General features: G+C 42.4%; 5 protein-coding genes and 2 long non-coding RNA genes across 10 annotated transcripts; 5 read left to right on the top strand and 2 right to left on the bottom strand.

Annotated features, from left to right (window-relative positions):
* Window positions 1–455: 455 nt before the first annotated feature.
* ddb1 (damage-specific DNA binding protein 1) lies at window positions 456–12,022 on the top strand. The gene is made up of 27 exons (XM_076992390.1): window positions 456–616; window positions 1,613–1,761; window positions 1,884–2,000; window positions 2,098–2,319; window positions 2,764–2,878; window positions 3,037–3,134; window positions 3,241–3,399; window positions 3,530–3,613; window positions 3,718–3,834; window positions 4,007–4,109; window positions 4,497–4,572; window positions 4,678–4,786; window positions 4,976–5,154; window positions 5,246–5,409; window positions 5,628–5,735; window positions 7,302–7,509; window positions 7,740–7,835; window positions 8,255–8,366; window positions 8,457–8,580; window positions 8,710–8,874; window positions 8,988–9,082; window positions 9,202–9,372; window positions 9,529–9,638; window positions 10,388–10,557; window positions 10,755–10,854; window positions 10,971–11,097; window positions 11,270–12,022. The coding sequence occupies exons 1-27, from the start codon at window positions 556–558 to the stop codon at window positions 11,351–11,353; spliced, it is 3,423 nt and encodes a 1,140-aa protein (XP_076848505.1). The 5' UTR covers window positions 456–555; the 3' UTR covers window positions 11,354–12,022.
* Window positions 12,023–13,785: 1,763 nt separating this feature from the next.
* Window positions 13,786–77,438, bottom strand: tspan4a (tetraspanin 4a). 3 transcript variants are annotated; one of them, XM_076992386.1, is made up of 8 exons: window positions 77,242–77,438; window positions 48,499–48,578; window positions 34,749–34,940; window positions 24,349–24,423; window positions 19,046–19,147; window positions 17,279–17,410; window positions 15,803–15,886; window positions 13,786–15,621 (listed from the first exon to the last, which is right to left on the bottom strand). In XM_076992386.1, exons 2-8 carry the CDS (start codon window positions 48,559–48,561, stop codon window positions 15,553–15,555), a joined length of 717 nt encoding a protein of 238 aa, XP_076848501.1. In that variant the 5' UTR covers window positions 48,562–48,578; window positions 77,242–77,438; the 3' UTR covers window positions 13,786–15,552. The 3 variants fall into 3 exon arrangements, with proteins under 3 accessions (XP_076848501.1, XP_076848502.1, XP_076848500.1); XM_076992387.1 differs by lacking the exon at window positions 77,242–77,438 and adding an exon at window positions 49,365–50,335; XM_076992385.1 differs by lacking the exon at window positions 77,242–77,438 and having other exon boundaries at window positions 48,499–50,338.
* LOC143495043 (uncharacterized) lies at window positions 26,768–27,576 on the top strand. Its single transcript, XR_013125580.1, has 3 exons — window positions 26,768–26,885; window positions 27,043–27,121; window positions 27,277–27,576. It is a non-coding gene; the product is annotated as an uncharacterized LOC143495043 (long non-coding RNA).
* Window positions 77,439–77,774: 336 nt separating the features above from the next.
* Window positions 77,775–82,117, top strand: taldo1 (transaldolase 1). The gene is made up of 8 exons (XM_076992389.1): window positions 77,775–77,970; window positions 79,423–79,546; window positions 79,636–79,743; window positions 79,854–79,985; window positions 80,111–80,286; window positions 80,389–80,586; window positions 80,692–80,837; window positions 81,181–82,117. The coding sequence occupies exons 1-8, from the start codon at window positions 77,874–77,876 to the stop codon at window positions 81,211–81,213; spliced, it is 1,014 nt and encodes a 337-aa protein (XP_076848504.1). The 5' UTR covers window positions 77,775–77,873; the 3' UTR covers window positions 81,214–82,117.
* A 1,137-nt stretch (window positions 82,118–83,254) lies between these two features.
* On the top strand, window positions 83,255–92,598 carry LOC143494975 (CD151 antigen-like). The gene is made up of 8 exons (XM_076992384.1): window positions 83,255–83,596; window positions 85,884–85,968; window positions 87,816–88,007; window positions 90,043–90,117; window positions 90,907–91,011; window positions 91,157–91,315; window positions 91,595–91,681; window positions 91,856–92,598. The coding sequence occupies exons 2-8, from the start codon at window positions 85,885–85,887 to the stop codon at window positions 91,913–91,915; spliced, it is 762 nt and encodes a 253-aa protein (XP_076848499.1). The 5' UTR covers window positions 83,255–83,596; window position 85,884; the 3' UTR covers window positions 91,916–92,598.
* A 4,080-nt stretch (window positions 92,599–96,678) lies between these two features.
* Window positions 96,679–96,984, top strand: LOC143508659 (E-selectin-like). Its single transcript, XM_076997321.1, has one exon. It carries the CDS (start codon window positions 96,679–96,681, stop codon window positions 96,982–96,984), a length of 306 nt encoding a protein of 101 aa, XP_076853436.1.
* Window positions 96,985–119,443: 22,459 nt separating this feature from the next.
* LOC143508817 (uncharacterized) lies at window positions 119,444–121,410 on the bottom strand. 2 transcript variants are annotated; one of them, XR_013129494.1, is made up of 3 exons: window positions 120,866–121,410; window positions 120,403–120,551; window positions 119,444–120,263 (listed from the first exon to the last, which is right to left on the bottom strand). It is a non-coding gene; the product is annotated as an uncharacterized LOC143508817 (long non-coding RNA). The 2 variants fall into 2 exon arrangements; XR_013129493.1 differs by having other exon boundaries at window positions 121,042–121,410.
* Between the last annotated feature and the right edge of the window lie 13,964 nt (window positions 121,411–135,374).

Genomic DNA, 135,374 nt, shown 5'->3' with positions numbered 1-135,374 from the left:
TTTGTCCTCCGCATTTACCCATCTGTGCAATTAGAACACACACACACACACACACACACACACACACACACACACACACACACACACACACACACACACACTAGTGATTACTAGGGGGCTGTGGTGCACACGTGCCCAGAGCGGAGGGCAGCCCTAGCCTGGCACCCAGGGAGCAGTTGGGGTTAGGTGCCTTGCTCAAGGGCACCTCAGTCATCAGTCATGGCCTCAGGCCTGGGAATCCCTACCACAGGACCATGACTGCCCCAGTCATGAAAGGTATACAAATAAAGATTATTATTATTATTATTATTATTATTATTATTATTATTATTATTATTATTATTATTATTATACAATTTTACAACAGCAACAAAATCTTACTCAGATCATCAGTCGCAGTCGTATATGCTCCAAAACTGCAGGTGGCGCTGTAACGCTGATGGGCTGATTTGTCGCCTTTGGGTTCTTCTGTGTGTTCCCGATCGTACATAGAAGCTGAAGATAAGTAGTAAATAAGGTTTTTTTTAAGGTGTTCGTATTTTGAACTTGAACGCCATGTCATACAACTACGTTGTAACAGCGCAGAAACCCACGGCAGTCAACGCCTGCATAACTGGTGGGTTAACAACACACGGCGTGTTTTTTAGTCGATGTCCGTCCCGCAAGTGCCGTTACCTCACGGCTCCCGCGCTGGGCCTGTTGTGCTAGCATGTAGCTAGGTAGCTAGCTTTAGCTAAGCTAACAAGCTAACTAGAATCATGTAACTATATTTGGACTCCTGCATGCTCAGCTTTTTTTTTTGCGTGGTTGGGGATTTTTATGCTCCTTTTGAAATCTGCGGGCACCGTAAACAATTTAAAATTGGATTAGCTTAAATTCCAGCTAGCTAGCCAGCGTTAGCTAATATGGTGGTCGAGTTTCCCCACTGCAGCTGGGTTTTCTGATGCAGTCTCGGCTGTTAATAATAATAATAATAATTAATATCGAATTTAACGGTAGCTAGGTAGCTAAAATTAATGTTACGTTCATAACTATGTTGTCTGGTATTTTGGTATCTGGGGGGTTTGTGGCAGAAAGCTGCTGTGTAGTAATGTGATAACACCAACGTTTCGTGATTGTGGAAGATCACCAACGCAGCTCGGTGTTGATGTAGCTGCCTGGCTCGCCTTCTGCCAAGTCACCATTTTTGAGAGCGTCTCACCCATATTATTTATTTTCTAGCCGGTTCCGTAGCTGGCTAGGTTAGATGCTCATGAACAGCTGCCCAGTTCACCAGTGACCTTAGTCACATGTGGCTTCCTCTGCCCCTACACAACCACTCCAAATCCAAACGTCTGATATTTAAAGTATGCAAGCTGCACACATTTATGTTCTAGAAACTTACAATTAGACATTTTTGCAGAATTGAACAAGTAAGCTTTATTATGCATGTGTATTGTGATAATGTAAATCGTAGTCCATGCATCTTTTTGGGCAGCTTACTGGAACTGTTGGTAGTCATGATATAAATGCTTGTTGTGTGGGTCTGAGTAGTAGATGCCATTTTTGATGTAACTGTTCAATAATGTGCACAAATACAATTATCTTTGATCTTCTACTTCTGTGTGTACAGGGCATTTCACGTCTGCGGAGGACCTGAACCTGCTTATAGCAAAGAACACACGACTCGAGATCTATGTGGTCACTGCCGAGGGACTGCGACCTGTCAAAGAGGTCGGCATGTATGGCAAGATTGCCGTTATGGAGTTATTCAGGCCTAAGGTGGGTTACGAAACCATATGTCTTTTTTTTTTTCTGCTAGCGTGAGTCGCGACATGGATGACAGTGACTTTAGTTTGATTTTTATTGTTTAATTTATTGTTTTGTTGATCGTGTTTTTTAAGGGAGAGAGTAAGGACCTGCTGTTCATTTTAACTGCTAAGTATAACGCCTGCATCCTTGAGTACAAACAGAATGGAGACAGCATTGACATCATCACTCGTGCACATGGCAATGTCCAGGTATTACTGCAAACCACACCTGAACGTTTAAATGGAGCTTTCACTGCAAATGGCAGGCATTACTTTTCTGCAACGGTTTTTTTCCCCATTCGTCCAGGATCGAATTGGGCGTCCATCAGAGACCGGCATTATCGGCATTGTGGATCCCGAGTGCCGCATGATTGGCTTGCGGCTTTATGACGGTCTCTTTAAAGTCATCCCATTGGATCGAGACAACCGTGAACTTAAGGCCTTTAACATTCGATTGGAGGAGCTGCAGGTTATAGATGTGCACTTCCTTTATGGCTGCCAGGCCCCCACTGTCTGTTTTATATACCAGGTACACTGAATGTCACATTGAATCATTGTATTGCCTTAGTCTGTTTGTGTTGACTGATTTACCCCTTCTGTAAGAGAAGAATAACTGTGCTTTCACTTCTATTTAGAGTTATAGTTTAATTTGTTCGCTTCTATTAAATAAATAACTTTTTTAATATTGTAGATTTGGTTAATAATTCAAAAGCGTTAAAAACAAAAAAACATTTGTTTTATTTGTTTAATGTTTGGACCTGAATCTATTTCCGCTCAAGGTTAAATCTTAAGTTTCCATGACTGGGTGACTACCTTTTTATATTTTATTTTATTTATTAATTTTTTGATATTGTTTTTATTGTTAGTTTTGTTCTTGCAGTCCTGTCTAATCCAAACAAACATGACAGGCAGACAGCACAGACGTGGCTGTAGGTGAAATGTTCATGTTGGCATGTTCTTCTCTTTCGGTTAGGATCCTCAGGGCAGGCATGTGAAGACATATGAGGTCTCTCTGAAGGAGAAGGAGTTCAACAAGGGCCCTTGGAAGCAGGAGAATGTGGAAGCAGAGGCCTCTATGGTCATTCCAGGTGAGCTGAACTGGTATAGGAACCAGGCATGGGCACGACCTACATGATGTGTGGTTGAACATCATTCACAGACAAATGATATATATTACCCGCATGTGTGTCACTGCATACATGTGCGTCACTACATGTGCGTCACTGCATGTGTGTGTTCCTTGCAGTTCCTGAGCCATTTGGTGGTGCCATTATTATTGGCCAAGAGTCCATTACGTATCACAATGGAGACAAATACCTGGCAATTGCCCCTCCAACAATCAAGGTAATTTGTTAGAACTCTTAAACAATTTCTGGTGAAATTGCTATGAAATTGCTGTTTTTGGCTTGAGTAACTGTGGCCTGTTTCTTTTTTCATTATAAATTTGTAGCAAAGCACAATTGTGTGTCATAACCGTGTGGACCCAAATGGTTCTCGGTATCTGCTGGGTGACATGGATGGAAGGCTCTTCATGTTGCTGTTGGAAAAAGAGGAACTGATGGATGGATCCATGGTACTTAAAGACCTGCGAGTGGAACTGCTGGGAGAGGTGCGTGTGCATGTGTGTGTGTGTGTGTGAGAGAGAGGGAGGGGAGAGATGTTTGTAACGGGGAGGGAGAAACATAGATTGAAATGCTAAACTACTTGCTGATCATTGTGTTTGTTCCTGACTCCTTCAGACCTCCATCGCTGAATGTCTCACGTACCTGGATAACGGAGTGGTGTTTGTAGGCTCTAGGCTTGGGGATTCTCAACTGGTGAAGGTCAGTCACTTTTAATAGCTCCGCTAACCTTGTTCTACCACTTTGAGCCAAACTCTAAATTGTCTCTAATATCTCTCTCGCTCTCTCTTTCTCTCTCTCTGTAGCTCAACGTGGACAGTAACGAGCAGGGCTCCTATGTAGCAGTCATGGAGACGTTTACTAACCTCGGCCCCATAGTGGACATGTGTGTAGTGGATTTAGAGAGACAAGGTCAAGGCCAGGTGAGCTGGTCCAGCAGTATACTTGCTCTCTCCACTTTACTCTGCATGTTGATATTGACTAGAAACATACATAAGCTCACTTCTATTTATTGCATGTCCTTTTGTGCCAAAGATCGTTCATGCTTTTTTGATGATGATTTTTCTGGTGTTGACTGTGTGCTTGCAACTGCAGCTGGTCACTTGCTCCGGGGCGTTTAAAGAGGGTTCTCTAAGAATCATCCGTAATGGCATCGGAATTCATGAACACGCCAGTATCGACTTGCCCGGCATCAAAGGTCCGTTTCACTTGAGGGTTCTTTGCCTTAATCGCTGACTTGTCAAAGGTAGCTACTTTGGGAGCTGTGCGTATGAACTTTTCCATTTTTATATAAATAACTACACCTCAGGTTTTATGAACATTTGAAATGAGCCATGCAGCAGATGGTGTGCTGAATTCTTGCTCCATATCTCCATCAGAATCGACAATTCTTTGATATTTCACAGCTACTTTTTGAAAGGTGACAGTGGTCCCAGTTGTCATAAAATTGATCAAACTGCCATATCTGAAAGCTTCCTTCAGGGCTTATAGGCTTTAAACACTGGGGACTGACGGTTCGAATGTGCAGTCTTGAATTATTAAACCGGCGTTCCTACTCTCTCGCTCCCTCACGCTGTGCGTATAGGGCTGTGGCCTCTTCGCTCAGAGGCGGGCAGAGAGACCGACGACATGCTGGTGCTTTCCTTCGTTGGCCAGACCAGGTTAGGCTTATACCGAGACCGCAATGCCGGTCTCATGCGTTGGGTGTGTCAGGGCTTTGCGGGCTGCTGCAGCATGTTAACGGTCTGGGTGTATGTACCACTCAGGGTTCTGATGCTGAGTGGAGAGGAGGTGGAGGAGACAGAACTTCCGGGCTTCGTGGATAACCAGCAGACGTTCTTCTGTGGAAACGTGGCTCACCAACAACTAATTCAGGTCTTCCGCTCTCCACCTCTCCTTTTATGCAGGATTACGCCAATGCAGGATTACGAGCACATTTACATGTAACCCGAGCCTGTTTATTCCTAATGGTCTGGCGTTTTATTTTAATCTCAACAATCTTTCTAAGGCTTTGAATTAATCAAGTAATTAAGTAATTAAATGGGTTGTGTCTTGGGTGTTCAGATAACTTCAGGTTCAGTGCGGCTGGTTACTCAGGACAGCAAGGCTCTGGTGAGTGAGTGGAAAGAGCCTCAGGGTAGGAACATCAGCGTGGCCGCTTGCAACTCCACCCAAGTGGTGTTGGCCGTGGGCCGAGTGCTCTACTACCTGCAGATCCTCGCCGGAGAGCTCAAACAGATCAGGTACGCGGAGTGGCGTGGGGTCGGGGAGGGGTCGGCACCGGGAGGAGCTAATGCCAGTGGAGTCCCCCTGTCTGACCCTGTTTGTGCACAGCTCCACGGAGATGGAGCACGAGGTGGCCTGCCTGGACATCACCCCACTGGGGGAGAGTGGGGGAGAGTCCGGCCTGTGCGCCGTGGGCCTGTGGACAGACATCTCGGCCCGGGTGCTACGTTTGCCCTGCTTTAGCCCCCTGCATAAGGAGATGCTGGGAGGAGGTGAGAGTAACACCAAGCTCCAGGGGAAGGAGGAGCCGTTCTGTTCTGTACAGCAAAGTCGCTATTGGCTGAGCGGGATAACGGGGGCGGGGTTGGGGAATATTACATAACTGCTGGCAGGTTTACATTCTCATGGGCTTGTTCAGAAGCACCAGGATGTCGTGCTGGGTTTAATGGCTGAGTAACTGGCTGTGTCCCTCTTCGCCTCTGCCTCTCAGAGATCATTCCACGTTCCATCCTGATGACCACGTTCGAGGGCAGCCACTACCTGCTGTGTGCTCTGGGAGACGGAGCACTCTTCTACTTTGGCCTGGATCTCCAGACAGGTTGGAGAAACATCACGCTGTTCACACTTCACTGACCTGGTTAACGAGCTAGAGCTGGAACCTGGCTGGAACGGATAGCTTGGCTTTGTAGTTAGGCTGCAAACTATTACACTGGTTATAGAAAGTGTAACACTTTTTTTGGGGGAGTTGTGCAAGCTAAAATAAGTGAACGCAATAGTACTTTTTTTATTGCTGTTTTTTAATCCGTTTTGGAAATTTTCAATCAGGCATGGTTTTAAATTTTCCTATATACACAGGGCTGTGACAATATATACAGACCTAATTCTGAGCTCAACCATGATCTTCACCTGTATGTAACTGGCAGAAATATTTCTGTTCAGCAGTAGTCCGCAAACATAGAGGGGATTCACTGTTCTTGAAATAACCCATTTCCATTCTACATAATGGCATACATGTATGAGTTATAGAGAATATATTTGTATTCAGTCTGCATAAATACTATTTTTTAAAACTAGGTCTCTTATTACTGCGTGCAGCCTAAGCTGTGGAGAGCCTGTAAAAACTAATTCTGTCTTGAACACTCATGTGTGAAGACATCGTTGTTGACGTGAGGACGTTGCCAGGAGCCGGGGCATGGTGCACCCCGACACACCAGAGCAGGGCATGGTGTAGCTCGACCGCTGTAACACATTTTGTAATACACTGAAGACCAAAGAAACACTGCAGGCAGTCTTATCTCAGATGTTGATTTGGAAATGAATGCCAATTTTCAGTTTCTTGTGGCACTGTGCCAAACCTCTCCTCAAGAAACACGCTGTGCAGTCAGGTAAAGTTTGGAATACTGGAATACATATTATCTGTGATATTTTTACATTTTGAAACTGTGCTGTGTTTGGTTCCTGCAGTATCCCATTGCATAGTGTTTTACAGCTTGAGCATATTTTGATTATCAGTAGCAAAAGGTCTTTTTTTGTAATTGGGGTTAAATAGAATGGAAAAATAGACATAAGAAACTAGATTTAAATAGGCTTTTGAGTTATGTATTACAGAAATAGGAACATTTTAAATTCATATGTATTGTGTAAAGGCAGTCTGGCTAATTTGATCATGTGCTGCTGTTTCCATGGAGGACCATGTCCTGCATATTAGCTTCAAATGAAAGAGCTGACAGCAGACTGGGAAATAGCCTGTAAGGACCCGTCTCAAAGCCTGTCTTTTAATTTAGCCATATATGAATATGTAATACCGTGGCATTCTCCATCTGATTGAGGCTCAAATCAGGATGGGGTTGTATGAGGAGTGCCAGCACCATCCCTGTACCGTCCAGCTGTTAAGAGAAAAATAACAAACACACACACAAAAAAAGATGACACCCAGCAGGCGGAAGTCTGGAGACTTTTAATTATAAGCATGACAACATTTGCATGTTGTCTGCATTTGAACAGATGGTTTACATGGTGCAAACAAATGTGATATTTACTAAGCTGCCAGATGTTTGGGGTTTTTTTTTTTCTTGTTTTTTTGTTTTTTTTTTCCTTCCTTGTGCGAGCCACATGTGAGTGAACTAGTGCTGTTCCCTGACGGCGTGCGTGGTTTGGCCCGTAGGCGTGCTGAGTGAGCGTAAGAAGGTGACCCTGGGCACCCAGCCCACCGTGCTGCGCACCTTCCGCTCCCTCTCCACCTCCAACGTCTTCGCCTGCTCCGACAGACCCACTGTCATCTACTCCAGCAACCACAAGCTCGTCTTCTCCAACGTCAACCTCAAGGAGGTCAACTACATGTGCCCGCTCAACTCGGAGGGCTACCCCGACAGGTGTGTGCGCACCTGTGTGCCGCTGAAACGCTGAAGTGCAGACAATTCTGTGTATTGCTGAAGGAGACCTTTGACCCAGCGGCTGTCTGTGTTTGAACAGATAGCAGGCCCGCTGAAACGAGTCACAGTGGGGTGGCCTGGAGGTGTTCCTCAGAAAATAAAACTGAGTTTGTTTGTTTTATGAAATGTTTGTCCAAGAATGTCTTCACATGGTCTGTTTTATCTGGCAGCTTGGCACTGGCCAATAACAGTACTTTGACCATCGGCACCATCGATGAAATACAAAAACTCCACATTCGCACTGTGCCTCTCTATGAATCACCCAAGTAAGTCTCACAACACTAATGGAGCTGCTGTTATTTCTCAGTATCTGTTTTTATTTACTTTGTTTTTCCTTCGGTGGCATAGCTTCAAACGCCACAGAATTGGCTGTGAATCTATTAATGGAGAACACAGCAAATGACTGTTTAGTAGGTGCACTCTAATTTCAAAGTCTTGATAGTGGTACTAAAGACCAGCCTGCAAGATGCACTAATTTCTAATTGGTGCTTTAAGCATAAATTAGTCAAGGGATAAATAAGAGGAGAAATTAAACAGCTTCTGCAAATGGGCTTTGAATGTAAATGTTGCCCATCGGTTCTCGTTCTGAGAGCTCCTCTATCGGTTCTCCGCTCCGGCAGACGTGCCCTCATTCTCTCGCTCTCTCTCTCTCTCTCTCTCTCTCTCTCTCCTCCTCTTTCTCCAGGAGGATCTGCTACCAGGAGGTGTCCGAGTGCTTCGGCGTCCTGTCCAGCCGGGTCGAGATGCAGGACTCCAGTGGCACCACCGCCCCCGTACGCCCCAGCGCCAGCACCCAGGTACGCCCCGCTCCGCCCCTCCCCACCTCCACCCAGGCGTCCCCAACCACCGTCTCCCTCTCAGGACCTCCATTTTGTCCCCCTCCCCAGGCCCTGTCCAGCAGCGTGAGCTCCAGCAAGCTGTTTCCCAGCAGCACCTCCCCCCATGAGACCTCCTTCGGAGAGGAGGTGGAGGTTCACAGCCTGCTCGTGGTCGACCAGAACACTTTCGAAGGTGTGGGTCTTTTCTCACTCCACCCTCGCGCCCTCACGCCTCGTGTAAAGCGTGGGGCACTCGGTATGTGCCGCGCTGGCTGAGCAGAAAAACGACCTTTCCATTCTGCCTGCTGCCTCCCCCACACAGTTCTCCACGCCCACCAGTTCCTGCCCAGTGAATATGCACTGAGCCTCGTGTCCTGCAGGCTGGGCAAGGACCCCACGGTCTACTTCATCGTGGGCACCGCCATGGTCTACCCCGAGGAGGCGGAGCCTAAACAGGGACGCATCATTGTCTTCCACTACACGGACAGTAAGGACAGATGGTCTCACGTCATGCATCCATGCAGTCTGTTCTTTTGATTTCGAGCGTCTGTTCTTGAGAGGCTGATGATCTGATGGTGAGACACATCCCCCTGTCTCTAGGTAAACTCCAGACAGTGGCTGAAAAGGAGGTCAAGGGAGCTGTGTACTCCATGGTGGAGTTCAATGGCAAATTATTGGCGAGCATTAATAGCACCGTGAGTGTCCTGTGTTGTTTTTTTTTTATGTGCATTTCTTTGGTTTTCACACAGACTGCTTGAATGAATACATTTCATGTTCGTGACAGGGCCATATTTTTTGCCGTGTGTGTGTGTAGGTGCGCCTGTACGAGTGGACCGCGGAGAAAGAACTGAGGACAGAGTGCAACCATTATAACAACATAATGGCTCTGTATCTCAAGACCAAAGGGGACTTCATCCTGGTGGGGGACCTAATGAGATCTGTCCTGCTGCTGATGTACAAACCCATGGAGGGCAACTTTGAAGAGGTGAGGGCTTCCCAGCTGTGCTTTTGTTCAGCGCTCCTGAATGTGGAGCGTGTTAAAGAGAAGAGCGACACCATGGGTGTTGACCTCCATTTGTCCAGGCTTTCATTCCTTCGTGTCCTTGACTCCGAAATGGCCTTTCTCATTTCTTTTGTCCAGATTGCTCGGGACTTCAATCCTAACTGGATGAGTGCCGTGGAGATTTTGGATGATGATAACTTCCTTGGAGCAGAGAACGCTTTTAACCTTTTTGTCTGTCAGAAAGACAGGTAAGAGTAGAAGGTCCTGACAGCGCCTTAAAGGTCTTGAATATGGCGGCAAGAGGTTTTTGCCCTGCTCTGTCACACCTGGGGGCAACTTGTGTACAGATTGCAGATGAGCTTGAATTCAGTATGCCAAGGGCACAGGGTACCTTGAAACTGCCCTCCAAGATGCCTTGAAACTGCCCTCTTTGACTCTGAGTCACAGTTCCAGTTATCTAGATCATAGATTTGAACTCATAACCTCTACTACATCAGTGGATTCACACAAACTACAAACGCAAAAATATTCTCATCTACTAAAGGTGGGCACAGCAGAAAAAGTTTGGTAACCACTGCATTAAGGGAAGAGTTATTGAAGTATAAGTATGAAGAGTTATTTTGAGTTATTTTCTGCTAGTTAGACATTGTAAACAGTGTTGGGACCTGTACAGCACTGTGGCCAGGACACTCCTTTACAGCGCAGGCACTCCTTTACAGCACAGTAGTGGTGTGTTCTACACAGGCTGCCACTCAGGTTGTGTAATGTATAGCAGCCTATAGTTGGAGAGGAGCCCCGTGGTTTGTGGCTAATCTGCACACTTTGGGTAGATCGATCCCTGCCGCCTTTTGACTGACTGCAATGGAAGCTGCAGAAATTACAATCTAATTAGCCGCTTTCGTTGAAGTGTGAAAAGTACTAAAAAGTAACTTCAGGTTTAATACACTTAAAGCTGATAATCCTAACCTTATTGCGTCTCTCTCTCTCTCTCTCTCAGTGCTGCCACCACTGATGAGGAAAGACAGCATTTGCAGGAGGTGGGTGTGTTCCACTTAGGCGAGTTCGTAAATGTGTTCTGTCACGGTTCCCTGGTGCTCCAGAACCTGGGAGAGAGTTCCACACCCACCCAGGGCTCTGTGCTCTTTGGCACAGTCAACGGGATGATTGGTAAGAAAACTCCCACCCCTTTCTCTGGAACTTACTCTTGCTCTGTATAAGTAGGCGAAAAAGATTTTTTTTTTTACAGTTTTAAAAATGTCCAAAATTCTGGATTCAGGTTATGAATAAGGTTCTAAATCGGAAATGTTTCTCTGAGCCTTTGACAAATTCTGTGACGAAGGTCTGCGTGCGCTCGTTCGTTTCAGGACTGGTGACGTCTCTGTCGGAGGGCTGGTACAGCTTGCTCATGGACTTGCAGAATAGGCTGAACAAGGTCATCAAGAGCGTGGGCAAGATCGAACACAGCTTATATCCTTCTGCACAAACGTGCGCCGGCACCTGTTTGAGGTTTGAGTGCGCTAGGTTTGTTTTTCTGTGGCGTAGTTGGGTTTGGTCTGGAGTTAAACGCCCTTAACTGAGACCACCTGGAGGTCCTTCAACACGGAGCGTAAGACCGAGCAGGCTACGGGCTTCATCGATGGAGACCTCATCGAGAGCTTCTTGGATCTGGGCCGCGCTAAAATGCAGGAGGTGGTGAGCACACTACAGGTATCCCCAACGCCTTGTGATGTTTCACTCTTGTTTTTGCTCCAGTCGCATCATGCCTTCTGGAAATTCAGCGGCCGACGGACGCATGCATTCTGCTGCAAGCTGTGTTGACGCTGCCTTCCTCCGTGTGTGTGTGTGTGTGTGTGTGTGTGCGCGCGCGCACGCTCTGCAGATCGACGACGGCAGCGGCATGAAGCGTGAGGCCACGGTGGACGAAGTGATTAAGATAGTAGAGGAGCTCACCAGGATCCACTAACCCTTCTGCCCCAAGCGCGTTGTACATAGATTTAAATACCCTGACGGGTGTGTGAGAGCGTGAGTATGAGCGTGAGTGTGTGTCTGTGTCTCTGTGGTTTTTCTTTTCCATGTGTTTCACTCCTTAAGGCAGAGCTGCAGTTTCCTTCCCTCTACAGAGACTCCTGCTCCAAAATAAGCCCATGCACACGCACACGCACGCACATCCCTGCAGTGGTGAGCACTTTGGAGTCTGGGAGTGCGATTGTATGTGTGTAATTTAAATTCTGACATTTTTTTCTTCTTTGTGAAGATGTGCGCGCGCGTCCGTGTGTGTGTGTGTGTGTGTGTGTGTGAGAGAGAGAGAGACGGAGAGGGAGAAGGGAGGGCTGTGAGTTGTTCTGATGCACTTGCTGCATTGCTAGGAACATGTGGCTAGGTGTTCTCACGAGCACTGATCTGGGGACAGAAGGAGCCTGATCACAAGATGTGGGGGGAGGGGGAAGATCAGTAGACATGTACTAGTGACACATTTTGTCTGTGTGTTTTCCCACTTTTTTCTTTAAATAAAGCTTGCTTCCGTAGCCTGTTCTGGTTTCAGATTGTTTTTAGGTGCATGTGTTATAAAGATGAATGTTTGTCTTCATGACTTACTATAAACAGAACTTAAATAAAAAATTGCTGTTCCCAGTATGTGAATTAATAGCAATTACTCTCCACAGTAGTTATTAACTTGATTTTTAGGGAATTCATTCTATCCATGTATTTTGTGGCCAGGCCACCTAGAGGGTTGTTTTCAAAATGCTGTTGAGAGTGCCTGGTGTGTGAAGTGAGTGTGCGTGTAGTAGAGGGGGGTGCACACAGCATTTGGTGCTAAACAACACGAGTGACGGTGGTAAGAGCCACACGTCTTGCTGCTTATAAAGAGCAATTGTTTAGGTAATTGATTGATTGATCAATTATACAGCTGGACAAGAATGGATTGCTCTGATCTAGGCTGGATTATAATTACATTATTGATCTAGCTAATGATGCTCTCCATTATAAGCAAGGTTGGCTATGAAGGTTTAGTCACATTTTATCATGTTAGCTCCATCTGTGTTAGCATGAACATTTTATGCTGTGAATGGTGGGCCAGCAAAGCTAAGATGACACACGTCTTGTAAGTGAAGGCTGGGGATGGGGTTACAAAATGCAAACATGGGTAATGTGCAAATGCAGAGGTGCGCTATGCTTCACCTCAAAGTGCTTCTCGTACTGCCAGCAGAGGGCAGCAGTATTTCTAGACAAATATTGTATTGTATTTGTTTAGATGCTCTTAATTGCTTTGTCTGAGCCCACTAAAGATTTATTTAGGTTCAGAGTATGCAGAGTATGCCAGTAAAAAGGATGCAATACATACATAAAAAGAAACAAGTTGCATTATTGAGGGTTTGGGCAGCATATTCACAACCAGTCTGTAATAACTTTGTTTCAGTATTTTGAAAAAAATAAGTATTGTGTATTTGGAAATAATATTTTAGCTGAGAAAATGAACTCTGGACATAGATGGAAAATGACCAGAAATCTGATTGGTCTGCGTGTGAGTGAGTGAATGGGTGGTTTCTGTTACTCTGTCTGAAAATGGCAGATAAAATGTTCTATCCCCATAGAGTAGCAGATCTATCTTCTCTACAGAGAAATCAAGTGGATGATACTGTCACACACGCACCACCCAGTGCAGGCCCTCTATCTGTGAGCTATGTATATGAAACATGTTCTCTGCTCTCTGTGGTGGTTGGGTTGATGTCGATTTTTTTTTATTCCAATTTATTCTTAATGACATTATCCCAGTAGCAGGGCTTACCTGCAGAGCTAGAAAAAAAAGCACTATACTCCCTCAATAGCAAAACACCAATAATATTTAACCCTGTAGTTTCACATCATAAAGATCCATAGTGCTGGGGTGATGTACACACGTACCATTGTGACTTCATTGTTCCTTTGCATGAGGAACATGAGTTGGATCGGAACCAGCCTCATAGACTGTCCATTGATCCTCGCATGGACCAGTGCCGTATAAAACACAAGCAGTTACTGCGGAATTATGGACCAGTTCACAGTGGAAGGAGAGGCTAATAATAAATACCCCAATCAGTGTCTCAAACACCATGCCTGAATGTGCTGGTTATTACAGAAAAAGCATTTCTAGCCTTTCTCTGCATCTTAAACGCGATAAACGCTGACACTGCGTACAGTACGAAATGCACATCTGTTCTGAAACAATTGACTAGTCAGACACACAGTGATCCGGTTGACTCTACACCGTGGCTCTGTAATCATGTCCAGACCTGGTTTTGTTCCCACACTGCATTCTCTCATCCAGACCCATTTCCATCCAGGTTTCATTTGCTCCGCATTAAGCAAAGAGGGCCGTACGTGACCCGCCACTACCTCAAACATACACACGAGAGGCACAGGTAGTCTATGGTTTATTGATTAAGTGTGTGAAAGAGAACAAGGGAGCAATACGGAAAGATGCATTATTGATCGAAAGACTGGAGGAAGAGAGCAAGGGCGGGGATGGCTAGAGGCTGGGGGGAATAACAAGAAACAAAGAGGTGGAAGAAGAGATGGAGAAGAAGACGGAGGCACTGCGAGAGGACTCCATCCATCCTTCCCATCAGATCAGTATTCAGCCGGTACGTCCCGGCTGAGCAGGTCGCCGCCGCTGTCGTGTGTTTTTCAAATTGAAATGTCACTCTTGCCTTTGATAGGGACAACCTGGGTATTTCCGCACAGAGCCGTGAGATCGCTCGGTCAGGTTAATTTTGTCTTTATGCAAATTTGTTTTGTCTTTATGCAAAGGAGTTTGTTTAGCCACACACTGCCGATAATTGCACAGTCCCCAAACATGCAGTCCACGTTGAAGCGGCCACGGCGGCTGGAAGCCAAGGGTTGAAGCTCAGAACAATTACAAAACACCATGTTACTCGCATTAAACCCTAGTGCGCACGATATATCCATTTAAGGGCTTTAGGAGTTTAGAATGGTACCAACCACATAACTGTAAAAGCTTTATTTATGACGCATGTTTCATAGGTCTGGTGTGTGGAAGATGTAAATACATGTACACGTTTGTTAATAAAGGAGTCAAAAGCAGAGAGACGCTGTGTCCTCTGTCTTGCTGCCACTTTGCATCAGTTCGTTCTGCTGCCAAGTTCCAGTCCCTCTGTCTCACCTCAGCGTTTAACCTCATGTGATCAGTCCACATGTCCTCTGCTGTCCAGGCATTAGACCAGCCACTGAAGCAATCGTCACACCCGAGTTTCAGTCTCTCACTTCTTACATGCAGCACTTTTGTTAAAATATTCCTGCAGTTCTAGATTGTGCTCAGCACTGGTATATAAATATATATATTGTGCTTTTTACAACTGAATTCATTAAGTCCCTTTCTCTCTCCAGACTGTGCTTGTTTGTATTTAAGACACTGATTTATTTTATTTTTATTTTTAATGCACTCAGTAATGTTGTTTGTGCTGAGCTATATTGAAATGTGTGTGCTTTTCTTCAGACAGCAGGTGGCACCATAGAGCACTTTGATTGAACTCTTTTTCTGTATGGTAGAAGAGAGAAACCCATTAAAGTCAGCCTAAGTGAAGGTAATAAATATTTTAGTTTTAAACCCAATAGCGTGTATTGTTTTATCAAACAACAGAGCTGATTACTGGTATTCCTCTGTCATGCTTGTCAGGCCAACAGAGTGGACACTCCTGTGTCTGAGATCTTCAGCGTTCTGGCTCTTTCATTGACTCAGGAACTCCAGGAACTAAGAAAGCCTTGCACAGCACTCCTAAAATCACAAATGATGCTGTTTTCTCAGATGAATAAGAATGTTTCGTTTTACCAGAAGTTAGAAAAACTTGATTGGTTCCTTTGTTAAACTACCGCTTCATACTTAAAAGACCATCGGACTAACAAGTTTGCTAAAGGCGTCACAGAGAAATGAGGAAAAACAAACAAAAAAAACAAACAAACAAACAAAAAAAACACTGTGAAAAGCACCATGTTGGTGTGAGTCTAGAGGGGTGATCGCCATGGCGACTGACAGATAAAAGGAGTGAGAGCGGAAGAGAGCACGGGCGGTGAGGAGAGAATCACTCCAGCGCTTCACTGGCTGTGGCGCGGAGGCGCTTCACAACTCCGCTTCACATCTCCGCTTCTGGGGAAGAGGGTGAAGCTCTAGGCGTAGAACGTTTCCACTTTCACTGCCTGACAGAAGAGAGTCATGGAGAACACTAACCCTAAAATCTGTTACGCATACAGAGAGAGGGAGAGAGAGGGGAGGGGGGAGAGAGAGGGGGGGGAGAGAGAGGGAAATGGTTACTAAGTGGCATGTTACCATTTTAGTATTGATCAAAGATATTGATGCGGCATCGTTAGATAATAAGTGTGGGAGCTTCTCAACTCCTGCTGATTAGGCGCTAAGCACCTGCGTCAGAGCTGTACACAGAGCAAATATCCACAGAGCCACCAGATTCTCCTGGAGCCATCCTTTCACCCGCTCGTAGCAAGGCTGTGAACACACACACACACACACACACACACACACACACACACACACACACACACACACACACACACACACGTATTGCTGATCAAGAATTAAATGTGATGGAATAAACACTTTTATTGCCAACTTGGAAAGTCCACTGATGTGCCACTCAGTGGAAGTGATTTGTGGGTGCTTTCTGAAAACCTCTTCACACAATTACAGGACAGCGCACACATTGCCCACATGGTGAACAGTGCTGCGATCAGACGTGCACCAAGCGCTCAGACACCGAGAGCTCAACCAGTCTGAATTATTCAAATGGTATGCAACGCTCCACAACAGCCGGAAGCATGTGGATGACCCCTCATGGGGACTCATCGTGCCGAGCGGCTTGAAGAGACTTTGCTCCACAGCGCTGGAAACCCCTGATGGGGCATCGCTTCCAGATGGCGAGGGTGTGATGCATTTTCCCGCCAGCTTCAGTCCCGCCTCCCTCAGGGCGTGCCAGGCCTTGTGCGGCAGTTCGCAGACCGCCTCGTGGAACCGTGGTACACGCCCCGGGGCAGGAAAGGTGTGGCCGCATGCCGAAGCTCGGCTCCACTGTCAAATCGCAAAAGTCCAAATGAGGTTTTTAAAATGTGTTTCACGCCGATTCGTTGTGACGCTTAAAATTGTTATAGTGCTTTTCCAAAATGTACAGAAATGGTTTTGACAAGTGCGAGCTTTAATGTTCCTTTACTCTGAAGATCATTTAGTCTGGTACGTGGCCAAGCGCAGCACACAAAAGCATCCCACTCTCTTCATGCTACGCTTGCGCTATTAGCAAACCGTATTTCACCATTAAAAAAGTGGGAAAAGTGCTCCATTGTCATTTCAGTGCCCCAAGGTCCCTCACTGAACTATAACATTTGTATTCCAGCTGTATCCTCTCAGCAGTCCTCTGAAAAACTGACAATCAGTTCTGCCCTGTTTCCAGAATTTTCTGTGAGGAGAATGTGGGCACCATCAGAATCACTTCAGGCACTACAGCGCACCAGTATAATAGCTGCCTTTGTCCCTGTAATCAAGCTGTTGCTTTAGTCACCCCCACAGTCCATGGTTTTCTGACCAACTGCCCCGTTAGTAACCGTGACTGGCAATAAAAACAGCGTGCTTCATTTTCAAACTCCAGAAACTGTGTGTATGATGTTTCAGAGAGTAGAACACAGAAACACTGGACATATGAGGAGTGAGCAAAGCCAACAGGTGGAGTGACTAGCCTAGGGGTCCTGATACAGCTGCAAATATGAAGTCAGTACGAATAGGTGTGATATTCCCAGTAGGATGTTTCAGCAGCTCTGCATGCAGGTCTGTGTGGTGTGTGTTTGTGTGTGTGTGTGTGTGTGTGTGTGTCCTTGTGCACACTGTACTCACCGCAGTCCACCATGTCCCAGGATTCTCCAGGCCACAGTTCTCACTGTATTCCAAACAGCAGGAGTCAGGCACACGTGTGGCATTGTACACCTCAAACCAATCTGTGTGATTAGTCACCCCACAACAGCGGAACTGAGGGGGAGAGAGAGAGAGACAGAGAGAGACAGAGAGAGACTGGGTACAGAATGATGATAGGTCTTATTCTGATTTAATGCAGTTTCAATCAAGTTCATTCTCAGTGGATGTGCACAGGAAATAAGTACTTTGAGGTCAAAAGATCACATCTGAGGTTGGGAGGCAGTTCTTTTCCACTGGTGGAAATTAGGTAATTTCCAAACAACTTATCACTGTAGGAAACAGTTCACCTATGTACAATGGAACTGCAACAAAACTACATTACCACAGCTGCTAAAAACCGGCCTAAAAGCCACATTCATACATGTCAGTCGGTCACTTTTGCACAGGCACACTCATCTTAATTTCATCTTTCATTCACCCTCAAGATCCTCCTCATCTCTTGTCTCTCAACCCTGGTGGCCAATCCATACACTTTAACAGCCTTTAGATGTGGGGTACCAAGCAAAAAGCCCGATTAAAGAGCTATTCTGAACCCCAGGAGAGAGAAACCACCAACCTAAGCCTTTAACCACTCTTTTCTTTCTCCTTATTTTTTTCACTGCATCTCCACTCTGCTGGCAAAAGATTTACAAGTTGTGAGCCAAGGCATTTATACAACAGACCAAAGATACAGGCTTACCCATCCATTAACACAGCGGCTCCACACATCTCCAGAAGCCCATTACCCACTTTCCCTCCGTGACATACAAAGCAGACACATTCATACATGTGCACTAATGCATGCATGTGCAAGTGTGTGCATGCATTAGAGCACATGCATGAATTTGTCTGGCTATTATTTGCTGATTCCATATTTTCCTCTCACCTCCATTATTTGGGAAGGCAGTGGATTTAACATGAATAATACAAAGGATGCCACATCAAAGGCAGTAGAACAAACAGCAGGTCTATAAGGGATAAGGGAACTCTATAACTCTCCCTCTTCCTGTGAGCATGCATCAGCATCATGCCCTGTTTTCTCTTTCCTTTTCTTTTTTTTTACCAGTTTATTGAAGTTTTAAAACCCATTTTCTAATAAACACTTCCGAAATGCGCGGAAAGTACAGTGACAGACCACTGAATGCAGCAGACATCGTGCACAATGGTATCGGTACACTAAAAGCATCGTTGCCACTGCCACGACCTTAAACAACATTAAGAATGATCAAAGTTCACCTTGTGCTGCCTGACATCATCCGGCATGCGGAGGGAGAACGCTGGGCTTATTTTTCACCACTAAGAGAGAGCCAGTGCCATTTGTTCCTCCACAGGTAATGAACAGCGACTCATTTAACCAACAGTCACGTTAGAACACTCCATTAGCTAGGCACAATAAAATACTATCGTGCCACACACATCGACTCCGAATCCAACCGAGAGTCTCCTTACACTCGCGTCCACGCCTGCGGTACTCTAACACATGAGCGCACACAAACATCATTCTGCCCTTGTTCATCCGGTTCTGTTCCTCTTCGAGATCAATCGAATCTCTGACCCAGCTCTTTTGGACAAACCTCCGCTAATATTTGTTGACAGTGTTATCCGCTGTGCGTTAGCATCACCCTAAGCCACACCGCACGGCCTCCACGACACCTGATCTGCGCGACGAATCTCTTGCTCTTGCAGCTGCGTGAGAGTTAGCACTCTTACATCAGTCTGAACAATGCTCCAGGCGTTGGTGAGGCCAATGTTTCCCTCTGATCCAAAGAGCTGCAGGCCTTTTTTCAAGTCACTTTGAGCATACTGGTCAATCTGAGAAACACAGAAAAAGACAAGGGAATGATGTAGAACAGTGTTAGTAGATGAGACAGGCTTTGGTGGCCAGTCTATATAGGTAAGTCTGGATGGGTCAGAACGCATGGTGTAGGTCTATGGAAACTGAATTTACCATTCAAACATTTTAAATCAGGCTTTTCTCGTGTTTTTAACCTTACCTGCTGACTTGTGAGATCATTCTTGTATTGACAGTTCCGAAAGGTGTTATTTGGCATCTCCGTGAACTGGAGGCAGTTCATTAATACAGCTACTAAGATTCATCAACCTAGTAATGACCTTTTCATAACTGATTGGACCGGAATTTTAGTTTCAACATCATAGTTATTGATCAATTTGACATTTACACCGATACTACAGCCTAATAATCCCTTAACTCTTTCTCTTTTCAGTATCTCTTTAATTCACCCTGTTCATCTGAGTCTTGCAGTAACTTCCAAAGCCATCAGTGTGCACTAATGTGGTTTGTATTGCTCAGTGGACTCAACATGAATGTCAAATGGGAAGCGTACGTGTGGGAGTGCATTATAAAGAGGGGGGGGGGATGCATAACTTATTAATCAGAGGGATTGGAAGAGACTGCAGACTTCCAGAGGTAAAGGCAGTGTAGTAACTGATGATCGATGGGGAATATGATGGTGACAGTATGACACCCGGGTGACACGTCCGCCACATGCCAGGAGTGATCACTGTACTGGCTGAGTGACTCTCTCTCTCATGTATGCACACACACCTAACACTTGACTGTAACTTAATTTATGTAACGGTGTGAAGCGACACGTGTGTGTGTGCTGATTCAAACGACTAGTAGAGCACAGACTGGACATGTTGTGCAAAAAAGAGAAAAATGCTTCAAATGTAACTTAAAATGAAAGCAAACAATATTGTACCTTAACAAAATTGTACCTTAATGTGACAAATATGAGTAATGTTATCTGTGATGTATTTGTGTAAAATTTAATTACTGATACTGTTCTGGTCAGAATGGTTTATTTTAAAGCCATGAAGTCTGCTGTTGTGGCAGATTGTATCAAAAATTGAAAATCTCTTTTCCTGGGAGCTTTACAAAAAGAATTAGTTTATCTATGTTTTCCATGGTGTACTCCTGTCTACTTATGAACAGATGATAAAGCACAAACACTTTCTGCGTATTATTTTTTTGCAGTCATTCCCTTGCATAACAGTTGAATTTTATCTAATGGCCTTTTAAGGTGTGTAATACCACTTTTACAATATCAGACCAAAAAAATCATCTCAAAGGAAGAAGTGTAAATTGCACATTCAATAGCTTCAATGCCACTGAGACCTGAGTTAAAAGCCGTAAATATTCAGCCTTTGAACATAGTGCTGCATGAGCTGTCTGGACCACAGGGACCAGGTTTCCTGCAACAGAAAACAGCTTGTGGAGGCCGCAGCCCTTTCCTGGAGTAATGCGAGGTAAATAATGTGTGGGGTGCGAGCCGGCTGTGCTGTCTTCTCTCAGTGTCTGCTGCCAAGGAGCTGCAGGAGCTACAACCACACACTACCAGTCCTCTGTCATTAATTATTCAAAGCCATGGAGGGAAGGGGAGCACGTGTGCACACGCGTGTGCATGCAGGAAAGAGAGAGAGAGAGAGGAGGGGGCAAAAGAGAGAACGAGCAATCCGTATCTTTTACCTGCAAATAAAAGCTTTTCCTCAAACAATCTGGTATCCTACCAAGGACATAAGAAATGCACATCACAGAGAGCCAGTCAGTTTTTAAGGATCTCTGGTGTGCAGTGGGATTTGCAAAGTAAAACTGCATTAGATAAGTATACAGACGGGACTTCTAAAGCTTGGTATCAGCCCCGATTATGCATACGGAGCTGCATATGGAGCATAACTGACTGTCACTGCCATTCACTGGTATGCCATCCAAGTCTTCTGTTGTCCCAGTGGTGCCCCTGCAATCTCCTGAACACACAAGTCCAAATGCACATGCAAACACCATGGAACCCCCAAAGTGACCAACACCACGTTCAACCCCCAAAATGAAGTGAGATGATTTTTAATGAATTTATACTAAACGTAAGTGATTAAAGGGGGATTTTCGAAGGAGACATGTGAACCTAATCTGCTAGTGGAAAAGGAAAAAAATATATTTCCTCACCTGACAGGGCAAACAGAGAAAGAAAGGGGCAGTATTTAAAAGATTTGCCTAAGCCACCCTCACCTTACGGATTAGCTCCCTGTGGGAGTGACCTTGAGCATGAACACATTGACATGAGGTTATGTTTCAAGTCAACAGAGAGAGGGAGATAGAGATGACAAGAGAGCTGTTCCAGTTTTCCTACATTTAGCTTTAGCTGTGGTTCAATAAATATGCATTTCATATCTCAAAAGAACATTTGACCCCAAGAGCAGCATACATATGGAAGACTTCTGAAAGAGTAGTGACAATTTATATTCTTAACTTCAGTTTTAGGACTGTTTTTGGTTTTGGGAGGTTTTTTTCTCTTTTTTGTGGGGAAGGGGGTTGCTAAAAACATAAATAATATGCTCAGAATCTGATAATTAGCACTTTTCTTTTGCTTTAGGGTTTACAGTATAAAGACTGGCTCACTGCGAACGTTCAAATCAATTATTCAATATTTTAGCATTGCTTCAAAATGTAACATATTTGTAAAGCTTTTGCTGAATAACAAAGGCCTACGATGTGTTTATCTGAACACTGAATCTGCTGGATTGTCTTGCTTGTGCAAGGCTGACTTTTCTTTCTTTTCTTTTAACTAAAATGACAAATAATTACAAATAACATAATTACAGCATTAGAATGGAATTGTCCTGAATGTTCATATCTAGACAACTGCACTCATCCAGTTTTCCATAATTATAATAACTAAATAAAATGTGGAAATCTAGTTCAGTTTGGCTGTTGGAGTCTTTTGTCTGTGCAAGAATACACCATCACTTCGAGTAATCATCCCGGAGTTGTTGTTTTTGCACATACATTTTAAAAGAAATCGCATTACTACAGTAGGCTTGGTCAAAATAATTATGACCAGAAGATTCTTATGGTCTGGGGTTGTAAGGTGTGTGGCCCCATGATACACCGGGCAGGGCCTTGGAGGCCCTACGTCTTTCAGCTCTTGGAATTAGATGGCAACTGTCCTCTGGTCCCACAGCTGTTTCTCCCGTTCAGACTGGCTGTGTTAGAACGGATGGGGAACGTCTCTCTGTGTTTACCGAATAGAGGACATGCCCCTGGGGTATTCCCTCGCAATATTCACCGCTGCCAGGCGGCGCTAATTAGCATCTGATTTTAGCTCGCAGCTCCGGCAGCTGGCGCGACAGCGAGGCAGGGTGAGACGGACGTAAGGAAGTTGCTGGAAAACGGTCCAACGGTGGCGCTACGAAGGAGTCAAGCGGCGGCCGTGACGCATTAAGTGTCCTGCCCATCGGCAGTGCTGGCAACAGCAACTTCGCCAGTTTGGTGTAGAACTCCGGTGACATTTCCAGGTTCATTGTGTTTCCTAAGTGAGGGCTGACAGTTGGACTCCAAGCTCTGCACTCCGCGGTTCACTAGAGAAGCCATTACCCTTCTTTTTATCACACAGTAATTATACTGTACCGGGGGGCGGAGGAGAAGTCACGCGGTACTTTATACCTTCAGACTTGGTAAGACTATCACTCAGTCAGTAATTCAATTAAAGCTTTTATGCAGTTATATTTCACTTTACTGTTTACACCCATCATCATGATCATCATAAAAGTGAAATTAAATGTCTGCAGAAAGCATGCATATGCAGTATGTATTAAAGCCTACTGTACTGTCTGGGTACATTAGGTCTATAAGAGAATAAAGAGCCATCTTTTCTCAAAATCACTTTTGATGGTACAAAAATAGTAACTGTCAACTTCACCAGCCATCTTCACAGATCTGCTCTTAGCTTAGTTTCTTTTTTTCTGCAGGCCTGAAGGTTTGAAAAACAAAAGGAACATCTGGTTTCCTGAGCTTTAAAATGATATTAAGGGTTGACTCCCCCCAGCCTCCAACAAAAACGTTACCCAATAATCTTTACTGCCACAGACATCAAAACAAAGTGAGATGCCACAAAGCACCGAGATAAATAAGATAAATAAAAATGGCTTCCTAAGCATTACACATAAAGATGATAAGAGAGCTCAGTTGCCTTCTGACCTTGGGTTTGTTAACAGTGGTTATGGGGGAACTCATGTATTAAACATCGCACCAGTGCATCAGAGGACAACCAGTGAGGGGACCACAGATGCTGCTGGATTCTTTTGCACCACAGCAGACTTGATCAGACAGACAGCTAGACCTTCAGCATAGCTGTGCCTTTGATAACAGTCTATCTGGGGTAAGCAGTTAAACAGTTCTTCTGGTAGAGTTGGGGGGTTCTGTGTCTATTTGGTTACATTTTTGTTGGTTGCAGTTGTGGTTGGTGAAATGGTGGTTGGTGATGAGATTTCCAGCAAGTTTGGCAGGAAATTCTTTTTTTATGCAGTTGCAGATAAACAAAGACATCTATTTGAGTTGACAAGCCGAATGATAAGCAGCCAGGCTGGTTTAAGTTTGTGCGAAACAAACTGTGGGGTAAATTATTTGCACAGGCACTGTGTCATTATCTGGGCTGGCATGGCTGTAACAAAACCAGCACCTGAAGGGACAGGAAATGAGTAGCACATACATTCACACGCACAAAATAAATGGCCTGTTTCTGTGCCTTATGAGAACACACTGCTGAGAAAGAAAAGCTATTCAGATCCAAAAACTGCACATGTAGATCAGAGACATTACAGACACTGAGGAACTGTAACCATGCTTCCTCTAACAGATATTTTCAAGTACTGAAGACAAATGATCACTATCTACTTACATTTGGTTATATTCCAAGTTATTTTAAAAACCTAAATCGACTATAGAGGATGCGGAGAAACAATTATATCTTCATCTTGACCACACCTTTATCAATCCACAGAAGCTGTGAACCATGCTCAGAGTAGCCTGTGCGATCTTCCCAGTGCTGCTCAGGTGTAGCAGGGTAAGGATTCTCACTTTTTTCAACCTCAGCCTCCACCATCATCAGTTATTAAGTGGCAGTGTGTTTATGGGCCAGATATCAGGAGCATTTTGTTTCTGAGAAGATCCATTGTGACTTTGCTTCAAGAAACAGGTGCTGAAGTGGTAATCTTACCTGGTTTTGGTAAGCAGAGAAGAGGATGATGGACAGAATCTCCAACAGGAAAATCACAAGAAGTAGAATGAAGAACTGCAGAGTTGGAAAGAGAGAGAGAGAGTGAGAGAGAGAGGGGGGGGAGGTAGCAGTGAGATATAGCATGGATGGATGGAGAATCATTTTAATCAATCACTGAAAATATTTTATGACTAACTGCATGGGTGACGAGGGTCAGGGCACTCTTAAAAATGCAGCAGGGTGATTTAGCCCTAGTACATCTGGCTTTTTTCTGGAGATATATTTCTACTTCTCCTTCATACCACTTCCATTCTGAATGGCAGAGCTGCAGTAAAATTCATCTCATAAAGAACACTTTGCAGGAGCACTGATGACAGCAGGCTGCCTTAAAAAACATTTAATTTGCACAGCAGCATCTGTTGTCATTATCAGATCATGGAGTGTCAGACGTGTAAACTGTGAAAGAAGTAAGCAGGAAGAACACCCAACAGATCAGGAGACACAAACTCCAGTTCTGGAGGGCAACAGTCACACCCAGTGTTTTGCCTTAAGAATTCATCAACTAATTATGAAGCCCTTTGACTCTGACAGCTCAGCGGAAAGCATGCAATGGTATGGCTCATCTAGGATAACCTTGAGGAACAGAGAGATACAGACACACAGAGAGAGATAGAGAGACTGGGGGAGAGGCAGAAAGCAAAGAGAGATAGACACACAAAACAGCTGAAAAAACAAAACAGTTGAAAGCAGCTGATTGCAGTCTGTCATATTAGTAATGCTGTTTTTCTGCACACCAAACTCTGTGTCAATAACCTTTAAAATGTTTGTTCTGAAAGGAGTTTCACATAAAACAAGTCTAGTAGTAAATAATAGTGGAGGAAGGGATTCCTGAAGTTAAACCTTATTTTACTGAGCAGCTCTCCAGAACAGCCCACCACACACACACACACACACACACACACACACACACACACACACACACACACACACACACACACACACACACACACACACACAGGGCACATGCACACACACAAGCATGCACACATGCACACACACTTTAAGAAGCCTTTGTCCTCATGTTTTCCTTGAAAATGAGACATGCATGCATATATGGACAAATCAAATTCTCACATCTGTTTTTAAAGAGGTATTGTTAATTGCTTGTATAACATCAAAGTCACAACTAAATAGCCTTGCCTATACATGTACATACATGTCAGTCTTACTCCCTATCCTACGTTCTCTATCTCTTTATCTCTCTAAACATAATTTTTCATCACAGTCTCATCCCTCATCAGCCATGTGCAAAGATGCTAAATTGTAATGGATCTGGGGTCCTTCTGCAGTCACTCTGGCATCATCCACAAAAAATAAAGACATGTGGGACGCCGAGCCCAAGTCATTAACACAGTCCGTGACATAATAGCTACTTAAGGAGTAAACAGCCCCCTGTCCCTTGCCAGTGGGAGACATTTTTACCATAAATCTGCTCTCCCATCACAGCCCTGCTGTGGGCCATGAAAGCTACCGTGGAGGTGACTCCACCTGCCTGCTCCACTCGCTTAGGCGCAGTGTTCCACCGTCAACACGCCCCCTGATAAATCGTCAGACCACCACACTGTACGCCTGTGGCCTTCAGCTGTTAGGACTGGAAACATGAACGAACAGAATCTCTCATGATACAAATGCTATGCCACACAAATGGAGAAGCCCGTGGCATAAGTTTCATTTCAACTTTGGGGAGGGGGTGGGGGGCATTGTTCACATCAGCCAACCTAACACATTATCTGAGCAATGTGAGCAGCAACTGTCGTTGAAGTCATGATTTATTTCACAGCCAGTTATATCTCGGAGCCAGTTATTTGTTTGCGTTAACTTTTGCGTTATACATTTGTGTTGTTCTAGGTTCAAAGATGTTAGCACTGCTCTTGTAGCTCAACTGCAAAGGCTTGCAGAGCAAGATGCTAGCAACACCAAGGTCACGGGTTCAATTCCCAGGATCGTACTGATGCCTCCCGTGCTGTCATACTGATCAACATGTAGAAATCACCCATAGTAAGGGCATTGACTACACAATCATTTACACACAATAATAATAATTAGTTGTACAAATTACCTGGTTTAGTCTGTTCAGCACCATTCCTTCACCTTCATTGTGCATTAAAACAAACAACCATTACCTAGCATGAGTGGTGAAGAGGGTAAATTAATGGATACATTAGCATGAGCATGCAGATATCTGCATGTGACCAACAGCGGCTGACGACTTTAAGTGGCAGTCGGATGTAACGGCGAAGATTACCAAATCTTACATGTCGCAGAAAGTGCAGCCTAACTGTTCTCACTCGAGACATTCAAAACAAGCAGAACCTCCTGCTGGCTCAGAGATAACGAGATGTACATCTCCCTGAACCCCCTTCTCTTCCTGCTCTCCGTTCGTTCCCCTCACCTCTCCTGTGGGGAGACGGCAGAAGTGAGGGATGATATCCCTCAGCTAGATTCTGCGATCGCCATTAACAACGAGGGAAAGTGGGGTGAGTGGGGTCATGCTAATCTGTGCCCAAGTGGCACATACGTATCTGGAGTCAGTCTGTTGTTAAGAACATTTCACCTGTGCAGTATATGTGCATTATTAATAACAATAATAATACATTTTATTTAATATATTAAATATTAACATTGTATTTTCAGGACACTCTTCAGGACACTCAAAGTCGCTTTCACATTACTGTGGAAATTCGTGGGTATGCTACAGCAGGTAGACATGCAGGTGGTTCAACTAATAGTCCCTTTCTCTGTGCTTACTAATGTAACATTTTTCTTTACAATTTTGCAAGGATTTTAGAATTCTTGCTCTTTGAAAGGTAACACCATCTCTGAAGGTTTTCATTCAGTCTATATGGTGGTATGTGTGGTTTGCTCTAGCAGGGGGAACTGTACAAAGAACAAAATCAGACAAAAACATCAAGACTTCTCAAAGCATTCCAAATGAAAACAGAGGCAACTCAAGGCAAACAAGACGACATAGCAGCAAACAACATGAGGTCAGTTTATTTAAAACAGTTTAAAATAGCTGAAATGCTAATGTATGGTATACAATCTTTTATCAACAGGCTAAAGTGGTAAAATACAGGGTTCATGTACATAATTCAGACAATTGCCGGTACTGTTAAAGGTATACTGTGTTTAATAAAGACAGTGGATGGAGAAGGCGTGGATTTTGGGGTGTGGGGCTCTTGGTGCAGTGAGCAGACTAAGCAAGAAGCATCTCAGGGTCTGACACTGCACTTGATAACGTGGTCTATGTCTGCTGCTAGTACGTATGAAATCATAATCACTTAAGTCACACCACAATCATTTTAAATTCAATGCCCTTCAAGGGTTGATCAGTATGTGGCTGTGGCATGTTACACTTTGTAGTTGCGTTGTAGCAGATTTTTAAAAGCCTCTTGTTGCAGTACCAATCACGGGGCTGTCTGATGCAACAATGTCAACCATGGCTTTATGGCTATTTGGTTAGGCCTGGAGGCAGTGTGCAGTGTTCGCAAACCTGAAGGATTGCATGTCCACAATCCCTTTATCTAAAGGATATCCTTCGTGTGTGTTCTTATTCACATTACATACCCAATGCAGGAGTAGAAATCTCACCCTCTCTCTCTCTCTCTCTCTCTCTCTCTCTTTCTCTCTCTCTGTCTGTCTCTCTGTCTCTCACTCTCTTCCTGTCTCTCTTTTATTGTACATCTGAGAAAAGAAATTGAAAAGAAATTAAACTACAAAATAAAGAGTTTTTAAGCATTAAAAATACTGTTATTCTTTTCTTGGATTCTTTCTGAAACACCGAAACACTATTTATGAGCAGTTTAAAGGTGTCAAGATGTTACATATGTTGTAGTAAATAACTGTTATGCTATTCAGGACAGCACACAATTATAGATTATTGTAATCGACTGGTTCTCAATCTATTGGGCTAGTGGGTGAAGCTCCCTGAGGTGACGCAACAGATCTTAGAAAAATACTACATGAACTGAAAAATAAAAATGTAAAAAGATAAAAAAGTAAACAAAACAAATATAAAAGAAAAACTTAAATATGAAATATTTGAATATGAATATGAAAATATTTTTATTTGTAATCTACAGAATATTTTTCAGAAGATCTGAGAAATGTTATCTTATTTTGGTGTGCAAGTAAAATGCAGATTCTGTACTTTTTATCATCTATACAACACGTGCTCTCAGGCTAATCAGGCACTAATGAGCAGCTCAGATAGCCAGTACTGGTATAAACAGCACTACTGGCGTTAGCAAGCATAAAAATGCCAACAAAATGGTACAACTCAACTCGGTGCAACTCGACTGGAAGCAGAGTATGACGGCATAGGGAATAATGTGTTACACAGTCTGGCCATGAGTGCACAAATGCATCGGTACCTATTCCCAGACAGCAGGACAGAGAAGAGAGAGTGTGTGGAGTGTGTGGGATCATCCACAATGCAGGTAGCTCTGTGAAAGCAGCATGTGATGTAAATGTTCACGGTGGATGGAAGAGAGATCATAAATGATCTTTTTGGCTGTCCTCGTATTTTCGTCAGGGTCTTACAGTTTAAGACTAAGGCAAAATTCCCAAAACAGACAGTAATTACTCAAGATGCCCTTGATCCTCCCTCTGTAGGACATGGTAGAAATGGGTGGAAGAATAAACCTAGTTCAGCCTCCCCAGGAGGAAGTCACTGCTGTGCTGTCTTGGTTATGGAGCTGTTAATGAGGGTCCAGGTGAGATTCTCAGTTATGTGGACACCATGGACCTTGGTGCTTGTGACAAGTGCCACAGAGGAGTTGTCCATGTTGAGTGGAGAGTGATCACCCCATATGTACCTGTAGTCAACAATATATTTTGTTTTATCCACATTCAGTGCACCAAACCATTAGCCACGGCTCCTTCACTCTGCGTGCTCCACTACGGTCATGTCATCATGATCAAACGTGAAAAGCCGTGCACAGATTAGCAGAGTGAACCACGAGTGTTGGTTTAGCACCCAACAATGGACACCGGGGGATCCGGGGGAACACAACAATCAGGGTAGTGCTGGAGACACTGCTCCCAAACTGGATGGGGGTCCAGTTCTGGAGTGAGATGTTCAGGCCCAGTTGACTCAGCTTTTCAATGAGATGCTGAGGAATGATGGTGCTGAATGCTGGAGGATAGAACGTTTAGGGCCAGATGAACACGGTGGTGGTCTGCATATCCACCAAGATCTTCCGAGCTCCTCTGAGCTCCTCTGAGTTCCTCTTAGCCAGGTGAGATTAGCACCACTGAGGGCATGATGACAGCACACACTGTTTAGTAGTTCACTGCTAAACATACACATTTGGAGGAATAAAGTTGCATGAGGACTTTTAGTTCTGTAAACTGCTACTAACAAGAATGACATTAGAGCATGCATTCTGAATGAATGGATTGAAAAGAATGGCATCTACTTAGGGGAAAAAACCGTGTAGGGGTTTGAGTAGATGGTGACAATGACTAGATGATTCAGCTGTGTTTACAAATTAAAGATACTGCTTGAAATATGGACACATTACAGTATTCATTGCAAGGCACAGGCAGTCAAGAATATACCTGAGGATTTAAAATCTGTCCTACACTCTGCTAAAGTTGTGTAAACGCTCCGGCTATATATTCATATGTGGTCAGTATGCCTTGTGATGAAATAGCCACTGAACATGTGCAACTTTTGCTACACACTGAAGTGAGATGGTTGTCAAGGCGACAAGTGTTCACAAGGCTCTTTGAACTGCACTACTCTAGAGGTATACATGTGTTTGCATGACTAACAATGTTTCTTGGCCAGTTTGTGAATTTAGGCTGGCAAAAGTAGACTTTCTTATGTTCTTTGTTATACTCTCACATTTGAAAGAGGTTTCTTTGATTCGTTTCAAAATGTCTGTCAAGTTCAGTGTTGTGAACAAAACTGCTTTTTGTTAATAAAATCAAGGAAAATGATAGCTCAACTTTGCCTGCTTTGAAAAACCATTGGGCGCATATTACCATTGGAAGAACAGTTATAATCCAGCGTTTTCAGCTGAGGTCACATGGATGAGATCAAGTGAACCAGGACCTCCTTCACTCTTGACCTCATAGAAATGTATGAGGATCTGATCTGATGAACAGACGGTGCTGGAGATAGACACTAATGTCAAGCTAATCAGCCATATGGCTCTCATTGAAATTGTAAGTGCTTTTAATAAAACTAAAACATTGTATAGTATTATTGGATTTCTCCTTCTCTGTTTCTGTGGAAGCTTAATAAACTTGAAACAATGACATAGGTTGCTACGAGACACCAGTCTTCCTGCCATGGGCTTTTAGATGGAGTGTTTTACACATCTCATGCTACACCTCGAGGGAACTACAGTCATAAATGTAAGTGCTGTCCAAAATGAAAGGAATGTCATAGCTGGCATTCCAAATGGAACATGGGTTGGACGTATTTTTAGCATTTTACTTTTTCATTTTTTACTCTGCAGAGACAATCAAGCTGACATTTCGATATAGCATGGAAGAAAAGAATTTTTTCCAGTAATTTAATGGCATCAAGACAAATTTCAAAGACAGTGAAAACATTTTGCCTCTCATTGATTGGTTATGGATATAGACGATTGTGAAAATGTGCTCAGAAGAGGACAATATTGATTGTGGTAAACGGTTTTCCAACAAAACAATTCAGGTGTCAACCAGTTCTGTATTTACCTCAGAGTTATCACAGCAGTAATAAACATTTGAAGTCAACAAGAGTGCATTCTTTCTCATCTCTCCAACACACTGCTTCACAAGACAAAATAAATTACCCTCAATGAGATAACAGCATAACATTCAAATGCTTCCTTTTATAAAATAGTATGATTCATTGTACAATGACAAAATTCCCAGCACTAAAGTGGAAATAAACTGGCACAATAAGATGCAAAAACATCAGGCAGTGGTAGTCATGGAGCTCAGGTTACGACCTTTCAATTAGGCTTGTCTTAATTCTTCAGCTTTGCTGAAATCCAACTTCAGTGTCAAATCACTGTCATAATAAGGTCAACATAACATGCAGCCTATATAAATCTTGTATTTTGCTGTGAGTAAAGCAACAGTGTCACATTGGGACATTCCATGTGTCTACAGTTTCTCCACACCAATGCCCCTCATGAGCAATGTTCTCCAGAACCTCTGCTCCCCTGTGATCAGGCACAGGGCTACCTTGCTCTGAGGTATTCTGAAACTACAGATACTGCATTTTCCCTCTGCTGCCCGGACTGAATCGATGATGATGATGGGCTGAACTCTACCATGCTGGGTCACTGGCTGCATGTGGTGTCATTTCAAGACCGGTTGAGCGCTGGCTTTTGGGCTGCGTAAAACCCAATGAGGTGAGTGACAGCTGGGTGGCCAAGCTCAGGTCTTTATCTCCAAAAGCTACAGTGCTGTTAAAACATATTCACTTCAGCCTGACCTTCTGGATTTTCCACACTAAACATCTCAAGCTCTTTTCATAGGTTGCAGTAAGACACACTGTGTCAAGAGAAAAATTACATATATATTTGTGGCATGCAGTAATGGTATGTGTCTATTCCATGTCAATGGTGTAAATAAACACTCAAAAACCATGTGTGAAAAATAAATAGCTTATTCCAGTCCGACTAGCTGTTGGATTTCATCAAGCCCCCTAATGAATTCAGATTTGGCACAGAGGAGAGACAGTACGCCCTTCGTGGTTCGACTATCCTACTGAAAATCCGGTCATGTTTCACATTGTTCTAAGCAATAAAAACAAAGAAAATCGGGCAGCAGGATTTTATCTCACAGCACTATATTTTGTAATAATAAATGCTGATCAGACTTCTTAATACTTAACATAGTATGACTGACAACACTTCCATCTTGACCCTGCTTACATTTTTTATATGATTCAATTGGCTTCGGTTTTGTATTTAATTAAACTTACAAAAAGAGAGAGAGAAACACAAGTGAGAAGACAGAATGACATCATGGTGACACCTAATATTTGAGTCACAGCAGACAGATTTCTTTGAAATCTACATGTCAGCTATGCCCAGAGTCTCTCATTAAACAGGTCTTCAGGGGAACATGCTAATCAAAATGACCCTCTACAGCCTGAAATGTCAGAGCTAATGCTAACAATCCACACTTTTTCACTCCTTCATCTGAAGGTTGCCACCTAGGGGCATCAATTGGAAACATAACTGTCATGCCACCTAGGGGCATCAATCGGAATGGATACCCTCTATTTGGAATTATTACTGTCATGTAAGACCTTTTCTTTACACTGACCCACCTAATTTGACTTGGCTCAATGTAAATGCTATTTACTTTGTCAAAACATTATTATGGAATGAGAAATTTGTGTTTAGATACATCTTTGATGTAGCCAAGCTATATTATGTGGTTGTGGTTGGCTTTAAAACAGCTCCACCAGATTAAGCCACCATGGGAGTCTACCCCCTTCCTTCAGTCCCCTGCCCTCTATCCAAATGTTTCCCCCAAACCCCTACCTGAGCCTACCTCTCCAGGTATTGCTCATGCGAGCTTAAATAATAAACAGGCACGAAGGACATTTTTTTAATAGACTACATTAGTTGAACATTTGAGTTTGTCATTTCAGTTATTGGAGATTACAGTGCACAGAGCTGTTTTTCTCATGTCATTTTAGTGAAAGACAGATCAGCCAGTTTCCTTTATTATTACATTTGAGTTAATAAAAAATTTAAACCCTGGTTTCTGTGTAGTCTGTGCTGGTAATTGGTTTGTGTTACAACACTGTGATTTGTGCCCGTAAGTCTTCTTCTGTTGTTTGTAGTCTTTGTATAAAATTAAATATGAATTATTCTCTAACAGATTTGACATTAGCTTGTCTTTATGACCCTGAATTAGGATTAGCCTTCGCTAAACCTCGCTCTTCTCTGTGCTTGTGTCTGCCTCTTTGCTCCACAATACGCCAGGCGTCACAAAACTACTAAGCAACTACTTATCCGTAAACATCATGGAATGCCCATTTTCTTGGATTCTGCTGTCCAATATAAGATAACAAAACCTAGAATTTTGAAATGTTAGCTGAAAACGCTTTACACCCCAAGACATTTAGGAGAGAATTTTAAGGGCTCAAAAATGACATGTAACGATGCAGATGATTGATTGGATACTACATCATGAAGTGACAGATGGGAAAGGAACATACCATCTTGGCTTCCTCATGGAATATGCATTCAGAATGCATTCAGGAAACCCCTGGTGATATTAAAGTCTGGTGGTGGAGATATTACTGAATTCTGGGATGGCTTGTTGCATGGTTTTGTATGATGGTAAAATAGCAATTGGTTATGAAATGTTTATCATCTTTGACTACCCCCATGAGACGACCCCATGATAGACCCTAGTGTTGAACCCTCAACAAAGACAGATCACTACTGTGTGCAACTCCTGCTCCCTTTTGCATTAAAAGTACCACAGACTGTAGGTCATTTGTTAAGTAAAATAATCAGTCACCGATCTATTTCACTCCTTTACCTTTCTGACTTACATTTGACCCTATACATGGTAATAACTGAACTGACTTCATATTCATAAGATATGCAAAATGGCAAAGGCCCTACATCAATCATTTTTATTCATGTTTCATGCATATTTTTATACGGCCCTGCACACAGAAGCTGTGTGTGAGGATACACTTCTTATTTTCACATCTCTGTGTTGACCAGTTTTTTTGTTTTTTGGACCCAGTCTGGGATTCGAGGACAGACACAGTCTGATGACTTTGCTCTGTGAGAGACTTTCCCAGCAGCTTAGGGAGGTTTTATAAAGACTACTTAAGACTCTTGTGTGCCATGAAATGTAACGCGAAGCAGCTTTGTCAAACTCCATGACGGCATTCCTTGAGAGCCTGCCATACTGCGGTGTCAAAAGATACATCTTCACCGACGTTTTACTTGACTAGTGCCTGATGGAGTTTACTACTTATTTTTCATACTTTTTTGTTGTTGTGCCTCCTCAGCACATCAGCATGACATCAACTTTGTTTAGGCAACCTACTGAGATTTATGGGTTTTAGAATATTGATATATTCTGATAGAGTACCACTGTGTACTGATTACTCCATTATTATTATTTTTGCATAATGTATTTGGCATTTAGATTATTGTCGTATGCCTATATTTATATTTATTTTACTTATTATATATCAGAGTTGTCATTTGTTGGGGAGGGCATTAATTCTCACTGTGGACAGAATTATAACAGAAGTCTATTTTCCCTGGAAAGGAAGTTCACATTGTTGTCTGGTGGACCCTTCAGAAATTATAGACTTTGTACTACTCACACTTTTGATTTGTACTCACACTTAGAAGCAGAGGACGGCTCTCTTTGACTGCTCCCACGCAACCAAGACAACCAATCACCATGATGATGGTTCCCACGGCGATGAGGACATTGGCAGCAGAGAGAGAGGGCAAGGACGATGAGAGGGTGGCAAAGTTTCCCTGGGTAACTGAAAGCCACACCCCCACTCCTAGTATTCCACATCCCCCCAACTGTGTGACAGAAAGAAAGAAAGAAAGAAAGAAAGAAACAAAGAATGTGTTAATATATATGAGATCTGATTTTTTCTGATAAATTGAAAAATGTAACAATTACTTTACACATTTTACATTTCCATATGGGTGTAATGGATTGACTGATCACAGCTATTGGTGGTATGTACACCTCTAGTTAAGTGAACTTTTTATAAAAGAAATTCGGAAGTTACTTCATTCAGTAAGTTCAGGTGGTGGTTATAAGTGAATAAAGAGATTCATAGAGAGTTTCTAAAGGTAGAGTTTGGAAATGAAAGTGATTCAGCAGTTCACTTTTGCTGCTGTGCCTAGGTCTCCAGTGAAGATCATGATTGGTACTGAGCTCTGAAACAAGACTTCCTGGGCTCTCTCCATGAGACTCATCTAAGGGGCTCTAGACCTCCTGGGCACGCAAGCTGTGTTCATGAGGCCACCATGAGGGAGGACACTGAAGAACTCTGCTATCTATGTTAGGTTTGTGAAAGTCTTATATCGTCCTCTAGCAATTCTCGATGAGACAAAAAAATGTAACCTTTATGGTTGATGAAATTGTATGTAAAAAAATAGCCCCTACACCCAAAGGTTTGCACATCCTCACCAATAAAAATCTTAACAATCTGGAATATGATAGAGGGGGCATAACAGTAGTCGCACTGCTGAACAGATGAAATTCTGCATTTTATAGTGAACCAATCCAAGTACTCACTTCAATGTCAGAGCACTGAAACAAGGCATCCCACTTGAATAAACTGAAACATTTATGTATAGAATAATATACAAAGCTACTGCTGTGATAAACTGCTTTGGTGATTCAAATAAAACATCACTGAAGTTATTGCTAACTACCAAAAAGAGAGCATTAAATGCACGCACACACACACACACACACACACACACACACACACACACACACACACACAATATTATATCATTTTAAAAACATATTTACATTAAATAAACATTACAATCTACCCAATTAAAACAGGGTAATTCTGCATACAGCAGTTCTAACAACTTTTCTAACATTCTGTGAAACATTCCCATTAGTCATACAAACGTGTACATTGCAGAACCCCTTCTGAGATTCTCTCTGTGTCTCTGCCAGAGAAGAGGATAAAATCAGTAGTGATACTCTTGCAGAGCAAACCATGAGTCTGAATCCCTGCTCATGCATTCTGTGCATCTGTAGCGTGTGTTATCTCTGCAAGTCATATTCTACAGCCAGTACGGCTTTGTTCCCCAACTCAGTCTTTCAACTGAGTTTCAACCTAATATCCATAAACCAAAAGATGTTATTAGACAGATTCGAGCTCATGTAGGAATATAAAGGCAGTGTCTTTCACCCTGCTCTGGGATTAGCAACACATCCTTCAGTATTCTGCTTATAAAGCAGTTCTTCTTCAACCAGAACCATGCAGAAGATCAAAAGGTATGCATGATTTCAAACAGAGAAGCTTTTATGTTTAAATCCTAATTTATGTTAAACCCTGTCAGGGGGCTTTGCCATGAGGAAGACCTGGGGTATCTGCTTTGTCTTATTTCTCATTAAAACAACGCCATGGCCCCTTCTCTGGATTATTTGGAAGCTGTCTGCAGGCTTTGAGAGGAAGCTTTGAGGTCTCCCTCTTTTGTTTTGGTGTGTCCACACCCCTGGCCATGCTCCTGCTTACTCCAAACACTTACCTCACTCCTGCCTCACTACCAATAGCCTCTGCACTGAAACATCACTTCAAGATGCAGAGAAACTATCAAGCCTCTGCATAGCTTTCCACTCTGTGAAGTCCAACGGCATTCCCGGGTCTTACGGCCTGCTTGTTTAGCCTCTGTGATCGTCTCTGTTCCCTCGTTGACCCGCCTGAGCAGAACTACAAGCTGGCCCACTGCTCGTCTTATTTATTTATGTGTCCAAGCAGTTACCTTGAGACCAGGCCTCTTTATTACAGCTGAGATGTGTTCATCTTACACAGCGATGAGCAGGGTCAAGAACCCAGAATCTGATACTTGGATACCACAACTGCAATAGTTGTGCAATGTAGCGGTTTTGTGCAGTAGTGTTTCTATGTAGGTGATGATAAAATTATTGATATTTATGATAACTGCATGATTGCAAAAACAAGTGAGTGTAAGACATACATGACCTCCATAATAAGCTTCTTTCTTTTCTTGTGTAAAGCACTTTGAATTGCCAGTGTGTATGAAAGGTGCAACATAAATAAACTTGCCTAGCCTTGCCTCCAAAATACAAAAGCTTCTGTATTATGGCTATATTAGCTGAGCTGTATTTAATCCAGACACATTTTGTATATATATATTTTTTTCAAATGTATAAGGGCAGTAATGTCACACTATTTAAATTCTTATAAAGAAACGATGATGCTTTCACTAACTCTGGCAAAACAAGGTTAAAATGCTACTGAGAGACTGAGGCTACATTCAAAGACCAAGCGAGCCGCTTGCCATGGTGTTTTTTGCTGTTAATTGGTTACAGTATCACAGACTCTTTGAGTTCTGCCTTGTTTGGTCTCACCACAGTTACTGTTGCTCTGAGCTGGTAATGAAAACTCAGGCAGTGTAAAGACGGCTCTGGGCTCTGTTGCAGATCTTGTTTACGGTGTCTCATAAATAAGAGATGGGTGAGAGTTGCACTCTGGATTGGGCTGCTGGGAGAATCTATCGGCAATATGCAGATAGGTTCCAGATTAACAGAGATCTAATGCTCTCTCCGAGCACCTTTCAGGGACCCAACAGACTCTTGTGCAACATCATTAAACTCTGCAATAATGTAGACAGCATACCCCCCCCCCACACACACACACACACACACACACACACATGCACACACATTTATTTACTGTGTCCTCTGAGTGGCATCTCCTGCTATGCTGGCAAAATGTACTACACTTTTGTTCAAATGGATTTTCATGTAGTCTTTGTAAACCCCACAAATAAACTGCAAATTCGGAAGACATGGGTGGAGACATGGGTGGAGAAGAATGGATGATGCAAAACAAAGTAAAGGTTGGGGTCTGTTGGTGAAAAGATGAAAGGTAAGTGCTGAAAAAGCAGAAATACAGGAAGCAATAAGTGCGGAGAAAAGAAGCAGGAGAGAGAGATAGTGAGAAAGAGAGAGAGTGCGTGAGAGAGTGAGAGATAGTGAGAGAGAGAGAGAGAGAGAGAGAGAGAGCGAGTGAGAGAGAGAGAGAGAGAGATTAAAAATCAATAATATACTAATGATCATGGAGTTCACTTTTCTTTTTCCATCTTTCGGTGGTGCATAAAAACACAACTACCAACATACACACACTCACATGCATTCACACACACGCCACAAATATGCAGTATAATGTAAACACTGGGAAAATGCTCAGCATATATTGCCCATAGTGTCTGTCAGATACAGTGGGGAGATGCTTTATATTAAATCTACAAGACAGCACACCTGTTCCATGTACCTGCATTCACTCGCCCGCTTACATTTATATACAGAAGCTCACTGAATACATCTTATAGTTGTATTGTAAGTACAGAAGAACAGTCAGATTTTATGCCCTAGTTAAGGCAATAATGCTCATCACAGTGGTGGTTAGAGGGTTGTGTATTTACTGACAGGTTTGCCAGTGATGACTGCCTGACGTTATCGCATCTGCTCTGCCGTGGCTGTGATTCATCTGCATGAAATGTCAGGGCCAGTCACTCCAGTCACTTTCAATAAGATGCCACCGAGATGCAGTGAGAATGATAAACCAGCACTCTTTAAGGGGAGGCCAGGAAACTCCCATGACACCTCTGTTCATCTCATGGAAACAGCATGTGAAAGTTTTATGGGTTGCACACAGACAAACCTCAAACCTGAGGTGAGATGTGGGGGCAGAAAGAGAGAAACAGAGAGATTATCTATCCAAATTTCCTCGTTTTAGTGTTATTAAGAGAATGCACAGAGGGGTATGGGTAGTTTCATCAATAAAATGTTAAGATCGCTTAAGGCCCTTTTCCTTGATGCATTAAATTTAATCTTAGTGAATCTTCAATAAAATTAGTTCCAACTTACAGGAAGACAAAATTTCTTCCATCCATGTGTTGCAGATGCTTGTTTTGTGTTGGTGTATGAAGGCATTTGTGATTTATGTCTGCACAACCGCTAGTTCGTCTGAATATGGTTCTGTAATTGTGAGACCAGTGGTTATTTCTACCCACAAGCCCCCAGACGGGGCTCCACTCTCATTGTGCTCTTGCAAATACATGAGCAGAAAGAGCCAATATACCTACCATCCTCCTTTTTTTGGCTTTCCTCTCTCTCCCTCCCTCTCTACACCAACACCGTTCACATCCCTTAATAATTTGGTGCCAGCACTACTATCCCCTGGTGTGAAATCTGCCTGTGTAAACAGCTCATTCTGTGCATTTTCCTCTGCCTCCTGCAGAGCTGCTGGAGCATTAGGGAGAGTGTAGGAAGGGGATTAGCCCAGTGAGGCTGGACCTTGTCCCACCCGTGAGACGACAGAGGGAGGGGGCGAGAGAGAAAGGGGGGACAGACATGGAGAGAGGACACTGCACACGTTGAATATCTGATTTAGTCAAGAATCTCCCATAAGTTAGCGGTGGATACAGTACAAAGACTTTCAAAGGGTCCCTGGATGGAGCACAGAGCAGATCAAAGTATACGAGTGGAATTAGGCAGCAGAGCGTGGCTGTGTGGCTGTAGACATGGCCAGTCTGCCGTAAACCACGAGACCAGATACAGCCACCTGGCACACGCTGCTTCAACCCAAGCACATGTGATGAAGCCATATGGCCAGCCTTGTGCCGCAGCACTGAAATAAAGTTTTCTGTTTGAGGAAACAACCACAGGAAGTGGGATTTTACTGGCACTCTATTTATAGTTATTTAGAGTAACAGAGTTGCAATTCATATATTCTTGCATAATCCTTTATAAGTGTAACTTTATATTACACCGATCATATTAGCCACAGTGCAAGAAATACAGAATAATAAAATCTGATAGATGTTGAATAACAAAATGTAATGATACATGTTAATTACAAAAATCACAAACTCAAGTTCCTTAACCTAAAATCTGATTTGCAAATTGTATATGCAGGTGGGGAAATTGCTGTCCCTGCAATCAAAGCTGCAATCAAGACAACCCACAATCATCAAAGAAAGAATAAAATTAGAAATAACAATTTGACCAGTCTCTAAATCCAAGGTCAATGACAAATAAATAAATAAACCGCAGCTCTAAAATGTTTATTTCAAACCCTCTCAGTTCTGCCAGATAATGTTTGTGCCATCTAATGCTCATGTGATGAGATCCGTGTAGTGTAATGAATTCGTCATTCTTGTAAATAATGCATTTAGCACCACGCCATCAACACCAGTTAACCATTTAACAAAAATATCTATTTTAAAAAAAGGTATAAACATCCACACTAATGTACGACCATTTGTCTTGTGATAATGGGTGTCATTAAATAATTATTAATATTATATAATAGATACTGAATTCCTATGAATGAGATCTTTAATACCACAACCACATTATTACAGCCTTCTTAACTGCAGCTAAATGTAAATAGACAAGTGCGTAACTACCTACACTGAATGATGCCCATACAAAAATGTGGCTGATCACAATGGAATTTCTTCAGTGAACAGCTGAAGTTTTTTGCCCAGTACTTCAATGAGAGAAGACTGAAAACCGAGGTTCTTCTTGTGTGAAGTATATTGCTGTGTATTACAAATTACAACAATATACATTCTACATTATTTTCATATCAAAGTAGGTGCAATGATAACACACAGCTACAGCAATAACACACAGGTATCAGGTGCAGTGATAACACACAGCTACCTTAATGGACAACACATCCACGCCCCCCCCCCCCCCCCCCCCCCCCCCCCATTTTTTTTTTTTCGCCCAGGCTTAAGGGGTTAAAAATAATAGTAAATTAGAAAACACAAATAGCCCCCGTTGCCCTCGACCTGCCCTCAGGCTGGCCATCTCCACTAAAGCCCTGCCCCTGCACCATCACTGCCTACATATGTGGGGCTCCTATCTGTTCCTGTCTGTCTATCTGCAAAATCTGACGATAATTTCCTCGCACAAACCGAACCGCATCTCTAGGTGTTTGCGCTTCCCCTGTGTTCCACGTTCTGGTAGTTTCCAATTTGTCACCCTTGTTAGTCTGTTTCCTGGTTTATGATAATGAGTTCGTCCGTGATGAACTTGTGTAATGGTTTGTTGAACCTTTCTGCATTCTCTGCCCGACTCAGGCAGAGTGAAGGCATCCAGACACCCCAGCTGCTGGCTCCCATTATTACAAAAAGCAATTACCAGGACAACACCAAATTCACATGCGCCAAATTAATTAATTTTGCATCTACTGCATTTAAACCAGTATTTGGAAGAAATAAAATAATAAAAGTGGAGAAACTGAAATATGTAAATACACTGAAATTACATTGATTTAATTATACCACATTGAATGCATGATTCTGTAATGAGACTGTGCTACCTAGGAGAGTATGCCACCGTAAGAGCTCTTTTTCCTCCTACTGCAGTGACGCTACACCGAAGCCCCACTGGAAATCGTGGCTGAGAGCAGATAAACAAATAGCACTTTCTAAATACTCCAGCATCATCCACGGACTTAGTGAATTACAGCACATGTCGTGAATGACACTGGCGTGTGTACCAGTGAGAAGCAATGCTGAACTGCAGCAGGGAAGAGGTTGTTAGCCTGTGCTTGCTAAGAGACAGCTCTGATGAATGAGCACTGCGGGCCACTTATGATCTTCTCAAGGTGCTCTATGATTCAGCCGATCTGGCTCTATTCATAGCATCTCCTCCCTCTCTTCCTCTCTCTGCGGCCTCCTGTCGCTCACACACCTGTTCCGCCAACACAGCCGCTCCCCCCGTGTTGCTGCTTAGCTCTGCTAGCATTCCGCTCACACAGCTATGCCACTTGCCTATTCTCCTGCCTTCCATTTGGACACTGCGGAGCTCCGTGTCATCATTAGCGCCCCACTAACTCGTTTACGCGACCACAAGACGTGTCTGTGTTCCTGATTCAGGTCACCTCTGACACTCTCTCCCTCTCCCTCCCTCCCTCTCTCTCTCTCTCTCTCTCTCTCTCTCTCTCTCTCTCTCTCTCTCTCTCTCTCTCTCTCTCCCTCCCTCCCTCGATCATCTCTCTTGGGCTATTCGGGTGCTGCGGGAGCTCACGAGCAGCTTGGAAGGCCCAGCGCCACTGACGGCCACGTTGAAGGCCACGTGCCAAGCCAGCTGAGCCGCTGCCTCCTCCTGTAGCAACCACGTCCTTGGAACATCCCTCCCCGCAGAAAGACAGAACCTGTCAGGCACTTCTCCTTTCGTCAACCTGCATTTCACCTCCGCCTCCTTTGCTGTATTCCACTCTCCCCATTGCCTTCGTTATCGGGGAACAGCACAGCTCTGGTCAATCCTCCCATAATATCCCAGCCGGCATCACCGGGGAAGATGGGATGTGGACAGTACTTAATAAAGTCTAATTTTTGTAAAATCTGTGGAACGAAAGCGTCTCTCTTGCGAGTTAGAAAGAAAATGAGAGAGAAAGGGAGGGAAGGAGCAGGGGGATGAGAGAGGGCCCCAATTACTCATTTCCCAGTGCCCATCAGTAGACAGCTAATATGCTTGTGTTCTCTCTTTCACAGCCACGTGCAAGTCTCCCAGGCAATCTCACCCTCCACAGAGGCCAGTGTGCCCTTTCATTACCCATAAATAAGAACAGCTGTTACCACACAGTGTCATTTAGAAACCTAATGCAAACAGTAATATTATTCACTTAAAACACTTAAGTTGCCTGCTAGGTACCATCCAAGCCAAACGCAGGACTCGCATATAGGTTTACAATTAATCTCTCAATGACTCTGTGCACACTCACTTATATTATCATTTACATCAGAGCAAAATGAAAGCAAACATACAACTACACTTCAGCCATATTAAAAGAAACCACACTTTAAAAGCATATTCAACTCTTCATATCTCAGCATGCAGCACTGCCCAGGGTGTCCTTGAGTTGATTTTTCTCACTGAAATGCTATTTTTAATCAACACTGATCCAGCTCTTGGGAGGCGATACGAGAGGCTCCAGTGTCATGTGGACCCTGAGGAGCAGTGCCCGTGCTGCTCAGCATGCCAGCGGTACCACGTCGTCCTGCCGTCAGAGTGATACGCGTGGGCTCCTTCACCAGGGCAGACACTGGCAGCTCTCAGTCAGCTTGCTTTGCTCAGCTGAAGGCTTAGTCGGTCTATGAGAGTGCAGATCTCCTAGTTAATGGGCAGGGGCTACCATGCTATCATGCTAATGCAAATCACATGGTGAGGAGGTGGGTGGGGGGGTGGTCTCTATTTCAGATCTTAGAAATCAGAAGCACATGTAATCTGAGCATGCAAGTAGCTATGTGCTGACTGAATCTGAGACATCGGCCGATCGTGCTTCAGTGGTTTAGCTGTGCAGGGGTCAGATTGAGAGCTGTGCACGCAATTGTGCCACATTCTATGGTTTATAGGATAGGGGTTTTGGACCTTGATCCCAGAAGCTCCACAGTTTCACTTCTGATCTGACGGAGTTGCTTTAAAAAAACCCAACAACAGCCAAAAATATTCAATATTCATAACCTAAACAGAAGTTAAAATGCAAAATGTTCAAAATCAAACTGCATTTAGGAGGAGGAAGCACAGAATGTAACAGAAGGCTGGAAATGCAGGTGTCATTCACATACTTGAGCTCAGGAACTGTGAGACATCACTGCAGACTTCCAGGCACTGTGTAAATAGTGTGAAGATCAGCAGTATGCCATAATATTAAAAAGACAAAAATCTTACTTGGTACTCTTGAAAATATATATATTTGACCTTGAAAAAAAATATTGACTGCAGTGGAATAAGTATTGCAGGACTTGATGGTAACTAATACAGCGTACAACGTCTAACACATCATCTTCAAAATATCATTCAAGTGTGGAAGGGTTTCAAGGTCAGGTCGGTGCTTGTCTACGTAAATCTATTCAGCACTAGATTTTCAATCTACTACAATTTAGAAGCACAACAGGTTTTTTCCCCCCTACAGTCGGGAGTTTTTTTTTCATGGCATTCTTAGCAGTTTTAATTTAGAGCCTTGTCTCACAGCAATGCTCTTCAACTGAGCTTTGAAATCAACTGAAGGATGCTGCTCTTAAGCCTACACATTTTTATAGAATCATGGAATTGCTATATGTATGTTACCGAAATTAGTTTTTACGTATATCCTATGTGAGTGCCAAACGTTACTTCAGATTATAGAGCAGAGTCCTGGTTTTTACTGTAGGCTGTTCATTCCTTTGTCTTATTTTTAGCATACACTGTAAAAGCTTTGTACATAGCATTGAATTCCAGGAGATACAATATCACCTAGATCTCCTACTTGAGGGACGCTGATCGATTTTTTCCAGTGAGTCACAGATGTGAGCTTCAACATGATTCATGCAGTGAATCATGTGGAATTGGAAAATGACCCCTCAGTGTGCAACACTTGCTGTTAAAAAATCACTTCATTTGGAAATTAACCTTAAACAGACATCATCAAATCCCTTTTGTTAAGTGGATAAAATCTGATACACCTCAGAAATCAATCTATCCTTTATCTATCCTGTATTATCATAACCTCTCTGTGTTTAAAGCCAAAACAGCTTGTTACAGGGAATCAGGTGGTCATCAAGTTAGATTTGACTTTCTCCTGGCAGACAGTCAGTTAGATTTTAGAAGCACCAGATACCATTCATCAGTCCAAACTTAAATTACATATGTACATATGCTGAAATACACACACATTGTTTTTACTCATATATGCCTTTATAATATACATATATAACAGAATAACTGAATAATGCGGCATGAAATTTCTCTGGTTTAATTATGTATTCAGTCCAGGTCTGATACCAATTAAATTACTTTAAGTCTTTTAAATGTCATATTGCTCCCCTTAAAGACCCTCAGGCTCATAAACCAACACAACAGACAGAATACTTTCAAGTAATAATTACTGACTTAGTAGATGATTTGAGACGATCCACACTGGCCTATCTGATATTCATACATCTAAACTAACAGTCAGCTAATTTGGATGCACTAAAAGTTTCTTTCCTATTACAGTTAAGATATGGTCCAAAGTCCTTTGTCTGTATATGTAAATGTATGAACATTATCCTTTATCAGATAAAACATTAAATATCAAATACCACATGCATCAGTCTTGCATAAAATGATTTTAAAGAATGTTGAATTCAAAGGCATTTGTGGGTGCCCCCTGACAACAGTTCTGATAGTTGAAAAGATTTGTGTCAAAATGGTTACAAGTGATTTTGTTTCATGTCACAAAATACAGGTCAGCAGCACTCTTTATTTGATAATGGGCTTGGTTAGGAGTGCCAGGCCTGCCCCGGGCTCACAGCGTGCGTGAAACACCACCTCCATTTCAGCCTGGAGCAATGGCGAAGCAACAGAGAGGGTCTGTCACACGGCCAGATTTGACCTTTTGGCTCGTGTCATCATCCTCCTTGATAAAAGTAAACTGCATTGTCCCATGTGACGTGCAATGTATAGTATTAGCCAATATAACCCTGGCAGGAGAGAAGCCAAACACGTCCAGATCTACTGACCTTTTCAGTGTCCACTGTCTCTGGTGTGAATAAGTGACCAGAGGCACTTACCCACATACTGCCAGTGTTAAAAATGCATTGCGGGGAAGAGCCAGTGTCTGTGGGCATTAAGACGAGCCTGCAGTGATAGGCAACCATTCCGCTTTGACCTAGATTAGCAGAAACATAAAAATAACATCTAAGCATGCTCTTGCTCCATCTCATGGTTCCTGGTCCTGTCTTCATCTCTTCATCTGTGTATTGTATTCTACTTCCTTTTTCCTTCAACACACACACACACACACACACATACACACACACACACACACACACACACACATGCACGGGCTTTCTTTCTTCATACCCTGCAGGACCCTTGTTGCGAGAATGGCAACATTAACAAGATTAATTAGTAAGTGTTGGTGCAGAGTGTGGAATGATCTGGATGGCTCTCTTTAGGACCCTGCGAGGCTTTTAGTGTCATTGACAGCATGCACTGATGCACTAAATATTCCAGGCTGTTTGGAAAAGTCACTGATCCTACATTAAGGTTCATCAAAGCACATCTAAGGTACAAAGACTCTTTTGTTTGTTGCTCATCTGGCAAAAAGCATTTCTGTCTCCATGCAGATACCAATTGGTCTATATATATGAGTGTATGTGCATGTGTTGGTGTTCTTTTGTTTGTTTGTGTGTGTGTGTGGGGGGGGGGGGGATGGCTGGATGGGTGTGTGTGTGTGTGTGTGTGTGTGTGTGTGTGTGTGTGTGCACATGTATGTTTTTGAGGGAGAAGGAGTACTTATTTAGCCTCAGTATGTAAGACATTGATGGACCACGCTTAAATATGAATATCCTGTATCTGCACATGCTCTGTGAGTTGTGTGTAAGCATGAGAATGTGTACATGAATGTGTACATGAATGTGTGTGTGAACGTGTACATGAATGTGTACATGAATGTGTACATGACTGTGTGTGTGAATGTGTGTGTGAATGTGTATGAATGTGTACATGAATGTGTGTGTGAATGTGTACATGAATGTGTGTGAATGTGTACATGAATGTGTGTGAATGTGTGTGTGTGTGAATGTGTACATGAATGTGTGTGTGAATGTGTACATGAATGTGTACATGAATGTGTATGTGAATGTGTGTGTGTGTGAATGTTTACATGAATGTGTGTGTGAATGTGTACATGAATGTGTACATGAATGTGTACATGAATGTGTACATGAATGTGTGTGAATGTGTACATGAATGTGTGTATGAATGTGTACACGAATGTGTACATGAATGTGTACATGAATGTGTGTGTGAATGTGTACATGAATGTGTGTATGAATGTGTGTATGAATGTGTACATGAATGTGTGTATGAATGTGTACATGAATGTGTACATGAATGTGTGTATGAATGTGTACATGAATGTGTACATGAAGTGCTTCTTCTCATTTCAGACATAATTACACCATTGGAGGTTTTTTGGGTACCAACATGTCCACTGGTAGTCTCTAATAGCAGGTGCCTGCAAAGACAGTTGAGTCTGTGTTTTGATGCTTTCCTTCTGCTAATCACATATGGACCAGCCCATTTGAGATGGCTGTGGATAACACCCCCCCACCAAACCAACAGATGAGCCAGTCCAGTGGTGACAGGCTGTGATTTAAGCTGCACAAGGGTCACTTCATCTCCAAAGGTGACCTGTGCACACCACCAGCATTACAATCCTCAGTGTCAAAGGCTTGGACTTTATTACCAAGGGGTACTTATCCCCATCCATGCTCTAAAAAAACCCAACAAGACACATTTCTACAAACATCCTGGATCTACTACACAGAGCCTCTGGTGATGAACACAAACGTATTTGAAGAGATGTTGTGGGAGAACGTGTTGACACTTAATGGCAATATTCCACCAGCGCACCCAGGCTTGCACTCATGTAGTTACATATTACATTTAGTGTGAGAATGAATGTGTGTGTGAGGAGTTGTGTATTAGATGACTCTGACACTCTAGAGCAGTCAACAAGAGGTGCAGCATTTCACCTTTTATCACAGTTACAGCATTTTTGTAGTTATGTATACTATTCACAGACATTTCTCTCTCTCTCTCTCTCTCTCTCTCTCTCTCTCTCTCTCTCTCTCTCTCTCTCTCTCTATTTCTCATACACATACACACACGCACACACATACACACAGGTTGGAATGAGGACAGTGGTGTTGTCTTTGGACAAACGGTGAAACAGGAAAATAAAATCTGACGCAAGTACACACTGTTTCATTCCAAGGTCAGTGTAGCATCAGGTAGTGGCACAGAATGATGCTAAGGTTACAGAAAGAAGAGCACACTATGTTCTGAAGAAAGACGAAGACTTCATCAAAGACCATCTACATACAACATATTCGCATTATAGCAATTTGCACATTTTACAGAAAAACAACAGCCACATGCATCCATGGATCAAAAAACGGAAGACAGGGGGGGATCTCTCGTTTGTATTCTGTGCAAACCTCTTCTTTACTCTTTGAGAAGTTTAATAAAACACAAGATGAGGACTGTGGAGAGAGGTCCACATACAAAACAGCAGACACACAGTCAATCTTGCAGTGAAGTGAAACAGAGAAGATAACACCACACACATGGTGAGGATGGGAGATCTGACCTGATATGGAGGTAATAATGCCAGAAAATATCTCCCTCTCTCTCTCTCTCTCTCTCTCTCTCTCTCTATCTCTCTCTCTCTCTCTCTCTCTCTCTCTCTCTCTCTCTCTCTCTCTCACACACACACACACACACACACACAGATGCGCGCACACACAAGTGCACCTACTGGTTACGAGTGCTGGATGTGAATGCTGGATGTATTCATCTTGTACTCACCCAGAAGAGCAGGTTGAAGAAGACCATGGCGTACCGCAGGGCCCTCATGCAGCCCTCTGCCATCCTACAGCGGCGGAGCTCTAAGAGGAAGATGAAGGAGAGGTCCAGGTAAAACACCACGTACTTCCTGCCCTGAGCCGTGCCATAGCCAGCCTTGGCCGTCTGCGGGCCCGGGGCCGTGCGGAAGCCAAAGCCGAAGAGGCCGGCGCGGGGTTCCTGCTCGCCGCTGCAGTGCCCACGTGGCGAGCCCGCCTTGCTGTCCAGAGACGGGCTACGCCGGTACGGAGTCTCGTCTGTGCTTGAGCGTCGCATTTTGGGGTCCGGGGCCGGTGCTGGCACTGGGGCCCCCAAGGGCCAAATGATCCCCATTTGGGTAAGGCTCAGTACCAAATGAAAGAAAAAATTAAATCTGCATAAAAATGTTTAAAAAGAAAAAAAAACCCAATGTTTGTGTTTAGCCGGCCATAATAACATGCGTCTTCATGATGAAAAGTTCACATAACTCAAATGACTTTAAAAGGCTTCAGTGTCCTAAAGTCAAATAGCTTTAGTTCTTCTAAAAAGGAATTTTCACTCCCTAGTCAAACTGCACAACCTTAACTGAATCCGACAGAGGGCCAACCACACCCTTACGAGTCGCCCAAATCTCAGGTGAGCTCTGCTCTAAGGTTCTCCATCAGGTCCTGCTCCCCAGTCCACCAACTCTCGCATGCAACTCCGGCGCGATTAACCACTAACAAAGCTTCGGTACGACAGCAGCTCGGCCACTCTAGCAGATGCTAATCTCCTCACTCGGTTGCCACTTTGACAGGATGCTGGGAGGAAACTCTGCATGCAGCTTGGAGACAGGTGTGCAGGCAGCTTACCAGTCTATCAGCACGCATCCTGCCATCCACCTGAAGCCCACGCAAGCTTCTCTCTCTGCTAAGCCATTCAGACACACACTTGCACACACACACTCATGCTTGCACTCTGTCACACACACACACACACACACACACACACACACACACACACACACACACACACACACACACACACACACACACACACACCACAGCTTCTGGTAGGATGAAATCAAACACGCGCTGCTGCTAAAGCCCGTGCCATGACTTTATGACACCAGCTGAACTTAAGAGAAGGCGAGACCTCACAGTCAGAGAGACGAGCGGCTGGGAGAATTAAAACGCAAACGGAAGCAACGTAGCCCAAACTCCTCGAACGCAGCAGGCGGGCTTCTGTTTTCCTGTGTCGAGGCTCATCCTCCTGGCTGCCATGTGCACAGTCTTATACTCTTTCTTCTTCCCTCTGGTGCTGTCTCCTATACTGGCTTCCTTTTCCTGCTGGAAGGGCTAAACTGCCTCTGTCTTCCTTTCTCTCTCTCCTTTTGCTTTCACACCTGCCCTCCCTCCCAACCTTTACCCCGGGCTTTTACTCTTGCCAGATTTCTATCCCTCCGTTCAGCCTCTCGTCCAATCTCCTTCGGTCCTTCCTTCTCCCAAAGGTGCACTTTAAGATCCAGCTGTCCCAGCAGAACCAGGCAGTGAGTTCTGAATAGGTCTGTCCCGCTGTCCTCTCCTCTCAGCTGAGGTGCGTGCGCGTGCACGCGTGTGTGTGTGTGTGTGGCACCGAGGCGGTGGAGTGGGCTGTTCCTATATTCCTCAGCACAGCAGCAATGCTGGAACAGGAGTCCACTCAGACTGCTTCCAGCTCCCTCCGTCTCTCTCTCTCTCTCTCTTTTTCTCTCTCTCTCTCTCCCTCCTTCCTTTTCTCTACCTCTCTCTCACATACGCCCACTCAGACGCACGCTTTGTGCACACCATATCTCCCCCTCAACCTCTCTTCCCACCCTCCCTCTGCCTCATTGGTAACTGTCCCCAAATCCTTCTAGGGTGGGGCGTCTCACAAATCATTCAGAATTTAGCCACTCCCCCTCCAAGCTTAACCAATCCAGCGTCTCTGCTGCACCCCCAACACTGTCTCCCTCCCTCTCCCTCTCTTTCTCTTCCAAGCGCCGTTACAAAGGCACTAGAGGTGGTTATTACACCAGTGGTGCACGTGTGATGCAGTATAGCGTGATCTTTCATCTCATACTGTTTCTGTGCACAAGGCCAGTGTAACATTTAGAAAACAGAAATGCTGCCTACTACAGTCATACTTTAAAAATAGTCATGTAAGAGTATATGCATGAGTATAGATGACTTAGATGAATGTTGCTGTAGCAGGATGAATATCCTGCAAAGACATGATAAATGACAGCAAGGAGCAGATGAAGAAAACCTGATGTGGAAACAGTGATTATGAGCAGATTTATTTCAGAACCTGTCTAGAATGTTATTGTTTGTGTGTGTGAGTATGTGTGTCTGTGCATGCTTGCGTGAATGTGTGGCAGTTTGATTTCCCACTGCTGATATGTTGTCACTCACTGCTTCTGCAATCGTGCTTAAAGGGACAGGCAACAGCTAACCAAGAACTGAAGTGTGTGTCTGTGTGTGTACCCATTTCCAGCAACAACAAACACAAAGAAATGTCTGTGTATAGGGGGTAAATGGCTGTGTTTAGGGGTAAGAGAAGGAGAGTTTAAATAATATCTCAAACGAAAACAAAATACACTTTCTGCATCTAAATATTGAAATAAAAATCCCAAACCCCATTTGTGTCCATCTATCAAAACCTTTTATATGCTCTTCATCTAGTCTTGACACACTGAGCATGCAGTGAGACACACTAAGATTTATCAGCTCATCTAGATGAAAGTAATTATACACCCTGTGAGTAGTCCGTTATGGTAAGCACAACTCTTTAAGCAGAACATGCTCTTTAACACACTGGTGTTAGGATCAGCTGTCATTTAGTGACATGAGTTAATTGCCAATGAGCCGTTACCATTTAGGAGAGTGAGTTAGTTATTTGCTGCAGTTGGGATGATAACTATAAGTGTGTATTCATTATAGTATTCACTATAAGCACAAATGAATGAACAAAACACATATACACGCTCACACTTTCGCCAGTCCATTTCTCATTTCTCTCTTTCTATTTTATTTGAAAGAAACTGTAATAAAATCAGATTGTCATAGGTTTTTGTGAGTCACATGACAGGGAATAAGAGGACAGGAATATGAATTTTGTTTTTGTCTTTCTGGACAGTTCAGGTAGCAAATTCATTCCTGCGCCTGGAATGTTCATGACATGGTTTCAGAAGAGTAAATATTGACAGACCAGAGAATCCAAGCCATTTCTCCAATGTTTAAATTTTCCCACCAGAAGCCTATCGACTTTTCTCAGTCATCTATCATCTAGTTAGCACTCAGGATTTGTTTTTTTTATTTCATCTTTATCTCATCTTGTTACAACACAATCATCGCCAATTTCGATGAGCATTTTTTGCCAAAGCGCAAAGTGGTGCATTCAGAATGTTGGAGAGTCTGCAGAGTCATTTGTGAAAAGTCTTTATGAATTTACGGAATACCGCAAATTTGGTGCAGCTAAAGAACAAAGTATTAGGGATGGGATAGACAGTGAAGTGGCACAGAAACATCAATTAGAATCTGGGCTGACAGTCAAAAAAGCCATAACCATCGCACCATAGCCATCACCCCATAACCATCACACCATAACCATCACACCATAACCATCGCACCATAACCATCGCACCATAACCATCACCCCATAGCCATCACCCCATAACCATCACACCGTAACCATCGCACCATAACCATCGCACCATAGCCATCGCACCATAACCATCGCATCATAACCATCACATCATAGCCATCGCACCATAGCCATCGCACCATAGTAATTGCACCATAATCATCACACCATAGCCATCGCACCATAACCATCGCACCATAACCATCGCACCATAAACCATCGCACCATAGCAATCGCACCATAACCATCGCATCATAACCATCGCACCATAGCCATCGCACCATAACCATCGCATCATATCCATCGCATCATAACCATCGCACCATAGCCATCGCACCATAACCATCGCATCATAACCATCACATCATAGCCATCGCACCATAGCCATCGCACCATAGCCATCGCACCATAGTAATTGCACCATAATCATCACACCATAGCCATCACACCATAACCAACGCATCATAAATAGCACCAAAGCCATCGCACCATAACCATCGCATCATAGCCATCGCATCATAACCATCGCACCATAACCATCACACCATAACCATCGCATCATAACCATCGCACCATAACCATCGCATCATAACCATCGCACCATAGCCATTGCACCACAACCATCGCATCATATCCATCGCATCATAACCATCGCATCATAACCATCACATCATAACCATTGCACCATAGCCATCGTGCCATAGCCATTGCACTGTAACCATCATACTATAACCATCTCACCATAGCCATCACACCATAACCATCTCACCATAGCCATCGCACCATAATAATCGCACCATAACCATCGTACCATAACCATCGCACTATAACCATCGCACCATAGCCATCACATCATAACCATCGCACCATAACCATCATACCATAGCCATCGCACCATAACCATCATACCATAGCCATCGCACCATAACCATCATACCATAGCCATCTCACCATAACCATCATACCATAGCCATTGTATCATCCTGCCATAACCACCACATGACAGTAAAACCAACTGAAGACAGAAAAAGACACTGATCAGGTAACTAGAAGCCAGAGTAGCTAAGATTCTCAAAACTGCACAACACGGTGCTGATAATGTAAAACAAATGGAGCATTATGAGTGTCTGAAACAGAAATGGTGAGGGTTAACAAAGTGAAGACCAAGACATCCTAGCGTCCACACGTTAAGTGCAGAGTGGTGACCTGCGGAATGTTAACATCTCTGTCAATGGCAAAGTTCAAGATAGTACAGGGATGTCACGGGGCACTTATCTGATCATGCTGCAACACCTGCAACTGATGAATGCATGCACCTGCAATGCATGCATGAACACCCCCCATCTAGGAAAACACCTGCCATCCAGGAGGCAAACTAGCATGTGCTAGAGAATTCCAAACCTCTTGTGAATACAAAGAGACGGGTCATAAATGGTAGATTTAAGTAATTGAAGGCTCTTACCCAAATAATTTACTCAAAAGTGCTATTGCATGTGAAATGGGGTTGGTCAATAGAGCAGAAGGCATGACTGAAAATGACTAAGTTATAGAGCTGCTGAATTTCAAATCAGCAAAGGCTGAACTCTGACCAACTCAGCCTCGGGCCTCATAATGCCACACTGAGTTTCCATTTTGCCTGAGGTTGGGGAGGAGCTGAAACAGATGCTGTAACTGAGCATCATAGAGGAGGTCACCAAGCCAACAGACTTGGTGCTGGCGATCAAGAAAAAGGCATGGTGATCGAAAAAAGACCAATAATTCTGTCAAGCACAAAAGATTCTGCATTCTCTGTTTGTAAGACACTTCTCCCAGGCTTTCAGGAAAAAAAAATATTTTCCACATTGAAAACATCTAGCAGCTTTTGCCAAATTTCACTTCATCCCAACTCTGCAGTTAATGACCTTCAGTACATCCGTAGGGATATTCAGATTCCACCATCTCCCGATCAGCATTACCTAAACTCTGGAAATAGTCCAGAGATAGATATGCACACAACTGAGAAACCATAAGGGTGATGCAGTAGTGACAGACATGAACATTGTTTTGCACACCTTCCTTCAGGGATCTGGAATGAAGCTTAATGAAGAAGGGTCACTTCAGCAAACCCGAGATTTGGTGATACCGTTGAGAAAGATAGAAAAAGTCAGAAGTTAAAGTCAGAGCAATCACAGACCTGCCAATCCCTTCCAAATATTACTGAGCTTCCCCAAGCCCTAGCCATGCTGGATTAAAGTCTTGTGTGGTCTCTCAACCATATGCACACCATGTGAAACACTGTGTGAGAAGAACCACAGAAGGGTGAAGTCTGCACTTGCATCAGCACAGGTATTGTCCTTCGATGACATCAACAAACTCACTGTAGTCTTTACGGGTGAAAATAGCTATACACATGAGGCCACACTGTCTCAGCGAGACCCAGATATGCCTAGATCAGTTGCTGTCTGTTCACGTACTCAATAAAAAGATTCTGAGATTGAAAAGGAGTGCTTTGCTGTGGTTTGGGTATGTGAACACTTTTTACGTTATCTGGGGGGCTTAGATGATGTCGTTCTGCACATTGAAACAGCTGGTGGTTGCTGACACCTTGTTGAGGAGACCACTGCAGAGTGAATTCGAAACTGACACTGAATAGGAGGTTGCTGTAGATTAACAGTCACAACATCCAAATCTTCATCTCCACAGAGGATGGAAAATAATCAGGCTGCAGTCATACTGCAACCAAGAGCCCATCTCTCAAAATTTAGTGGTATGCTGTTATATCAACATAGGCTATTTGCATCCTCAACAATGGAGGTGTCGCAGTGAATGCATGAAGGTCACAAAGGGACTGACCAAACATAGAGGACGAAACCGAAGTTTAGGTCTGGGATCGGCAGTGATATTAGAATAAAAGTGATTCCTTTGAAACAAGCAGACTCAAAGGATCACTGATCGTGATAGTCCTTCCAGATGGCCCTTGGCAGGAAACTGACCCTGAGCTGTGTATGTGATAGTTGTGGGCTGTTATTATACAGATATAGTCCCACTAGGTCATTGCTAAATTTAAAAGCACGTTCACAAGGCAGAGCATTCCTGTTTCACGTGTCAGTCACAACGGACCACAGTTGTCCTCTGCTGAATTTTAAACATTTCCGGGACAAAATGTGGTTTCATGCATTTGACATGTAGCCCTGTTGTTCACAGTCAAACATAGTAGCTGAGAGGACTGTACGAACAGGGAAGCACAGTCTGTTACCAGGCAATGCCCACCAGTGCGATCGGTGTAAGCTCCACCCAGGAGACGATGGGTCATCAAATTCACACCACTGTTCCGCTGCTGGACAAAACGCTGAAGTCTTTACTCATCCATCATGCTGAAGTCAGCCAGAGGGACCAGAAAGCCAGAGAGCTGACACACTGTCCATGTCCTCCCAGAGCTCATCCGAGGACAAAGTGCCCGAGGTAAACTAGATGAAGCAAAAAAAAAAAGGGTGGACACCTTTTTGAGCACTGAGTAAGTCCTCTGGACCAAGATCATGTGTTGTCCTGACTGAGAATAGAACTATAAACAGAAGGAATCAGCAACACCTCCTACTTGTTCCAGACAATCCTTCCACCACTGCCTCATAGAACCAGTCCAGTTCTTAAGTATGGCCTAAGAATCAGTCACCTGGATTCACAGAGTAGCTGTGCTGTCATGACAGCCACAGCAAATTACAGTGACCTCTAGAGGCAGAAAGATGTAACTACTTGCGAAAAAAGTCCCTATGCTGCTATGGACAATGGGCTGTCTACCACAGTGCCCTAGTGTATAAGACTGTCAGCCCATATGTAAAACGGCATGTGTTACTTTGAGGTTGTAAGATTTCAAAAATAGCGTGGTCTCTATGGTATGTTCTAATCTAGGCTGTTTGAACTGGCTCTATTTCGTGAAAGATTGGAATTAGCTCATTTTAGGATAATAGCACACTCTTTTCACCTCGCTGCTCAGACAAGGGCACTCCTTGCACAAACTGAATTTTGTGCTGGTGTGCATGCTGTGTCACTTGAGATGACAGACAAGGATCGTACCATCAGGTTAAAATGGGGGGGTTGTCGGACTAGAGATAAGATATTTTTAATTAAATACATAATTTACAATAATGGTTTTCTGGAAATTATATGGTTTAATTACATAATTACAGCATAATTACACTGAGCTTATAAAAACATGTTTACACATGCCAAGCACTGGTAATAACATTGCTGAATTTGACTCAATTATGTAATGCAGAAATACTTCTAAATGAAAAGTTGTTTAGGTGCCCAAAGAGACCACATTCCTCTTGCCGAGTTGAGCCACATGCAACTCTAGAATCTCTCTAGAATATTGGAGAGTTTGAAAACTATGGATAATGTTAATTGTTGTTCTTTTCTTTTCAGAAAAGGGAAAGATGTAATGAAACTGGAGTGTTTCACAGGTTCTTGTGACGACTACAGTGTGCTCTCACGAGATACGTGCCTCTGTTGATCACGTAGTGTGGACATGTCATTAAGCACTTCAATGAACAAGTTAAATCATGTGCCTGGAATGTTCATGACAAGAGCCTTGTTAAAGCTGCCACTCTGCCAGCCTGGCTGTGAGGGGCATTAATCCAGCCTCCTCATTAGTCAGGGCTGCTTGTCTGTAGAAGCACACCTCTCTCTCCTCTCTGCACTCACCTATCTCGTCCGCACTGCTGTTCACTTCCACTATTTGCCTATATATTCCCACTTGCTTTAAGGAACCATGGTGTGCTCATTTTACTGTTAGGGAGAAAGCTGAAGTGAGAGACGTGAAGAAAGAAAAGTGATACTCCTACTCAAGATATATGTGCCAGATATTTGCCATTATCTCTCTGCAAACACATTTAAAAAAATAAAGACCAGGCGAAAAAGCTGTGACTGTGAAGATACTGGTTGTAAAGCTAATACCAAATGCAAAGGCATATGCATCAAGTGCATTAGCTTTTATCCCAATAGAGAAAAACAAAAGCAAAATAATGGAGAATAAAGCTAAATGTCTCAGTTAAATTGCAGAATTGAGTGTTGTTGTTTATTTTATTGTTTTATGGAATGATAACGTGCCATCATTTGCTCCTACAAATATGAATTCTACAGTGTTACTAGCCTTCATTCTAATTTGGCTTTCTAATTCAATTATTTATGAAGGCATTTTTCATAAAAACAGAAGCACCCACATACAAAGATCACAACTTAATGGTCTAGTGTTGTATTAACACAGTAGCACCTCAGCCTTTTTGCATAGCTTACTTCTAGTGGCAGGGAGTTGGACTTGCACCCTCCAGATAAAGCTGCGCTAACCCCTGCTAACGAGAGCTGCATGGCTAAAACGCTTTATGGTTTTCAATTTAAGGAAAAACTGTGCATGCTTGTGGAGTACGAGTATCTCATTCCAAAATGATAACAATAAATAAGATGATTATCAGCAAGCTATATTTTAGTTGAAGAGAGTGCCAAGGCGCTTCATAATCGATCAGGTTAGTATATAAATTTGTTAGTGTGGATGAGATATCACAGCACGTGCTTTGGGAACCGGTGCCTTTGATGAATTATACATATAAAACATATTGCACAAGGCATTCTGGATAATATATACAATAACACATCTATTACTCTACAGCTGTGAAAGTGAAAGCAACTGATATCCATTTTAAACAGAACTAAAATAATAATAATAATATAATAATAAAAAAACAGATCCAGTGAGAATCAGTGCAGTAAAGATTGGCCTATTTCCAGGAAAATCATCAAAAACATCTTCACAGTTTCCAAGCTGTGTTTGCACGGTTGTTTGTGGGCAGTTGCCCCTAGAGAAACAGAGAAAGAGAGATGTTTCAGAGTCTGATAATAAATATATATTTCAGATATATATTTCAGAGTCTGATAATAAAGACAGTGAAAAAGTTTTAGTTTTGTATTGTGCCATTCTGTTCATCAGTTTTCCATCTTTCACTCTAAGATCCATGTATTTAAGGTTCCCAGGAGTTGAAGATACACTCCACTGACAGGTCCATCTTAGAAGAGCACCACTCAAATGGCATCACATTCACATGAAAGTCCACTACTGCATGAATACCCATGTTAGTCTCCTCTGCCAGGCAGTTTGAATTTGCATCTATGGCACGTAACTCATTTCATTTCCACAATATAGATCACACAGTTTCAGAAATAAGTTGTGCAATAGGTAGAAATATAACATGCAACACTCCTGGAACATACTATAAGACCTTTTCTCGGCAAGACGATGTCAGGGTGAATCTAGGAGAAGCGGCCTTCAGGAGTGGCATGTCAGGGAACGTGATTGATCTCTTTCTTTCCAGCAGACTGCATTCCAGGCCCGGTCCTCAACCACTTCACATTAGCACTACAGCAAGCACTGATTGATAATGATTGCAGAGCGAATTATCCAATTATTTCACAAATCCCAGCTGCATACAAATCAGGCTTTGCAGGAACATATAGAGACATACGCATGCTCAAATATTAACTGGTTTAATCACACTGAGCAGAAAATAGCAGTGAAAAAAGATACAGACTGAACATGAAAGAATAATATAAGTAATGCCTGTCAGACTTTAAAGACAGTTTTTTTTTCTGGTAACAATCTCCATAGCTAAAAGCTTTAGTAAAAGCAGTTATATTAGCATAGATTTTGCTGCTATAAAACAATTTCTTCTACAGTGTAATTTTTTTTCCATATATTTGATTCTATCAAAAAGAATGACAAAATCCATGTCATTTTTTGTTGCAAAATTAATATTAAAAACACATTGTGGAGTACAGCTAGGGTAGAGTTCATAGCCCATCTATGCCATGAATTTTAATCCAACCAACCCTTAATCCTCGTCTAGATTCAGATTACTAGACTACTGTTGGTTAGGTGTTTTTTGGTGGATGTCCACTCTCAATTCAATAGTAACAATTCATGTGAAAAAACCCAGTAATCCCAACACCCACCCAGCTATCATAGCTATCAACCCACAGTGTTAGTGCTGTATTGAAAATGACATAACACCTAAATAAAATCTGGTCTGCTGTAGTCCTGGGGTCAGGATCTGACCAGTGATCAACAGAGTAGAGGGTTACAAATTGAAAGAATGGATCTATAGTCAACAACTGTATCCCCACAAAATGTACATACAAGAAGACCGAACAGAGTCCAGTGAGTATAGAGTATAGGTACTGTGTAGGTGTTTCTATTTAAAGTAATTTTGAGCTCAGATAAGCCAATAAACTAATGATTTCATTCCCATTTTGAATCATATGTGCTGAATCTGTACCACATGAATCATGATGGTGGTACAGTGAAGACCTGATACAGTACAGTACTGATGGTACAGTGAAGACCTGATACAGTACAGTACTGATGGTACAGTGAAGAGTCGATACAGTACAGTATGGTACAGTGAAGACTTGATACAGTACAATACAGTACAGTACTGATGGTACAGTGAAGACTGATATCTTGAAAGCCAGTTAGAATTCTAAAAGTCACCATGTCAAGGACATGGGAGTCCAAATCCTGCAAGCCTCCCTTCTGTGGGCCTTATTAACTGTGTGTACGCTTGCTTCATTGCACACTTTGTTATACTGGTTCATTAATTAGTGACTATAACTCAGACTCTAAATTTGTCACCATTTAAAAAAAAGGTTTGGTGGAACTGTGTCAAGTAAAGGTTCTATTGCCATGCCAGATATTTGGACAAAACCCAAACATCATTACTGCTGCACATTTCCTGTCCTGTGGGATTTGTGTGAGGGCTCTGGGAGACGGTGTGTGTAAGATTCCTTCTCTCCACCACTCTAATTCCACTTCCATTGTCTCCAGTGTAATTAGTGCGGGGGTCGAGGGGAGGGTGTTTCTACTCACTCAGTCAGCCAAGCTAAAATATTCTGAGAATAATCCTTATCATCTACAGCCCTAGTCTGAATGTGGAATGGTAAATGGTAAATACAAACAGAACATATGAATGTTTGGTGGGTGGATGCTCTTGGGGTTTTTTTTATAAGCATTCCTCTTTTAACACTGCATCTGCTGACATTAAGTACACCTTCTTCAGTCCACACAAAGACACCGCCACAGTGGTTTCAGCAGGAGTTTGAAGGGGATGGATGTTACAGTTGTGATCAAATTTATTCAACCCCCACTGAAATAAAGTGTTTTGGCCAGTTTGACATTGATTTTGATCATTTCAGTCATCTTATTTACAATTATATCAAAGAGGCACTTATAAATTAGACAAACATAACATAATATTTATGATGGAATAACCACAAATGTCTTTACTGTGCTCACATCATTATCAGTTTTATTCAACCCCCTAGTGACATTATTTTTTAGTACTTAGTACAACATCCTTTTCCAGTTATGACAGCTTTCAAGCGTGAAGCATAGCTTGACACAAGTGTCTTGCAGCGACCTATGGGTATCTTAGCCCATTCTTCATGGGCAAAAGCCTCCAGTTCAGTCACATTCTTAGGCTTGCGCACTGCAACTGCCTTCTTTAGGTCCCACCAGAGGTTCTCAATTGGATTTAAGTCTGGTGATTGCGATGGCCACTCTAGAATGTTCCAGCCTTTCATGTTCAACCATGCTCTAGTGGACTTGGATGTGTGCTTCGGATCATTGTCCTGTTGGAAGTTCCAACGTCTCCCAAGCCGCAGGTTTGTGACTGACTCCATCACATTTTCCTCCAAGATCTCCTGGTACTGAAGGGAATTCATGGTACCCTGCACACGTTGAAGCTTTCCTGTACCATTAGAAGCAAAACAGCCCCAAAGCATAATTGACCCCCCGCCATGCTTCACAGTAGGCAAGGTGTTCTTTTGTTCATAAGCCTGGTTCTTCCTTCTCCAAACATAGCGCTGGTCTATTGTCCCAAACAGTTCTAATTTAGTTTCATCTGACCACAGTACACTGTCCCAAAACCTTTGTGGCTTGTCCACATGACTTTTGGCATACTGCAGTCGACTTTTCTTGTTCTTTGGAGTCAGCAAGGGGGTGCGTCTGGGCGTTCTGGCATGGAGGTCTTCGTTATGCAGTGCGCGCCTTATTGTCTGAGCTGAAACTTCAGTGCCCACATCTGACAGGTCTTTTTTCAGTTCCTTAGCAGTCACGCTGGGATTTTTCTCCACATTACGCTTCAGGTAGCGCACAGCAGTCACGGTCAGGATCTTCTTTCTGCCACGACCAGGTAACGTTTCCACTGTGCCCTTTAACTTGAACTTGCGAATGATACTTCCGATAGTGTCTCTTGGAATATTTAACAACTTCGCAATCTTTTTATATCCATTGCCATTCTTGTGAAGAGCAATAACCTCTTCTCTTGTCTTCTGGGACCATTCTCTTGCCTTCACCATGCTTGGAAACACACCAGTAGATGTCTAGAAAGAGCTGAGTATCACAGTCCTTTTAAATCTGCCTAATTGGTGTGTATCATGCTTGATTGCTGCTCGTTGACATCCACAGATGTTTTCAATACCTGATGGAAAACACTGGAATGAACCTCTGTTCTTAGGAGTGGTAGTCGTAAAGGGGTTGAATAATTGTGTCAATGAAGAAATCACAAAAAGGCCATTTAATACTTTATGACAAAAAAAATTGATGCTATCTTAGTTGCATTTAGTTCTTTAACAAGTCCTTGTAAGATTTCATTATGAACACAATTACAAATGTGCACTGAATTCCATAAAACCCTTCGCAGCATTGGGGGTTGAATAAATTTGATCACAACTGTATATCAGTGTAATCTTTAAGTGGTGTTTGGCTTCCTGGCGATGAGCCAAGCACTGGCATTTGTGCAGTTGGTCACAGGGCATTTGCTGAGGATGTCTGGAATTATGCTCTGTCCATTTACAGTGACGGTGATGTATGGTGGATTCAATGCTGCTTGTGTTGACAGAGTGGTGGAGACTGTCCTAGAAAGTGATGGATGGATCTTCTGGAAGGATTGGATATTAAAGGCTCTTAAGGTTTTTATTTGGCACTTACATATAGGCTAAATGCAGTGGAAATGCAGTGGGCTGGATAAAGCTAAAGCCTTGTGTCAAGAGTTACATGCTTATTATGAAGTCCTGGAAAGGATGCAGTGGCTTGCTTCAGGCAATTCTTCATTTCCTCATTCAGTGTGTGCTGCTTCGGACTCATGCAGCAGAGGGATTTAAAGTGGGGAACTGTAAACACTTCCTGATGTCTTCAACAGTGAAGCTGGCAGGTTGTGGCAGCACGGAGGTAAATCAGCAACATATACGCTTCAATTTTCAGTTTGTTGACCGTCGGTGTCTATTTTTCCATAGAAGAGGAGGCTGTTGAAAGCAGTGGAGTGTGTGTGCAGTCGACATCTTTCTATAGTATAATGATTTACTCCACTCCAAGACTGGTGATTGCCTGTCTTCTGATATTGAAGATGTTCCCATCAAGATCAGGGACTGCTGTCTCTGTAGTTTTATACACCAGGAAAATAAATAAAAGATGTAAGAAAAATAGCCATGTATAACTTGCATCTATAGATTAAAAGACTCTAATCTCCAGCTTCATGTGATGACTTAACCCATTGTTCTCAATTCGGGTGGACATTTTCCAAGAACATTTTCACATTTTCTAAGAACATCTCAAAACCTCTCTATTTACAGTCAAAATCCTCTGACAGAAAAATGAAATGAACATGTTCGTCATGTTCTGTACATTTTTCCTGCATGAAATGGTGTTGTGATGTAAACAGAGTGTCCTTCAGTTTGTCTAATTATTGTTGAGAAGATGCTGGAGTGTGGACCCATGAATTTGCTGAAATATTATGTATGTTAGCATGACATTATGCTGTGTGCACGTAATCTGCAGTACCAGCTGGTCCCACTATTGTCTGCCTTTCTAAAGATTACAGAGAGACAATCTGCCCGGAAAGCAGGAGTTACGCGTTCTCAAAAATATATTTACAAACACTAGTAAAAAAAGAAAATTAACAAATCAAAGTTGATGAGCAATGCTATGAAATAGCAATGAACCCAAGTTTGAAGCAACAAGAAAGCTATTTCAAAAACACCAACCTGATGCTATTTGCTCCACATGTTTTGTATACGATCAAATACATTACAATATCCACATGCTCAGCCTTATTATAGCATGTAATCCTAAAAAAAAACAACAAATGGCTTTTCAGGTATGTCAACTGATGATATGTCAAGTTCATACGAAGAAAGCACACAGGGAAAGTAAAGAATGGAGAAACAGCCCTGCAGGTCTACATGGAGATCCCCATCTGTGACGTCCGGTGCAGAGCGAAGGATGAGACACAAATCCCGGCTTGGTCACAGACGTCACGTTTATTGTGACACAGAATAGCGCAGTATGCGCACATTTAAACACGTAACGTAGACCTGAAACGTTTAGACTTAGACAACGTTCACAGAGAACATTCAGACTCAGACAACGACGAGCACAGGACACTGCGCGAGCGCACATTAAATAGACAAACCACATTAGCCCCGCGTGATTACGAGACGATGCACAGGTGAGACGGATATTCACAAGACATAACCGCACCCACAGACAACCACAGACGCAGACAAGTACACGTGGACCACGTAAACACACGCCCAAAAGGGAGGGGCCGGGGTCCTCACCGTGACACCATCCAAGAAGGGCCATCCTTCCCTGCCAGATTAGCCAAGTCTGGTTCTGTGCAGCTAGCATGTGCTGTAACGTCTGTTGCCACACTAAGAACCTGAATATAGCCTACTGTATATTTCATTATGCGAGCCAATGCAAGTTTAACAGATTAGCTGAAGCATTAAGCGTAATATTAGATTGGAACAACTTTGACCTCACATTGAAATATTAGTAACAATAATCTAACATTAATGTATAATCTAATCATAAGTCATGAAATTGAGAACTGGCTTTTCTTTCAGTGAAGAAAAGAAACTTGTTATGTTCAAATCTTGTAATTGAAGCTTATAAAGCCAACATATACTTTAAAATACATTTTTAATGTACAATGGTAAAATCAATACTGGATGACAGTTCCCAGTTAGTATTTTTTTATTTACAATGGTAACATATGACTACCCTTTGGCAAGGTCCATTATTTTAGTCCCATGCATTTTTATGTATAAGGGTACATATGTACTGTAGTTCACACTACTGTCCTCCCGATGCAATAACATTTTTATCTATGGTCTCAAGCATTGTGGGCTGCAGTGAGCACTTTGCATTCGTCTCCTACTGTAAACGCACATTTGTTAATGGGGGGGAGCTTTATGATTTAAGTTATGATTATGGTTAAGCTTAGTAGCTTAAACCAGTATTAAGCTCAGAATTTGCAATGGGCAACATCTGACAGCACACACGTCTTAAGACACATGTTTTGGAGATGTGAGCTATAGTATATACAGTATACAGTGTGTGTGTTAGGTAAGATACGTAGAAATATAAAAATGGTTTCTCTGGAAACTTTGTTTACTACATGTGTGTGTGTATATATGTATATTCTATAATGATCACCTGCACACTGCATTGAAGTCATTGTGCTGAACACCATAATATGCTATCTTGTCCTTTCATCATTGATTCACGAGAATCAATTTAACTGACACCATATCATGAAATTGAAAAAGTTTTCAGATGAAAAACTGGCCTGAAAAAAACAACTGCTAACCTTGTCAACATTACATCTTTGCATGTCCCAGGCCTGAGCTGACTGGTCTTGCCCAAATCACTGCATCCTACCGTGTGCCAATTGACTTCCTACTAAATCACTGCTTCCTACTGCACGCCTGTTTGCTTCAATGAATCATCCACAGAGACTAGAGAGGCTACAGCCTCTAATTAGCTGCCAGCAGGTAGCAGCAAGACAGAAAAGAAGTTACCAAAATGGGTTCAGCACGGAAAAGAATGCAAGAGAGAAGAAGAGAGGAGAAACGAAAACATGAATGAGAAACGTGAGAAAAGAACAGTCGGGCTATAAACCTAATGAGGAAAAGCAGATGTGAGATATAGAAATAAAGGAGAAGATGAAGGGAAGATCAAAACACGAGGGAAGGTTTGTTACACTTTTCCGCTTCCCAGTTAATGCCATGGAGTAAACTGGTGGCTTTTGTGTTCCCCTGCTGTTGAATCAAGGTACTGCATGTTACAAAAACTACCGGGCAATGCACAAAGTTGCACTGCATACACAATGAACAACTGAACTGAGAGCAGCTCTAATTAGCATCTTCTTTTAGCAAGTCAAACAGCCAAGATAATACGCATGAGAAGACAAGATTCAGTACAGCAGGGTGCTGTCAGTCAAGTCTACCTCCATTGAGAGATACAAGCTTCTGACAATTCTACAAAATAATTACGCTAATCAATGTCTTGTGGAACCAAACATAAGAGGACATGGAATTTTCACAATTCCATAATAAAATTACACCAAATAAATAAAAATAAATATTCATAATAAATATTCACGCATTTGCATATATGCATAAAATATCGTATTCATAGCCTAATTTCCATATGCAGATGAATTCAAAGTATTTTTTCTGCAGCCCGATAACCAACATGCTTCTTTGGCTCAGGTTAAAATGGATGATAATTGGGCCATACCCAGTTTAACTGCACCATATCCAAATCTTGTCCTATTCAAAGTTTACACACCATCAATTCTTGCTGGCTGCAGTTCATATAATATTTGGCAAATGCTCTTTAACATACATATTGATTACTACGACAGCACATATGTAGCCTGAGAATCAAATCTGGACTTGGAGTAGCAACTATAGCCGCTTCCAGCACTAGCAGGTCAGCTGCAAGAGCACAAGAGGACAGAACAACACTGCTTCAGCGAAATATGACTGTAACCCCACATTCAGTCCTGGGTAATGGGCTACTAGAACCAGTGCCTGAGCATTCATTAAAAAGAAAGAAAAATAATAATAATGAATGAACAAATGAATAAATGACTGGGGTCTTTGGAGGGTCTGCTTCTCAAGGTTTTCACAATGACAATGAATACACTTGTGAGATTTCTTATTCTGCAGATCTTATATAACTTAGGCCTACCAAAGAAAGCCATTTTGCAAGGTAGATTTGGTTTTAGAAGATTAATCAGAAGGATGCTAAAAATTTGAAGGAGAGCTCATCTTTCTTGTATCTTTAACCACCACCGCCATGAACCCAGCGCAGGAAACATATTCGCACATAAGCACATTCTCTCCCTCTCTAACAGACTGATGACCACGGCAGCAAACTCTGTTAGCGTGAAATGTTAATGACCGTGTTTTTCAACAAGCCCGCTTTATTGGTTTAGTTACACACTCAAGCACAACAGACTGTGCACAAGGCTTCGCACGCGGTGCGGGATGCGACTGCAGGACTGCAGGATCCTTCTGCTGTCCTGTTTTCATTTCCACAAGCAGGAATTCACAGAGGCCTCACAGGTGCTGAGGCAGCTGTGGACTTCAGTCGCAGGATGAATGTGAGCTCCAACACATTCATAAAAGATTCATTCAGGAAGGTGAGGAAGAGTATTCATGTTGTTTGGGGTTAGGTGCGGTGAGTGATTTAATTGCTCTAAGTGTTACTGGCCTCTGTGCAGAAAAGTAAACAAAACTTGAATAGTGTGATAAGCAGCACTGTGGCTTCTATGCAACATTACTCTTCCCGTTTGACCTATTTTGTTAATAAGCTTGCAATACTGCTTTTGTTGTTAAGAAAGAATGCCAAATTCAAGACACAAAAGGGTTTATATATAAATAAATATTCTCTATTTATAATAATAAATAATATCAAACTATGCCGTTATGGCACTCAAACATGTTAGGTTTATTTAAACATTACAATTATTTTAAAAACATTTTAAAACTCTTAATCACAATACATTCCTTTAAAAGAAAAAAATAAAGCTAATGTAGTTCATTCTCTGCTTTTTAAAACCGTATTCCATCCATTAGGCATGCCAAAGGAATTTAGACAAAGATATACTTATACTGACTCTATCTCTATTAAACTTAAATCATGTGCATCACACACACACACACACACACACACACACACACACACACACACACACACACACACACACACACACACACACACACACACACACACACACAATTTGCCCTAAATCTACAATTGTTTCACTGGAGAAACTAAGGTGAAAACACACAGAGACTACAGGCTTCACAGTAAATTATGGCAGTGGGAACAGCCCAAGAACAAGGGCTAATGATTCATGATAGCAGAAGGGGGAAACTAATTGAGTGTATAATTAGATTAAAGAAAAGAGACAGAAGAAAATGTATGTCTAACATAACACATCATACATTTAAAACATAACATTAGATCAGATGCAGTAGGTCCATCTTAACCAGATATAGCAATTTAGCTTTTAATCACAATGCTATATTAAAGTCTGTATTTCAATATACTATAATATACTATATATATATATATAGTGGCTGTGTACATTTCTAGCTAACTGAGCCCGTTCATTTTCGCTGGGTAATTGAATATTACTTTAACTCAGAGGGGACAGTGATGTGAGCAAAAGCCTACCACATAATCACAGGTTCCAAGAGTCCATGAGAGCTTTGCTGTAAAGCTCTTTCTCTGCAATTCTTTGTAATCTAACCCTATGTGTAGTTCCTGCTGATGGGATTTTAGAAGTAGGCCTACAATGTAACATATTTGATGTTCTGATCTCACACGAAAGTTTGCTTTGATAGCTTTTAGAGGTACACATACTGACATTTCTTGTTGTTACGTTTTGCATAGTCATTATGGTTAACTTAGCACAATTAAAATTAAATAAAATAAACAATGAAATAAGTGATGCTGACATTTTGACTTACACATTGGTAAGTATAATGATCCCCACAAGCCCCAGTACTGGTCTTTCCCAGAATCCATCTGCCAGCTACCATCCGTCATTCCACCCCAATCCACCAATCTTGGCTCTCTTCTCCATTCCTTATTATCACATACACTCCCATGGTCCTCGTTTCCTCACTGATAAACTCTGCCTATGTCCCTATTCTCACGGTGACGTATTGCCATGAACAGTGCGTGTTGAGCATGGGCTCCAGTAGTGACTTGGCTGTGTGCCGTCCTCTTTACTGGCTGTTGTGTTTGTCTTTGTTCCTTTTGGGGCAGTTGCTGGTCTGCCCAGCTGCATGGACCTGGACTGTTTGCCACTTTCTACTTTTGGTTGTTTTTGTTCTGGACACTGACTCAGGCCTGGAGCTCCAGCAGAGTTCAGGATTACCCCCTCTTCTAATTAAACAAACGTGTCCGTTCCAATCTGCAAGCGTCTGGATAGTGTCTTGTGTTACCGTTATATATTACAGCAATAAATGTACTTTAACAAATAGTAACTATTTGGATTTCTATGTAACAAATTATACTTGAACAAAACACAAACAAAAAAAGAGTTTTGAAACTCATTGGTTCATTCATGCATTCATGGCTTGCAACCAATGGTCTCACACACCATAAGTCCTAAAAACCTGAATGTAAACCAATATGGCTGAGAACAGAATGCTTTAAAAGGCACAGCACATAATATGTAGATCTTTTATAACTTACTGCATTCACAATAACTCAGAAGGACAGAGAGCTTGTGTTAAATGAAATGGAGAATTGGACAAAAAAAAATCAAAATCTTTCAAAAAGAAACACATTTCAACGAGAAATAAAGAATTCTATGTGTTGCCCAAAGACATATTACTGTGACTACTACAGTGAGAAATGACCACATATGAGGGGACGCTTCTGCCCTACCAATCCCCACGAACAGCAGGACACCCAGGCAGGACAAGGTTATCACTCTACAGTACAATGCTCTGCTGTACAGCGCCTTTCTCAACACTGCCCTCTTTCTCCGTCGACTTGCATGCTCCCTTTCTTTATATGGCAATGTTTATTCACGTCACGACTTGCCACAGTTCTCGCACCCGACCATCTTAGACCCTTTTTTGTTTCTTTAATAAGGACTCCACTTAAGGGGAAATCGGTCTTTGTAAGGGAATAACAGGAGGTACATTCACCTAAAGATAAACAGCCTGCCAGCCTTTGTTATGGTATCTGGCTTGTTTATGCTCGCTGTGGGTCTTGGTCCATATCTGAAGTCTCATGTTGAGGGCTCCACTCATTGTAATTGATTGTAATTGTAACTTATTGTAATTTTGGACTACCCAGCCACACCTAAAGGGAATATCATGCTGACCACAAAAGTGGCAAAATGTTTTTTTTGTTGTTGTTTATTGTGGGGGTTTTTTTTTTTGGTCAATACCCAGTCACATTATCAACTGTTTTCACAGTGGACACTTGAAAATTACAGTTTTAAATTTAGAAATCCTCTTATGGAGAAGAGCCCCTGGGACACTGCTAGCTTCTGAGGTCTGGAGCATTTGTGATAATGCCCCGGCTGTAACAGCATGTCCCTTACGAGCTACGGGATCATGTGAGCTGAACTGGAACATGCCAGATATGTGTCCTCTAACCTCCACTAAAAGTACCTTCTTCACACTTGATATGATCTGAAGACAGAGCCAACTGTGCACAATGACCGAAGAACACTTCCTGATAAGCATCGGAGCTATTGTGCACATGACTTCAGTCACAGTGGTAATGGCTTCCCAATGGACTGGACTTATTGCATTACACACATGATTTACTGTATGAGACTCTATATCATATGTCACATTACCCTTTTAAATATACGTGTAATATAATTAGAGATGATTCAAATGTAATTCAAATATAATATAAAATTATTATTAAAAATTGTAAGAATTTGGACCAAATGGCTTCATGCAAATAATAAAATAGAACAAATTTTATGTAAAATGTAAAGTACAAGGTGGGAATTCTTAGGTAAACAATTAAGTAGATAATATTCTAACTCCATGCAGTCACTGCTCTTGCAACTGTAAACATGTGTGCACCACTGATTTTTTATGTTTCAATCATTTTTTATTATTCTATCGTGAAAATAAAATTGCGACAACAGCAGATCATCCCTTAGGATTTTGTGTGTATTTGTGTGTGTATGTGTGTGTGTGTGTGTGTGTTTCTAGCATCAACACAAGAAATTTAACTACATAAATTTAATCTACATAAGTAAATTTGTTTTGGAAAAATAGTGCCTAATTTGTCAACACCACCAGATTTCAATTTTATCAGATTTTATGTTTGAGTTGATACTTTACATGATTTGTTTAATCATATTAAATCCAGTAATAAAGGTTTACTATTTCTAATAATATATTATATATAAAAATATGGCAGCATGGTGGTTAGCACGCTCGCCTCACAGCAAGGCGGTCTGGGTTCGATTCTCGGTCCGGGGTGCTCTGTGTGGAGTTTGCATGTTCTCCCTGTGCCTGTGTGGGTTTTCTCTGGGTACTCCAGTTTCCTCCCACAGTCCAAAGACATGCATGGTAGGTTAATTGATCACTCTAAATTGCCCGTGTGTGTGTGTTGACCATGTGGTGGACTGGTGCTTTGCCCATGGTGTACCCTGCCTTCACCCAGAGATGCTGGGATTGACTCCAGCCCCCCGTGACCCTGACTAGCGACACTTAATCCCAGACAGAAGATGAATGAATGAATATTTGTAATAATGTAGACATAGTATAAAAAACAAATACCCCAAAGCTAAATACTTTTCAACCAAAATTAGACAACAGGCAGCAAATACTGCTCAAAAACTTCCCCATTAATAGTCCATAGACAACCCTCCCTCTTCCAGTCTTTCCACCCTGTTCCCCCAAACCCTGCAAAATATGCCACAAACACAGCTACCCCACAGTAATTACCCTTCAACCAAAATGAACCACCACAGCCACAAGGACTCCAGAACCAATTGACGCTAATTCCAAATACCAAAGAATTCTAAATCATAAGTAAAAATGTAAGGTGTCTCCTAACAAGAATGTGTTTTACTGTAGGAAATGTATAGACAAAAGTATACTGTAATGCTTATACATTTTACACTATGTGTACTGAAGTCACTGTTGCTGGGCCTATTTATCATTCTTGTTAAAGTTAGGAGTCACTATACATCTTATAAGCCCGAGCTATAAGATGCACGTCGAGCTAACAGGCACGTTTTAAATAAAAAATACATTGCTTCGTGTTTTGTCCCACTTCACAAGAATCAGAAAGATTACAATTTTTAGATGGCTTTCTGCAGTTGTGGATCAATACACAGCAGTTAAAAGAGCTTCTGACATATCCACTACAGTGGAAGTGTATCAGTGTTTTTTTTTTTTAGATTGAAAAACCTGCCTCACAGCAAGATTGAGGTCAGGACACGGCCATTCAGAACTTCTTGTGTTTAAGTGAATTGGTTTACTTTAGTTTGGATTATTTTCATGACTTATTTTCATCATCATGCTGCATGACCAAAACTCTTTTGAGATTAAGATCACAGACAGATGCCCTTAGACTCTTAGACTCTGCTGTAGAATTGCTTCACATCTTGAGACTTATTGGTCCTTCAATGATTGCAAGCAATTCGATCCCTGAGGCAGTGAAGCTATCCCACATGGTTATATTCCCTTCACATTTCTTCACAGTTAGACTGAGTATTTGATGTTTTGGTATATACATGCTGCATGCATTTGTCAAAAGTTCAACTTTTGCCTCCATTATGTTCAGAACATCACTCCAGTAGGTCATTTTAGTGGTATTTAGTGAACACAAGATGGCCAGCATTGTTTCTATGGAGAGCAGTGGTGTCCCAGTGGTGTTCCCATTGAATACTACTCTTGTTCAGCACGGTAGTCTCATAAATCCATGTTACTGAGTGCAAGGCATAGCTTAACTTACCTAATACCTCATGTGTCGACTTTCATCTTATGTGTGCGACTGTGTGTGTGTGTTTGTGCACGTGCGTCTGTGTGTGTGTGTGTGTGTGTGTGTGTGTGTGTGTGTGTGTGTGTGTGTGTGTGTGTGTGTGTGTGTGTGTGTGTGTGTGTGTGTGTGTGTGTGTGTGTGTGCGTGCGTCTGTGTATGTGGGTGGGTTGCTTGTGTTTTGTTCCCAGTGTTTCAGGCATTATTCCCATCCCGTGTGATTCCTATTCCCTGTGATTCCTGTGTCTTCTACATGAAGGTCATACTCTTCCATGGTCCCCGATTCCTGCCTGATGATGTAATTTGTTCCTTGACACCCCGACACACCGTGAACTGCGACCTGGAAGCACTCTCCTCACTTTGGCTTTCATGTGCTCTACTGATCGCTTAGCTTGTTGTTCTGTGTTTTGCTCATTTGAAATGTATGTGTTCTTCGTACTATGATTCTGCACCGCGCTTTTTGTACCATTGCTACTGTAAATTTTTGTACAGTTATTTGCTCCCTGTTTCTAGAGTGCACCATGGGCAGGGTTGGCTGCTGCATGTTGTGTTTGGGGATTGTGGCTGTTTTGATTATGCAGGGAGATGGGGACGTGTGTGTCTTTTCTTTGGTGAAGGATAGTCAGTTCTTATTGGGTTAGTCAATGTGGATTTTTGTTTTGTTATTTCTTTTTGTTTTCAGCAATAGGCCAGCCTTACATCTATATATCCATCCATATTACATTTGTTTCTGTGCAGTTTGTGAGATCTTTTTGACTATACCTGATCATCATACCACACTATCAATGATACTGGCTCAACTCCTAGAAATGACTGTCACTTGTTTGAGGATTCTACAGCGCATATGTGGATTGATCTGATGCTAGAGTAGTAACAGTGCTGAATTTCCTCTTTCTTTACCAATTTACTGCGGATTAATTTAACTCTATAATCTTTAGGAATCTTTGTAACCCCTTTTCAGTCCAACTATTCATTCATTCATTCATTATACGAACCGCTCAATCCCGCTAGTCTGGGTCACGGGGGGGCTGGAGCCAATCCCAGCAACTCCAGGCGAAGGCAGGGTACACCATGGGCAGGTCGCCAGTCCTCAGTCCAACTAATTTCAGCACATTTTTCTACGGTTCCCTAACATTTGCTATATTGAATTGTATTGCACACTGTTATTTTGAGGTTTCCACGTATGTGTTGTATCTTTTGCCCCTGTTCCAGGTCCAATGTTCAGTTCCAGTGCCTGGTTTTCACCTCAACCCACAGGATTCTGCTCCTTTCCAGTGCTTCAAGTCTGCCAACCAGCTCTTGAAAGAGCCCCACCAAAAGAAGATGGGGCAATCTGCTTCTCTGTGCTCCCTTTGTGTATGCTATTGTACTGTGGCTTTCGTGATGTGTGAAACTTGAGACACCCTTTAGACTGTTCATACTGTGTTTGACTTGGAGTCTGTATTATACTGTACTCTGAGCTTGCTTTTCCCTTTCAACTTGATTACTGGTGTAAATTTGTACGTAGTGTATAATTGTCCATGCGTACTCATAATAGAGAGTGGGAGTCATTTTGTTAGGACTGAGGTTTGTTTTCTTAGGGATTCCCTGTCTTCTGTTTTTCGATATATTAGTGTGTTTAAATATGGGTTTTGTTTATTATTGTGACCTTGATCACTGCTGCAATTAACACCAGTCCCTAGAGAGATTGCTTATATAGTACAGTGGCACTGCCTGAATTTGTTGGCTTCCTCTGTCTAGTCAAGAATTCTGCCTTGCAACAGAATTCTGTTGTAAAGAACAGGTACAAAATGTGATATTATAAAAAGTGTGTTATTTGGCAAGGAAAGCAAGTTTCTAATAAATGTCATTAAGGTTATTTCATATAGTCTTTCTAAAACACACAGATGAAGGCATACTGAAGGCATATCTGCAGTATGTACTGCGTATACACGCTGATGCACTGCACAGCAAAGAGCCCTGATAACACAGCATGACGGTGTTGTTCTGCAAGTGCCAATGGACTCAACTGTAGTAAAAGCAGAGTGGGTCATTTGGTGTGGCTGTTTGTACAGCTCTTCACTCCTGTACTGTAGTGTTACCGTACCAGACAATGATCTCTCCTGTTGTGCTACTTTCAACAGTATTACAGAAGAAGGGTTAGGGTTAGGGTCAAATCTCATCAAACCCAATCATTTTTTGTTTTACGGCATTTATCACAAGGTTGTTTTTGCTGCACCAAAGATATGCAGACTCATCGTTGTTGCTGATAAGAACGATGACTGTGGTATCTGCGAATTTGAAGATGTTGTTATCCCGTCTTGCTATGTCATAAGCAGTGTTGGGAACACTACTTTAAAAAAGTTATTAGTTATAGTTACTCACTATTTGTTCAAAAAAGTAACTGAGTTAGTAACTGAATTACTCTATTGTAAAAGTAACTCGTTACCAGGGAAAGTAACTATATGCATTACAGTTAAAAAAAAGTTATATGCCAATGAATAAGGATTGTTTGAAAAAGCAATTTTCACAGTCAGTTGAAATGAGTAGATCAGAAAGGTGTTTAACTTTTGATATTTATTGCACATCCACAGACCAGTGCAGGATAAAATCCTTTAAAATCCCAAATCTTTGTAAAAAAAAAAAAAAAAAACATAAGCAAAAGTAAACAGTTACACTATATAAAGTGCATTTACATCTATCAAATTAAAATAAATAAATTAAATTCTCTCAACCTGAGACAACTGGTTTGTTCACAACAGAAGTAAACTTAACAATAAAACCTCTATTCTTAATTAAATAAATCAAATACCCAGTCTGGTAGACATTCAGGAACTTCAAGTATTTTCAAGGAACTTCAAGTATTTTCGCCACCTTGAAAATGCTAATTTTCCTTCGGCTTGCTCCCGACTCGCCATTTCTGCCTCTTCTCCGTTTGTGTCGTGTGTCACTGGTGTGCTTCGGCATGCGTGTAAAAACACTGGTTTTGATTGGCTACCATAACGCTGCCTTAGCCAATCGCTTACTGACTTGTTAAGTTAAACAGGTGTTACACCGAGAACTGTGACCTATTGAGATCTGTTACTCCTCACTAGCCTGGGCAGGGGTCCACCCCCTTTACTGTTAGCCGTTACCTAACACCGTTATTTTTAACTGTGTTATTCGCAACACTGGTCATAAGTGAATACGGAGCCTTGGGTTTGGACTGCAGTCCTGTGTGACTCCGGTGCTCAGGGTGATCAAATTTGACTCCCACCTGCGTTCTTGCTGTCAAGAAAATAAAAGTCCAGTCACAGATGGTGTTGATAAGATGAAGTTAAATGATGAGCTTAAGTAGGAATGAGCTGCAGTGAACATCTGCACATAAGTATCAGTCTGACCGTGACATGTACAGAAATATCAGGAGACAAGGAAATGCAACAAGTTTTCCAGGTGATTTATGGGAACTACTATGAGTGCTATAGAATGGTAGTCATTTAAGCATGTTATTGTTGGTCATTTTGGGAACAGAGATGATGGTTGTCTTCTTGAAACACCCTAGACTGACAGGATGGGCTGATGATTTCTGTGAAGACACCCACCTGCTGTCAGGCACAGGTTTTCAGCTGGCTATAACCTGGACTGTAACCCATCACATCCTGCCACTTTAGAAGAACAGAGGATTTTACCTCCTGAGGCATCCTACGTCTTGCTCAGTTACCTGAAATATGAATTTGCTTTGTTCACTCAGAATTTTTGGTGACGGTTTCCTTATTTAATTATCAAAGTGGGCATTATAAAATTGTTAAGGGTGTTGGGGTGTGAGGTATCAGTTATACCTTGTGCAGTCTTGGGCTCGGGCTTGGGCTTGTGTGTAATTCCCTATGGCCTGTAGACCTCAACGTGCCTGCTTTACATCAGCACTAGTGTGTTGAAGCTCTGTGTTTGCTGTATAGACCTTCTAAATTAGTCTGTGTACTTTTGGCGCTGTATATCTAGATATTTTGAACAGCTCCTAATACACCAATAGGAAAGCCGGTCTTCCAGAGTGTGGCTTGAATCCTCTTATTAAACTATAGTTTCTGGTTATGAAAAAAAAACATGGATCTGTCTGGATGTCATATAATGTGTAAACCCACTCATATCAGCAACTGTCTCCTTCAGTGAGTCCCAATCTGTTAACTCAATATTTTTGCCACTTAGCTTAGTAGCCTCAAAAGCAGCCAGGTGACCCTGCTGATTCAGATGGCAAAAAAAAAACTAAAAATATATAAGGTGAAAACATGCTGAAACTGACATCAGAAGCAAGCTCTGGTTGTAAAAGCCACAATACCAATATGTTTATATTTTAGATTAATAAAAGCTGAGCCATTTTGAGTTTGGAATAAAAGTGTCACCTTTGTATTTGACTGGAAGTATCACTCTGATCATTCCTAACAACACAAACCGTATTTGTACTCATGAACAGCCCTCAAGTCAGTTGGATCTCTAACCCTCAGCAACAGAGTTTGCCTTTGTACTGGTAGACTAGGTTTTTACCAGACACACCAGGGCCAAATATAGCATAAAGCAATGTTTTCTCCCCTACGCCCATACACACAGTTAAACACTTGTTTCTTGCTGGCTAGCTGGTTGGCAGGCTTATGTGGTGAACTCAGGGAGGGACGTCCAACAGGAATTTCGGGAATGTTGAAATGTTTTTCTCTTCTGGTAAGTTTATTTATATGTTCCATCAGATTCTAGAAGCAAATTCTCACCCATTTAAAGTACTTTTTTGTTCTCTTTCCCCACCAACCCGTACACTGCCACTGTTACAGTGCATCGGGAATATTGTAAAGATATGATTACAATAGACTAATGGTTTAGATGCACACAACATGGAAGAGAGGAGATGAATCTGTCAGTGTTTGTTCAGCTTCAATTTCCCAGTTTCCATATTGTCTGCAAGGAGCTTTACAATAAATCCTATTTTCTTGGTACATGGAGCACACAACCTTGTTCCCTTCTAGTCCATGATGAAACTGTACTAACTCCATAGTGGATATATATCTCTCTCTCACTCTTTCTCTCTTTCTCTCTCTCTCACTCACTCACACACACACACACACACACACACACACACACACACACACACACACACACACACACACACACACACACACACACTTAAAAAAAATATGAAATACATCAGCACTCCATTTCCAGCTACTGAATGACATATTTTACAATGATAAAACATACAAAAAATTGCAGATCAATAATAGCCTTACCTTTTGTAGGAAAACCTTGTATATTCTGCCCTGTGTCCACTGTTCAGTGTTATTAATGAGATGTTAGAGTGAAAACTTGCAAACTCTTCTTCTTTTTCTGTTCTTTCACTCGTTTCCCAATGTCTCTGAGGGCCATGGAACATTCAGCAGAAAGAACGTGCTCGCCTCGTATAACATTGCGTTGTTTTTAGGAAAAAAAACGGATTTAAACATGCGGATCTCATAATAAGTACAATGCTTCCGTCTAGTGGTCAAGAAAAAAGCGCAACTAGTTAAAACTGCGTAACGTGACCTCTCTTATTTCACAATTACTTGGTTTTAATCTACTAATGTATTTTCATTCTGTATTTTAAGTTAAGACAGATTTCATATTGGTCTAATAAAGTCTGTAAAGTGTGTAAATGCTTAAGTAAACAAACAAACGAACGAATTAATAAATGAATGAATGGATGGATGGATGGATAGATGGATTAACTTGTACAATTGTTCCTGTTGAAAACGTAACATCTTTTCGCGGAACCGCTCTTCCCGGTTCCGCTCGCTCACGCCGCGCGCTTCTACGTCCACGTGAACTTGAACTTCTCGCCAGCTCACGCGCGTCGGTATAAAAAGGGCCTCGGTTCTCACGTATCATGTCTGTGTCGCCGGACAAACGACGGAAGATGGAGTGTGCGCTGGACCAGCTGAAGAAGTACACGGTCGTCGTCGCGGACACCGGCGATTTCAACGGTGACCGAACTACCTTACGTCCGATAGTCTTCAGCAGTGGTCACGGTTAGCTAGCCGCTAGGTGGCTAACGTCGCTAGCTAGCAGTTAAACGGTTGCTGTCACTCCTGTACGTTCTGTCATTGATTTATTCAGCGGGGCTAGATAGTTAGATACCTTGGTTGATTGCGGGGGTGGGGTCGAGATAGCTGTTGATTATTTTAGCTAACTATCCCTAAAAACAGCTAGCTGGTTGTTTGCTAACTCTTTCAGAATCGAATGGACACTGGCTGGCTAAGTTCAAACTTGAGGAACATTTAGCATTAGTCAGTCAGAGGGCAATTCACACACTTGTACAAGTGTATCGTCTTCAGTGTTGTTGGTCGGTCATATGTCGTTTTATTGTCCAGTTAACTAGCTAGTCGTCTAGCTTTAGCTAGCTGGACAGTAGTGTTTGTGTCGGTGTCTGGTCCAGAAGTTCGAGGTTGGCCAGCTAGACACGTCCGAGGATTAGCACGGTCAACTGCTAGGCATGTTCTGCGATGACTGCCCTGGCGCTTAAATATGTGCCTAGCTGTTGAAGTATAGCTGAAATGTTAGTACAGATTCTATGAAAGCTGTTCTTTCTTTAATTAAAATTGGGTGTAGTTGCCCAGGCCAAACCAAGTTATCAATAATTTGTTTTATCGAATGGTGCGGTCAGTAAAAGTATTGATTTATGGGAAACGTCTTAATTTTCTTTCATTGACTTGGATTAAAGTCTGGCAAGTAGGAGGTAGGGAGTTAGCTGATTAAGTCATGCTTTACATTGAGTGAGTTTTTGCAAGGGGGGTTGAAACAGTTCAGTCTTTGTTCATGGTCTGATGCAAGGCAAATATTTCCTCATTTCTGCAAAGTCAGTGTGACGAAACGGACGAGAACTATGTTGTAGGTGTGTATCAGCCTGTGACCAATACCATTAAAGCATCAAGTCCTATCTGGCATTTTGCCTCAAGATCAGATGTCCTGTCCAGGGATATGGGCGACAATTGTGGTGTATTCCTTAAAAGATTGTAATTTGATAGCAAAGATTTCTTTACCTTTTTAATCCTTGGCTAACACGGAGTATGCAAACAGACTGATTCCACTTTTAAAGCTGTCTGAATTGAGTGGCACATTGATTTGTGCAAAGATGTAACAATTCAGACTGCTGATGTGTGTACATGATCTGTTGATGTAATGTAATATTGATGGATACTGAACATCTGGGTCTGATTGTGTAAACGTGCAGTCAGACATGTTGGGCTAAAGAAAAATAGTAAGGGAACAGTTTTTATAAGTGAGAATTGGCAAAGACTTTCCCCCTCTTAATTTTGTTACTCAGACATGGTATTGAATCATGACATTTCCAACTTTGTATACAAAAAATATTGAAAGCCATACAGAGTAGCTACTTGAAACTTGCTCTAAAATTTTATATTTTCCTCCTTCTGCAGCCATCGAAGCATATAAGCCCCAGGATGCTACAACAAACCCCTCTCTCATCCTGGCAGCAGCCAAGATGCCCACTTACCAACAGCTGGTGGACCAGGCAATAAAATATGGCATCGCCAGCGGCGGGTATGAATTCTGCTCATATAGTATCAAAATAATTAATAGATTAGGAACACATTATATGATTGTGACTAGGATTCTATTTATTTTTATAGGACTGAGGAGGAGCAAGTAACCAACACTATGGACAAACTTTTTGTCAACTTTGGGCTTGAGATCCTGAAGATCATCCCTGGTAGAGTCTCCACAGAAGTGGATGCAAGGTACCACAGAGTTCTTCCTATTTGATCTAAGAAAATGACATTCCCTAAATGGCCATAAGGGAAATGTGCATGGCTGCTTTATATTCATCAACTTCTTTATTAACTTTCAGGCTGTCATTTGACAAAGATGCGATGGTGGCTCGTGCTCAGAGGCTCATCTCCCTGTATGAGGAGGCAGGAGTGAGTAAAGAGCGTGTGCTCATCAAGCTGTCCTCCACATGGGAGGGAATTCAGGCTGGTCGGTATGTATGTATGTATGCGTCATGTATACTTTTATGTAAATAAAATTGGTCTACATTCATATTTCAAACATGCATTATTGTGTGTGTGTGTGTGTGTGTGTGTGTGTGTGTTCTCTCTCTTTCAGGGAGCTGGAGGAGAAACATGGCATTCATTGCAACATGACCCTTCTGTTCTCCTTCGCTCAGGCGGTGGCTTGTGCTGAGGCTCAGGTCACCCTCATCTCACCCTTCGTTGGGCGAATCCTAGATTGGTACAAAGAGAACACTGACTGCAAGAGCTATGAGCCACATGAGGACCCAGGTAACTGACCATATAATGGCTGATGCTATAGAGGAACATGCTCGTTGTGAATGTGCCGATGTGTGTGCCATATTGTTAAATGACTTTTATCCCACTACACAGGTGTCCTGAGTGTAAAGAAGATCTACAATTACTATAAAAAATTTGACTATAGTACAGTAGTTATGGGTGCATCCTTCAGGAACACTGGACAGGTGAAGGCTCTGGCTGGTTGCGATCTGCTCACCATCTCGCCAGGGCTGCTGGGAGAACTTAGCGAGGATAACAGTTCAGTGTCCTGCACTCTCACTCCAAAAGGAGGTGGGTTTCTGCATGTTGCAACATCTGTCTGCTTTGTCAAAGTGCTTTCATAAGCTGTTACCACATTGGAGTTATGGAGTGCCTGGTTTGTTTGGGTCTATGTAGCAAAGTCTAGTGATCTGGAGCAGCTGCACCTGGATGAGAAGACTTTCCGCTGGCTTCACAATGAAGACCGCATGGCTGTGGAGAAGCTCTCTGATGGCATCCGGAAATTTGCTGCTGATGCAGTGAAACTTGAAAGCATGATTAAGGTGTTGAAATGCATGATGTACAGATGTAAAGTCACAATTGGTTCTTAGCCAGTAACTAAATTATTTCCTTTCATCATGTGCATTTTACTGAATTATTTATGGAGATTTCTCCAATTCTAACCCAAAAATAAACTGAGAAAGGACTACAGATTATTCATTTAGTGGCCTATTTTAAAAGGTGGTGTATGGTTCAAATGGGTAATTGGTAATCTGTCAATTATAATACTGTTTTGTCTGCATATATAGCAGTCCTATTTGTAACCTCTCCAGTATTATGGTAATGACTCTTTTTTTATTTTATTATTTTTTTTTTTTTCTCCCTCCTCTCCTCTGCCTTTCTCAGGAGAAGATACTTAATGTGAAGAACGGACCGTAATGAATAGATGAGGAGGCCCAGATAGCGGATGGACTACATCTATTGTCCCTTGATCCTACATTCCTCTTTGGCCCCATCAACTGCACTCTGCCTCTTCTGGCTGACTTTGTGACCAATAAGAGATGTTGCACTAAAATACAAACTTTTGTAGCTGTTTGTGGATAACATGCCCAATTTAACAAATGTAGAATCAGAAGTATCCCTTTTTAAAACATAAAATGGTAACAAAGAAAATGATGTGGAATTTTCTGTGATGCTCTCCCTGTATGAGAAGTGGTTAGAAAAGGGAGTAGAACATTGTTTAGGTGTGTTCCAGTTAAATTAGATCCCATCTGGGCAGCCACATATGAACCAAAGACCTTAGCAGGTCAAGGATCTGATCCGAGTCAGATCCACTTCTGCTTCATGTTCCCAATAAACCCTGGAAGCAAAAGGTCTAAATTTTCAGCATGAAATGCCTCCAGGACATGATTTGAGCTGAAACCCAATTATTAAAGCCCTCTTTCTTCAGCAGTGTTTGTCTTACTGTCCAGCTGATTAATGGCAGCAATATAGGTTCACTGTGGATTATGTTTTGAAGGATTATTTATTTGCAGGTGTGCCATCAGAGTTTTGGGGCCCTGTGAAAATTTGGCCTTGCTACAGCCATTTTAGGCCCCTGTCAGTCATGGGCCCTTAATCATAACCTTTCTCCCCCCATATGGTGCACCCGTTTATTTGATTAGTAATGTATAAGACCAAGGTCTTCTCTTATGAGTGTGGTACAATATTTGTTTTGTCTGTAAGACTACATAGTATCCTGTCAACAGCAAAGCTTGTTCAGGTATTCAAAGCCTTCACTGATGTCATGTTCCCGCAATAGAAAAAGCTTACTTTTCTATTAAATGCTGTCCTGATCTTTTGAGATCTAGTTTGTGTAGTTCTTCCTGACCTTTGAGTAATGCAGCATACTCCCTCCTTTCAATAAGCCTAAATGACATCAGCCACACTGATCAGGCAATGACAGAAGCAGAGAGGCAAAACTGTCCTGCATCCTGCAGTCGAGGAGGTATACTGGGGTCTGTAAGAGCACTGACAGTGATGCTGCTCCCATACCAGCCATCTCACTGTAGTGAGGGAATACACAGTACTACATCTGTGCAGGGATAATAGTGTTTAACTCTATTTATTAGGCTACCTCAAAGTGTCATTAAATTGTTACAAATGTGAAAAAGAGGAAGATACTAAACATACAGAGCCTAGAGAAGGTCTCATGCAATCTCTCATACTTTGTATAGCTATGTCAAATGTCATCCACATAGTGTCAGTGTTGTACCACTAGAAGACAAATGGAAACCTGGCACTTTTTGTTCTACGGTACATTGTCAGTCATGTGTTATCTAAAGGTTTTAGCAGTAGAGACAGATTATTCTGAAGCCATTAAGAGACACTTTCAGTTTAGGTGTGTAACCAGCCCACAACATCCCAAGTTCAACCTGAGCCACTGAGCGAGTAGTGAACAGGTACACACACAAAAAGACTTTTAGGAGCACCGGAAACAAAGAAAATCTGACTACCTGTGTACATTGCAATCCTATGAGTGTCCTCACCTCACCTGGCTAGATTAGTCATTTGGCCTTAGGTGGAGTTCTTGAAGCTTGATGCCTGGACTGCCTGATCCAACTGACAAACTCTCGACTCCGTAAGGGTGCTTAGAACAACCATTAGAAACTTTACAGAAAAGGATGGATAGAGCAATATACACCTCAAACTGCAGGCTCCCAAGCATAGTATTTAACATATTTGTCGATGCCACTTTTCAAAAGAGCCGCAAGTCTACATTCAATCAAGAAATAGACCAAGCTATTTCAGTGTTAGCTCATTAGATAACTTTTATATGTAGGGCTATTATAGTACATGCGTATTCACACACAATCTGGATCCAGAAACAACAGGTAGCACAAATGACCAAGTAGGCTAAGTGTGAGAAGCCATGTGTCGTCTAAATTCGCTGTGTTTACAAACATCTGCGCCCCAAAAGCAACAGGCACTTGCGAACCGAAGGCCAGGAATGTCGGCTGCTTAGATAAAACCGAGATCAAAGAACTCCAGGACTCCCAAATGATGAAGAAATGAGATGTGTTGATGCAAACATCCAGCAGTAGCGCAAACATTTAAAGTTTGCCGCAGGGCTCGAAAACGCAAACCACGCCCGTCTGACCCGACGGCCACGTACAAATCACGGCGAAGGGACCGTGGTCGCTGGGTGGGGTTGTTTGGTTCAAGTAGGGGTCTACCAAAAGTTTTTTGTACCGAAAGCAGGTTGTCTGTGATGAAAATAATTACTTGCCTTCTGTCATCAATTCGTTATAAAGAGGAGCGTGGACCTTTCACCGAGTGCCAGGTAACGTTACGCTTTAAATCCGGTTCGGCCGTTACCTGAGACAGGTAGCCAGCCAAGCTAGCAGAGCCAGCTGCCTAAAGTCTCGTAGTTATCCGTTTCGGTCTTATTTTCGAATAGAAAGCTGGACTCTAGTTGTAATGTATGGATGTTAATGCGCAGACTTTTAGCAGCGTCGTTAGCAAATTAGTTTAGATGAGAGACGTCTGTCCGGTCCAGCTAGCATGCTGGCTAGCGTTAGCAGTGTAGGACTTTTACTGAGATGAGTTGTAAAAGATAGAAATAAAAGTGACGACTGATGCGAAGCGGCCTTAATTAACAACGGCGTAACGGGATTTTTTCGAAACGCAATATAGACACATCGAAACGTTTAATTAGACAGTCAGCTAAAGTGAATAAGAAGGGCGAGTTTGGGTGGTGTATAGTTCCAAATGAAGATGTGTAGCTGTAGGCCTTATGAGGCGTGAAGTCCAGGTGGAGTCCTCATGAGCTTCCTTGGCCACTTGTGTGAGTTCGGGTTTGGTAAAGTTAATTACATTATTATTGCTATTGACCCAGAAACGGAGCGAACGAGGAAAAAAGGTAGACAAAATGCACAGCAAACCTAGTCCTGAGTCATCTGCATGAGTAGAAGCAAGACAAAGATTTTTTACTGCTGCCCTGGCATCTGCCAACCATGTAATTAGAATTGCCACTTTTCTCTCGTTAACACTACACACATACTCGCACACTTTCTCTTTGAGCTCCTTTAATACAAGTCCTAGGCTAGTAACTTTATATTTAGTACATTTCTTTTTCTTTACTCTCTTGTTGGAGCTTTTTGGATTTAGCAGATGTATTATGGATGTACAAGGTTGGAGTTTTTTCTGTTTTACTGTCTGCTTGAACATGGATGATCATTCATTGTACTGGTGAAATAGCTGACTGGAGGTTTAGGTGAACTGTGAAATGTCACACTTGTTCTTTTAAGTTCAGAGAGTGCAGATATCCAAACTGCATAGTTTTGTCCCAAAACATAGCATTTATAGATAAAAGAATGAAGTGTTTCAGTGTTTCAGCTGCTGTGATCTCTGTTGTCCTAAAGGCACCAGTTTATTGAGGTCTTATAAATAGGACTTTGTTTGTGCTTAAGTGACAATCATCACTAACAGATGAGTCTTTGAGTTTGTCTGATATGAGAATCACACCAATGTGTGCCTTTTTTGACCAGTCTTTTAATACTCTGTCTTTAGAGTGTGAAGAACTGAATTGAGTAGAATAACATACTTGGATTACTGCACTATTTTATAATCGGACTGAATGCGTTTTGGAGCATGTAGCCTATAGCCCCATTTTTATTTCCTTGCTGTCCGTGTCTGCTAAAACATTTGTCTTTTTCTGAGCATCTAGAAAGACATATTTAACATCTTGTAAGGTTTACAAATTACAATGAAATTCATGATGAACAACCACAACTTGTTTTGCCCCCACAAATTTAACTCTTATTTATTTGTTTATTTATTTTTTGCTGTAAAATGCCATTTCAATCTAAACATGTACTATATTTGAGGAACCACCTTTTAAAAATGGTGGATGCTACTTCCTGAATCTTTGTCATTTTTTTTACTAAAGTTTGTTTTTTTCTTTTGTGTACTATATCATTTCATAGCTCATAACTAGTGTTTTACCTGAATGCAATCTTGTTGAAAGATTTTGTTGAAAAGTGTGAGTGCTGTCCTCTTCATTATAAGCTTTTCCACCTTACCCTGCTAAGAAGCAGTCACAAACAATGGAAGACATTAGGAGAATCAAGTAGAGGGATTCATTATGGTTGCGAGTCTGGACTTGAGTAAGAGAGGTGGAGGTAAGGTAGATGACTGGTTCATAGATCTGTGGTGTTAAGGTTTTTGACCTAATTTATAATCTGTATGTGTACACCACTGAAAGCAGCAGCTTTAGTGAGATCTTGCTAGTGCTGGCTTGTGTTGTGGATCTGATATCTGTGAATTGCCAACAAGGCACGTCTTTGCAGATGAAGGGTTGGTTGCTTGGCTAGCATCTCAGACGAACTTAATTTCATTTTACTGACATTTTGAGAACGAATGATTCACAGTTCCAAAATACTATTATGTTCCAAACTGTTGTAATAGTCATTTTGCCCTGTTAACCATGACCTTTTCAGTCTAGAAATGTTGGGAACTCTAAAAATCCACATTTTGCCATTCATCCTAACCTGTTAGATTTGGACCTTCCTGTAATATTACCTGGATTGTATTGCATTGTTACAAACACCCTTGTTTTCTTCTTTTAGAATGGGTGTTTATGAAGAAAAGAAAGAGACATGTGGGACCGTCTGTCTGAAATACCTTCTGTTCACTTTTAACTTCCTGTTTTGGGTAAGGCTCTTCCACCTGTTACCTGCGAGGGAATATTAGTGACACCACGGTAAACGCGATGAATGTACGGGACGGAAGTCAGACAATGACTGAGAATGTTGACAACACGCACACGTAAATACACTGACAGTCAGAAGACACAAGTGTAACACAACAATAATGAGACGAAAGAAGCGATGCGAATAACATGGAGGAATACACACTAACACACACTGACGTCAGCACACATAGACACAGATGAATGTACACACAAATACCAACAAGCCTAAGGGCAGAGTCGGGGGTGGACTTTGACACCACCATGTGTAAAGCCTGGTAGGGTACCTGCTTTCACAATGACTTATTCAGTGTGTTTAAGACACACTTTACATGAATACAGTGTTTAATGAGCTTTTAGCAGTAAAACATTCCATATTCAATATGCTTTCACTGTCCCTTTATAAGATCTGCAATTTTATTGTTTAAAAAATACTTCTTGGTGTAGTAGGGGTGTAAAATGTGTCGGGTGTATAGAAGGTTTTTGCCACCATGTTCACTTCAAGGGAAGACATGAACATGCTAAATGAGAAGCTCATCTCTAGTGCAGAAGTCTCAAAGCTAGGAGCCTTGTCTTGCATCAGTACATACAGCCCACAATCTCTGTGATGCCTCAAGTTTTGCTTTGAGGGGAGGGATCATTTTGCTTAGTAGATAAATAACAGTATTTTTCTCATTTGATTGATTTGGTTATCTTTATCTACTTGATGTTTTAGGACAAACATTTGCAGAAAACTTCTAAAAGAGTTCACAAACTTTCAAGCACTATTGTATTCATAAAGTCAGAATGTGTATACATCATGACTTCTGTCCAGCTGTGTCTACTGGAAAAGTAATAAACATGGTGACAAGTCTGAAATCTTCCACCGTAGTGTGTGTGTGTGTCTCAAAGTAACAGCTTGTATAAATGTGGCATCTTCATATAGAGATTTTTCCATTAAACAAGTGGCATATGGTGATTTATAATGGAGAATTAATGTTGAGAACTGTTGAAGTGTATAATATTGCATGATATTCCATCATATCATACTAAGTTGTTCTGTGTTTAAATGCATTGTCCCTGATTTGTATCAGCCATCTCCCTAGATGCCCATCAGGTTTTCTTATGAAGAGGTCCTAGAGTATACATTTGGAGACTGCTGATATGAAACATTTGTTATTTGCTATTCTGTGGCACTTCTGACCATGCTTGGCTCTGCAGGGACACATGTCAGACTGTAGCAGCATGGATATTTCTGATATACTTGAGCCAGTTTAAGCCCTGCACCCATGTCACTGCAATGACTTGTTTGTATCATTGTGCCAAGAGTAGCCTTCAATACAAATTGGATCTGTTTAGCAATGGTCCTGTGGACAGAAAGCACCCAGTTATTAGCCTGCTAGAGGGTATCTGGCAAATTGTGCATGTAACTGCATTAGCTAGAATCTGTAATTTTATTATTCTTATAAAATGTATGACTAATCTATTTCCATTCACATTTGTGGTATTTAGTAAGTGTTTTTATCCATGTAGCATCTTGCAAAAGGGCTTTATTACCCAAACAGAAAAATATTTTCTTAACTTGCCCAAATACATGAGAATCTAAAAACAGTAGGAATGCACACCATGAAATTAACCAATGAGGGCAGATGCAACAGGATGAATATTTCTTGTGGCTACTGAGTTTAGTTCTCCGTTGTAAGAATAATCATTGTTTTGTGAGAGTAATATTCATAAAGCATTAACAACATAAATGTCTAGAAAGATCACCAATTTAAGTGTAAATGCAAAGACACTTTTCCATGGTCTTAAAAATAGTTTCTTTTCTTAGCTGGCAGGGGGTGCTGTGATGGCTGTAGGGATATGGACACTAACAGAAAAGAGTGACTACATCAGCCTGCTGTCCTCCAGGATCTATGCTGTGTCGGCCTATATCCTTGTTCTGGCAGGGGTCATCGTCATGGTCACTGGAGTCCTAGGTTGCTGTGCCACCTTCAAAGAGCAAAGACGACTTCTGAGAGTGGTGAGGTCCAGACCCCACACTTCCACACACTACACGCAGACCTTCACACAACAGTTATGTGACAGGAGAGAGGAATGCAGTTTTGCACAATGCACAATGGCATTTTTTTCAGTGCACATAGTGTGGATTTTAGATAATTCATTCATTATCGGCCTGATGACTATGACCATGCATTTCAAGACCAGTCATCCGTTTTTAAGCTCATCCAAGCATTGCAGTATAATGTTGTATGTGCATTATTGATGAGATCAAGGATTCCATTAATAAAGACTCTACTTTTCTACAACTACCCTAATCCACATATAAATAAATCTACGTATCATTGTATAGTGTATTTGTGGTGGGATTTGTTCTTATTCTTTGATTAATATAATGGCATGCACTGCAATTTTCTGAACGAACTTGCTGTGCCTTTTGGATGTCAATTAAAAATTTATATTACACAGTTCCAAGAAACACTTTCAGGAATATAAGTAATGCCCCAATTCACCTTCATGCATAATTGATGTATCATGTACCATCGTTCCTACAATAAGGAATGTGGCGAGGAAGCATGGGAAATTCTCTCCCTCTGGTTGCTTAGCTCTCTTGGTGAAGTTATGCCAGAACCTAGCACAAGGATCCTTTTGTTTCAGGGAAATATTGTGTAATGCTCAGAGACTCCTGTTCAGCTGGGGAGATTGGATAAGCATGCTGGCATGGCGTACATGTACAGAAATAGTAGAAAGTAGTTCTGAATTGATTTATAACCTGAATGTACAATGTTTTTTCCTTTCATTTAGTTAAATTCATAAGCCGATATTGGATATTCAAATTTCAAGTATAGATTATTGAACCTACATGGGCCAATCTTATTTAGTCTCATTGTTCAAATACAGTTGTATTCTCATTCTAGGCACAAACTTTTTTTGATTGCATGGTTACTTAGCAATGCAGATGTACACAAAGCAGTCATAGGTTTTAAATGCGGTTGTTAGATACTGATCCTTTTCATTCAGTCACTTTTGTTCTTAAATGACTTGCTATGTCATTAAATAGTACATAACAAATGGAAAAGAAAACCTGCCTCTGTTTATCGTTATCTATGTTAAGCAGGGCATTTGCTTTCAAAGTACCTTTTGAAAGGCTACAGTTTGGGTAACTACAAATTAGAAGATTAAACAGGAAGAAAATGCAGAGTAGTGCACTATAATCTAGAGGAGATGTGATTAAGGCACTGGAATTTAGGTCTGGAATTTTTCAAACTCTTGTTTTATATGACTGATACCCCACTGTCAGTATTTTGGCTTCATGTTAAAGTAGATGTGTCCCCTTTTTCACGTGCAGTATTTTTTTCTTGAGCAGCTGGAGCTCAGTGGTGAGTTGTGTCTTCCTCCCAGACCCTCTCACCTGGTGCCTACAGTCAAACGGTGGGGGAGGTGTAGGTGCAGATGAGGGCAGGTTCAGGCAGGTAGAAATATGCGAGTCTCCACAGCTACGAATGTCCCCCCTCCATGCTTAAACAGATGTGCTTGCATCTCACACAGAAGAGACATTTATGCACTGCATATTCATATGCTGGTTACTGTGCAGAGACAATTTGGGTGAAAATGGATAATTCATTCTTACCAGCCCATTAATCCTGTTATGTTATTGTAAGCCTACATATTGGTCATACACATGAACCTTTATAAGCCATGCATAGTTTTCACAAGTGCATGATAATTGCACATTTACCCAGAGTGTATATTATCCAGGGTGGGAGGGCCAGCTGTCTTCTGCACAGCCTTATGTTGCCCACCAAATGCATATTCAAACAATGCATAAAACATGCAAAATGTCCAGTTTAAAAATCATTTGAGTAGATGGTTTTGTATCTCAGTCAAATCCTACAGCATGTTTTCAAACTTGCATGAATGAATAAAACAAATGAATGAATTTGCTCATTTTGATTAAATTTTTTAATGCTTCCAAATTTCTTAGATCTTCCTGTAACAATAATTTGTCACAATTAAATACAGTACTCTCCTTTGTTTTTGTTTTTTCACTCTTGCAGTATTTTGTCCTACTGCTGTGCATTTTTCTTCTGGAGATCCTGGCTGGAGTGTTGGCCTACATCTACTATCAGCAGGTACAGACTGCTCTTCCCAAGGGGTGTGGGGGGGGGGGGGGGGGGGGGGGGGTGGTGGTGGGGCTGTGGGATATGGACAAAAATAAAAATCATACCTCTATATTTGATGAATTCTTTGTTAATATGAATTTGACTATGGTTTTGTACTACTTGATGTTTGAAGTTAAGTGTATATATAGTGATGCCACACATAGCAGCCCTCGACTTCATTAGGGTCCTCTGTTATTTGTTTGCCTGTGTCCTGCTGTCTCAAGATAAAGGCGTGTTTAAGCCTTCTGGCCAATCGGTGATGCTCATTCACCCTCTAATTGTTTTGCAGCTAAATGCAGTAGTAGGAGGCAGTAGCAGTAGGAGGAATAATATGCAGTATGAAAATGATGTATGCATTTATTCTTGATGGGATTTGCACAAATGTCATTAACACTCCTTGTTCTTTGTATACAAAGTTTCTCAAGCCAGTTCTTTTGTACTGACTGATACAAAAATAATTTATTTTCCCTATTTGGCTGGTTAAATAAAGAGAAACATTATGAATGTCAAATTTTATTTACAAAACACCATTTTCAAATCCAAGATTGCTTTAAAAATAATTTAATTACACAACTTTAAAAAAAATGAATACACAAGAATTATTGCATTTTGATTAACAGTATGTGCAGTTTTCTTAATATGTTTAATTAGCTGAACTGCTGAATGTTGGGTATGTGCAGTTAGAAAATCGCTGAAGTAATTCCAGTAGATGTGGATGCTAATTGATGATTTTTTCTTGAATGTTCCAAATGAGCACAGTTGAATGAGGAGCTGAAAAATAATCTGAAAAATACTATGGTGCAACATTATCGTCAGCCAGACCAGGACCACGTCACCAAGGCTGTGGATAAACTACAGCAAGAGGTATCGTGATATGACGGTTATGTGAGCACAGTGAATATGAACGTTGCAGTACATTTCGTAGAAATAAACTGGCCCACATGATGCTGACGATGTATGTGTCTTTTCTCACTCTGGGTTCTCCGGCTCACATTGCCATTTCTCTCAGTTCAAGTGCTGTGGCAGTAAGAACTACACAGACTGGACAGAAAGCCTCTGGATCCGCTCCAGTGAAGCCACAGGCAGAAAGGTCCCAGACAGCTGTTGTAAAACCCCAACAAACCTCTGTGGCAAGAGAGACCACCCCTCCAACATTTATAAAGTAGAGGTGAGAGGTGACCGCAATGTGCATGTATGCACAAACACAGCTTTGCACAGGAGGTGGCTTCATGAAGTTAATAGAGGTAATGTAGAGTTTGTATGTGTCCCAGTGATTTTGTCCAGCAGGGGTCAGTAGTACCCCTCTTAAGAACTAACCCCCCATTGAGGTTGTTATGGGAAAGGACATGTTCCTCTTACATGTATCCAGCCAGTCTCAGGAGATTATTGGGCACTGTGGTGCTCTGTTAATAAGCCCTGCAATAGTTATTCTGTATTTTGTTAATAGGGTGGTTGCATCGCTAAACTGGAGAACTTCATCCTGGACCACTTAAAGATAATCGGTGCAGTGGGTGTGGGAATTGCTAGTGTGCAGGTGGGACCAACATCTGTTCAAATGTCCCTGTCACCACCCATATGTCTTATTTGTAAAATGAAATGCTACAAAAATAAAATTAGTACCCAGGTTTTGATTTTCATAATTCCTTTGCTTAATGTGTGGAGATTTCCTGGCTCAGACCTATAATGCTTTTTCTTTTCTTTATTTCAGATCGTGGGTATGGTTTTCACATGCTGTCTCTACAGGAGTCTGAAAGCAGAACCGTACTGAGTGGGTGTTTGAGTTGAAACAAACGGGCCTCGAATGTCCTCACTAACAATATTAGTTCACACTGACACAAGAGAAGGGGTTCATTTGAAAGATTGTGGTAAAGAGCAGTTAAGTGTTGTATGAACCATATCAGCTTTGCAACCAATGTGCCTATTATGAAGTGAATCACTGCATGCTGTAAAACTCCCTGTGGACAAACAATGAACTTGATTTTTTTGCAGCCTGTAAATAACAGCATTTGCATCAGTGATTCTTTTAGTGAACATGGATGAAATATTTAAATCATATTTAATGTAGGATTGGACTGCATACTGTAGCTTTTTTTTATTTTTTTATTTTTTTTACGAACTGAATATTTTGTATGATTATTTTATGTGACACTGGTCTCATTGTTATTATTATTTTTACGTTTTGTAAAATTTGTCTTCCTCATCAATGTTTGTCTGGCTAACACAGTTTTCCACATGCAGATGAAGCATAGTGGGACAGACACTAGTTTCATCCAAGTTAAATTTGAATCTAGATTTTTTTAGTCAGAATTTTAAAAAATTAATTACAGGTTTAATCATTAATGTAGAATAATGGTATTTTAAATCACAACAGGAGTGCACTAATTTCTTTGCAACTGTTTATAGGTAATTTTCCTCCTTCGTTTGTGAGATCAGTAATAAACACATCAATATTACAAACTCTTTGAATTTTCATTGAAATATTTAACATATCTTTTTCAATATTTATACATCTAGCAAGACCATAGCAGAGGAGAACTCTCGTGTTCTAGGACTTGGTAGGATGGTGCAAACCTGCAGAATGGCCTGGGAATTCTGGGAAATAAACTTTCACTTACTAGTTAGACATCTGTAACTTTGGAAAACATACTTTATTAATGGGTGCAATTTTATCTTTTATTCTTTAAAATTTTATACTGTTAATAAGAACAGATTTACTTGGACAGTAGACTGGCTAAAAGGGGCATTGCATTTGCATTACATTTACATATGAAAATTTATGTGCAAACTTGCTTTTCAAATGTGATGAAATTTGACTGTGTTGCTTTAAATGACATTATGGTGACATTGAAGACCTAGAAATAGAGGTGCTGAAATCCTTAAGGTAACTTGTTTTAAGATTGAATAAGGCTTTGGTCAGATAATATGTCCACATGAACACAACCAAATGAGATTATGCTCGGAATCATTGCAGACAATATCACAGAGATCAATCCACCATCACTTTTGAAGTGGAAAAACAGATTGGATGGCATGGAAGACAGATAAACATAAACCATTGGCTGTGGTCTGATGGACCGTCGAGTTATTTTTCTTTGTAAAGTGGTGAGCTTATAGTGGTCTAAATGAGAAACGTATTTCAAATTGGATCCTTTCTGATGTGGTGCCGTAAATATGCACTGTGTTGTGTGTGGGTGTGTGTGTGTGTATCTTCCTTTCATGTGATTTTCCAAAACAAATCTTGAAAATTAGTTCATGTTGTTCTTTTTATTTTTATTTTAGACCTACATGCATCACTTCCTTTGCACACATTTAAATGCATTTACATCATGAGCTTTTGAGTACTGAAACTAGTTGAAACTAGATGATGGGGATTTAATTACTTAAATACGAAACAAATGCGTTCTAATAATTTAATATACACATCTTAAAAACTAATTACAACTAGAAAAAATAGTTTTGATGTACTTATGAATAATGAACAAATTCAAACTTTTGGAATGTAAAGTCAGGAGCTTGGCCAATAAGGTCTTTTGTTATACATTTTATATGAAAACTAATGTGAAAATTTACTTCTCAGATATAGTCACAGTGTGTGGTTTCTTGAAATTCCTAAAATATTGTTATTCTTCTTGCTATTGTTTTTTTGGGCTTCATATAAACAAAATGTACACTACCGTTCAAAAGTTTGGGGTCACTTAGAAATGTTCTTAATTTTGAAAGAAAAGCAGTTTTTTTTTTCAATTTAGCTAACATTAAATGCATCAAAAATACACTATTAATGTGGTAAATGACTATTCTAGCTGTAAACGTCTGGTTTTTAATGCAATATCTACATAGATGTATGGAGACCCATTTCCAACAACCATCACTCCAGTGTTCTAATGGTACATTGTGTTTGCTAACTGTGTAAGGAGGCTATTGGATATTTAGAAAACCCTTGAAAACCCTTGTGCAAGTAGGTTAGCACAGCTGAAAACAGTTTTGCTGATTAGAGAAGCTATAAAACTGACCTTCCTTTAAGCTAGTTGAGAATCTGGAGCATTACAATTGTTGGTTCGATTAAACTCACAAAATGGCCAGAAAAAGACAACTTTCAATTGAAACTCGACAGTCTATTCTTGTTCTGAGAAATGAAGGCTATTCCATGCGAGACATTGCCAAGAAACTGAAGATTTCCTACAATGGTGTGTACTACTCCCTTCAGAAGGAGAGCACAGACAGGCTCTAACCAGAGTAGAAGGAGAAGTGGAAGGCCCCGCTGCACAACTGAGCAAGAAGACAAGTACATTAGTCTCAGGTTTGAGAAATCGACGCCTCACAGGTCCTCAACTGGCAGCTTCATTAAATAGTACCCGCAAAACGCCAGTGTCAACATCTACAGTGAAGAGGCGACTCCGGGATGCTGGCCTTCAGGGCAGAGTGGCAAAGAAAAAGCCATATCTGAGACTGGCTAATAAAAGAAAAAGATTAATATGGGCAAAAGAACACAGACATTGGACAGAGGAAGATTGGAAAAAAGTGTTATGGACTGACGAATCAAAGTCTGAGGTGTTTGGATCACACAGACGGACATTTGTGAGACGCAGAACAACAGAACAACTGAAAAGATGCTGGATGAGTGCCTGACACCATCTGTCAAACATGGTGGAGGTAATGTGATGGTCTGGGGTTGCTTTGGTGCTGGTAAAGTGGGAGATTTGTACAAGGTAAAAGGGATTTTGAATAAGGAAGGCTATCACTCCATTTTGCAACACCATGCCATACCCTGTGGACAGTGCTTGATTGGAGCCAATTTCATCCTGCAACAGGACAATGACCCAAAGCACACCTCCAAATTATGCACAAACTATTTAGAGAAGAAGCAGGCAGCTGGTGTTTTATCGGTAATGGAGTGGCCAGCGCAGTCACCAGATCTCAACCTCATTGAGCTGTTGTGGGAGCAGCTTGACCGTATGGTACGAAAAGAGTGCCCATTAACCCAATCAAACTTGTGGGAGTGGCTTCTGGAAGCATGGGGTGAAATTTCTCCAGATTACCTCAGCAAATTAACAGCTAGAATGCCAAAGGTCTGCAATGCTGTAATTGCTGCTAAGGGAGCATTGTTTGACGAAAGCAAAGTTTAAAGTAGAAAATTATTTCAAATAAAAAAAAAAAAACATTATTTCTACCTGGTCAATGTCTGGACTATATTTCTATTCATTTTGCAACTCATTTGATAAATAAAAGTATGAGATTTCAGGGCAAAACACAAAATTGTCTAGGTGACCCCAAACTTTTGAACGGTAGTGTATATTCATGTAAATTGGTAGATTGGTACAACTAGAAGCTGAAAGCTGAAGGCATTTTAGTAGGGACAGGACAATATTTCAGACTATAGGACAAATTCATGTAGTTTTGAAAACAATTTCACCAAAGTCAAAATATACTGGCCAAGTGTGTGTTTTATTATGAAAACTGATGTGCAGAGTTAAGTATAATGAAATGTGATTAGTCGTATGAAATTAGGTTTGACCTAAAATGCAAACTACAATACCAAAAGTTCAGTTGGTTTAGTGTCTGGTTACAATTTGTATACTGAATATACAATCTATTAGTTTATTTTCCTGCAGTCTTTAATATGCCTTTATAACAATCATGCTTTTTTGCGCACAATATTTAATTGGAAAAATTAACTACCACGCAGGTTTATTTTGTGGATCATCCCATTTATCACTAGTAGCAAGGTATCCAGAGCATGACTTCTTAGTTTTGTTCTTGAGCACTAATTCACCAGTTAAACAACATAAGTTATATTTCCTATTTGACTGAAACAAAAGGTCTGAGAAATTTCAGTTCTGAGAAATTTCAGTTCGAGCAAAACATTTGCCTAACTTTTAAAACAAATCACTACTTTAAACTGTTTTAAACAGTCACTGTGCTCAATCTTAATGACTCAAAAGTTCTTGATATTTTTCCCCTGTGATTTTTTGCATATGTTTTAAATAGATTTGTATGCCTTTCTATTGTTTTTGCATATTTCAAACACGTTCAAAGTTAAACAGCTCTTTGTTGGTGTGAGGTGTACATAAAGATTTGCAAAGCACACTTTACAAACACACCAAAGCAGAAATGAATATGTTCACCGTCATTTTAGTCTTGGTGCCCTTTTGTGGGTTGACTCTAGGTCTTGTAAGAGAACATACTTATGTGAATAATGTTATGGCATGGGATGCCGCTCAGATGTACTGCAGAACGATCTACGAAAATCTGTCCACCATCACTTCAGAAGAGGAAAACCAGATGCTATTTGAAGCAGCAGGAAACTACTTTTCAGAAGGCTGGATTGGACTGAACAGGGCGAATATGGGTCCCTGGTTGTGGTCAGATGGACAATCAGTTTCTTTCTTTAACTGGGAAAACAACAGCCCACCTAATAATTCATCGGGAGGTCGGAGATGTTGTAAGATGCAAGAATTAGGCTGGGATGATGACGATTGTTCTCACCAATTGCCTTTCTTTTGTTATAAGCTCTTGGTCTTGGTGAATGAGAATATGACCTGGGACGAGGCTAATGAGTATTGCAGGAGTCACCACAATGGCCTGGCATGCCTGAACTCTGAGTCACAGTCACTATATCTGGATAAAACGGACACAAACTCTTTACAAACCTCCCTTGTCTGGGCAGGCCTGCGCTTCCTAAATGGACGGTGGATCTGGGTGAATGGGAAACAGACCGGGGCACTGTCGTCACTGCCCTCTTGCCCAGCCCCAGACTACCGCTGTGGGGCTCGCAACCTTCAGACAAACCTCTGGGAGAACAGAAACTGTGAGGAGAGGCTCAATGTCCTCTGCTACTGAAGGTGGGAGAAACACAGGAAGAACAGTATCGGAATTCTAGAAACCCAAATGAAAACATTACATTGAAATGGTAGTTTCTCCCCAAACTATACAAATGATTCAAAAGTAATGGATTAATATATTGTTATATAGTATGTATACTGTACACAGAAATTATTTTCTGTGATGCCATAAATATGTACTATAGTTTCTATCTTCATCTCAGCAATTTGAATGAAATGAAAATTAATTACTGATGAAAATGAAAATCCATCCCAAGATATAAATAAGTAGATTTAGTAGTATGTTTTGATGTATGAATTGTATTGATTTGAATCAGATCAATTGATTGATTAATTGATTTTTGTAGTGGCAGCTCAGAAACAGTAAAATGAGGTGATGGCAATTATAAGTAATCATGTTAGTATAGATGTTTTTCTCTGGTTCAGATCCAATGCTGTTATCTTACATTTGAATTTTTGCATTAAAATCCACTGTGGATTATTTATTTTGGGAAAATTGTTTTGTGTAAGATGTATTTTATGTGCTATTTTACAAATGTCATACATTATCAGAACTACTTGCAATACTACAAGAAATGCTGAATACTTCTGTACTTCCACTTAAGTCAAGTTTTTAAAAAACACTTCAACTTCTACTAAAGTCACTTTTTTGATAGAGAACTTGTATTTTTAATCAAGTATGGGTCTCTAATACTTTATACATGTCTGGCGATAACATTTACATTTATTGCATTTAGCAGACGCTCTTATCCAGAGCGACTTACAAAAGTGCTATGTAGTTGCTTGGAATCTCCAAGGTAGTATAGATAGTCCTGAACACAAGGTACTCTAAGCTGGAAAAACCACTAGACGAAAGTCATATGATGCCTAACAATTATGCCAAGTCATTATTACTGTATACCTGAATATACACATCACCTGAGGAAAAAGACAGTAAACAATTCCTATAAAACAATTAGGCACAATACCTGAGAAAAAGACAGTAAGCAATTCCTATAACAAACACCTGAGGAAAGAGACGATAAAGCACAGTAGACGAAAGCATAATTATGTAAAGTGCACTTGAAAGAGGTGGGTCTTCAGTCGGCGTCTGAAGACAGCAAGTGACTCCGATGTTCGGACACACAAGGGAAGTTCATTCCACCACCTTGGAGCCAGGACAGAGAAAAGTCTGGATGCTTGTCTCCTATGTGTCCTGGATGATGGAGGGTCAAGACGAGTCATACTTGAGGCACAGAGGGCTCTAGGTATGCTTCTGGGTTTTACCATGGCCATCAAGTAAGGAGGAGCTGGACCATTCTTTGCTTTGTAGGCCAGCACCGGGTTACTGTAACCCTGTCTCTCTCCGCGGTTCCCTAGCGAAGCTCTGCGTTGTGTTAGATGTTATGAAAGAAACCAGGGAACACGTGCTGTGGTGCGTCAGGTGGTCGCGCTGCTTTATTTCCAGAATTCACTCTCCGTAGCGGGCAGTGGCTTAACGGAGTAAAACAGAAAATATCGACCAATGATGACATGTGACAATATGAAATCACGTACACGATGTACAAAACATATTGATCACACACAATCAAACACAATCCCTACACATTCCAGAATTCCACATTAAAAATCTACAAACGAAACCGCCATCGCTAAAACATCCCGACTTTCCCTCAACGCCAAAAGGCATAAAATAACAGATTTGCAGAAAATTGCAGATTTCCAGTATACCAATGACACTGGGGTGATTATACTTCTACTCTATAAGACATTTTTTGAATGCGTTCAGGTTTTACAAAGATTAGCTAGAACAGCACAATAAGCATGGCTTACCTTAACGGAGTAAAACAGAAAATGACTCCGCGTAAGCAACGTCAAAAAAATGAACCTGCACCGTGTGTGCGCCACCTGGTGGCTCCAACTACCATCTCCACCTTACACCCTCCCCCACTTTGGGTGAAGGCGTCCTCGCCTTCTAGCCATATACCAAACAGCTAAACAAGAACATTTACAAATGTGTTTATGTGGGTGTGTTTTCCATTAGGTTTCTTTGCATTCTAGCACGCTTCCAGACCATGCGCCCCCTTTCGATCTTTCGCCGAATCATTTCAGCTTCAGTGACATGCAGCTCGAGGGACAGTTTATTCGGGGCACGCCTCTCTCTGACTGGATAGCGTCGTTGGGACACCTTCGGAGGATCAGACGCACCCTCTTTGACTGGACCGCCTCCAGAATCATCTGTCTGGGCCACAGCATCCTCCACTTGGACATCAGACTCCGCATACTCCGAGTTCCCTTCCCTGGAATCGGCATCAAGCAAGGAGTCTGTAGTATCCAAAGGCTGTTTGACCTGCTCCACCTCCACCACCTCAAGGTCAACCTCATCCCGGCCCCTCCTGTCACCTAAAGCAATGCTCAGGCTGCTTTCATCTGCTAACGTGTCATTATTATGAGACTCATCGGTGTCTGGTTTCAAGTTGTCTCCTGCTGGAAGGAACATGCATTGTGTTAGGAGGTTCTCGTGGAGCACCCTTTCTCTTCCATCCTCCTCAGAGCGGACAATGTACACTGGCATACTAGCTTGTTTTTTTATTACCAGGTATGGATGGGGTTCCCAGCGGTCACCAAGCTTTTGCCTACTCTCAGTGTGACACACCTTAACAAGCACCCTGTCCCCAGGCTGAAAGTGTCTCACCCTTGCCTTCTGATCATAGTATTTTTTTTGTAGTGTCTTTGCCTGTCTGGACATTCGGTTGGCCTGGTCATATGCATGAGCCAGACACTCCCGGAGGTCTCTGGCATACTCTGTGTACTCACAAGTACCTTTAGTAGGTGAAAAGCCAAACATCAGATCGACTGGCAGCCTAGGATTTCTCCCGAACATTAGAAAGAAGGGACAGTAACCTGTAGAGTCATGGACAGAGCAATTGTATGCGTGTGTCATTGAATCAACATATTCATGCCATCGGGACTTCAAGTGGGGTGGCAGTGTACCCAACATGTTCATCAGTGTTCGGTTGAACCTTTCAGTGGTGCCGTTCCCTTGTGGGTGATAAGGAGTTGTGTGGACTTTTTGTACCCCACCTATGTGACATAGTTCCTTCACCACAGCACTTTCAAAATTCCTCCCTTGATCTGACAATAATTTGGCCGGAAACCCAAATCTACAAAAGAAGTTTCTCCACAACACTTTCGCTACTGTGTTTGCCTTTTGGTTCCTAGTGGAGTAGGCTTGAGCAAACCGTGAGAAATGGTCAGTGACCACCAGTACATTCTCAACCCCTCCTTTGGATTTCTCCAGCGTGAGGAAATCTATACAGACTAACTCAAGGGGTGCACTGGTGTGAATACTAGTCAGTGGAGCCCTCAGTCCTGTGGAGGGTGTCTTCCTGAGGCAACACCTTTTGCACTGCTCACACCACACTTTAATATCTTGAAGCATACGTGGCCAGTAAAAACGTTCCCTAATTAATGCGAATGTTCGATCAACACCAAAGTGGCCAGAGTCATCATGGAGTGCAGTCTTCACCTGTACCCTCAGGGTTTCTGGCAAGACCAGCTGGTCTAAAACTTTATCTTGGCAAGCTCTTGTTTGCCGATACAGAATGCCATCCTTAACCACTAACCTCTTCCACTCCTTTAGGAGAAGACGCTTGTGCAGTCCCCCACCACGTAGCTCACCGCCTGCAGGCCTGGTATCACGCTCTTTACTGTGCAAGACAGGACCAATCACTGGATCAGCTTTCTGGCTCGCCCTGATTTCCTGCTTGGTCATAGATGGCAAAACATCAGTGCCCACACCATCAAAAACATCACAGACTGCCAAATCCTGGTCAGGTGCCTCGGGACTTCCAGTGCTTTCGACATGATTGGGGGTTGCCCCAGTGACCCTTTCCCCTCCTGCCTGTGTTTCACACTGAGGCCTCACGCACTGTGTGCACATACTCAGTGCAGTCTGTACCTCCCCATGCGACATTCTGGACAAAGCATCAGCATTTGAATTAACTTTCCCCGGTCGATAGTGAATTTCAAAATCAAACATGCCCAGTTGTGACACCCAGCGTTGGCCAGTGGCATCAAGCTTGGCTGTGGACATCACATATTTCAAGGGGTTATTGTCGGTCCACACTGTAAATCTATTACCATAAAGGTGGTCGTAGAATTTATCAGTGACCGCCCATTTTAATGACAAAAACTCTAATTTGTGAGCCGGGTAGCACGTTTCCGCCGGGGTGAGGGTCCTACTCGCATACGCTATGACTCGTTCAGCGCCTCCTTGAACTTGGGCCAAAACTGCTCCTAGGCCTTCTCCTGAGGCATCAACCTGCAGCACGAAGGGTAGGTTGTACTCTGGATATCCTAAAACAGGGGCAGTGATGAGCCTCTCCTTCAGGGTGTGGAAGGCAGTTTGGCATTCACTGGTCCATCTAAAAGGGACTATGACCTCGCCAGGTGATTTGCCTCTTTTCCTCTTTCTTGGATTTCCAGAGGTGAGATGGTAAAGGGGAGCTGCGATTGAGGCATATCCATCTATAAAGCGACGGTAATACCCAGTGAAACCCAGGAACCTCAACAGGTCTTTGCGGTTTGTTGGCTGCGGCCAGTCTTTCACCCTGCTGATCTTTTCAGGGTCTGTGCTGATGCCATCAGCAGACACCACATGGCCGAGATACTGTACCTCCTTCCTCAGCAGCTGACATTTTTGCGGCTTCAGCTTCAAACCATGTTCCCGCAGCCTGTTGAACACAACCTGAAGCCGTTCCAAATGCTCCTCGAACGTTTTGGAGAAAATAATGATGTCGTCCAAATAAATGAGCAGGCTAACAAAATTCAGATCACCAAAACAGCATGTCATCAACCTCTGAAATGTCGAGGGTGCATTCTGCAACCCAAAAGGCATACGGTTTGCCTCAAATAACCCCATTGGAGTGCTGAAAGCAGTCTTATGCTTGTCATGTTCTGCAACTTCAACTTGCCAATAACCACAGGTGAGGTCAACAGTGGAGAAAAAATTGGCCTGCCCTAATGCCTCTAGTGCATCCTCTATTCTAGGGAGCGGGAAGGCATCTCTAGTGCTGCAGGAGTTCAGTTTCCGGTAATCTATGCAGATCCTGAGTGATCCATCTTTTTTGGTGACTACAACAATAGGGGATGCGTATGGGCTTTTACTGGGACGGATTACCCCAGCCTCCTCCATCTCCTCTATGGCACGTCTAACCTGTTGGTACTGGGTTGGTGGTATCTTTCGGTAGGGTAATCGAAAGGGCTTGGAGTCAACCAGTGGTATGTCATGCTGCACAGTCCTCGTGTGTCCGTAGTCAAGAGCATGCTGAGAGAAAACATCTGCATTGGTGGCTATCAACTCCTTAAGCCAGGAAAGCTGGTTGCTATTCTCAACGATGCAGCTACTGAGGTCAAGCCTAGAAAAAAGGTCCTGAGCAGACTCTCCCTCCATTGCCTGCCTCAAATCTCTTTGCACATCCCCTCTCTGCCTCACTGAAGCCCTAACATTGTCTCCATACCTGGAATCACTTGTCGTACCTGCCTCACCCCCAGTCGCTGAGACACCTTCCACTAGGAATGCAGCTGCAATTGAGGCATGCGGCTTAACTATGACAGGCTTTGCAGAGAGGTTCATTACCCTTACAGGGACAAATCCTTTCTTTACATCAGCTAGGACACGAGCGACCATCAGCCCATCTGGAAGCCTTGGGGAGGGCAGGCTTTCAACTACTGCTGTATATGGCACACCTTTCAGTCCTCTGTATGTTTTACCCCTCAAATTTACCTCGCTTCCAGGAGGGATCACCTGTTCACAGCGCCCCGCAAAACGCACAGTGCCAATTTTACCCTCTGTTTCTTTCTTATCCGTTCTCACTACAGCTATCAATGCTGAGTACCACTCAGGGTGACTGTGCTTCACTCTAGATAGGAACTGCTTCCCATAGGACATCTGTAGATGTTCTTTGTAAGCCCGTATGACATTAGTGCCTATGAGTATGGGGACACCGGTCCTGTATTCCGTTTCTGGCACAACAAATGCTGGGACATTGTTAAAGGTGGTGTCGAGGAAATGGAGGTCGATGTTCAACACACCATAGTGTGGCACCTGCTGGCCTGCTGCTCCTTCTATGGGCACATCTGTGGGTTTGAGACTTATTGAACGAAGGTGATTGTGCTTCTTCCAAAACGCTTCAGTGATTGTAGTAACCTGAGACCCAGAATCAATGAGGGCCCTACACACAGCACCATTCACCTCCACATCACCCTCATTACTGGGACCTACAAGTGGTGTATCATTGCAGTTTTGAGTGTTGACTGTATACACACCAGGGGGACTTTGCTGACAACCCATGGTTGCCCCGGCGACCACAGGCTCTAGGCGTTTAAAGACTGGCGGGGCTCATTAGCACTCCCTGCTTGTTCTTGTTCCTCTCCTGTCACAGTAGCCCTGCAATAGCGTGCCACATGGCCTGGTTTTCCACACCGGTGACAGATGAAATCCGGTTTGTTTTTAATCAATGGGGGCTGCTGCTTGCGTTCTGCTACAGGACTACATGATCTAGCTAACTTAGCTTCCAATTGAGCCAGCCTACTCAACTGCTCTTCCTGGCTCAAGGCCAGCTTCTTCACAAGCTCAGTAAGCTCTGACAACTCCAGGTTTTGTTTACTAGCATGCTCGGGTTTTGATTTTGGACCCTGATATGCTCTGTGCGTCTGCATCTCGCTGACAGGTTTCCTGGGCTTGGCCTGAAACCTCCTGGATTCGCGTGCTAGGTCACGCAGCTCTGCCTGGAGCTCTCGAAATGAGAAAAATCTTGACTTCATAGGAGCCATCCTTAAGTAAACATCCTCATCATTTAACCCTCGGAAGAACTGACGAATGAGCTTAACATCGCGATCCGGGAAGGGATATCCTTCATTCTGGGACCCCTCAGCTGCCTGCAAAGTAGCCTCCAGTGCAATTGCATATGAGCAGGGTGACTCACCAGGCTTCTGGGTCCGCTCATAGAAGTCTGCGAGAGGGTCCACAGATGTCTGCACATCACTATATTCAGCTCTCAGCTCGTCAAATGCCCTAGCGGCCGTCTGCTCACTGTGGGGTAAGTTCAGCACTAGCTTCCTAGCCTCACCGCCCAGGTGCCGGACCACGGTGGCAAAGGCCAGGTGGGGGGGGAGGCTTCCAGCATCCAAGAGATATTGCATATCCCTGATCCAGTCATCTATGAGGACTCTGTCTGTATTGCCACTAAACACCTGCACATTCTTTACCTGGTGTGTCTGTGTAAAGCCATACTGAGGAACGTAGTGCACAAGTGCTGGCGAACTCATAGTGCCTGGAACGGGGAGAGAGTGTGGCTGAGCTGGCATGCCCCAAGAAGGGTGGGGTTGAGGGCTGCCCCACTGGGGGTGACTTCCAGCAGTAGTATGAGGACTGGCATTGTTTGTTGGCGGTCCATAGGTCACTTTGGGTCTCACAGATCTAGGTAGGGCCACTGCTGCATTTTCTTCCACCTTTATTTCCACCAGATGTCCAGTACTCTGTCTATGTTCTCTTTGAGGAAGGCTGGCTGGTGCACTAGGAAACCAGGTAGCATTGGAGTAAGATTCACTTGTGGGAGCTAGCTGATGGGGGCTTATTTTGTCAGCGCCCTCCATTAATCCTATTTATTGCTATATAAATGTATCTATATATATATATATATATATATATATATATATATATATATATATATATATATATATATATATATTTGTAACTAAACACTACCGATCTCTGGCACAGCAATATGCTACACTGGATTGGCCTGAGAGAATCTAGAAGAAAAGAAAAAAAAACTAAAAAAAAAAAAGAAATAAAGGTGAACTCCTGGTAGATTTTCTAGGGAGCAAGAAGTTACTAACAAAACAAAAAAAAGTAACTAAAACACTGTGAACACTTTTTTTTTTTCAGCCTCGTCAAAACACGTAAAAGAAAACACATCTGCACCAGAAAACCAGTACCTCTAATGACGATTAAATTGTAAACAAAGTTAGAATTATTATTATTATTATTTTTTACTAAGGATATTCTGTACAAGGGAAACCACGCTGCCTGCGGTAGTAGCACCCACGCCGATCTTCGCACCACATCCGGGTCACGGCACCAAAGATGTAACCCTGTCTCTCTCCGCGGTTCCCTAGCGAAGCTCTGCGTTGTGTTAGATGTTATGAAAGAAACCAGGGAACACGTGCTGTGGTGCGTCAGGTGGTCGCGCTGCTTTATTTCCAGAATTCACTCTCCGTAGCGGGCAGTGGCTTAACGGAGTAAAACAGAAAATATCGACCAATGATGACATGTGACAATATGAAATCACGTACACGATGTACAAAACATATTGATCACACACAATCAAACACAATCCCTACACATTCCAGAATTCCACATTAAGAATCTACAAACGAAACCGCCATCGCTAAAACATCCCGACTTTCCCTCAACGCCAAAAGGCATAAAATAACAGATTTGCAGAAAATTGCAGATTTCCAGTATACCAATGACACTGGGGTGATTATACTTCTACTCTATAAGACATTTTTTGAATGCGTTCAGGTTTTACAAAGATTAGCTAGAACAGCACAATAAGCATGGCTTACCTTAACGGAGTAAAACAGAAAATGACTCCGCGTAAGCAACGTCAAAAAAATGAACCTGCACCGTGTGTGCGCCACCTGGTGGCTCCAACTACCATCTCCACCTTACACCACCATTCCTGAGCACGATATAACCATTCCTGTGGCAGTATGCTATGTCACTGTTAGTACTGTTTCTAATAACGGCAGCCAGTTAATGCTAATTTAATAATGTAATTTTATTTGGTAGTATGAATTGACACATTTCTAGCTATGAATATAAAAAAAACTGCTCCTAAAAATGAACGCTAGGCTTCTTCAGGAAAGTTGGCCACTGACAGTAAATGTTAAGCCAGTTAGCAAAGTTACTTACTTTTGTAAACGGTGAACAGGAGCAGGCCTACTCAGTGGAAGAGCGGTGTCATCGGCTATAGCTCACCGTTGAGCGTCCGTTAACTGGTTAGCTCGCGCTAGCTTTTTAAAATTCGGCACGAAGATTCCAACAATCTCGCGCACATTAGTGTTTCGTGCTTAAACATACTATCAGATAACTCTAAATAATATTGTTTAATCAACAAGCGCCATTACTAAGTGTTTCATACAGTACAACTACAGCTGTGGTCACCGCGTCCTCCCCTAAAGTACTGTGGCGTGGTACAGGAAGGAGAGGCAATAAACCGATCCATTTGGCAAAACAGACTGGTTTTATTCAAATACCTATCAATCGCAATCAGACTGCTGGGGAATGATCACGTGGAACAAACTCGAATAAGACATGAAACATGAGGGCAGGTCATTAGCACAGTAACATCACACACACATGGCAGGTTGATTCAGACAGTACACAACTACATAAACTAATACAGGGTGGCTTAAACTACATAACACACACATAATCAGGTACATAATCAATAACACACATCATAGCATTACATATAACATGAACCAGAACCGGAGCCGCAGGGGCTCATGGGAAAGTAGTGCCGTCCCCCATTGGGCCGACGCTACACAGCCCCCCCCCAAGAGGTCAGCCGTCCTCGGCGACTAACAGGGCGCATCAGTATGTCAGCGGGACACCACCAGTATTTAACAATGCCCAATAATCCCCAGTACGATAAAAAACAGTAACAGCACAGTACAACGGAGCACCAACAATAACAGAGCTCGCCTTTTTTTTTTTTTTTTAAACATCGGCAAAGCAAAACAGTAAGACAGACCAGTCATGTAATACACAGTATAACACCTTAACATCCCCATATTCGTTCCCCATGACCCAAACATAGTATGACTCAGCCACTCATACGTAGTCCTGCAGGCGGTGTGGCAGTCTCCGCACACGTTGCGGTCTGGCCGGTTCGGTTACGGGTGACACGGAGGGGGGAGTAACAGGGGAAGCACAGGGAGAAATGGGGGCAGGAGAGTCCGGGCGACGTACAGCGCCCAAAAGTTTTGGCCGGTATGGGGCCAGGCGATCGCGGTGCACCACGAGGCGCCGTCGCCCCCAACGGATTCTGTAGACCACCTCTCCCAACTGGCTGAGGATCCTGCATGGCCCGACCCAGGCTGACTGCAGCTTAGGACACAGTCCCTTTTTCCGCTGGGGGTTGTATAGCCAGGCCTCCGAGTCCACAAGCAGAGGCGCGCCATAGCATCGCATGTCGTATGCGCGCCTCTGCCTGTCCCCAGCCGCAGACTGGTTCTCCCTGGTCCATCTGTGTACATCGCGCAGCCGGCCCAACAAGTCCCTAACAAAAAGGGGTCCGGGCGGCACGTCGTCCTCGCTCCCTGGCGGCGCTCCGAAGACCAGCTCGACGGGGGACCGCAGCTCCCGCCCGAACATGAGCATGGCTGGTGTGAACCCCGTGGTTTCTTGCACCGCTGAGCGGCAGGCCAGCAGCACAATGGGCAGCCGCTTGTCCCAATCACGCTGATTCCCCTGGGTGGCAATGGCTAGCTGAGTGGCCAGGGTCCGGTTAAACCGCTCAACCAGCCCATCGCACTGCGGGTGAAGGGGGGTCGTGCGTGTTTTGTGCACGCCCATGAGTCTGCACACTTCCCCCATCACCTCCGACTCAAAGTTTCGCCCCTGGTCGCTGTGCAGGACCTCAGGGACGCCGAACCTGCAAAAGAAATTGTTCACCAGGGCTTCTGCCGTTGTCACCGCGCTCTGGTCCGGCACGGCATAGGCCTCTGGCCACTTGGTGAAATAGTCCATGGCCACAATGACGAACTTATTCCCCGTGTCCGTGACCGGGAATGGGCCCAGAACGTCCACCGCTACGTTCTACGTCAGCACGGCACCCTGGCCACCAGAACCGCTGCCGCAGCCTACCTAGCGTCTTTGTGATGCCGAAATGCCCTGAACCTGGCAACCCGTGCACCGCTTGCAGCACAGTGTCACGGAGACGCTGCGGCACTACCACCTGAGTCAGTCTTCGCCCGTTTCTCGGATCCTCCCACACGCGGCAAAAGACGCCCTTCACCACCCTCATGCTGTTCCAGCTTGATCGGATAGCTTTGGCTACAGGGCCCAGCCGTACTACAGCGTCCCAATCCGGCGTCGACCCCGCCTCAATATCAGTAGTGCCCACTCCAACTCAGAATCCCCTCTCTGGGCCGTGGACAACTCCTCCCTGGTAAAGCACGAAAGCGTCGGTGGGGCAAAGGGGGCCTGACCAACCGCCGCGCAATGCCCCACCTCAGCAGTTCTGCTCTCCGCTCGCTGGCAGTACGCGCAGTTCGACTCCGAACACGGACGGCGGGACAAGGCATCAGCGTTTCCATGGTTACGACCCGGACGATGTTCAGCCGCGTAATCAAACTCCTGTAGTCTCGCAATCCACCTCGCGAGCTGCCCCTCGGGTTCGCAGAATCGCAACAGCCACAGTAGCGATGCGTGATCAGTGCGCAGCTTGAACGGGACACCGTAGACATACGGTCGAAAATGCCGAAGCCCTTCCACGACCGCTAACAGCTCACGCCGCGTTACGCAGTAATTGCGTTCAGCCTTATCTAGCCGTCTGCTAAAGTAGGCGATCACGCGCTCCGTCCCGTCCTGCATCTGCGAGAGCACGGCGCCCAGCCCGTGGTCACTGGCGTCAGTGTCGACCACAAATTGTCCCGACGGTGTGGGGTACGCTAAAACCGGTGTGCTGCACAACCTCTGCTTCAGTGTGAGGAACGCTCTATCCGCCTCGTCGGACCAGCGGAACTTGGTACTCCCGCCACCCGTTAGACGATGCAGCGGTGTAGCGATTTCCGCGAAACCCTTCACAAACCGTCTATAATAGGATGCGAACCCCAAAAAACTTCGGACCTGGCGTACCGTGCGGGGTGTGGGCCAGTCCTGGACCGCAGCCGTTTTACTCGGGTCAGTCGCGATGCCCTCCCCGCTCACTACATGCCCGAGAAAATTAACCCGGCGTTGTAACAGGTTGCACTTGGCAGGGTTAAGCGACAGGCTCGCTGTTTTGATAAGGCCCAGTACCAGCTCCAGGTTCGCCAATGCAGCCTCAAACCCGGCAGCGTGTACTAGCACGTCATCCAAGTAAACAACGCACTTTTCTCTAGCTACCCCCGCCAAAATCCGCTCCATTAGGCGCTCGAAGGTCGCCGGTGCGTTGCAGAGCCCAAACGGCAAGACGGTAAACTGCCACAGTCCCGTACCGATCGAGAAAGCCGTCTTTTCTTTCGCCGTCCCTGCCAGGGGAACCTGCCAGTACCCGCTGCGGAGGTCCAACGAACTAAACCAGTCCGAACCCGCCAATTGCTCCAAAGTGTCGTCGACTCTCGGCATAGGATACGAGTCGGTTCTCGTCACTGCGTTCAACCGGCGGTAGTCAACGCAGAACCGCCAGCTGCCATCCTTCTTTTTGGCCAGCACAACGGGTGCAGACCACGAGCTGCTTGAGGGCTCAATCACCCCCGCGGCAGCCATCTCGCTAACCAGTTGTTCCGCTGCCAAACGCTTAGCGAGCGGTAGACGGTGTGGCCTCAGCCGAACAGGCAGCGCGTCCCCCGTGTCAATGGCGTGGGCCGCGAGACCCGTCCTCGAGCACTCGCGCTCGCTAACCGCAAACACCTCTCTAAACCGCTCGAGTAGCGCCCACAGCGACTGGCCCTGCTCTTCAGATAGCCCCGCACAGCTACGCTCCCACAGGTCACGAACCGGATCCACACCAAGCGGCGCCATTGTGTCACTCCCTGCCTGTCGCACGGCCACAGTACACGGCCTTTCCACCGTCTCGGTACCCCCGTGAATTGCGACCTCACGGCCATTAAGAGTCAGGCTACCGCTGCCGAAGTTAATTACTGCCCCCGCTCTCTCTAGGAAATCGCTGCCCAAAATGCATGGGTCCTTGATGCCCCCAACCCAAAAGGACTGATTCCACGGCCCGTGCCCGAAATCTAGCGTCACGGAGACGCGCCCGAGAAGTTCAAAACCGTCCCCCGTCACCGTTGTCAGCTCGGTGCGCCTACCCGAAAACGCTAAGGCTCCCCCCGTGTCATCCGGCACTAGGTCAGGCCTAAGCAGAGAGACCGAAGACCCCGTATCAATAAGTGCGAGAAAGAAGGTACCGCTCAACTCACAGTTAATGTAGTAGCCAGGTAGTCCCGTAACTCGCGAGGCAATGTTGGAGGATTCTCTGGGGCGTTGGGGAGTCGCCGCGTCCCTCACCGGGCGGCTCCCGTGCCGTTTCCCGGTGTCATACATGTGCTCGCTTTGTGGCCGATCTCGCCGCACCTCCAGCAGGTCAGCGTCTTGTCAGCAGGGCCGACCCTGCGCCGCACCGCCGCGGGCCATCCGTCAACTTTGCCGGAGAGTACCGTCTCGGCTCTGGTCGCCTCGTCCACAGCAGCGTCGATGGTGGCCGGGTTTGCCAGCCTGACGTGCACCCGCAGCTCGCCTGGTTCTAGCGCGCGCATAAAGTAGTCGAGGGAGAGCTGTTGCTGGGCCTCCCGTGGGAAAGACGGGTAGGCTTGCCGCACCAGCAGGGCCACCTCAGAGGCCAAGACGCCTATCCGTTCCCCCCGGCCCCGCGTCCGGTTCCTAAGAAGTTCTTTCGCCGCCGATTCGTCGGGTTGTCTCCCGAACCGCGTCATCAGTGCCCTCTTCAGCGGCGCGAGTTCGCGCCGACACTCAGCGGGTAACTCCACCAGGACCCTGAGCGTGGGACCCTGAAGCGCCAAGCAGAGTTGCGCCGCCGTCTCTGCGTCAGACCACCCCTCGCAGCACGCCACGACCTCCAGTTGGGCCTCGAATGCCGCCCAGTCGGCGTCGCCGTTGTAGCACGGAAGGTTAAGCCGTCGCGCCGTGCTAGCCACCGGCTCTGTTGCCCGCGCGTGAGTAGGCGGGGTTACTGCTGTTGTCACGCCCCTCCTCGCCGTCGTCCGCCGTGCCCAGAGCAGCAGGCCGCCATCACTTGAGCCGTCCAACTGTTGCTTTTTCTTCGACGCGCCACTCAGCTTCTCCATCTCCCTCCTCAGCCGTTCGATCTCCTCCGAGATGCGTCCCATCTCTCCATTTAGGGCCACTTCTGACACCAATTGTGGCGTGGTACAGGAAGGAGAGGCAATAAACCGATCCATTTGGCAAAACAGACTGGTTTTATTCAAATACCTATCAATCGCAATCAGACTGCTGGGGAATGATCACGTGGAACAAACTCGAATAAGACATGAAACATGAGGGCAGGTCATTAGCACAGTAACATCACACACACATGGCAGGTTGATTCAGACAGTACACAACTACATAAACTAATACAGGGTGGCTTAAACTACACAACACACACATAATCAGGTACATAATCAATAACACACATCATAGCATTACATATAACATGAACCAGAACCGGAGCCGCAGGGGCTCATGGGAAAGTAGTGCCGTCCCCCATTGGGCCGACGCTACAGTACAGTACAACTACAGCTGTGGTCACCGCGTCCTCCCCTAAAGTACAGTACAACTACAGCTGTGGTCACCGCGTCCTCCCCTAAAGTACAGTACAACTACAGCTGTGGTCACCGCGTCCTCCCCTAAAGTACAGTACATCTACAGCTGTGGTCACCACGTCCTCCCCTAAAGTACAGTACAACTACAGCTGTGGTCACCGCGTCCTCCCCTAAAGTACAGTACATCTACAGCTGTGGTCACCACGTCCTCCCCTAAAGTACAGTACAGTACATCTACAGCTGTGGTCACCGCGTCCTCTCCAGCTGTCACCGCGTCCTCCCCTAAAGTACAGTATATTTATCAACCTACCACTCATCCTTTCCTTTAGAACTGAAAAAAGCAATTCCATCTTGGAAATTCAAATTAAGACGTCTTAAGCAATATTAATAAATTAACTGTTACAAGATTGGCACATAATTCTGTTATATATGTGCTATTTGGGAAAATGATAGTTTATGCATAGGACCACATCAGTATGTCAGTGAAACTTGAAATACTCACACAGTAAGTAAATACAGATATGCAAACAGTTGTCATAATATGGGAAATTATTGATTGCATAGTTTGTTTATGTAGTTTACATTTTAGTGGCTGTAGCTTTGTACTCTTTGGAAATAGAATTTCTGTATATATTATCTAATATAAATTAAACCACATAAATGTGATCTCACCATGACGCTGTGTGTAAGGCTGCAGAAAGGACCAGTAGAACAAGAGTGTTTAGTGTCCCAGTACCTGCTGATTTTACAAACCTGATCAAGGCAATTTCAGTAGTGTGGGTAACTCTTAGTACTGTGGGTAACTTTCAGTAGCCTACTCTGGGTAATGCTAAACTGTAGATAACTGTCAGTTCTGTGGGTAATGCCAAACTGGATAACTTTCCATACTGTGGTGGGTAACTCTCAGATTGAAACTGTTAAAATACATTTTCATTTTTATTTAATTTATATTTTTGTAAAGCATATTTAATAATAACAGTTAACCTGTCTCGGTGGGGAGGCCGGGTCGCCGCCAGAGGGTGCGTGTCTCCGTTCACACTGCTTCACAACACACGCCCCTGAGCACCAAACCACTCCCTCGGTCCCGAGCACCAGAATACTATTCCCTATTATGTTGTGCACCCTATTTATTCCCACAGGTTGTTCGGTCCAGTGCTGCACATTGCCCCGTTGGAAGCTCAACGCTGGACTTCATTCTTCCCTGCTTAGACTGGTGTTTTTTTGGGCCTTGTACTAGTTGACTGCACGGCAATTATTTCAGTTGCTGTTATTTAGATGCTATTTTTTTCAATGGAGAATAAAGACCATTCTATGCAACCCTCGCCTTCGGCCACCTCTGTCACATAACCAAAGTGCAAGACAACTAAACTTCAAGCATATGCACAGCAATAAGGCTCATTTTAAATATTGGTTTTAATTCTGTATCAACTATAAATGTGACTGAGAAGTCTGATTATTCCCAACATGCAGAGCATTGCAATTGTCACAACAGTCAAGACTGGATGAAAAAAAAATTAAACATGAAACGTTAGACCCTGTGTCGGCCTGGGTTCGGTTGAGGTGTTCACTGGATCTCTTTGGACCTCTGAATCTCTGGACCTCTCTCTCCAGATATGTCCACTGCGGATTGGCTGTGTCTTCACAAACACTCTAGTTTCAAGTATAAAGACAGCCCATAAAATGAAGAGGTCATTCCTCATCTCTTTTTCTTTTCATTGTTGTCTTCGTCAAAAGGCTTTGCTTTGTACATTAGCTAGCTGACTACGACTCAATTATCCAATAAAGTAAAGTTTTTGTGCCGATCCCTCCCGTACCCCGAAGGACAGCTGGGATTGGCTCCAGCCAACCCTGAACAAGTTGCGGTAGAAAATAGATGTATGGATTAAAATGCATATGAGTGTTTTTTTTATAGTTTGAACTTTAACATTGTGATTTCTGTAACATTTAACTTTAAAATGTCAGAATAATTAATTAATTATCGTGTCACACACTACGTGTGTGAACCCTAAAAAACAAGAAAAATACCAGCAATTACAATAGCTTTCCTACACTACGTGTGTGAACCAGTGACTGTATATATAATGGACGGTACGTCACCGTTGACTCCCATTGTGAACTTTTGAAGCCACCAAGATGGCCGCATGAACACCGCCATCTTGGATGCGCTTGCGCAGTAGATGAAAATTGGAGCCAGAGCATGCGCATTAGAACCGGTAGGCAGGACAGTATCTCCGCCAGAGACCTTATCTCCGCCCCGACATTCGTTAGGATACGCCCACCAGTATAGAAACTTTTGACGTTTTACAAAATAAACAAAGTAAAAGGTTTTAATACTGCTATCGAGAGTTTTGATCTTGAGCGCGTTCACATTTGAGCATCTGAGCGTATTAGTTGTCAACCAACCCAGCTATTAACTGTCAATCACCTTATCGCCACACCCCTTTAAATAACACTTAATAACTTCTATAAAATCTGTTTATCGTAGAGAAAAACACTGGGAGAGATACTAACGCAATGGGGTCTTATAGAATTGACAAAATATAATTGCTCAAAACTTGCAAATTGCAAAAAACTTATTTTACGTGTAATAAAAATTCAAAGTTTCTCGTCCGGCCCGTTCACTTACATGGGAATGGGCGGGGTTAAAAGTTGTACTGCAGCCAGCCACTAGAGGGCAGCTGACACACGGAGGCTTCACTTTTTGGCAGAGTTTCACTAGGGCCTGCTTGGCGCGGTACAGTTCGATACGGATCGATTCGCAACGAAACGGTACGGTCGCGTTGTGTTTCCATTACAATGGTGGACCACCACAATGTGGGTGGAGTCGCTGTTGGCGCGCGGGTTGTAGTGTCGTGACATCATTTGTATGCGACCACAACACCGGTCGATGCCCCTTAACACATACCATTATTGTATCTTATTTATCTTTATCTTCATTATTGTATGTGGTTGCTCTAATTATTGATAATTTGGTATTAATTTGGTACTCAAACAGGCTGAACACACCCTGCATAAAAAGCATGTCATACAATCAAATGAAATCAAACTTTATTATTAAATATATTTCATAAATATATATATATATATATATATATTTAAAGTACAAAATATGTATATAATATAGTTATAGTTAAAAAAGTGCAAAAAGCAAATTACCTAAAAATAACGTATAGCTTTATATGAAATAAATATTTATAGTACTACAAGCAACATTTTGTGTGCTTTTACTGGCGTCTGTCTCGCATGGTGTTCACAAGTTCGCCAAGCACCCTGAGGAAAGCCCGGTTAAAGGAAACATTTTCCGCCAACTCCGCTCGCCTCGTCAGTGGAAGGGGAATCTTGAACGTAAAAAATAACAAATATTAAACACAAGCATTCCCATGAAAGCAACAACAATATAGCGTAACTGCACAAAATATGTAGCACGTCATCACTGCTCATGCTTTGTTTATGGCTACAGCTAACTAGCAACTAGCAAAGCTAAGAGCTAGCTATTGTACAGTAGTGACTGTGGTGGTAACATTAACTACAAACACTCTCTTCCGTTACTGGCTGGCCGGTGACCGTATATGGCATCCATTTGCTGGAACCATTTCCGGTCTTTGCGGTTTGCTCCGCTGCGTTGGTTATGGTCCTTCACTGCCCGGTAATCGCTTTTAAGCTTTTTTTTAGCTTGGACCGACCGGCACTGCTGAACGGACCGCTGGTAGCCATGAGTGGCCATTAGCGCGGAAACCTCGCTAAAAACCTTTACATTTCTAGTGGCCCCGTCCAGTTCGCCCTGGATTTTTTGATCGCTGATTATTAACAGAAAGGTTTGTACCTCGGCGTTTGACCAGGGAACAGACTTCTCTCCTTGGGTTTTAAAAATGGCCAGTGGTGGACGAAGTACACCAATTATGTACTTGAGTAAAAGTACAGTTACCTTGCATTGAATATTACTCAAGTAAAAGTAAAAGTATTCACCTCAATTTTTTACTTGAGTAGAAGTACAAAAGTATCTGCCTTCAAAAATACTTAAGTATTAAAAGTAAAAGTAAAAACCTTTTTTTTCTTAGCGTCACATCAAAACCCCTAGGCCTACTCGATCAAAAGGTGAACAGGAAACAGTGCCTTACATTTGCCTAGCAAACACAAAATACACAAAACTAGCCTATATTATCCTCACAACATTCATCTCCAAACTTTATCCATATTAATAATTCACACTAGAAAGGTAGACAAGTGGACAAACAGTTTAATATTCACCACCAAACAGAACAATAATTTCGAACCGGCCACTTCAGTCCTAGCTTGGGGGACTTTTTCTGAGGTTCTACCTTGTCCACCACATGGCGGGACAGGGAAGCTAGAAGCTCTAGCACATAGAACTAGAACTGTGTGCAGCCCAACCAACTGAACTCATAATATTAAACTTGGCCGAATAATTAATATAATAATAAGAGTTGCCAACTCTCACGCAATGAGCGTGAGACACACGCATTGACTGTCTTTACCAGAGACCGTTTTCACTCGCACTACACTTCACATACATCCGATTTCTCACACTGAAAAAAATCTAGTTTATTTACCTCTGATCTACATCTATGATTCAATGAGTTACTAGTTCGCTGTGGCGCCAACCACTGGCGATCGATCGCGACAAATACTTAATTTGTGTCCAACAATTTACACTCGCCGCCACCCCCGCCAACATTTTACACACATGCCGCCGCCCCGCCCCCCAACCCTGATAATAATAATTTTAATAATAATTTTAATAATTTTGCTTCGCTCATATTTACTTGCCTTCGCCTCCCTCATATGAATAAATTGTGAAGTTCGCTTCGCTTGGCCAAATTCGCGTGTATGTGTCCCCGGCTTTAAGGTTTGATGTGGGAGTCTCCTGTGTTAAACTGGCGCTTAGCATCTCCACAGATTGCAATTCGGGTACTAGCACATTGCTTTGGATAAAAGCATCTGTTAAATGTAGTGTACTTCAATGTGATATAATTAACCGGGGTATATAAACCTACTAATCTAATGGTGAACTTACTTCGATGTGTTTTTTCAAGTTTGACAGCGAGTTCATAAATGATGACAGCGATGTGTTCTTCGGAATGCAGAGGAGGAATACGAATAATTCTTCTTTTCGAGGAATACAAACACTTCGGCTAAATAAGGCCAGGGGTGTTGGGGGAAAACATCTGTTGCAGCCATGTCAGATACTCAGCCATTTAGCGTACAAATCTTAATCTCTTACTGAGCGCTGATTGGTTATAGTCTGTGACATGGTACACTTTTACCTTTCGGTATTTTATTAAACGTTGATTTAAAAATGAAAAAGGAACGACATGTTTCTGTAAATGTAACGAAGTGAAAAGTACAAATTTCCGCTTTGAAATGTAGTGAAGTAAAAGTATAAAGTCTTACCAAATAAAAGTACTTGAGTAAAGTACAGATACATGGAAATGTTACTTAAGTACAGTAACGAATTACATTTACTTAGTTACTGTCCACCACTGAAAATGGCTGAGGAGTCCATAGCGGAGGAGTCGCTCTCCTGTTACGCAACCTGTGACGACACTCCCTGGCCAATCAGTGTCATGCTGTTCTTCCACGTCACAGAACTGACCTGTGTGAAGCTGGCCCCCCCTCATACCCAAAATGCTGAAATAACACTGCAGTTCGTTTGTGCTGGGTTTGTGCCCGTTTGTGCTGCAAATATTTTCGTTTGTGCTATTAAGGCTTTTGAGTAATTTAAAAATGCATTTTCTGACCGGTGACGTCACGCAGCCCCCCCTCCACGTCCAAATTTCTCCAAAGTAGTCTCATTCGTTTGTGCTACGTTTGTGCTCGTTTGTGCTGTTAAAATGAACGCTTCAATCACTTGCTTTGTAAAGTTACAGTCGTTTAAGTTTTCACACGCGTGACATCACCAGCCCCCCCTCCACGTCCAAATCACTCCAAACTGGTCTCGTTCGTTTGTGCTACGTTTGTGCTCGTTTGTGCTGTTGAAATTAATGTTTGTGCTTTTATGGTTTTTTAAATATAACCGATTCTTTTTCATACGCGTGACGTCACCAGCCCCCCCTCCATGTCTAAATCACTCCAAACTGGTCTCGTTCGTTTGTGCTACGTTTGTGCTCGTTTGTGCTGCGAAAATTAACGTTTGTGCTTTTATGGTTTTTAAATTAGGCTATAACTGGATCTTTTTCATACGCGTGACGTCACCAGCCCCCCCTCCACGTCCAAATCACTCCAAACTGGTCTCGTTCGTTTGTGCTACGTTTGTGCTCGTTTGTGCTGTTGAAATTAACGTTTGTGCTTTTATGGTTTTTTAAATATAACCGATTCTTTTTCATACGCGTGACGTCACCAGCCCCCCCTCCACGTCCAAATCACTCCAAACTGGTCTCGTTCGTTTGTGCTACGTTTGTGCTCGTTTGTGCTGTTGAAATTAACGTTTGTGCTGTTGAAATTAACGTTTGTGCTTAATGACACGAGCGCACCTCTCACGTGTTTAACTATAGCTATACAACAGAATGGGCTGGATGATGTTGGACTACAGAACGGACAGGAGGTGAGGGGTAACAGAGAAGGCAGAATTTCTGGATGACATCAAAGCTTCTGTTGAGAGATGTATGGGATCTTAATGTTCCCTTATGCAGATCAACCACATCTTTGTCTAGAAGGCCTCTGTCCAGAAATCTTCAGAGGTGTTGTGGGCAGTGGAGAAGATCAGGAACTGTCCTCTTGCTTCATTGCTGAATTGACAGAGCAGCTCCAATGACCATGCTTTAATTAGGTTTAATTAAATGTTTTATGTTGACCTCTTGAAAGTTTCTGCAACATGCGAAGCAGGGCATCCACATTCAGGTACCACTCCTTCTCCTGGCCATCTATCTGTTTAGCTCAGTGCATTCACATTTAAACATTTGCATTTAACCATTTTACTAGTACCTTTATTATATTGCTATAATGCTCATTTATTTTCTTTTGTCGCTTGGTTTTTTTTTTGTCTGAACCACCAAGAAACACCATCTCATGCAATTTATGTGGTGTATTGTTGATTGACAAAAAGTCTAAAATGTTGATTTATATGTACAGTACATTCAATGCATGGATACACAATGCAAACCATTTAAGGATACTGCTCTTTACTCACATTCAATAAAGAACTGTTCTTTTGCACATGCAAACACTCTTTGTATAATGTCTTGCTTGATAGCTGCCTTAAGACAAATACTGTATTACTGACACAAAAACATTGAACTGAATCTAAACGCCTTCATTATTTATTAACTTCACTAAAACAGTTGAGCAATGGCTAATCATTTTCTTGACGAATACATGAGTACATGAGTCAGAGGTAGGAAATAATGCATCTTATTTGACATGGACACTCAATATTGAAGTAATTCATACAATGTTCTATGTTGTAATGTGATTAAACCATACATATTGCAGTAAGTTGTACTGTATTGCCATTCCCTTAAATGCGGGCACAGCTAAATGCAGGCACAGCTATGATTTTATCAAATACACAGAGCATGAAATTATGGTTGTATTTAAATATCTACAGCTATGATTAATTAATTGATCAGAAATAGCCTACAAATTTAGCATGTAATAAAACTAGCAAGCTATAAGTGAACTAGCCTTCCTAGCCAACTATTATGGAAAAACCTTTGAATGTATCAGTTTTGGAACTAACAGTGGGGCAACAATTTAGTTTGTCCAGTTGGTGGCAGTAGCGAACCAATACTCAGCCATATGTAAAGACTAAGTAGATAAGGCTGCACATGAGAAGATTGATCGTGTTAACATAGTAAAAATCAGACATCTGAGAGATGGACCACACACAAAAAATTCAGAACAATAAGGTTTAATTTCTAACAGGAAAGAGAACAATAGCAATTGAACTGAAATGAATTCTGGAATAAAAAATTAATGGAACTAAATTCTTAACTTCACTAGATGCCAAAGCCAGAAATGATCTGTGAACAAAGTTTAAGTCGTGCATCACATCATGGAGACCATGACAATATGACATACCACAACTTGTCAGAATTGGCTCCTACCTGCCTCTGTGGACCGGTGTATGTGGAGGCCGAATTCAAAAATGTAAAACGTGGCCTCTTCAGGAACGAAAACCTGCCTACACACGTTCATCGTTTTGTGGGCAGACACCTAAATTACATTGAAGGGGAGATGCGGCTTTCCTCAGCCAAACACAACAAGCCAGACAGGGATGATGTTGGTTGCGACAAAGGCCTGGCAGTGGACACACCCAATCAGCCAACACTGGAAAACTGGAGGGGCCTGGCAGTACCCCCAAAAAAGAGGCCAACCTCCTATCTTATTCCACAGCCAGAGTGGCTACACACAGCTCCAAAGCAAACCAAAATTCAAATGGGACTTATGGAAATATGTGCAAGTCCATTAAGATTGGAAAAGCAACAGTAAGCCTGGACAACACGTGCGCATTTGACTCTTTCTGCTAATGTTCATGCTGCACTTTCTGCGACAGTGAAAACTTCAACAAGCACCTAACCACCACTGACAAGAGAAACACCCAGATATTTCAGCTGGCTCAGTGTGGGAACCCAGAATGCTCAAGAGCAATGGCCAGCTTCAGAGCATGTCTCCTTGCACCCTTAAACATACGGCACATAGAAACAGAGGGCATCAAGGGTCTTCAAGCAGCTCTTGAGGATGGAGTGCAGTTGCAGTATTCAATTTGCCAGCGACCTGCAAAAGCAGCACAATCAATTACTGACGAGGCCTGCAATGGTGTGGTCACCCACCGCCACACTGCTGGGGCAGCACTGTCCATTGAAGTTGCTGCAGAGAAGGATTATGTGCTGCAAGACTTCCCCATCAACCTCACCTGCAATGAGCCCTTCATTCTAAGGGGTGTTGTAGCATTCCGTCTGGTGCCTTACTGGGCAGCCCTCGGGCATTACGTCGCCTACTGCCGGAGGCCGTTCTCAGGGTGGCAATGCTTTGACGACCTCTCCAAGGGGGTTTCCACTGTGCCTGACAAGCACACAATTACATCACGTGTTTTTTACACGAAAGAGTAGGTTGGGAAAACAAGCAGCAGATTTTACTTAAATTACATTATACTACACTTAGCTGATGTTTTTTTTTTATTCAAAGCCACTGAGTTATTTAGATACAATGTGGAATCCAAACTTGCAACCCTCTGACCTAAAGAAAAGTACATGTTCCATCAAATAACAAGACTTTCTACAGTAAAAATGGATTTAAGAAAAAAAATGTTGTATGACTTGTGTTTTCACTTATTAATGTTTTTGAGTGCCCATCAAATAAGATGCATTATTTCCTACCTCTGATTCATGTATTCAGAAAATGATTAGCACTTTGCAGAAGTGCAGATTCCTGCATGAGGGTTGTGTGTTTGTGTTTTTGCATCCCCACAGAAACAATGATTCACACAAAGATTCCTGTCATTCAATTTCATTATTGGAAGATCAATATTACTTATAAATGTCATAAATATTACCTCTTAAATCTCTCAACAGAAGCTTTGATGTCATCCAGAAACTCTGCCTTCTGTGTTACCCCTCACCTCCTGTCCCTTCTGTAGTCCAACATCATCCAGCCCATTCTGTTGTATAGCTATAGTTAAACATGTGAGAGGTGTGCTCGTGACGTTAAGCACAAACGTTAATTTCAACAGCACAAACGAGCACAAACGTAGCACAAACGAACGAGACCAGTTTGGAGTGATTTGGACGTGGAGGGGGGGCTGGTGACGTCACGCGTATGAAAAAGAATCGGTTATATTTAAAAAATCATAAAAGCACAAATGTTAATTTCAACAGCACAAACGAGCACAAACGTAGCACAAACGAACGAGACCAGTTTGGAGTGATTTGGATGTGGAGGGGGGGCTGGTGACGTCACGCGTATGAAAAAGATCCAGTTATAGCCTAATTTAAAAACCATAAAAGCACAAACGTTAATTTTCGCAGCACAAACGAGCACAAACGTAGCACAAACGAACGAGACCAGTTTGGAGTGATTTAGACATGGAGGGGGGGCTGGTGACGTCACGCGTATGAAAAAGAATCGGTTATATTTAAAAAACCATAAAAGCACAAACATTAATTTCAACAGCACAAACGAGCACAAACGTAGCACAAACGAACGAGACCAGTTTGGAGTGATTTGGACGTGGAGGGGGGGCTGGTGACGTCACGCGTATGAAAAAGATCCAGTTATAGCCTAATTTAAAAACCATAAAAGCACAAACGTTAATTTTCGCAGCACAAACGAGCACAAACGTAGCACAAACGAACGAGACCAGTTTGGAGTGATTTAGACATGGAGGGGGGGCTGGTGACGTCATGCGTATGAAAAAGAATCGGTTATATTTAAAAAACCATAAAAGCACAAACATTAATTTCAACAGCACAAATGAGCACAAACGTAGCACAAACGAACGAGACCAGTTTGGAGTGATTTGGACGTGGAGGGGGGGCTGGTGATGTCACGCGTGTGAAAACTTAAACAACTGTAACTTTACAAAGCAAGTGATTGAAGCGTTCATTTTAACAGCACAAACGAGCACAAACGTAGCACAAACGAATGAGACTACTTTGGAGAAATTTGGACGTGGAGGGGGGGGCTGCGTGACGTCACCGGTCAGAAAATGCATTTTTAAATTACTCAAAAGCCTTAATAGCACAAACGAAAATATTTGCAGCACAAACGGGCACAAACCCAGCACAAACGAACTGCAGTGTTATTTCAGCATTTTGGGTATGAGGGGGGGCCAGCTTCACACAGGTACAGAACTGTACCGCTTTGGAACGGTTAGAACCTCGAGCGAGTAGGTACGAAAAAAGTACCCGAAGGTACTGGCAAACTGGGACCTGGTACTAATTTCAATTTCAATTTATTTATAAAGCACATTTAAAACTGCAGCGGACCAAAGTGCTGTACAGCAAATTAGCAGATAAAATACAAACAAAATACAATACAGATTAAACAAGTTAAAAGAGATTGAATAGTAAAAAGAATAGAAAAATAAAACATTAGGTTAGTCAACATTATAGGCCAGAGAAAAAAGGTAGGTTTTAAGGTGGGCTTTGAATTCGTTTATTCCTGTTATACACTAATGGAAACACTCACAAACCGTCGCGAATCGAACCGTACCGCGCCAAGCAGGCCCTAGTGGAAATGCGCCATTTCACTCGTGTCGTCCAGTCCACTTATATATACGGTCTCTGTGAACCCTAAAATGTTTTTTATATCTGCCACTACATACTTTGACCACTGTGAGGCAGTGTTGGCTTTTTTTTAGATGCCAAGCACTACACGCTTAAATCACTCACACACTCACTCACCTTACAATTTTACAAAGGGAGCAATGTTAGTCCTAAAATAGCATTGCCATTACATCAACGGCACTATGTTGTTTCATTTAATTTAACACAAAATAGCAACTACAAACCATATATATGACACGTTTGGCTGAGATTAAGTTCTTCTCAAGGGGAGGAGCTCAAGTTTCTCAGCTTCTTGTTCACAAGTGAGGGATGGATGGAACGGGAGGTTGACAGTCGGATCCGTACAGCGGCTGCAGTGTTGGGGTCGCCGTTGTGGTGAAGACTGGCCAATCTACATTCCCACTCACACCTGGCTGGAGCTTTACATAGTGACCGAAAGAATGAGATCGCAAATTCAAGCGGCTGAAATGAGTTTTCTCCGCAGGTTGTCTGGGCTCTCCCTTATAGATAAGGTTGGGACTCGGATAGGACTCAAAGTAGAGCTGCTGTTCCTCCGTGTAGGTGGTTCGTGCATCTGGTCCGAATGCCACCTAGGTGTATCCCTGGTGAGGCGCTCTGGTCCAACTTGGAGGAGACCCCAGGGAAGACCCAGGAAACTCTAGAGAGTCGGCTGTCTCTCGGGAACACCTCAGGAAGTGGATGTACGTATGTAATTAATTACAAGCGGTTCAATTACAATTAAAACAATTCTCCACAGTCAATTATTTTACTGTATGTTGTAATACTGAAGAAGGATGAGGCCCTTGTGGCTCAGTGTGTCAGTGCTACTTGTGTGTGTCAGTACTCATGTGCCACTTCTTGAACTCCAGAGTTTGTTTTCATGACATTTTCTTTATTTTGGGCCAAATCCTTCCTGAGACACAATGTAGAAGATTGGAATTCAGTAAGCTTTATTTCCCTTTCATGAAATCTTTACTTTCTGTAAAACATGTTGTATGATGATTACGTGCCAAACAAACAATCTTACAAAAAAATAAGTTTTTGGCTACAAAAACTGTGGTTGGTTGTGTTCCTTGTTAGTGGTGGTATCTAAAGGCTCCTGATTGGTCATGCACATTTAAATGATCAATCATTTAAATCATGTGGAAAATCATACGAGCTACAAAGACTACACAATAGATCTCATATAGTTCCATATGCATATTAAGTGATTCTGTAGTGCCCCAAAGGGGTGGGGGTGGGGGTAAAGAAGATAAATTGGTGCTTCTACTTTTGACCTCCTCTTACCTTTGTCTGATAAAAAGGTGAGTTAATCCTGTCTGTTACTGTGCATGTTTTAATACAATCTACCAAGCTACCACTTAAACGGCGTAACATATATATTGTGTTTATTTATCACAATTGGATTAAACCAGTTATCCATTAATTTTACACATTAATGCAAAAAGAAATGTTCATGTATTTCAACTGTATGGAGCACTCACCTTTTTTAGGGTCGAGTTATTCCAGGTTGTTGTAGGCTCATGAGGCATACTCTGTGATACATGGGGCCAGAAAAGTGTCTCTCTTCCGCAGGACTTGCTCGAACTTTAATGGCCACAGCAGGTCCTGACAGATGGAGAATATTACTGAGCATGCACACAGCCGGCCTCAGGAGAAGCCTGCTTAGCTCAGTGTGAAATTAGCAAACAGAATATTACACAACACAAGCCGGAACAAAAACAGTATTATTGAGAACATTCCAAAATCTGTTTATTTGGTTGCGTTATTGAAAACATATATTAATCCAGCCATTAACCATTACATAATGTAAATTGTTATACATCATTAAACTGGCTGACCTAAATGGGAGAAGGTTGCATGAAAGGGGGAATTTAATTATTAACTAAAGTGCAGAGACTGACAATACTCTGAATAGTTGGAACATTAGAATAATATGCCAGAGATGTTCTGAGATCAAGGCACATCAGTACAGCCATTATATTGGAATTATGAACAAATCATGATTTCTTTCTTAGGCTCTGGAAATAGATCAGATCTTTACAAAGTCCTGCTAGTCTTCTTCACTGACATAATTGTGAATTCAGTATTGTTTTCTTTGTGTGTGTGTATGTGTGTGTGTGTTGTTTGTGTGCATATGCACGCAAGAATGAATGCAATGAAAGAAAATGTACCTAAGTAAATTAGAAACTGTAGACAAAGGTTAAGTTCCTGAAAGTGAGTTATGATGCGCTAAATATTGACAGAAACATCTTATACTACAGAATTGCAGACAAGTTGGCAAATGAGTTAGCTCACATCCATCTCATAACCATCTCATATCCATCTGCTGTGCTAAGTTCCAGTTCAGAAGCACATGAATGAAAAATCAGCGAACACGTTTAGACATCCTGCTGTAGCCTACTTTTACCTATCAACTTTTCTGTGATTTTTTATGTCTCATGTCTACGTCTTGTTACTTTCGATTAGGAAAGGGTTATTGGATTAGGTACAGACTGACAGCTCACGGTGGCTCCATCGGAGGGCCTTGGCCATCAAAGTAAATCATTTCCAGGGCTCCTGACAGTCTGTTTACTGGTTATTACATTTTGGATTTGGCAGATGCCATGAGCTCTAAATTCTGTTAGAATTCATTTGTTCCCTATAATCCGCCATCTTCATATAGTACCACTACTGCATCATTACTGCATACCATATTGTGCAACTTCAAATAAATGAAAGAGAGACAACCCATATATTGAGGACTGGAATTTGAAATATCATGATTCTGAGAGTCTGTGCTTACCTACAGCCTTTAAGTTATAGAATAGATGGTATATTCTATGGTATAGGATACACAATTCATTATTGGCACCACATAGGGGCACTTATTTTAGGACCACTGGCCATAGCTAGACAGATAGCACTTGATTCCTATACAAATGAGAACCAATGGTGTTAGTTAGCTAGGAGTTCATGGGTGCTTAACAAGTGCTCTATACATATTTAGTTTATATATATATATATATATATATATATATATATATATATATATATATATATATATATATATATATATATTCACTGTATTCAGTGCCTAAAATCATGCAGGGTTTCAATTTTATGCATTATCTTTATATGACATGATAACCATCAACCTAAGAAAACAACATTTACATGTACAGCAGTGAAAATTACTTAGTGCATGACTCACATATGAACTTCCCACATGCCAGCTAATGAGAGAGCTATAATAGGATATTTCCATATGTTCCTGTATGAGTCAGGTGATAAACTCTCTGGGAGGCAGGTTTAGCTATGATTTATACTCCTATCAAACAACAGTCTGTGTCACAGCATCATCAGACTTCTCAAACACAAGGGTATGGAAGACCAGTGGTAGAGATTAGACATTAAGATGTGAAACTTTATTGTTTTGTATTTAGTTGATGAGGAAAAATGCTCCTCAGCTGTAAATTCAAATGTAAATTTAGTAATATCACAATGTCCACACATGAAATGCATAATTGGCTTGCAACATTACATTTTTTACTGCTGATCATGCAAAGAGAAACTTCCATTGTGATGTGCCATGATATTGTACAACATCTTGTACATTTCTTAACTGACCCGGATTTGACATGCCTGTGGAATAGGTCTGTTCCTTTGGAAGTACCTGTTCTTGTTGACTGTGGTTTGAAATGACCCTACAATGTCACTCATGATCGCATGGTCTGTAGCTACTATTTCTATATTATAATAGAGAATATTATACATTACAGTAGGAACTGTAATATCGTGATATAGCCAAAAGATTGAACAGAAAACTTACTTTCAATGTTTACTATAAGGTAACCAATGAATAATTGCCAAATACATAAATTCTTTACATCAGACCATATGTCCCTTATGACATTTTAGAAAAGGATTTTGTTTAGATTAGATTAGATTAAAAGTTTATGTTAGTATGGTCAGATGCGGCTAAGACAGTATTATATAAGAAGAAATTTGCAAAAGATCTGGAGGAAGGCTATCAAGAATTGTTAATGAGGAAAATTATGCTACTGAAATTAATGTTGTGGTTGAGCTGATGCTATCAGAATGATAATATGTCAAAACACTTTAACGTTGTTTTTTTAGGAGTTGCTTATTTTTCCAGGAGGTTTTGTTATTCTCCCAAGAAATGAAATCTGCCAAAACCAGAAGTACCACTTTAATGCACAAAAATCTAACCCTGCTTATCACACCCACCATCCATCTGCCCACCCACTCACTGCTCTGCCCTACTCTCCCTTATACAACACACACACACACACACACACACACACACACACACACACACACACACACACACACACACATTTTTTCAATAGCCTTGCAAAAAAACATCCTTATAGGCATCATAAAACAGCAGTCTATAGGCCAGAGGATACAAAATAAAAGAAGGCTATATGTTATATGACATGTTTATCTCATATTTTTTCCAACAAATTAATGCAGAGTTGAAAATGCTAGTGTTTTGTGTAATATTTACACTGATACTATTATATTGCCAATGCAGAGTCAGTGTAAATGATTGAATCATATTTGACAAAAAGGTCAAACTGTTCATTCTCTTACGTTTGTCTTTGAAAAACATCTTGCCTTACAAATCTTTCATACTATTCGTCTCTCAACACTATTCATTGCATACAAAGAGACATACATTCCTTCATGGTACAAGATGCCTACATATCTACATGATAATCAGAAATGAGATGTGTCATTTCACAACCATTTATATGACTGGTGCCCAAAGTCGATCCCTCAAAACCCTTACTACACTGACAATTTAAATTTGGAATGGAATTCATTTCACTTAATATTTGTAAAACTCACTATCATTAGTGCTTCTAGTGTGGTCAGGCAAGCAGTGGGTGTTGCTTGTATCTTTATATGCAATGTGGGTGTGAGACAAGAGCACACTGATGTGTGGTAATGTATTATATGCAGAGTTATAATATCCCTGAAAACAGGCTCTTCACTTTTTCAAAACAAAAGAATACAAAACAAGCAAACAAAAAACCCTCCTCTTTGTGAGTACAGTGTGCAGAAATGACTTAATGCAGCAGTCACCACTTACGACGGAGGACATACCAGTTTGTGAGCTACAGTAACCAGCCTGTACACCCTAGCCAGGAATTATGTATTCACTAAAATATAAATATTAAATGGTAATGATTTAAAAATGCTTGGTTGGCTCTTTGCTGTTGATTTCTGGAGGTACAGCAGGGTCAAACTGAACTGCTGCCTGGTTCATACAGGTGAACAAAATGGTGGACTACTGTTATTCAGCATATTTGCCTTCTTTGGCTTTGTGTAAAGCCACTAACACTTACACTTGAACAAACACTCACAGGCTCCTGCAGACGGTTGTAAAAGAAAGTGACATATATATGCCACCAGCGCAACCAACTTTGAAATGACCTGCTGGTTCACTCACGTTGCCTCTCTGGCAGACACTTCGTTCCGTCCTCACTGGTCCACTCACACTGCAGACACCAATCGGCCACAACCACGCTGCTAAACTCATGATGTCGATGTACAAAGAGAACAAATGAAATCCAATAAAATAAAATTATAGCATTGATAGAACCCTTTCAGGAATTTCAGCTTTCAAGATGCAGTGAAAACCCTGCCACGGTCGGGCTAAAGTGCGACAGACTCTGCCACTTGAAGGACAGCTGGCGGGTTTACATAGACCAACAAGTGCAGAAATATCATGGTTATTTGTAAGATTAAAATGAATTTTGCATATTGTTTTATGACGAGCCACTCAACAGGAGTGGGTGAGTGCAACGTGATAGCAGAAACGCAGAGTGCTGCGCCTTTGCACAAACCAAATGTTTAGTAAAAATGCACAGATATAGTTTTCTTTTAACCACTATGTACGAATTCAAAATATAAAAGCCGACTTACATTTACGTCACATATCTAACTGTCCTTAATGTATTTTTCAACAACATGTTCTGGGTTAATGCACATGTGCTTCATCTAAATTGCACCAACAGGGATCTTGTACTCACAAGGAAATTCACGACTTTCCCAACATCATGCCCAGTACTATACAAAAACTTTTACTAATCCATCATTAATATCTGAACATCTGTAGTGTATGAATTAAACACTGCCCTGCTGGCAAGTGACTAGGTGATTAGGAGCTGCACAATCTTTCATGTCATAGTTAATGTGTGAAGCAAACCACTGCATGACTGCATACATTTTGGCCATGACAAGCATGAGATCATTGCTAATGAGTTTAATTAAAGGAAACTTCATCAAGTGGAAGAGAGAGGCTATCTTTATGTGGAATTTTTCACTTGGAAACAGTCTTTTTCCTTTAGAAAGAACCAAAGTGAATTTGCAATTAGTTTTGGCACACTGCATTGCATGAGAAATTGTGTTCCTCTTTGTGTGTGTGTGTGTGTGTGTGTGTGTGTGTGTGTGTGTGTGTGTGTGTGTGTGTGTGTGTGTGTGTGAATCTTTATATACAGTATAAAGGTTTGTGAAACTGTTTGAGGTTGTGAAAGATGCACTGAGCAGATGTTGTTTTGGGAGATGCCCATCTGTTTGTGCATCTGTGGCCATACCGTTGTAGAGGCTGCATTGTTCTGTCACGTCTACCTGGGCAGTACAGTATTACTCTTGTACAGAAACGTATGAATGTGTCATTGTTTTGATGCTCTGAGCAGAGCAGAGGTGATGACTAGAAGGAGCACATAGCTCTAGGGTAGTAAGGTTGGTTGTAGGGTTGTAGGAGAGGATATCCTGTGAGACTGTGTATGTGTGTGTGTGTGTGTGTGTGTGTGTGTGTGTGTGTGTGTGTGTGTGTGTGTGCGGGTGTGTGTGTGTGTGGGTGGGTGCATGCTCATGTGAGCATGCACATGCATGTGTGTTTGTAAATGGATTGATGTGTATGTAATTTACATTTTAAAAGATTTCATGTCCAAAACTGCAAACACATATTCACTAGTTCCTTTCAAGCTTTCCAAAAGTTCTTCCTTCCCACTGTTCAGATGCCTTGTGGGCAGCATAAACATTTCTTTACAAATGCCCCAACTGTAGCATGTCTACTTCTGGTGCTTGGAAAGAAATCATGAGAATATAGCTGTTCTCAAATGTCCAATCTTCCTGCCAAAGAAGAGACACATTTTTAGAAAGATAGAAAGTTCTGTAATATGGATTTGTAGCCTTTCATTAGGAGGTAATGCATATGAAATACAAAAGGTGTGCATTAATAATAGGGAGAGGGTTTAGGTCAGTATTGCACGGGCAAAGCATTGGATGGATTTACTTTTAGATACACTCTACGTGACTATATGAGTAATTATCTGAGCATGCTACAAATATGAATCTCTTTTGTCATTACATCATTCTGTTTTCCCACAGGAACTCCATTATATACAATATATAGTTATCTTTATAGATGTATAAATAAGGGAGCACAAAACATTAAACCCATCAGAGAACAAATATTACATCACTACATTGCTCTGACAAGCAAGATTTGCATTTGAGATATTTTGTTTTCACCTGGTGGTGGATGGATGAAGCTGCCATCATGTCAGTTTTCCAGCATTGGACCTAAATGTTTGATGACATGGAGCTTATCTGAGCAGTATATCCATTCAAGATACAGATGCATTTATATTTTACGAAGCTTATATTAAACTTTCATGAATCCCTTTAAAAGGTCATTTATTTTTCCTGATTTTAAGGAGACCATCACCTCTGCTTGCTCTGGTTAATATTATGCAGACATCTGCAGATTTAATAAAAAATTCAGTGAAGGACTATAACCTGGTCTGATTTCATTTGATCCACAAATTTTGAAGATACATCAGACTCGATCACCTTACTGACTGTCTTTTAAGAAAGATATTTTTTTCCTGTCCCAGGGAAGTGGTGACAATTGAGGGTAATTGTAAGGCCTCTAGGTAAATGCACATATGCATGGAAATTTTTCATGAAATTACTGTGTTTGTACAGTATGTATATGAATTGAAAAGATGTCAGATGTTTACACATCAGGGAGAAGACATGGCAACATTGGAATCGATCTGCATCTCATTACGCACATACTGACTTAGCATCAAACCCATTAGGTGGTTGGCTAACTACTCCTACACTGTTTTAAACCAGCAGGAGGAGTCCAGCATTTTACATTGTAGTAATTATGATTTCCATATTTTACACTTTGTGTATTGCGCAAGTTATTGTACCCAGTTCCTGGGAAACATTTAACATTTAATGTTAGCATTAAGACAATAAAAACCCCCATATGAAGCAGTAAGTCAGGAAACATCTGGAATAGAGTGAGCCAGAGATGGCAACATTACAAAGGATATCCACCCACACTGTGCAGGAATCATCTCATGTGAATGAAAAAAATGAACCAGCACCAACATAGTGCCCTGCCCGGGGATAACAGCTAATCTAGGGAACAGTAAAGACAAAAGACAAAAATGGCTCCAACAGCTAAACTGAGATGTGCTACTGTTAAAAACACGCAAATTAGGAACATCAGTTGGATAAGCAGAAAGTGGGTTGCTTCTTTTTGTAATGGAGATGTAATGGAAACACTTTTATTACGACTTTTTTTTAAATGCTGATACAGAACAATTTTTGAAAATCGTTGTTGAAGAGCCGCTGATTTCTCCCATTTTATTTTCAGGTGTGATTATTGAGTGGTACAGGGGGGCGTCTAGGCCGACGTTGGAATCACTGTTCTCTTACACAGTACATCAAATCAGATGTAGGTTTCATACTCTGGCCAAAACCTACCCAACCCCACACACCAGTCACATCTCCCCTACACTTCCCTGCTCATGATCACTCATTTAGTGATCACTGCACACATCTGTTGCTCAATCTCCTCAGGTGCCTGAGCCCAGTGATTTGCATTGACGGTCCCTGATACCGCTTGCCGAGGTGATGTGTGAGTGTGCAGTCTTTCACTTGATAAGTGTTTTTTGTTTGATTTATGTTATACGTGTCTCTCCACTCCCAACTCACTTGTGCTGTGTGTCACAGTAGGTGAACAAACCCTATATTCACTAATTTATTAACAAGAGGTAGTGGGCTAGCTCTATAATGGGCAGTCATATGTTTCAAATTTATGTTAAGATATATCCTTTTCACACAGTTTTTATATCTGGTTTAAATTGAGAAGGGTTATCTCAGGTTAGGCTGTTACCTAGATGTTGACAGTTGACAATTTAATGGATTTTTAAATGTGGAAGGAATTGATGTATAAGTGGTTAGGAAGGGCATAGGGTAAAAAAGCACATACATATTTTGTAACTGCTATATTGGTGTAACGATCTGTGTGGCGCAGAGCATAGTGGCGGACACAAATGCTGAGAAGAGCGAGATTTATTCATGGGAATATCATACTCGTCGTCGCTAAGCCAGTCCGGGTTCATAACAGGAGGGCAGTCCGAAAAACAGGCATAAACGGGCATATTGAACACGAGGAAACACAACCAGGTAGGGAGACACAGAGAACAAGAAAAAACGGGCGTAACACAGAAACACGAAAGCACGGGATCAGGTACACGAGCCAACAGCATATACAACATCCAAACATCCAAAACAACCGACGAGGGACATGGGACACTCAGGGACTATATATACAGGACTTTAAACAGGGAACAGGTGAGGGCAATGACACGGGGGTGTGGTAACAAACGAGGAATCACGGAGACAAACGAGCGGGGTGGGATAAACAGGCACGGAACACCGACACAAGGGAGTCCGGAGTGACAGCTAGGGGAGGGGCCGCGGCCATACGTGACAATTGGAGGTATCAAAGATCACTGATTTTCAAGCACAACAGTAGGCTTGGAAGTCAGTAGGAAATCTGTCCATTTCATTTAAAATGAATAAAAAAAGACAAAAAAATAAAAATGTTACCAGCCAGCATCACCATTTGATGAGATGCTAACAACCTATATCATTGTACCATGTGTAATTTATGAAAAACCAATTGTCCAACTGTGTTCATACATGTAGCACATCTAAAAAGAGAACTGATACAGTCCTGATTGCTGAGCTCCAATGCAAACCTCTCTTCAGCGTTAAACAGAAATGTGGAAAAAGGAAACACTCCTCCATGTCTCCATCGTGAACGATCCTCGCTCTGGACGTCTTCCAGGACAGTGCGAGTAGAACCCCAGTTCTGTCCACTGGAGCCCATAATGAAGTGTCAGGCAGACAGCACTGCACGGAACAGTCTATTTCATGGACTACTTGTAGTAGCAATGGAGTACGGAGCTTCTTTCTGATCACGAGACCCATTAGACCAGGTATACAACACCAAACTTTATTCAAGGCACTGCCAGGCCTGTTGGATTTAGAAGATGCTGGGGGAGTGGTGATCTGCTATAGGAAGAAGAAGGCACTTCCATTTGACATTAGTCACTGTAGACAAAAATCTAACCAAAGTCTGAAATGTAACTGGTAATTAAATTATAATGATATGATTAATCAACTATTGTTTGAAAGATTTTTGGCACTAGGGTAAATCACAGCTTATTTAAAGTGTACCTAAATTGGCTTTTTCAATACACACACACACGCACGCACACACACACACACACACACACACACACACACACACACACACGCACACACACACACACACACACACCACGCACGCACACACACACACACACACACCACGCACACCCCCACACACACACAACTGCCACCATTTTGAATTGTGCTATATAACATTAGTGTGATCCACCAAAACACAACACAAAAATGCTGCATGCACAAATAGACAAATATTATTCAGCAAATAATTGCACAGGAAGAACACACAGATCAGGGACACTGTCCTAATACTCTAAATTCTTGTATTTATTGCCAGCAGAGAAATTTCATGAAAAAAGTGAAAACATTATAAAAAAACATTAATAAAACATTAATAAATTATTAATGATGAACAAAAAGCACTATTAGTTGGTGATTTCTGAGCTAGACCTTTTTATTGCTTTTTATTGCCTTTATCGGACTCTTCTTTGCATTCACATCTCTGTGAGAGCAGCTCCACATGCTGCCTTTGCTTCTGCATAATTTACCCCCAGTATCCACCTCTGTCTGTGCAGTTAAATGGTCAGCCCGGTGCTGTTCTGCCTTCCCAGCAGGCCTTTCTGCTTCCTCAGGATCCTCTCAGTTGATCTGATTCTCTACCAGTTGTCCCTGAGTCGAAGGGGTGAAAGCACCTTTCTGAGTTGTTTAATCTGCCAAATTATCTTTTTTATATATATCTCCAAACATGTAGTTTTTGTAGGAAGTTTTATACTGATTTTCCAGATGCTCCATTCCAATTTCCTACATTCAAGTTTCCTACAGAAGTCTCTTTTTTCATGTATTAAAATGTGCGATCTCACATGTCACACTGAATAGGACAGGGGGAGATCCATGGTCAGGGTGAGAGTGGTCTACTCATTAGTGATGATTCGGTGAATCAGAGGGGTTTGCATATGTGAGATCACTACTCTTTCTGACAAGGCTATTAGACCCTGGGCTGAATATCTGGCTGTAGAGTTATCAGATACTATTGGAACACTATTTTAAATCAGGTATCATATCATCCTCAAAATATGCCAGTGTTACTTTTACCAGTAATTGAATTTGCTTAGACATTGGATGAAATAGTGAAAGTATCACCAAGTGTGAGCGTTATCAAATTCTGGAACCTCCATGTCGGTGTCCTGCTACTTACACTTCCACATAACAGACGTGTGGACTCGAGTCACATGACTTGGACTCGAGTCCGACTCGAGTCACTAAACTGATGACTTGTGACTTGACTCGACAACATCACTGAAGACTTGCGACTTGACTTAGACTTACCTTTACTGACTTGGACTTGGAATCAGACTTGAGCTTTAAGACTTGAAAAGACTTGAAATCCTTATTTTAACATAATAAATAAGTAATATAGAATCACATAACTGGATCATTTTGTATTAAATGGTGCTGTAAAATGTGAACTGCTCAGCTCAGTTTATCCGTAAGCTAGCTACAGGTGAAGTACTGCAGCCGATCGGGGGAGGGGGGGGCCGAAGCGTTGAATTTGTGCGGAGAGGACAAGCATCATGCTCCCAAAATTATCCTGTTCAATTATAAAGATTATGCTGTTGTGAATAAAATAAGAACTACGACATGCAAGACATGTGGAGTCAGGATAAGAGATGGAGATGCAACCACTTCAAACTTTGTTCATTTGAGGCTGCACAAACAAAAGTAAGTCTCTGCTATGTATATTTCACATAATGCTATAATGGTTAGCTAGCTAGCTGGCATGTGATAACTCAGGGGTCGAAAATTAACTTTTACAAGGGTCCACATGAGCAACTTGACTTGTGTCAGCAGTCCGGATCAACGATAATTCGAAAGCGGGTACCGGGGGGGGATGGACGAAAGTCACTGAGGCGAGGGGGGGGGGGGGCGTGACAACGACAACTGCGATGACATCTCACTCAAGCGAACCGAAACACTCAAACGCCTAACGTTAGTTAGTCTGACTAACTTAATATACTAATAATCAACTGCATCAATTGTGTTAAAT

This window comes from Brachyhypopomus gauderio, chromosome 2, assembly GCF_052324685.1.
Source record: "Brachyhypopomus gauderio isolate BG-103 chromosome 2, BGAUD_0.2, whole genome shotgun sequence".
NCBI lineage: Eukaryota > Metazoa > Chordata > Actinopteri > Gymnotiformes > Hypopomidae > Brachyhypopomus > Brachyhypopomus gauderio.
The sequence above is the reverse complement of the archived record's forward strand: the minus strand, read 5'-3'. Positions and strand labels throughout refer to the sequence as shown.

What these genes read in the sequence shown, in the direction of transcription:
- ddb1 (XM_076992390.1), top strand. Translation starts at nt 556, where the DNA reads ATGTCATACAACTACGTTGTAACAGCGCAGAAACCCACGGCAGTCAAC. An exon ending in TGGAGTTATTCAGGCCTAAG is followed by an intron (nt 1,762 to 1,883) that starts GTGGGTTACGAA and finishes GTGTTTTTTAAG; the next exon opens with GGAGAGAGTAAGGACCTGCT. An exon ending in TCCTTCGTTGGCCAGACCAG is followed by an intron (nt 4,573 to 4,677) that starts GTTAGGCTTATA and finishes TGTACCACTCAG; the next exon opens with GGTTCTGATGCTGAGTGGAG.
- tspan4a (XM_076992385.1), bottom strand. Translation starts at nt 48,867, where the DNA reads ATGGGGATCATTTGGCCCTTGGGGGCCCCAGTGCCAGCACCGGCCCCG. An exon ending in CTGGGACATGGTGGACTGCG is followed by an intron (nt 15,887 to 17,278) that starts GTGAGTACAGTG and finishes GTGTGTTCACAG; the next exon opens with CCTTGCTACGAGCGGGTGAA. An exon ending in TGTGTACAGCTCTGACGCAG is followed by an intron (nt 15,622 to 15,802) that starts GTGCTTAGCGCC and finishes TATGCGTAACAG; the next exon opens with ATTTTAGGGTTAGTGTTCTC.
- taldo1 (XM_076992389.1), top strand. Translation starts at nt 77,874, where the DNA reads ATGTCTGTGTCGCCGGACAAACGACGGAAGATGGAGTGTGCGCTGGAC. An exon ending in GGACACCGGCGATTTCAACG is followed by an intron (nt 77,971 to 79,422) that starts GTGACCGAACTA and finishes CTCCTTCTGCAG; the next exon opens with CCATCGAAGCATATAAGCCC. An exon ending in CACTCTCACTCCAAAAGGAG is followed by an intron (nt 80,587 to 80,691) that starts GTGGGTTTCTGC and finishes GGGTCTATGTAG; the next exon opens with CAAAGTCTAGTGATCTGGAG.
- LOC143494975 (XM_076992384.1), top strand. Translation starts at nt 85,885, where the DNA reads ATGGGTGTTTATGAAGAAAAGAAAGAGACATGTGGGACCGTCTGTCTG. An exon ending in AAAGACGACTTCTGAGAGTG is followed by an intron (nt 88,008 to 90,042) that starts GTGAGGTCCAGA and finishes TCACTCTTGCAG; the next exon opens with TATTTTGTCCTACTGCTGTG. An exon ending in CCTACATCTACTATCAGCAG is followed by an intron (nt 90,118 to 90,906) that starts GTACAGACTGCT and finishes AAATGAGCACAG; the next exon opens with TTGAATGAGGAGCTGAAAAA.
- LOC143508659 (XM_076997321.1), top strand. Translation starts at nt 96,679, where the DNA reads ATGACCTGGGACGAGGCTAATGAGTATTGCAGGAGTCACCACAATGGC.